Consider the following 144179-nt stretch of genomic DNA (forward strand, 5'->3'; position numbering starts at 1 on the left):
CAACGGGAGAGGGCTGATGACAGAGATGGGCTTTCCCAAGGCAGAAAGGGCGGGTAACAGGGCGGCATTGGGGAGAAACGAGGGACAGAGGTCAGGACCAGGTGGACGCCCAGGTCCTCTCGCGGCTCTAAGGGGACGAACACGCCCCCCACCGCCAGGCCCTTCTCCACCGCCTCCTGGGCGGCGGCCTCCGATGCTAGGAAGAAGACGACCCTGCCATACATTTTGGAGGCCGCCACAATGGCCGTGGGCCCCACCACCCTCGCCTAGGCCCACGTGGGGTGAGGCGGGCACCAGGAGGCAACGGACGCCGTGCTTCCTGGTCATGGTGGGAAAGGGGCCCCCGCCGCTATAGATGGTAGCGGAGGCGGTGGGCTGGAGAAATGATGTAGCGGCAGGCGGGGGGGCTGCCGCCACCTGGGCGTATGGTCTGGGGGCCGGGGGAGGGTCACCTGCAGAGCTGGTGGAGGGAACAGCGGGGAGGGGCGCCCAAGCTGGAGATGGGGCCGGGGCATCGGGGACACCCCCTGCAATGGAGGGCCTGGTCTTTTTAGCGGGGCCCTTCCCCTTCTTCTTCCCCTGGCCCTTCCCGCCGTCTGGGGGGACTCCCCCCAAATCTGAGGGGGGGAGAGATGTGGCAGCAGTGGAGGTCACCCCGGTGCCCGTCGCTGCTGATGCCCCAGCGGGGGGGATGGCAGATGGTTTGGCAGCGGAGGTAGAAGCTTGAGGGGGTGACGGAGGGGTAGGCGGGGGAGGGGGAGCTTGGGCTGCTGGAGGGGTCTCACCCGTCTCATCCCCCGCCATCATGAACAAGGAGGAAAGGGGGACACCAACAGGAGGAGGGGAGAGGGGAAGCAGGTCGACCACTCCTCCCCGCTAGGCTGCAGGCAGGGGAGGAGGGCGGCAAAAGGGGTGGGCTGGACGGGGGGCAATCAGGGGTTAGGGGTCAGTCACCGACACAAGGTGGAAATTCCGGCTCCTCTTGGTGCAATATGGGGGGGGGATTCAACAACATTGAAGGTTCAGTGAAGAGGGTTGCAACTGAAATGGGGAGTTCACAAGCGCATGGGAGGGGGCATGGGCACACGGAGCGAGGGGCTAAGCGGTCTCGGGGTAGAACAGGGAAACCAAGGGGCTAGCTTCAGAGGCTGGGGCGGGGCAAACAAACAAGGGCTGCAGAAGGAAATGGGCGGGGCAGGCAAACAAACTGAAGCTAGTAAGGGGGGCTGGAGCAAAAGAGGAGGCAAAGCAAGTGGCAAATGGGGCAGGTAGTAAAGGGCAAAGCTGGGGGGTAGGCAGTCTGGGGGGGGCACATGTGCCCATGTGCACTTGCACAAGTCTTTTTTAGCTGGCTGCTGCTTCTGGCCCAAAGGGTGGAAATAGGGCGTGGCAAGCCAAGCAAGCAGCTGAGTCCAGAGGCAGGAGCTGAGGCAGATGGTATACAGCCGGGGGGGGGTGGAGGGGGCAGTGGTGGTGGTAGTAGTGGTGGGGGTTGGGGGGGACACACAGATAGATGGGGGGCAGCTCCACGCCACACCCCGTATCCCTGTAAACACAGTCAAAACCCCCACCACAAGAGCACAGTTTGAAAATTACTCAGTCTTAGGGCCCCCTCCACGGTGGTCTGCAAAGTCTCTAGGTGCTGCCCCACTGGCAGATGATCCTCTTCTTCTCCTCCTCGGGCTTCAGCAGATCCAGGCAGCGGCCTCTGCAGCAGCAGCAGCTCCAGGAACTCCCGGTGGTATTCCAGGCAGGCAGAAAGGACCCCTCTCAGGTGGTGGTGGTGGTGGTATCCACAACAGCAGTGGCTGGGGTCCCTCACTCCTCCTCTCTGGGGAGTGGGCTAGCAGCCCCCTCCCCACCCCAGGGTTGCAGTTGCAGCAGTAGCAGCACCCAAGAGTGGGGGGTCCAACAGCCAAGTAGCAGAGAATGGGGGGTGTCTGGCCCAGCCAGGGGAGCAGCTGGAGCAGCAGGGAGAGCTTAGGGCCTAGCAGGAGTAGCAGCTTCCCACCTCCCTCCATGCTAGAAGTCTATGGGAGAGCAGTCTTATTGGGATCCGGGAAATGGGCGGGCGAAGCCCGTCCACTACTAAAGGATCCCCCCCAGCCTAAAAGGGGGATCCACAGGACCTAGATACCCAAAAAATTCCGGGGGACAACTAATAAAATAACAGGTACAGGAGTGCGGTCAAAGGGTCAAAAGAAGGGAACCGGACGGGGACACCGAGCAGATAACCCCGGACAGCGCCCACTGCTCCTTAAAGGCGTCAAGGGAGTCAGAGGACGCCGCCCAGAGGAACTCTGCCCGGATACTGAACTGACCGAGGATCGGAAATAGGCCCTACAGTCACAGGAGACTCCATCGGCCAAGCTCCTCATTCTGGTTTTGTAGATGGCCATTTTAGCTAGGGCCAGGAGGAGGTTGACCAGGAGATCCCGTGACTTTGTGGGGCCACGGATAGGGAGTGCATAAATGAGAAGGTGAGGGGAGAAGTGCAACCAAAAGGTAATAAGATATTGGTGAGGACCCGGAATAGGGGCTGCAGCCTGGCACACTCCAAGTAGACATGTGCCAGGGTATCCCTCGCCGCAAAAGGGGCAGGTGTCTGGGATTGTGGTGAACCGCGCCAAGTACACGCCCATGCTCACGGCTCCGTGAAGGAGCCGCCAACTGACATCCCCGGCGGGCTTTGGGACTAAGATGGAATATAGGCTGGCCCACCGGGGCTCTTCACCCTCCAAAGGTGGAAGGAGGTCCCGCCATTTTGTATCGGGGCGGGACACGAGGGTGCGGACGTGAAGGGTGTGAAGCACGAGCGTGTAGAGATGTTTTCTTGGCGCGGTTTGAAAACAGACCGGCTGCATCTCGTGCAGCCGGCTTCTAGTGAAGGGGTGAAGGGATCGGTTGGGTCCACGGGGCAGGGGTCCAATTAAAAGGTCCGGCGGGCCTGGGGTAGTGGGTGGGCGGGGCGTGCCCTCGTGCAGGACCCGGTCGAGATAAACCCGAGCAGCGGGCGGCAAAGCGGCCTTCGCCTCCTGAAGTATGCATCGGGGAGTACAAGGTCTGGAAAGCCCCATGCGCTGAGCGAAGGTTAGGGGATCCAGCCAGTCTCCCCGGTCATAGTCCAGGAGGTCTCCGACTCTTGTGACCTCTGCCAGGACCAACCTCTGGCTCACCGAGCGGGACTCCGCCACCTGCAAAGGGAGCTGGGGGTTGTGTAGCAGGGGCTCCGCGAGGAGATCTGCCCCCTCGGTGGCTGCCACGGACCTGCTCGTTGTAAAGAGTTTCCAGGTCCGGAGGAGGTCCTGGTAGAAGACCGGCAGCCCGGAGAGGTCTCGCGGAAGACCTCTCGGATGGAGATAAAGGAGCTGCCGGTCGTATCGGAGCCCTCGGAAGCGGCGCAGGAAGGCGTGCGCCAGTATGCTCCACGCCGGACTACCTGCACCATAAAGGAGCCTCTGCAGGGTCTGGAGGCGGAAGACATGGACCTGAGTAAGCAGACATTTGAGGCCCTGCCCTCCCTCCTCCACAGGTAGATGGAGAACCCCTGCAGGGACCCAGTGCAGTCCTGACCAAAAGAACTCCAGAATCGATGTCCGCAGGTTGGTCAGTAAAGCCGGGGCCTGGACCAGGGTGTTTAGCCGGTACCAAAGCATGGACAGGACTAGTTGATTAAGCACTAACGCTCTCCCTAGAAGGGAGAGGCACCGGAGTAGTCCTGTCCATTTCCGGAGCCGCTCTATCACCCCGCCCTCTAAATTCTGCCAGTTCTCCGGCGGAGAGGGATGCGTGGCAGAAAGGTAAACGCCCATTTAGAGCAGCGGACCCGTGCTCCACCGGATGGCTTGAAGCGCGGGTGGGCGGGGGCTCGCCTGCCGCCAGTCCCCTACCACCAAGCCAGAGCTCTTGACCCAGTTGACCCGCGCAGAGGAGGCTGCTGAATAGATGGCCTGGCAAGCCTCCACTCGCGCCGAGTCGCCCGGGTCCTGGACCATGAGGAGCACGTCATCAGCGTACGCCGACAGGACCAGCCGCAGCTCCGGCTCCCTCAGCACCAACCCTGTCAACCTTCTTCGGAGGAGACAGAGGAAGGGCTCGATCGCCAGAGCGTACAGCTGGCCTGAGAGGGGGCACCCCTGCCGTACTCCTCGCCCGAAGTTGACCGGTTCGGTCAGGGTCCAGTTGAGCCTTACCAGACACTCTGCGGAAGCGTACAGCACCCGGAAAAAGTTCACAAACCTGGGTCCGAAGCCAAACGCCTGCAGAGTGCTCAGGAGATATCCGTGATCCATCCTGTCGAACGCCTTCTCCTGATCTAAGGACAGGAGGGCGAACGACACACCATCCCTACACCCAAGTTCCAATAGGTCCCGGACCAGATATAGGTTGTCGAAGATGCTGCGGCCCGGGACAGTGTAGGTCTGGTATGGGTGGACCACGTCCGCCAGCACGGACCCTAGCCTCAGGGAGATGGCTTTTGCCACAATTTTGTAATCCGTGCTGAGGAGCGAGACGGGACGCCAATTTCGTAAATCGCGGAGGTCCCCCTTCTTCGGCAATAAGGCCAGCACGGCTCGCCTGCACGAAAGAGGGAGGACCCCGCTCTGCAAAGACTCGGCCCAGACGGTGACTAGGTCTGGTCCCAGGACGTCCCAGAACACGCGGTAGAACTCCACGGTCAGCCCGTCCATGCCCGGAGATTTATTGGTGGGCATGCGACGGAGGGCTTCCGAGAACTCGGCCAGAGTGAGAGGCAGCTCTAGCCGGTCTCGGTTGCCCACGCTGACCGTCGGGAGCTCCTCCCACAGCACTCTGAAAGCGTTAGGATCGGTCGGCTCCGGGGAGAATAGGCTTGCGTAGAAGGCTCTCGCCCTCTCGCACATCTCCACCGGATCCGTGAGGGGGGTGCCATCTTCTTCCAGTAGGCAGATGATGTGTTTCTTAGCCCCCCTCTTTTTTTCCAGGGCGTAGAAGAAGCGGGAGCCGCAATCCATCTCCCGAAGGAGACGGATGCGGGATCGAACAAAGGCACCCCGGGCCCGATGGTCCTCGAGGGTCCGGAGCTCCTCCCGCTTCTCCCGGCATGCTCCGCAGAGGGGTGGATCCTCGGGGCTGGCGGCCAGACGCCTCTCCAGCTCTAAGACCTCCCGTTCCAACTGCTCTATCGCTGAATCCCTCCGTTGGCTGGTGCCCCGGGTGTAGTCACGGCAGAAGAGCCGGGCGCGCACCTTCCCTACGTCCCACCACCGCCGTGTCGAGGGAAAGGCACGCCACTGCCCTCGCCAGGCCAGCCAGAACTCCCGGAAGGATGCCACGAAGAGCAGTGGGAGGGAGAGAGCGATTCGCTCCAGGCTAAACAAATCTCTGCTGCCAGGATAAGGGAAATGGCAGCTGCTCTAGGTCAATTAAGACACCTGGGGCCAATTAAGAACTTTCCAGAAGGCAGGGAGAAGGCTAGGTTGATTGGGACACCTGAAGCCACTTAGGGGCTGGCTGAAACTAGTTAAAAGCCACCCAGGTATTCAGGTGGGTGTGCATGTCAGGAGCTGTGGGGAGAAGTTGTGCTGTTGGAGAGGCTGAGTAGTACACACCATATCAGGCACAAGGAAGGAGGACCTGAGGTAAGGATTTAGTGGAGCTTGAGGAAGTGAGGGCTGCTGTGGGGGAAGTTGCCCAGGGAATTGTACATGTCATGTTTCTAAAAGGTCAGCTAACATAGCTGATACTATTAGGGTCCCTGGGCTGGAGCCTGGTGTAGCGGGTGGGTCTGGGCTCTCCCCCACCTTTGCCCCCTGATTAATCACTGAGACTGGGAGACAACAGAAACTGTGCAAGAAGGATAACTTCTCCTCACCTCCCTCACTGGCTTATGATGAAAATGGTTCAGTAGACTGTGACCCTTGTCTCTAGAGTAAGAAGGGTTACATGGAGAGCCACAGTGAGCCTCTGAGGCTAGTGAAATCTGCCAGGAAACGCAGGACCTACGGAGGCAAGGACAGAGCTTTGTCACAATATATATATATATGTACACGCACACACACACACACATATTTGTCTAAGCCTGGACAATGAAAATGGACTAATTAGCTTCATTTTTGTTTATAGAATTTTGAGTCAATTTCACTATAAGAGAAAACTACTTTGGTATTTATAAATTGATCATGAAAATACTACTTTAGAACTTATTTTTTGTAAAGCTTTTTGCAAAACTTAACATTTGGGATATATATCACCTGACAGTATCCCTTTAATGGTCTAATTATCCTAATCCAGTATACCACCAGATGATCATTGTTGGGATTGTGCCAGATTGATCTGGCCATACTGAATGAGTGGTCTGAGCATAAATTGACATAATTTAAACATGGCTAAATGGCTGCAGAGGATCCTGGGGGCAGGGTCCCTTTAAGCAGAAGCAAATTTGATAAAGGACTGGCAAAGTCTGCATGTGTGATTGATATTGAACCTATTGGTTGGCAAATATGGACCCATGCAAAAGTAAATATTGCATATAAAGTTTCAGCATGGAGCACAGGTTGACCTTGTTATAGTAACCTTACAACAAGGACACCACAGAAAGAGCCAGAGTGAATAATTGATGAGTGAATAAACATGGGGTGATGTTTGTTCGGTACCACCCATAATCAGGTACAATTTATAACCACGGATCCACTGGGCATGTTTTAAGACATGTGATTCCTTTGAGGAAAAAGAGTATAAGAATCAAGCAAAGTAAATTACTGTAGTTGGACTTCCTTAATTGATGCTTAAAGAAGCAATGCTGCAAGACAACATAGCCAAAACTCTGCTCTATGGGCTCGAGTAGGACTATGAACCAGAGGGGTCTCAAGGAAACCAAGGCCTTGCCTCGAGGGAATCCGAGACAAACCAGAAGGCTGAAAAGAACAGACCTGGAGGAAAAAAGATGTCTATAAAATTGGTAACCACCTTCTCTGTTTGCCAAGCAGGAACTGAGTGAGGCTAGCGCAGGGACTGTTTGTGTATGTTTGTGAAAGGGAGACTCGTTAAGAGGAATGTATAGCTCTTAATGTATAGCTCTTAATTTTAACATAGGAGTTATGTGTTTAATGTAATCCTTTACCATTTGTGTAATTCATTCTCAATAAACTGCTGTGTATTGAAAATAATTAATGTGGATCTTTTTCACTGGTATGACACCAGGAGCCAGTAAAGATCCATTTTAGGGGTAGTAATGCCCCCTGTTGTCAGCAATCATGACCATAGGGGAAACAAAAGGCAATAGAGGTGGAGAGTGTGGTTTTAAAAGGCATTGAAAATTTTATTACAATCTAAAGCAAATAAAATTTCACTCTCCCACTCCCCACAAACTTTCTTCAAAATACTCAAAACATATACAAATTAATTATATAGGCTTAATTGTTAGCATTCCTACATTTTTTATTCTTATCTTTTATAGGAAATGTAAATTTTTCACCATTGAATATGGGCTTGCCAACCTGAAAAGCTGAGAAACATTGATCTAACCTAATCCTATTGTTATTTATATAGCCCGCAGCAGGTATCTGTATATATCCCATCAGTTACCTTTATGTACCCATAACATTAAACAAAGTTTTACTATCAATATAGAAGAAGAAGATGAAGGAGGTAGGATAGCTATTGATACTCGCTGGTCAACGTTCCATGCCAGATCCTCAGCTGGTGTAAAATATGCCATTTTGCTACAGGTGAGGATGCAGCCCTTTATCTTCAGAAATAGGTATATGACACGTGGCCGAAAGCTCTTGATTTCCATGTATAAACCCAGGGATAATCTTATTTAGGACATAATTTGTCTCTGCTTCTTCACCAATCCTCAATATGGCCTCCATCCTTTACTCATGCCAGAGTCTTTCCCTTTCCCCATACAGCACATTATATGTTCCATCTTCTCAAGTGGGATCTTCTGTGTTCTCAAGTTGAAGGATCTGTTGCTTTTGGGCTAGCATATCTCAAACTCTTTGTGCCAGCTCCAATCATATCTTTTTTAAACACCTTGCTTATATTCAGGTATCCAACTTGCAATCCCATTACAAGAGGAATGGAAGCAGTTTTTTTTTCAGATAACTTATGAGAATTCCTGTAAAGTTCAACTGTGGCTGCAGGCAGAATATTTTTAAAGCTACTTTTCAAATTACATAGACTTAGGGCCCAACAGTCTTCCAAAGTCCATAGTGTTTTAAAATTGGATTGTTGAAAAAAACAGTAAGAAAAACAATTTTCTCCTTTCATACTCATAATGAGTTAAGAGAGAGTAAAGGATTGACAAGTGTTGATCCAAATGTTTATACAGGATTCCCTATGGTCATAACCTTTGCCATGAAAAATAAAATACCTTGTTTCATAATGTTCATTTTAAAGTGTAGTGTAGCAAAGGTTTGTCTATATAGACAGTAAAAGACAACTTATGTCCCTGAAAAAAGAAAAGGAGTACTTGTGGCACCTTAGAGACTAACAAATTTGTTAGTCTCTAAGGTGCCACAAGTACTCCTTTTCTTTTTGCGAATACAGACTAACACGGCTGCTACTCTGAAATATGTCCCTGAAGTTATTGTCCAGAAAGTAATTCAGCCAAAAACTAATATTATTGTACTGACAGGCCCAATTACAGCACAGAATAAAGAGAATGCTAAATCCTCTTGGATTTAGGTAACTGAAGTTTTGCTAAACTAAGTCCATATTTCTTATTGTGGTAATAAAAACTTTTCTAGCCTCATAATGTAGGAGCATTTAGAATGGACAATAGTAGCTTCTTAACAAATATTAGAGATTATTCTATTTCAGCAGAATATCTACAAATGCAGTATTCAGCACATATGACAGACACTGTAAGCTGGGGATTTTCTGTTTTTCTCATACTTCTAATTTGGAAGGAAGGCTCAGACTCCCAAATGCTACATATTTTGTTTCTGTGAGGTCAGTGTTATGGCTTTTATAGTCCTGATTTAGAGAACCTTCAAAGTGGCTCAAATTAGGTTCAGGTCAGAACCTTCAAAGTGGGCTGGCTGCATGAAACTGGCTGCAAAGCTGAGAAATATATTCTCAGGTGTGTGGTAAACGTTCTGTTTTGGGCACAGCTAAATTGGGGAAATCAATCAGATCTTGACGATATGTGGACTCTCTTCTGTAAAGAGGGTGTCCAAGCCCTAAGTGGGCACTATATTCATCTCATAATCAAAAAATGAGATGTGGGGACAATTCAAAATTACTAAACCCAATTTTGATAGGGAGCTGTTCTAGTAATTTAGATGGAATAAATGCCCCTCAGGTATTAACATAAACCACTCACTGCCCAACAATATACAAAGTTAAACAAGTATAGGGGGTTTGTAAACAGAGACCTCAGTCTGCTTATGGCAAACACACCATTAAAAATCCTTCTAATATTTTATTAAAGATACATAAAAGCAGGATGAACATTTAATGCATTAGAAATGTTAAGTACTAAATGAGACTTTCCTTTTAACAACATTTCTTGTTCTCTTTTTCTTTAGCTAGAGAGAGTTTTTAGAAAGAACACTCCCGGTCCCCTCCTTGTTTGACAGTCTCTCTGTCAGTATCAGAGATGGTAATAACTGTCATTTCGGGGTAAAAGAGAAGAAATTATTTGAGACGACTTGAAGTTGTTATAAATGCTGATGTTGTTAAAACCCAATACCATTTCATTTCAGGTGGCATTTGGGATTCAGCTGAAGATGATAGGGGTGGTGATTTCATCTGGATCCTTCACTATGACCCATTCTTGTCAGGACATTCCTCACAATTAGGATGAAGAAGGTCCAGGGTCCCAGGAAAAGGCAAGGGTGGCAGCCATGATCATAGAATCATAGGACTGGAAGGGACCTCAAGAAGTCTTCTAGTCCAGTCTCCTGCACTCAAGGCAGGGGTAAGTATTATCTAGACCATCACTCACAGGTGTTTGTTTAACCTGTTCTTAAAAATCCTATCTAGAAAATTAATGAGAACAATTTTCCTCCATCCTCCTTGTAACAAACTTTTATGAACTGAAAATTGTTGTCATCTCCCCTTTCAGCCTTCTCTTCTCCAGACTAAACAATTTTTTTTCAACCTTCCCTCATAGTTCATGTTTTCTAGACCTTCAATCATCTTTGTCATTCTTCTCTGGCTTTTCTCCAATTTGCCCACATTTTTACTGAAAAGTGGCACCCGGAACGGGACACAGTACTCCAGCTGAGGCCTTATCAGCGGAGAGTAGAGCAAAAGAATTACTTCTCGTGACTTGCTTACAACACTCCTGCTAGTGCAGCCCACAATGATGTTTGCTTTTTTTGCAACAGTGGTACACTGTTGACTCATATTTAGCTTGTGATTCACTAGGACCCCCAGATCCCTTTCCCCAGTATTGCTTCATAGGCAGTCATTGCCCATTTTGTATGCATGCAACTGATTGTTCCTTCCTAAGTGGAGGTACTTTGCATTTGTCCTCATTACATTTCATCTTACTTACTTCAGACCAGTTCTTCAGTTTGTTCAGATCATAGAATCATAGAATCATAGAATATCAGGGTTGGAAGGGACCCCAGAAGGTCATCTAGTCCAACCCCCTGCTCAAAGCAGGACCAAGTCCCAGTTAAATCATCCTAGCCAGGGCTTTGTCAAGCCTGACCTTAAAAACCTCTAAGGAAGGAGATTCTACCACCTCCCTAGGTAACGCATTCCAGTGTTTCACCACCCTCTTAGTGAAAAAGTTTTTCCTAATATCCAATCTAAACCTCCCCCATTGCAACTTGAGACCATTACTCCTCGTTCTGTCATCTGCTACCATTGAGAACAGTCTAGAGCCATCCTCTTTGAAACCCCCTTTCAGGTAGTTGAAAGCAGCTATCAAATCCCCCCTCATTCTTCTCTTCTACAGACTAAACAATCCCAGCTCCCTCAGCCTCTCCTCGTAAGTCATGTGCTCTAGACCCCTAATCATTTTTGTTGCCCTTCGCTGTACTCTTTCCAATTTATCCACATCCTTCTTGTAGTGTGGGGCCCAAAACTGGACACAGTACTCCAGATGAGGCCTCACCAGTGTCGAATAGAGGGGAACGATCACGTCCCTCGATCTGCTCGCTATGCCCCTACTTATAATCATTCTGAATTTTAATCCTATCCTCCAAAGCACTTGCAACCCCTCCCAGCTTGGTATCATTTGCAAAATTTATAAGTGTACTCTCTATGCCATTATCTAAATCATTGATAAAGATACCGGACCCAGAACTGATCCCTGCAGGACCCCACTTGATATGCCCTTCTAGCTTGACTATGAATCACTCTTTGGGAATGGTTTTCCAACCAGTTATGCACCCATTTTAGTAGCGCCATCTAGGCTGTATTTCCCTAGTAGCTTTATGAGAAGGTCATACTAGATAGTATCAAAAGCCTTACTAAAGTTAAGATATACCACAGCTATCACTTCCCCCCCCAATCCAAAAGACTTGCTACTAATGTTCCCTCTAATTTTTGACAGGCTGTGTGAGCAAAAAATTTCTTCTGTGCAAATTTTTGACAGGCCATGTGAGCAAAAAATTTCTTCTGTGCAAATTGTTGTGCTTCTGTAAAAATTTTTCTGCACATGGTGTTTCGCCATGTGCATGGGGTTTAGGATCTGTGTGCACGCACACACGCGCACAGCTTAGAGGGAACAATGCTTGCTACTTTGCTAAGAAAACTATTAGGTTGGTTTCACACAATTTCTTCTTGATAAATCCATGCTGACTGTTACTTATCACCTTATTATCTTCTAGGTGTTTGCAAATTGATTGCTTAATTATTTGCTTCATTATCTTTTCTGGTACTGAAGTTAAGGTGATTGGTCTGTAATTTCATGGATTGTCCTTATTCCACCTTTTACAGATTGGCACTATATATTCACTTTTTCAGTTCTCTGGAATCTCTCCCGTCTTCCATACCTTTTTGAAGATAATCACCAATGGGTACTTAGTTATTAAAGTATATAATGTTGACAAGATTACCTTACCACTCTGCCTTCTTCTTGAGTCTCTTTGTTTGCTTCTCTTTTTCTTCCCCAAATACTTAATCTCCTCTTCACCTAGAAAGCTTTCATACCTCCAGTGTCACCAGTATTGTTTGCTTCATTTTATGTTCCATCCCATTTACTCAGTCCACCCAAACTCTACTCCTGACTTCTCTCTTTATGTCTTTTACCCATTCATGCCTATACACCTTGTCTCCTGCCATCTCCTACTCATGGAACAGCCCCTTAATTAACACTTCCATCTAGTTCTTCAAAATATTCATGAAAACAGCTACAAAATATTCCAGAAATAATTATCATAACCCACTCTGTTTCCCTATATAACACATGCACTTTTGTTTATACTGTATTTTATGCCTATGCCTTTTGACTGTCTGCTTTTCAAGTCAGAGATACTATCATTTTAAAGCAAATTATATTTCTATGGTGCTGTGTAAACAATAACAAATGCACATCTGCTACTATTTAAGTATGCTCTTCTAAATTATTTAATTTGCATATGTTTTGTTATTCCTCTAGAAGACCAAATATTTTTTTAAATGTCCTTTGATATTTCCAGAAGTTTGCCTATTCATGCTCTTTCTCAAATATTTCCTTACTCTTCTCTGCTTTTACTTGTTTCTCAGTTTTCTTATGTCCCCACAACCCTATATATATATTCCACATGAAGCACAATTCTAGATAAATATTCAAAATTTGATATATAATTTTGAATATTTATCTAGAATTATACTTCATGTTGAATTACTACATTGACATTCTGAATTTTGAAAATGTAGGCCCTTGTGACTATCTATCTATCTATCTATCTATCTATCTATCTATCTATCTATCTATCTATCAAATCTTTAATATGGCAGAAATAAATAGTGCATTGGTAGATGGAAAAAAGTTACTATACTTCTGTTTTCAAACTTCAAAATACACTTTCATTAATAAAGTCACATTACCCTGTATGAGTACAACAGTGGTAGGAGTTCTGCTTTCACAGGCCAAGTTTGCGAGACATTCCTTGAAACATTTGGATGAATTAGAACATATCTGTCAGAGAGATGCCTAATCTTGATTTAAAGAGTCTAAAGTGACTGTGAATTTATCACATCCCTTGGTAAACTATTCCAATGTTTAATTACCCTTTCTGTTAAAAAAATAATCACTTATTTCCTATTTGACTGTTTCTGATTCCAGCATTCAGCCACAAGAACTTGTTATGTCTTAGTCTGTTAGATTAAAGAACCATCTAGTATGAGATACATTCTCTTTATTAGGGCCTTATATATTGTCATTAAATCTTCTTTTAATCTTCTCTTTGATATGTGTGATAGACTGAGCTCCTGCACTTTCTAATTGTAGTGTATGTTTGCCAGACCCCAAATCATTTTGTATAGCTCTTCTCTGAACACTGTCCAATTTTTCAACATCCTTTTTAAAGTGTGGATGCCTTGAATGGAACACAGATTCCAGTAGTGTTCTCATTAATGCCATGCACAAAGGTAAAACAAATTATATTATGTACAACCCTAAGGCCCCTCCTCATGTATTATGCATAACCTGCAGAGTCTGAACCCTGAACTTTCAATACTATGGCATAGACTTCTACCATTTGAGCTATATAACTAATTACAGTTAAATTCCATCTTAATCACAAGGCATTTATTAAAGAAAACAGCACAATATTAAAAAGCTTCCCACACAGCTTGAATTCCTTATTTGTCTTTCTCCTTTCTTACCAGGAACAATATTCTGTCTGGAGCACATGGAGACAACAAATAGAGACAGCTAGTGGATGAACAATATACTGCAAGATAACATTACACTCTAAAATAAATCGTAAAATAAATAAAAATGTTTTCATAAAGAACAATCCCCAGCAGAACATTGATGTTGATTTGAAATAAATCTTGGAGCTCTCGGGAAATTCTACAAAACTGGAAGAAAGCTAATGTGTCATTTTTTTTTAAAAAAGGGGCAACAGAATGACCCTGATAATTATAGCCCTGTCAGCCTGACATCAATGTCAAGCAAGATAATACAGCAGTTGATAAAGGATTTGATTAATAAAGGAGGCTAATGTAATTAATGCAAATTAATATGGGCAAATTGATCCTGTCAGACTAACTTGAAGGTTTTTAAAAAGGTTACAAATGTGGTTGATGAAGATAATAGTGTTGACATAATATACACTACTTAGACTTCTGTAAGGCATTTGACTTGATATTTCACAACATTTTGATTACAAAGCTAGAAAGATATAAAATTAACATGACACATATGAAGTGGATTAAAAACCTAATTGATAGGTCTCAAAATGTAATTGTAAATAGGGAATCATCATCAATTGGATGTGTTTCCAGTGGGGTCCTCAGGGACAAGTTCTTGGCCCTACGCTAAAATTAAATTTAAGATTAAGATTAAAATTTTTATCAATGACATAACAAGAAAACAAAATAATCTGATAAAGTTTACAGATGATGCAAAAATCATTGGAGTGGTAAATAATGATGAGGACATTTAACTGATTCAGAGCAATCTTGATTGCTCGGAAAACTGGGCCAAATCAAAACCCACCATTTTAATATGGCCAAATGTAAATGTATACACCTGGGAACAAAGAATGTAGGCCATCATTACAGAATGGCAGACTCCTTCCTGGGAAGCAGTGACTCCAAAAAAAATTGGAAAATTACATTGGATAATCATCTGAACATGAGCTCCCAGAATTATACTATAGCCAAAAGAGCTAATTTGGTCCTGGGATGCTGTAATAGGCCTTGGATTACTGATGGGCACCTCTTTCTGTCTGACTGTTACAAAGTCTATGGGGCACATCAGTCCACATAAAAAGGGGGCATCTTCCCAATATTAACTTAAACCAAACAGTCTGAATTTGAAGGGGATGTAGACTCTGGCTCCCATTCCCCAAGTCCTTTCAGTGGAGTCCCAGATTCACTACTTCCAGAATGGGGAGATGATTGTAGTATCAAATGCCTAACAGCTTGCTGTGGGGCCTGCCAGGCATAACATGTCCAGTCAGGATACCAAGGCCTGCTGCATCCTTGTAGGGGCATGGGATTGGTGAGTGTTCTTCCTGAGGACAATTTCTCTGAAGCTTTCTAGTGGTTTATTTCGGGAACTGTAGACCTACTGTCATCTACCAGAGCTGCTCACCAACTCGCTGGAGCTTCTTCCTTTTAAACCCCTTTAAACCTCTATTCCAATCCTGGCATGACTGATGGGGTAGAGTCAGCCTGGCCCATAGTAGCTCTTTAACCTGTTTATCATCTTGTTCAGTGTTTGTACACTCTGTCACAGATGCATAAACAGAGGAATCTCAAGTAGGAGCAGAGAGGTTGTTTTACCACTATATTCGGCAATGATGCAACCACTGCTGGAATACTGTGTCCAGTTCTGGTGTCCACAATTCAAGAAGGATGCTGATAAATTGAAGAGGGTTCAGAGAAGGGCCATGAGAATGATTGAAGAATTAGAAAACATGCATTATAGTGACAGACTCACAGGGCTCAATCTATTTATCTTAACAAAGAGAAGGATAAAGGGTGCATAAGGATGCATGGCTGTCCTTCCTTGTTAATCTCTGAGGGAGGCCACACCTCCTTACAGTCTCGCCCTTGTTGTGCTGCTCACTGTGCAGGGAATTAGCTGTCTGAGGCCACCGGAGCTGGGCCGAGTGGCACTGAGTCTAGGTGCCAGGCCCTCAGGCAAGGCGAGGCACCACCCAGTTAGGGGCTCTGGCCTGAAATTAGGCAGTGCAGTAAGGACTATGAGTCCAGGCCGTCAGTCAGAGGGGGACAGCAAACTGTTAGAAGCTCCTGGCCTGCATTCAGGGCAAAGCAACCAAAGGCCTATGAGCCCAGGGCCTCAGTCAGGGCAGGGCAGCAAACAGCTAGGAAGCTCTGGTCTACAGTTAGGGCAGAGCAGCAAAGGGTCTATGAGCCTCCTCGGGCAACAGAGGTCCTATTCAGCATCCCACTCTGGCAGATGAGAAGAAGCATGTGTTTCCCTCAGCAGCTCCAGCTCCACTGAGATACAGGCCCTGCCTTTTATACTTCTGCTTCCTTTCTCACCCCTCAGCTTTCATTGGGGTGTGCAGGGATTACCTGGATCTGCAACCCAAGGGGAGAGTTGTGGTCCCTCCTTGTTGATATCTGAGGGAGACTAGGCCTCTTTACTATAAATGACTTGACGTTAGTCTATAAATGTCTACAAGGGGAAAAAATATTTAAGAATTTGCTCTTCAATCTAGCAGAGAAAGGTATAACATGATCCAATGACTAGAAGTTGAAGCTAGACAAATTCAGACTGCAAATAAGGCATAAATGTTTAACAGTGAGAGTAATTAACCACTGAAATAATTTACCAAGGTTCATGGTACATTTTCTATAACTGACAATTTTTAAATCAAGATGGGAGTTTTTCTAAAAAGCATGCTCTAGGAATTATTCTGGGAAAGTTCTATGGCTTGTGTTATACAGGAGGTCAGAGTAGATGATCAAAATGATCCCTTCTGGCCTTGGAATCTTTAAATATAAAAAAAAATCAAGAAAATATTTTATTAAAACAGAGGAAGGCGATGAGATGGCATGCAACATGTGCCATGATAAATTCTGTAAAAGCAATTTTCAGTATGGTATTTAAGAATACTACATCAGACCCAAATCCTGCAGAGTCATACCCTTGCTTAACTTTATGGAGGGGATGTAATCCTATGGGATTCAAGGACTCCATTCATAGCACATGAATCTAATCATATGCATAAATCTTTGCAGGGTCAAGGCATTAATGCAATTCTTTATGCAAGGTATTTTCTCTTCTTCCCCTCCAAATCTCCCAAAATATTCTTCAGTGCGATTTTTTTCTTTAAAAAATAAAAGAAAGAAATCTGTGGCAGAAATGAGGCATTAATCAAAAATACTTCAATAAAAAAAACGAACTTAGGTACATAACTCAATTAAGTTATTCTAAATAGTGACAAAGCTATCTGTTTTTTGAACAAGACTGTGACAGCTCTTAATTAATGCTGCAATTAATTTCTGATTTCTTTCAGCTAATGAACCAGTATATTATAAAGAATTTGTATTCATTTGGTTTGTTTTGAGAAAGCACTCCATGAACAAGTTTCACACATGTCTTTAGGATCGGTGTACATTTGTATAGGTATTTATGAAAGACTTCAAAATGGCTGTCCCCAGAGGCAGTCATAAAGCTTGCCATAAACTTCAGTATATGTCTGTTACTAGACATTTTATGTGAGTCAGGTGCTGTGCTGGCCACAGGAGAGTCTTATGGTCCAGCAGCATAAAGTCAGAGTGTTCTTAATACTTCTCATTTAATTAAAAAAGCTTCACCATATGGGTCTTTGACTGTCATATCAAAGGATCACCAATTTGTTGGACAAATAGTACTTTTTTTATAAAAAGAAAAGGAGTACTTGTGGCACCTTAGAGACTAACAAATTTATTTGAGCATAAGCTTTCTTGAGCTACAGCTCACTTCATCGGATGCATTCAGTGGAAAATACAGTGGGGAGATTTATATACATAGAGAACATGAAAAATGGGTGTTACCACACACACTGTAATCAGAGTGATCACTTAAGGTGAGCTATTACCAGCAGGAGAGTGGGGGGGGGACCTTTTGTAGTGATAATCAAGATGGGCCATTTCCAGCAGTTGACAAGAACGTCTGAGGAAGAATGGGGGGTGGGGGGGAAATAAACATGGGGAAATAGTTTTACTTTATGTAATGACCCATCCACTCCTAGTCTCTATTCCAGACTAAGCTAATTGTATCCAGTTTGCAAATTAATTCCAATTCAGCAGTCTCTCGTTGGAGTCTGTTTTTGAAGTTTTTTTGTTCAAGTATTGCCACTTGTAGGTCTGTAATCGAGTGACCGGAGAGATGAAGTGTTCTCCAACGGGTTTTTGAATGTTATGATTCTTGACGTCTGATTTGTGTCCATTTATTCTTTTACGTAGAGACTGTCCAGTTTGGCCAATGTACATGGCAGAGGGGCATTGCTGGCACATGATGGCATATATCACATTGGTAGATGTGCAGGTGAATGAGCCTTTAATATTGTGGCTGATGTGATTAGGCCCTCTGATGGTATCCCTTGAATAGATATGTGGACAGAGTTGGCAACGAGCTTTGTTGCAAGGATAGGTTCCTGGGTTAGTAGTTCTGTTGTGTGGTGTGTGGTTGCTGGTGAGTATTTGCTTCACGTTGGGGGGCCGTTTGTAAGCAAGGACTGGCCTGTCTCCCAAGATCTTTGAGAGTGATGGGTCGTCCTTCAGGATAGGTTGTAGATCCTTGATGATGCGTTGGAGAGGTCACACCATCATAGGGCCTAATCACATCAGCCACAACAGCAGAGACTCGCTCACCTGCACATCTACCAGTGTGATATATGCCATCATGTGCCAGCAATACCCCTCTGTAAGCACAGAAAGTGGATGGAAAAGCTAGAGATTGCATATCCTTCACCGTACTTTAATTCTTCATGGCCTGTATACCTTCTTGCAAATAATCCAAAGGGCAATGATTTCATATTTTTCAAGGAGACTCTTACACTGACAATTACCTATCTTCTTCTCATTGCTCACAATCACCAGCAAAAGAGAAATATATTTTCACTCATTACACGCAACAGGACACTCAGCATAGGTTTATGTTTCTTTGACAGAGAATTCTATTTAAATAAGGCTGTAACATAAGGTAATAATATAGTTAAAGGACAGACTAATGAGTTTTACAGTAAGATCTGAAAATTGTCATACTAATGGTCATTTTGGTAGTGTGTTCCACACTCTATGGCCCAGCACTAAGAGGCCTTTCCTTCAGCTACCTAAATTTCTCTGAAGGCACTGGTAATTTCTATGATCCCAGCAAGAGCAGTTGCTTTGGTTTGCAAATGGAGATGTGATCTTTGAAGTAGTTGATCCAAAACCTTGAAGAGCAGGACCAGGACCCTGAATTGGACTTAGAAGCAGGCAAGGTCTCAGTGGAAGATTCAATACACTGATGTCCAGTGTTTTTACTAGTTAGTCTTATGTAAGTGCCATGCTGCTCAATTAGCTAGCATTATTTTCAAAGCTAATCAGGCCATCCTAAGTAGAGAGAATTATACTTGTTTAGACTTGAATAAAATACATTGACCATGATTGCTGGGTACTCATGTGAGAGATAAGAGCCTGATCCTGAAAAGTGCTGAACAGCTGCACTTCTGATCAACTGTTGGAAAGTGTGGTCTTACAACAGATTTACGTCAGTGTAAATGAAAGCAGGATTTGTCCTATACTAATTCATATTAATTACTTTCAACACTTATCTTTTATAAGAAATTAAGTCAGTTTGTTACATTACTGTTACTGAAATATGCAGATTATTTTTGCTAACAGAACAAACGGATAAAGCCTAAGAAATAAATATTACATCAACTAACTAAACTGGAAGTGATGATAACTATAAAGAGGAGAAAGAACAACGGGAAACCTCTGACTAATAAAATAGGACAAAGTATTATACTATAATCAGAGCTCCTGCCAGTGTATTAAAAAGACAACAGAAGTCAAGCAAGACAGTCTAATAAATATAAGATGTTTCCTCCTGCTTTTCTCCTTGGTTATTTCGCTTGCTATTGTTAATATTTAAAGAAATAACGTAGGAAAAGAATCCCAGCTGACTGTGTTCATAGTTGTGTATAATGAACTGTACTATTGAAAATGTAGGAATCTTCAAGAGAGGACTCAAAGCATGGCTGATTATGTGGTTGTAACATGGCAAACTGAACCAAAACCAATTAGCAACAAGAGTTCATTTAATTATTTATTATAGCAAATTATTGATACTTGCTTAATGCCAGTTTTTCAGAAATAATTAATACATTTGACTACAGTGACTAAATTATCTCATCTTGTTAACAATATCTAGCATTCTTGCCAAAATGTTTTGAAACTTCGAATATACATGATTGAAAAGTTGATAGTGTTTCCTTGCTGTCCATTGTGTTGTTTTTAATTTCAGTTTCCTTCCAGGAAGTGTGGGGTTTTGTTGTTGTTTGTTTTCATTTGTTTTTTTTCCTCTTACCTTTTTATCCATGCTGCTAATCTCAGATGCTTTCTTCCAGAAAAAAAGTATTTTGGCTGTGGATTTATAAATAATGAGCATTTTTCTATGTGATGTTCCAGTTTGGATCACTTGAGTTTTAAGGCTTAAATGACTGTAATACAATATCTTTTTAGATTATTTGGTACTATTCTTTAATTTTGAATCTTTGTTAAGATCACTTATTTTAATGAAATGAAAGTTCAAGAAGTGATCTGTCACTTGCAGCCCTATACTAAGAAGGGGCGGCTAGTTGGGGGTGCCCAGTTCATTTTGGGTGCCCACTTTCAAAGCACCCAAAATCAGTAGTCACTTTTCAAAAGTTTTGAACTCAGATTACAGTCCTGCAGGTTGCTAAGTAACTCATATGTACATAAATTATACATGGAAAACTATGCTAAAAGAACGTTATTAAGGTTGCAATATCAAGCACTCAGAAATTAGAAAATGCTCAAACTAAGGTCACCTGTGAAACCTTACTTCATCCCCCTTGTTTGTATTCATTTCAATAGTCTTTAATTATATGATCACAGACTCTTCCCCCCCATGGGACTGCTGCCTCATCCAGTGCAAAGCACATACCTGCTCTGGGGATGAAACAATCTAATAGTATGTGGTTAACTAATTAAAGAGTATATGATAACATAGCCACAAGAGGGTTCAATTAAGGTTTCACAGGCAGCCTTAATTCTGGCATTTCCTATCTGTCTGGGAGCTTGACTATACAACATTAATAATGTTCTTTAAATGAGATTTTTGCTGTTTATTTTCTTAGTTTTTTCTAAAGAAAACTGAAGAAACATATTTTATCATGTGACATCATAGACACTCGGAAGGATCATCAGAGGGGTGAAAACTTTTGAACCACTGCAAAGACTTGTGCCATCTGAGCTAAGACAATAATTGATAGTGATAGTAGCTTGTTATCAACCAGTACAAGAGGGAGATGAGGCACTCTGTGAGTGAGTTTGTCAGTTATTTGTTGACAGCAAGGGAATGGTGAGACTCAGGAATCTTGGGTTCCATTCCATGCTCTGCAGGGGAGAGCATTCTGGTGGGCATAAACACTTTTTCCCATTCCCTTCAAGCCTGCTCCCCTTCTGTCCTATCCCCTCCAGCCAGTTCCCTTACACTTACACTCTCCGTCTTCTTGCTCAGCCAGTCCCAGATCCCAATCTTTCTGCTTCTAGTCTGAGGTCTGGTCTACACTACGGCTCAACTTGATGTCGTTTACCTTGCTCATGGGTATGAAAAAGATACCCTCCTGTGTGACACAAATTACATCGATGTAAGCGCTGTCCACATCAGCAGTATGTCTGCAGGAGAGGCTGTCCTGCCAAAATAGCTTCCGTCTCTTGTGGAGGTGGAGCAGTTATGCTGATGGGAGATCACTTTCCTGTTGGCATAGAACATCTTCAACAGGTATGCTACGGTGTCACGACTGCATCGGTACAGCTGTGCCGATGTAGTGCCATAGTGTACACTTGCCCTGATTGTCCCTCTTAGCTACTCACCCCACTGCCAACATTCTCTGTCCCCACTGGCTCCAACTCACAGTTTACCTCCCTAGATTCCTTTCCAATCTCCTCCCCTGAACCCTGGCTTTTAGCCAGCCAGTCCTACTCTCCCTCATCTGATATTAGTCCTCATCTGATATTAGTCTTGCCCTGTGTGACGGTCATTGCTCAGGTGGAGTGTTGCCTAGTGGTCAGGAGGATATGACCTTCAAAATGCAGAGGGGGTGGATTGGCAGTAGAGCCCAGGCCCTCCCACTCCATCAGGCTCTGGCCTAGGGCTGGACAGTAGGACAGCCTTAAGGTGCTTCTGGTGTCAGACCTATGGTAGCTCTCCCTGGGCCAATTCCTACCTGCCCTCTATTGTCCAAAGTTCTCAGTCTGTAGAAAGAAAGTGGGAAAGGGGTCAGCTGCCATGTCACAGCTTCATGTCTGGCTGTGGCACAGCAGTTCTCTCCCTTTTGGCATGGTGGCTGCCTCCTCTTGTGACTTGGTCCTCCGGACAGGTTAGTTCTAAGTCTCTCCCCTTCTAGGGTAGCCCATAAACAAAACAAGGGGAATTAAAACAAACCAACTGAGTCAGTATGTGAGAGGGGAAAAACGCTGCCCTCTCATGGTAAAGTAGCAGGTCCTCCCTTCCCTTATGGAGGGACCTTTAAACTAGCTACTGATGGGAGAGCCTGCCTTCTCTCAGCCCTTTCCTCAGGAACTGCATATTAAAGGTCCTTTCTCTTCCCTGGCCTGCTCAGAAGTGTGCTTTCTGCTTTCTTTTCACTCCACATCCAGTATGTGCATCTCTTACAGGTGTGGTGGGGTGAATCTGTGTGGGCTTTGCATACCGTAATCACATACTCTCTGCCTCAGGTGGAACCTGGGAGGCCAGGATCGTTGAATTGCCACAGCAGCCCAGAGATGGAAATGTAGGGAAAATCTACTGAGCATGTGTTTCATTGTTGCGTGTGATGGCATAGTTTCAAAGACTTATATGTTGGCCAAATTGGTGTAATTTGTGTTTTGATTTTTCATGGGGATATTGTCCTTGACACAAAGGCCACTTTTAGGAAAATGTCAAGAACCTGTTCCAGAGCATGGTGATGCTAGATCTACTCAACAAAATGATTATAAGATTTTTTTTCAACCAGGGCAGAACAATGTATTTTTACCCGATCTATTTCTCAGAAATAGATGAACCATTTTTTTCCTGAAACTTCCCCAAAAATTTCAGTTTGAGGCAGACATTTGGCATGTAAAATTGTAGCTCCAACTGTTAGTTTGGCAAAGCTATAAGCAAATGAAAACAGGGACATGGGACATTTTGGGCAACCTTAATAATACATAGCACCTGCAATTAATCATTTCAGTGGAAGCTGACCAAGCTCAGGACCTCCCAGGAGCAACATATTACCATTCAGTAGCAGGGCCTAAAAGAGGTTAAGAATTTCATAGGACTGTTATGTTGTTCAATACATGTCAGACTGATTAGTACACTGGCTTCTGAGAGCCCAAATATCCTGCAGTTATAGGTCACTGATTTTCAAACCTCTTTGCGTGTGTTATCATTTCAGTTTTTTCTTCTTTTTCCAAAGTAAGCTTCTTGCCTTCCTATAGAAATAGTTTGCAAAAGCATAAATTTATTAAGAGGGTTGGAAGACTGATGGTGATTTTCCATAAGTCATTGATCTAAGAGAGGACAGTGGTTGTACTAAAAGATTAGACCCTCATGGCTGTGGACAGAGGTCAAGCATCAATGCTGATATTATGCGATCTATCAGCAGTCTTTCATATATCCAAATCTTCTATGACATTTTCTGCTTACATATCAATGCTCATCTTTCACAGCTGAATCATAAGAGATAGCTGCCAGTTTCTTGGCTACTTCTTGCATTGTAGACTCAAGTTCTGCCATAATAAGGTCTGTCTGGTATGTAGACATGGATAGAAGTATATCTGAGATCCATTTTTGAAACCATTTTGAAACATGGCAATTCCGTGGTCTTTATATGTGTCCAGGATGGACATTTATGGTGAAATCCTGGCTGTATTACAGTCAAAGGAAAAACTCCTATTGATCTCAATAGGGCCATGGTTTCACTCATCATGACAATGCTTACCTATACCACAATATAGGTTTTCCAATTGCAAGTTAGTGTGCTGGTCCAATACACATCCATACAGAATACATTATTTGGTATGGCACACCTCAGAAGTCACCACTCTGATCAGAATCTGATCATTTGATAACAGTTATGTGTACAAACAATCATATTGTCAAAAAAACCTAGTATCCCTGGATATTCTGGAATATTCACCAGGGAAAGTTAAGTGTTAAAATAAAGTTATAGAATGTTTGATAATGGAAAATGTTGGGCAATATAAATATAAATGTCACTGGAATATGTGACACAGTACATACACACATAGGAATAGATCTAAAACATCTAATTGTTGGTGGTGTGGTTTACAGTATTCATCACAAGTTTTTTTTTAAAAAACAGTCACGTTCAAAATCATATATTGCAACACTGAGCAAATAACTAGCAAGTATTTTATTAGATTAATTTTGTTGGTTTCAATTTGCAAATTGTCTAAACAGATCACAAAATTTCGAAATATATTAATTCACAATTATGTACTAATTTCTTCTGAAGATATTTTTTGATCCATAGATTGTTGGTGAAAAATGTATTGTGAATATTCATCATTCAAAATTAATGTAATGTGGGTTAATCATATAAGTAATACGTTATTGTTTATGTTCCCTGATTCATGACTTAGGTGACCGACCAATCGATGTGAATTAGCAACATTACAACAGAATATACTACTTTAAAGTTTTTTTTCAGAGAATATGTAAAAGAGAAGGTGGATGAGGTAATATCTTTGATGAATGTGCAAGCATTGAAAAAAAGAAGTTACTTTTCAGAAGTATTTGGGCTAATGGAACTTGAGCAAAGAAACGTTTACAGAAAGCAATTATTAAAGGGTCATGAACACAGTCAAATCTACATTTCCTTTTGAATTTTAATGCTTGTTGGTACATTTTTTTCCCCGTACAATCACTCAGCTCCAATATGTCAAAAACTCAACAGTTGGCAAATGAAAAATTTGAAGTTGTCTGTGAAAGAAAAAAAAAACACAATACACAGGAAAGAGCTTACATGTACAGGTATATGCTATGTTGAGAATTTTTAGTTAGGGATACTTTCTTCTGTTAAAAGAAAAGGAGTACTTGTGGCACCTTAGAGACTAACAAATTTATTAGAGCATAAGCTTTCGTGAGCTACAGCTCACTTCATCAGATGCATTTGGTGGAAAAAACAGAGGGGAGATTGATATACACACACAGAGAACATGAAAGAGTGGCTTTATCATACACACTGTAAGGAGAGTGATCACATAAGATAAGCCATCACCAGCAGTGGGGGGGGGAAGGAGGAAAACCTTTCATGGTGACAAGCAAGGTAGGCTATTTCCAGCAGTTAACAAGAATATCTGAGGAACAGTGGGGGGTGGGGTGGGGGGGAGAAATAACATGGGGAAATAGTTTTACTTTATGTAATGACTCATCCATTCCCAGTCTCTATTCAAGCCTAAGTTAATTGTATCCAGTTTGCAAATTAATTCCAATTCAGCAGTCTCTCGTTGGAGTCTGTTTTTGAAGCTTTTTTGCTGAAGGATAGCCACTCTTAGGTCTGTAATCGAGTGACCAGAGAGATTGAAGTGTTCTCCAACTGGTTTTTGAATGTTATAATTCTTGACGTCTGATTTGTGTCCATTCATTCTTTTACGTAGAGACTGTCCAGTTTGACCAACGTACATGGCAGAGGGGCATTGCTGGCACATGATGGCATATATCACATTGGTAGATGCGCAGGTGAACGAGCCTCTGATAGTGTGGCTGATGTGATTAGGCCCTATGATGGTGTCCCCTGAATAGATATGTGGACAGAGTTGGCAACGGGCTTTGTTGCAAGGATAGGTTCCTGTGTTGGTGGTTCTGTTGTATGGTGTATGGTTGCTGGTGAGTATTTGCTTCAGGTTGGGGGGCTGTCTGTAAGCAAGGACTGGCCTGTCTCCCAAGATCTGTGAGAGTGATGGGTCGTCTTTCAGGATAGGTTGTAGATCCTTGATGATGCACTGGAGAGGTTTTAGTTGGGGGCTGAAGGTGATGGCTAGTGGAGTTCTGTTCTTTTCTTTGTTGGGCCTGTCCTGTAGTAGGTGACTTCTGGGTACTCTTCTGGCTCTGTCAATCTGTTTCTTCACTTCAGCAGGTGGGTATTGTAGTTGTAGGAATGCATGATAGAGATCTTGTAGGTGTTTGTCTCTGTCTGAGGTGTTGGAGCAAATGCGGTTATATTGTAGAGCTTGGCTGTAGACAATGGATTGTGTGGTATGATCTGGATGAAAGCTAGAGGCATGTAGGTAGGAATAGCGGTCAGTAGGTTTCCGATATAGGGTGGTGTTTATGTGACCATCGCTTATTAGCACCATAGTGTCCAGGAAGTGGATCTCTTGTGTGGACTGGTCCAGGCTGAGGTTGATGGTGGGATGGAAATTGTTGAAATCCTGGTGGAATTCCTCAAGGGCTTCTTTTCCATGGGTCCAGATGATGAAGATGTCATCAATGTAGTGCAAGTAGAGTAGGGGCATTAGGAGACGAGAGCTGAGGAAGCGTTGTTCTAAGTCAGCCATAAAAATGTTGGCATATCATGGGGCCATGCAGGTACCCATCGCAGTGCCGCTGACTTGAAGGTATACATTGTCCCCAAATGTGAAATAGTTATGGGTGAGGACAAAGTCACAAAGTTCAACCACCAGGTTAGCTGTGACATTATCAGGGATACTGTTCCTAACGGCTTGTAGTCCATCTTTGTGTGGAATGTTGGTGTAGAGGGCTTCTACATCCATAGTGGCTAGGATGGTGTTTTTAGGAAGCTCACCGATGGACTGTAGTTTCCTCAGGAAGTCAGTGGTGTCTCGAAGATAGCTGGGAGTGCTGGTAACATAGGGCCTGAGGAGGGATTCTACATAGCCAGACAATCCTGCTGTCAGGGTGCCAATGCCTGAGATGATGGGGCATCCAGGATTTCCAGGTTTATGGATCTTGGGTAGCAGATAGAATACCCCAGGTCAGGGTTCTAGGGGTGTGTGTCTGTGCGGATTTGTTCTTGTGCTTTTTCAGGGAGTTTCTTGAGCAAATGCTGTAGTTTCTTTTGGTAACTCTCAGTGGGATCTGTGGGTAATGGCTTGTAGAAAGTGGTGTTGGAGAGCTGCCTAGTAGCCTCTTGTTCATACTCCGACCTATTCATGATGACAACAGCACCTCCTTTGTCAGCCTTTTTGATTATGATCTCAGAGTTGTTTCTGAGGCTGTGGATGGCATTGTGTTCTGCATGGCTGAGGTTATGGGGCAAGCGATGCTGCTTTTCCACAATTTCAGCTCGTGCACGTCGGCGGAAGCACTCTATGTAGAAGTCCAGGCTGCTGTTTCGACCTTCAGGAGGAGTCCACCCAGAATCCTTCTTTTAGTAGTGTTGGTAGGAAGGTCTCTGTGGGTTAATATGTTGGTCAGAGGTGTGTTGGAAATATTCCTTGAGTCTGAGACGTCGAAAATAGGATTCTAGGTCACCACAGAACTGTATCATGTTCGTGGGGGTGGAGGGGCAAAAGGAGAGGCCCTGAGATAGGACAGATTCTTCTGCTGGGCTAAGAGTATAGTTGGATAGATTAACAATATTGCTGGGTGGGTTATGGGAACCACTGTTGTGGCCCCTTGCGGCATGTAGTAATTTAGTCACACTGGTATAAATCCAGAGTAACTCCACTTACATCAATTATCCATCACAATAATATCACTTAGAGCATATTAACTAAGCTTCTTACCAACCAATATTCTGCTGTTTGTGAAGAAACACAATATACAATGAAATACAGACCTTCTAGTTACAATGAAGATGCAGTGTTGCTGTTGAAGCTAAAACTTGTTCTACATCAACCTAGCTACATTTCTCAAAGCTGTGAAAAACTTTATGCCGTGTGAAAGATAGTTAGGGTGACCTAAGCCTAAGCCACTGTAGATGCATCTAGGTCAATGGAAGAGTTCTTCCTTGATCTAGCTCCCAAGTCTCACAGAGATGAATTAACTATATCGATAGGAAAAGCACTTCCATTGATGTAGGAAGCATCTACACTGTCACAGTTCATGTCAACTGCACATATATTTCCTCCTCATGATCCAGCCACTCTCAAGCATCTGGCCCACTAGCCATTGCCTTTACTAGGTGGAGACCCATGTCTCTCACACTCCTTACCATGGTATTTCCAGACTGAACAATTCCCTGCCTTTACTGCAAAAGACAACCTGCCTAAGCAGACCTGTTTTGCTTCTCCCTTCAGAGATGGTACACAGTATAATTGCTACAGTTAAAGTTACCATGCAGTTCTTTCTAAGGGTATGTCTACACTACGAAATTAGGTCGAATTTATAGAAGTTGATTTTTTCGAAAGCGATTTTATACAGTCGATTGTGTGTGTCCCCACTAAGTGCATTAAGTCGGCGGAGTGCATCCTTGGTACCGAGGCTAGCGTCAACTTTTGGAGAGTTGCACTGTGGGTAGCTATCCCACAGTTCCCACAGTCTCCACCACCCACTGGAACTCTGGGTTGAGCTCCCAATGCCAGAAGGGGCAAAAGCATCGTTGCAGGTGGTTTTGAGTACATTGTCGTCAGTCGCCCCTCCCTCCATGAAAACAATAGCAGACAATAGTTTCATGCCTTTTTTCTGTGCAGGCACCATATTGCATTCCACAGACAGTGAAGTAGGACTGCAAACCATCGTCATCAAATGACCACGTCCACTGCCACTCTATATAACTGTAGTCATCCGCCGCTTCTGCTGCAACTCTGCTCGGCTGCACTTGTCTTGCCATACCACGGCAAGCATGCAGCCCGCTCAGCTGTTGTGTCCTGGCAGCAGATGATGCAGTAGGTCTGCAAAACTTGTCATCCAACCACCACTTCCCCTGCAACTCTGCTCCCCTGCTCTCCTGCAGATGCCATACCACGGCAAGCATGGACCCCGCTCAGATTACTGCGGTGGTTATGAGCATTGTAAACATTATCATGCAGTATATGCAGAACCAGAACCTGCAAAAGCAGGTGAGGCGACGGCAGCACAATGACGAGAGTGATGAGGACATGGACACAGACTTGTCAAAGCATGGGCCCCGGCAATTTGGCCATCATGGTGGCAATGGGGCAGGCTCATGCCATGGAACGCCGATTCTGGGCCCGGGATACAAGCATAGACTGGTGGGACCGCATAGTGTTGCAGGTCTGGGATGATTCTCAGTGGCTGCGAAACTTTCACATGCATAAGGGCACTTCCATGGAACTTTGTGACTTGCTTTCCCCTGCCCTGAAGTGCAAGAATACCAAGATGAGAGCAGCCCTCACAGTTCACAAGTGAGTGGCGATAGCCCTATGGAAACTTGCAATGCCAGACAGCTACTGGTCAGTCAGGAATCAAATTGGAGTGGGAAAATGGGAGCTGCTGTGATCCAAGTAGCCAATGCAACCCCTGAGCTGCTGCTATCAAGGCTGGTGACTCTGGGAAATGTGCAGGTCGTGGTGGATGGCTTTGCTGCAAAGGGATTCCCTATCTGTGGTGGGGCGATAGTTGGAATGCATATCCCTATCTTGGGACCAGAGCACCAAGGCAGCTAGTACATAACTGAAAGGGGTACTTTTCAATGGTGCTGCAGACACTGGTGGATCACAAGGGGCATTTCACTGACGACAGCACAGGATGGCCGGGAAAGGTACATGACGCTCTCATCTTCAGGAACTCTGCTCTGTTTGAACAGCTGCAGGAAAGGACTTACTTTCCAGAACAGAAAATAACCATTGGGGATGTTGAAAAGCCTATAGTTATCCTTGGGGACCCATCCTGCCCCTTAATGCCATGCCTTATGAAGCCGTACACAGGCACCCTGGACAGTAGTAAGGAGCTGTTCAACGATAGGCTGATCAAGTGCAGAATGGTGGTAGAATGTGCATTTGGACGTTTAAAAGCATGCTGGCACAGTTTACTGACTTGGTTAGACCTCAGAGAAAGCAATATTCCTATTGTTATTACTGCTTGCTGTGTGCTCCACAATATCTGTGAGAGTAACGGGGAGACATTTATGGCGGGGTGGGAAGTTGAGGCAAATTGTCTGGCCACTGATTACATGCAGCCAGACACCAGGGCGATTAGAAGAGCACAGCAGGGCGTGCTGCACCATCAGAGAAGCTTTGAAAACCAGTTTCATGGCTGACCAGGCTATGGTGTGACAGTTCTGTTTGTTCCTCCTTGATGAAAACCCACCCCCTTAGTTCACTCTACTTATCTGTAAGCCAAAAGCCCTCTCCTCCCCGCTTCAATCACCACTTGCAGAGGCAAAAAAGTCACTGTTATTTCAAATTAATGCATTCTTTATTAATTCGTCACACAAATAGGAGGATAACTGCCAAGGTAGCCCGAGAGGGGTCAGGGAAGAGGGAAGCACCGGGTGGGGTGGGGAGGAAAGGAAGGAAGGAAGGACAAGGCCACACTGCACTTCAAAACTTATTGAATGCCAGCCTTCTGTTTCTTGGGAATTCTTCTGGGGTGGAGTGGTTGGGTGCCTGGAGGCATCTTGGGCATCTGGGTGAGGAGGCTATGGAACTTAGGGAGGAGGGTGGTTGATTACACAGGGACTGCAGTGGCAGTCTGTACCTTTTCTGCACCTCAACATATGCTGGAGCATATCAGGTTGATCTCCAGTAGCCTCAGTATTGCATCCTGCCTCCTCTCATCATGCTGCCGCCACCTCTCCTGTTGCTCCAGCCATCTATTCTTCCATACGTCCCTCCTGACCTTGCGTTCATTTTGTGCTTTCCTGGACTCTGATATGTCTTCCTCCATGCATTCTGCTGGGCTCTTTCAGTGCGGGAGGACTGCATGAGCTCAGAGAACATTTCATCGTGAATGAGGTTTTTTTTTTCACGTTCTTATCTGCACTATCCTGTGGGATGGAGATGATAGTTGCAGCGTTGAAACATTTGCAGCTGCGGGAGGAAAAAAAGGGAGAGTAAAAGTGAAAAAGACACATTGGCCATTTAAAAGAAGGGACTGATGTTTTCAGGTTAAAATGCAGCACAAACCCAACTAACCCCCCTGCACACACTCAGTTCTCTGGGATAATCGCTTCACCCCTCCCCCATCAAATGGCTAACAGCAGGGATGATTTCTTTTTAGCCAACAGGGCAAACAGCCCAGCAGGAATGGCCACGTCTGAATGTCCCCTTAATAAAATTACCCTATTTCAACCAGGTGACCATGAATGATATCTCTCTCTTGAGGATAACACAGAGAGATAAATAAAGATCAGATGTTGATTAAATGCCAGCAAACACCGGGATCACATGATGCCGTGCTTTCTTATGCAATGATTCCAGACTACGTGCTACTGGCCTGGTAGTGATAAAGTGTCCTACCCTGGTTGTAAAGTGTTCTACCATGGAGGATGCAATAAGGCTGCCCTCCCCAGAAACATTTTGCAAAGGTTTTGGGAGTACCTCCAGGAGAGCTTCATTGAGATGTCCCTGGAGGATTTCCACTCCATCCCCAGACATTAACAGACTATTCCAGTAGCTGTACTGGCCACAAATGCATCCCAAGTCTTCAGGGCAAATTAATCATTAAATACACTTGCTTTTAAACTGTGTATTATATTTATAAAGGTACACTCACCAGAGGTGCCTTCTCCGCCTTCAAGGTCCGGGAGCCTGGGTTGGGAGGATTGGGATGGTATTGGATCCAGGTTGATAAACAGTTCCTGGCTGTCAGGGAGAATGGTTTCTCTGCTTGCCTGGTGTACGCTATCTTCAACCTTCCACTCCTTATCATGTTCCTCATCCCCCAAATCCTCATCCCTGTTGCATGAGAGTCCACATTCAGGTGTGGGGTAATTGTAGGGGCACTCCCTAGAATTGCATGCAGCTCATCATAGAAGCAGCATATCTGGGGCTCTGACCCCGAGTGGTCATTTGCCTCTTTGCTTTTTTGGTAGGCTTGCCTGAGCTCCTTAAGTTTCACATGGCACTGCTGAGGGTCCCTGTGATAGCCTCTGTCCTTCAAGGCATTGGAGATTTTTTTCAAATATTTTGGCATTTTGCCTTTTGGAATGGAGTTCTGATAGCATGGATTCATACAGCGATCAGATCCAGTAGCTCCCGTTCGGTCCATGCTGGAGCTCTTTTGCAATTCTGGGACTCCATGGTCACCTCTACTCATGAGATCTGAACGGTCACCTGTGCTGATCAGCTTGCCATGGTGGCCAAACAGAAAATGGAATTCAAAATTTTGCGAGACTTTTCCTGTCTACCTGGCCAGGGCATCCGAGTTGAGAGTGCTGTCCAGAGCAGTCACAATGGAGCACTCTGGGATAGCTCCCGGAGGCCAATACCGTCGAATTTTGTCCATACTACCCCAAATTTGACCTGTCGATGTCAATTTCAGCGCTAATCCCCTTGTCGGGGAGGAGTACAGAAATTGATTTTAAGGGCCCATTAAGTCAACAAAAATGGCTTCACTGTGTAGACGGGTGCAGAGTTAAATCGATCTAATGCTGCTAAATTTGACCTAAACTGGTAGTGTAGACTAGGGCTAAGTAAGCCTATTTATTCTTATGGTAAAAGCATTACAGAGAAAACATACCAAAAACAATAAAAGAACCTACAAACATGCTAATAAGCTTACCAGAGATCACCCCAACACCAACACTCCTCTTCTAGCAGGAGAAGTCCTTCGAAACCCCATCCACGGATTTTCTTGTGGTTTGAAGTTCATCAGAGCTTCAGCTCAGGAAAAGCATACAGTCTTTATGGGGCATCAGAAGGCCAAAGTCCTTCCAAGCCTTCACTAAGGATTGCGGCCTTCTGTGGCCTAGAGGCCCTGTCCACTTGTTGGATTAGAACAAAAGCAAGCCCTGAGTCAGTACACTAACAAGTTATATATCCCAACATCCTTTCTTTGACTGCTGGTGTCTAGATAATCTGATTTGAACTTTTGAAGAGATTGTGAATAGGTCAGCAGCCAGACAGTGGGTCCCTTTCCCATTAAATTTGCATCCCCCTCTTCCTTGAGAACTCGCACATAATCTCACAATAACACAGACAAACTTCATTTTTAATAGAATCAATTCCATAGATATAACACTTAATTCAATAAGGTTTGTCCAGGATATTACGGGATCTTGTCATATTTATCATATGCACTACAGCAGCATAACTTCAGCACCCTTGCAGTGGAGATGTATCCTAAGACTGCCACTCACTAAACCCCTCCGTGCAGGGCCAAGAGTGGCAGGGGCCTCTTCTGTAGCAGCTTCTCCCTTTGTCCCTGTAGCTATCAGCAGAGATATTTTGGAGCATCATCAACAGGAATTGTTCAGCATCTATGCTGATATCATGCCATAATGGTGAGCTCTTTGCCAGCTAATTGTTAGTCAGAGTAGACTTGAGAAGGAGTTTAAAGGGGTGCTGTGAAAGCCTGGTGGAAGTTATTAGCCTAATGAATGAAAGGAATGGGATAATTATTTCTAGCTAATTCATATAAAATGTAAGCATTTTGCTAAAATACAAGGAGCGGATTAAATCTTGTCAGATATCTTACTTAATGTGAAAGTATAATTACTTACCTAACTCCTCACTGCTTTAGGATATTCAGCATGGAATACACGACAGTGCTCTAGGAATGTACTGAATACATACTGCCAATACATTTTACCCATTCCTTACAAATTAGTAGTCTCCCTTTCAGCAGTGTGATCCTATGAACACATTAGCAGTTGGTATATAAAGGGTCAGATTATAAATATGAATTATAGTACTTTTAATAAAAAAACAATGGTAAACTAAGGTAAACTAAGGTTCTGAATGTGAATGTGTCACTACAGATGAGGTATTTTTTATCACTGGAGTTGGGTGAATCATTGCTTTGGCCAGCAAACAAACAAAAATCAGAAAAAAATATTTTGTTTGGTTCTGAAAATGTTTAGAATTTGTAATCACATTGGAAAAAATCCATTTCAGTTCACATGAACTGTTTCATTCCATTCAACTTCAGAAAACTGTGTGTGCATATGCACCTGTCCCCCTCCATTATAATCTTTAGCCTAGTGGGTAGGGCCCTTGCCTGGGATATAGGAAATCCAGGTCTGAATATTCTTTCAAGATCAGGGTTTTGAAGTCAATTCTCTCCCTTCCCCTGGTGAATAGCCTAGCCACTAGTCTACTGGCAATTCTGCTCTCATGCTGTTCTGTTGAAGTTGTTCCACTTTGAATAAATACTTACATATTCATTGATCCAGAGAGAGAAAGTGTGAGACCAACTCTATAGCCAGAAAATTAAGACACAGACATGGTACATAAAAAATATGGATTCAAAGGTTCTGTCTGCATAGGTCAGAGGAGGCATTTGAATCTACCACATCTCCCACCTCCTGGGTCAGTGCCTTAAAAACCAGGTGACACAGTCATTTTCGCTCTTGGTCTCTCTCTCGACCAATAAATCTTTAAGCAGTTATACAAAGTGGAAAAGTTTCAACAGGAGAACTCAAGAATAGAACAGCCTATAACTTTCTCAAACTTTAGTAATCCCCATTTTGATTTAAATTTTTGCCATGGACCTCCAAACCCCCCACTCAGCCCCAAGTCCTACCCCCAAGTTCCATCCCTTACCCCAAGGCCCCACCCCTCCTCTTCCCCACCTCTTTTCACCTCCCCCAAGCAAGCCCCATCCCCGCTCCTCCCCCTCCCTTCTGCATGCCGGGAAACACCTGTTTCCTGGTGTGCAGCAGGTGCTGGGAGGGAGGGAGAGGAGTTGAGGGACAGAGGGGGAGAAGTTGATCAGTGGGGCCTACGGACCCCCTAGAGTACCCTCACGGACCCCCCAGGGGTCCCGGGACACCAGTTTGAGAAACATTGGCCTAGAGGTTAGAGCACTCATAGGGGGAACACAGTCCCTACTGTGGGGATTCAAATCTGATTCTTTCACATGCCAAACAAGTACACCCATCACTGGGCTAAAGGTTGTAAAGGAAGGAAGATGAATTCACTTTTCTGAAGATGGCTTTTTCCCGCCAGATAGTCAAATTCTCAAATGGTTTTGAGTAAACCAACGAATGTAAGAGCTGCAGGCCTATCACCTTGCTGTCTATGCCAGGGAAGGTATTTGCGCATGTTCTGCTGATGTGTTTGGATCCCCTCCTACATTAGTAATGTCCCCCTCAACAGTCAGGCTTTATGAGGAACAGGTCCACGTTATATGCCGTTTTGACCCTCTGTTGTTGGAGATACACTGTGAGTTCACAAAACTCCTGTATGTAGAATATGTCAATCTTAAGGCTGCATTTGATTCAGCTGACCAAATCATGCTATGGAAGGCCTTAAAGGGCGGAGGTGTCCCAATCACTCTGCTAGACTTGATTAGTGAGCTGCATAATGGAACCACTTCCCATGAACGTGTGGGGAATTGGACGTTGACACCTTTTAAATCAGAATCTGGTTTCAGGCAGCGCTGTGGCTTGGCCCCTGAGCTCTTTTGTTGGGCAATGAATTTTATAAGCATTCTGTCTGGTCCATAGAACTATGGTGATTTCTCATACCTTGACTATACTGATTACATTGTTCTTCTAGTACAGAACCCTGACAGGTTACATGAGGTACTCCAGAAAATGGAGGAGGAGCCAGATAGGCTTGGTCTCCATGTTTTGTGGTCTAAGACAAAGCTACAAAACCTAGGGTTAGGTCCACCCATGGTTCCAATCTGTTTGAATAGTACATCTATTGAAGCAGTCTTCAGCTTTTGCTATTTGGGTTCTATACTCACCAGTTCCTCCAACTGTCATAGGAAGCTTCTTGACTGGATTGGCATCATAGTGGCCATATATTGTTTACAATAATATGGAATCAACATAATATTGACATGACAACCAAGTTCAGGATATATTCCAGCTGTACTGCTGTACGATTCCAAAATATGGACACCGCCACTCAGACTGGGCAAAAGCTGGAGGTTTTCCATACAAAATGCCACCATTGTATATTGTGCATAAAGTGGAATGATTTTATTTGTAACACAGATGTTTATGGTTGCGCTGGTCTACAGACCACTGAGGTAATTGTCCACAACCAGCATCTTATGCTTTTCAGACTTGTTACCAGAATGCCGCAAGACATTCTGGCTGATGCCATTCTCCTGGTGGCTTGTAACATCTGGGATAAAATTTCACCAACTGAAGGTGGTGCAGAGGCAGACCCCCTATTACATGGATGCATCAAGTCTGTTCCAACGTTGGACTTTCCACCAATCAAGACTTTGTGCTACACAGGAACGGACCAAATGATGAGTGATCATTATGGTCGACCATTTGGTCAAGCAGAGAAAAAGAAGGAGAAGAAGAAGAAGAAGTGGGTTGCTGCAGCTAGCTGCTTATGCCTTGCTATTGAACCAATAGACAAGGGTCATTAAACTTGTAAAAATAGTTGACAGAGGTGCTTAGTTTTACTCTGTACCTTTTTTATTTATTCTAGTTGCATAACAATAGAATAATTAAAAGACATATGCAAATTTAAACTCCATTTTAACATAATAATTTATGACTCAGGATGAAAACAAATGAAATATCAGAATTTCCTAGAGGATAGAAATTTAGATTTTCAACCAGTGGCACTCTTTCCCTTTAGATGGTTTTGGGAGGAACTTATCAAAGACATTCATCTTATGACAGAAAGCCAGCTTCCTAAAAAGCCCCTGACCTGCTTACTTAAAGCTCCAGTGAAGGATCTGCACTTTAAACAGAATTATAAATTAATTTATTTGCTATTGTTAGCAGCTAGACTTTGTATTGCATATGACTTCTCCTATGGAATTGTGTAACAAGAAAATATGGACTGTCCTTGTAATGGAAAAGCTTTCATACCAAGTATGTACAGAAGAGAAGCACCAGAAAGAGAACAGGCATTTAGAAATTTGGTCACCCTTTGTAGTATACTCAGAGAAGAATGGCTCTCCTGCCAGCAAGCCAGAGTTTTAGCCAGGTTATTTGACTATTAACCTGATCTTGAATAAATAAATAAGTAATGTATGATGTAAATATGATAACATTTTATTACAACTTTGCCTCAATACAAATTTAAAAAAAAAGTAATCCACAATTGAGAGGCGGTACATTTTTGGGCCAGACTCACTGATGCAATGTGGCTGCTCTGCTTTGCTGTACTGTATCTGTGTAATTTGACCTTAAAACCAGTTTAACCATCCCAAGAAAGATCATATAACACATAACCTCCTTTTTGTTGTGTGTTTGAAAAGCACCTGGCACAGTGGGGTCCTGGTCCTTAACTAGGGCTCCTAGACACTATGGGAATAATAATAATAAATTACTTAATTAATTACTTAATTAATTTTATGTTCAACAAAAGCTGCTGGCATATCAGAGAAAAGAGGGTGAGGCTCGAAGAGAAAGGGCATGGATAAGCACCTTTGTGATATACCAATCTTACTTTCAGCCTTTTGTTGTCATTGTAGTCATGTAAATTAGAGCAGCCCGTGGACATGGCAAAGGGTAAACAGCCTTGCCTAGAGCTCTGCAATGATGAGAAAAGTGCAAAAGGGTTCAGGTGCTCTGTCCAGTTGTACCACATTCCTGCTCTAGACCTATAATATTACTCTCTCTGTGTACTTTTTACTCATATTTCTGCGCATGCAGTAAATTGTTTCATATTATCCATCTAAACTCCCATGGCACTATAACAGGAATTGACTTTCTACAGCTTGCAAAATGGATTTCATACTTTGCATTTTTCTAGTCTGGCTTTTGACAGTCAGATATCCAGAGATACTTATAGTTTCACTGAATAACCAGTATATCAAAGAACTATGCCACCACTTGTGCTGTCCCTTAGCTGCAGGTGAACAAAGTACAATGGCAGCTAACACTAATACAAAATAAGCACCATAATATGCACTTGTCCTTACATCAGCTGTATAAATCCTGTTCAGAGCATCAAAAGGACAGATGGTAAGGGTCCCATCAAAGCCCTCCCTGCTCCCCAGATAATTTGTAATAACCTTCCTGTTCTGGATATTTTACTTTATTAACTTTTCTCTCAAAGCTATTTTCTGTTTCTCTTTAGGAAAATTAGCTGATACACAATCTTTATATCCAGAAACTACATTTTCATCACAAATATGAAATATAGTTCTCTATTTAGTCTTAAAACAATTAACTTCAGTCCAAGCATATGATTCTTTTTTAATCAGTATAACTTCTTCCCATGAATGAAATATCTCCAGAGCTACATGCTCTCAAATGTTTTGTCCTTTGCTGTCAATAAAGCATAAATAATTTCCTCCCATAAAGAGGATGGTGAGCAAGATATCAAATTAAAAGGAGTGGTATTGTGGCATGAGTGGAGGTGGGTGTGGCAGGAGCAGAGATGAAAGTGAAATTCAGAGGGAGGAAGAAAGCCAAGCAGCAACCTGAAAAATTGTGCGACTCTGGAGAATCCTAGAGCAGTGGTTCTCAAACTAGGGAAGGACAGCCAGCACATCCCTTGGCTCACGCTACTTCCTGTAGCCCCTATTGGCCTGGAGTGGTGAACTGTGGCCAGTGGGAGCCACGATTGGCCAAACCTGCGGACGCAGCAGGTAAACAAACTGGCCCGGCCCGCCAGGGGCTTTCCCTGAACAAGCGGCGGCCCTAGTTTGAGAACTACTGTCTGGTCAGGGTGACTATCCCCTTTATTGTGGTCCCTTCTGTGTTTTCAGAAGCACAGTTTTGTACATACCTTGTAAATAAACATGATTGCATCAAAGAAAATATCAGACTCCATCACTTTCTACTCCCAACTGGAACATCTCTGAGGCCCTGAACTTTGACAAGCTGCTCAGGTCAGAAAAGCTTAACATTCCTATCAACAGTGGGATCTAGTTTCCAAGGAGAGATATTGCAAGCTGGTATTTCTGTTGAACAAAGATGGTGGAAATGATTGCAGAATCCAAGATGGCAAAAGGATTTAAAACAAGACCTAAACAAGAGCTGGGGATTTTGCAAGGAATTACTAGAAAAAAATCTAAGTTTCCCAGAAAGGGCTGGACTTGAAGGCTGAGATGAGATCACTGTTGGACAGCAATTACAAGTGCCCAGACAGACTGGAAAACCCAGCTGCAGAATATCCAGGCTGAAATAGTAAAACAGATAGAAGATTTGGCCAGCAATCTGACTGAAATGGACTGGACATTTTTCACTGAAATGGCCAATTTGGAACTTATTAATTGAGATGAGCTGCAGCAAGGATTTACAGAGTAAAATTTAACTGTAGAAGGAAATCAGGGTCACAGACCACAGTGGAAAATCAGCATCTGGCTGGGGAATCAGGCCAATCAAAGAACTTGGGTAAGACTGGAAACTTACAACATTTTTCTACCCTACCCTTTGTAAACCATTGGTGCTCATCACCTCAAACTGTGTGCTCATCACCTCAAACATTTTGTACAGATGCACCAATATGGATCTTGGTGCACTCATATTTGAAAAACTGTGGTGACTTTGTCCATTATTCCAGCAAAAAAATACCACAGAAAAAACCACACACATCCCAAACTTAAATACCTTTCATGACTATCTGCTTATTTTTCCTTTGTGGTTAAGTCAATACTATTCAGAAAGTTATAGAATCATAGAATATCAGGGTTAGAAGGGACCTCAGGAGATCATCTAGTCCAACCCCCTGCTCAAAGCAGGACCAATCCCCAATTAAACATCCATATCCCTAAATGGCTCCCTCAGGGATTGAACTCACAACCCTGTGTTTAGCAGGCCAGTACTCAAACCACTGAGCTATAGGGTTCACCCCAGTACATATGAGGTAGATAAATATAAAAATTAGGACAAAAGTCAGAAGAAAAGGTCATTCCAAGATCCAAACAAATATTACCATGTTTGAAAACAAACAAACAAACAAACAACCCACAAACCACAAAAAATAAAGCTAAGTTCATTAATGAACATGTTAACAGAAGCTCCTATCCCAAACGCAATAGATCTCTTTAACCTGAGGTAAGGTCTCCCTCCAACAGTGTGGACACAATAATTCTAACCCCAGAAGACGATGAGCAAAGCAGTCAGCCTATGTGAACCTATCAGATCACCATATAGGGGTGACTTGTGCTGACAGTTCATTATTGAACTGGCCCAAACTGAGATGTGTGTATGCTTTACTGGTATTTTAGAAATGTTGGCTATGTCAAGTTTTTAAATTCAGGCTTCTAAGGTGTGAAAATTATGATAGCTAGATGGGACGTTAGCTTGGATTTCCATGCCTATTTTATTCATGGCATGCAATGCCCTGGAGGAGATCAATTCATGATCCAATATTTTGCATCTGCAAAAAATATTTTCTTATTTATACAGAAACACTTCACAAATGCTTTGAGTTTACTTGAATTATCGTGTCACATAAAGATTATGTTTAATCTTAATTAGTGTACAGCCTTCATAAATTGTTAGTGTTCAGCAAAAAGGGCAAGTGAAAATAGAGATCACCATCCCCTCTTCTTTCAGAGGAACCTAAATCCTCAGAGTGGTAATTTATAATTAATTAATATTAAAAATATTTTGATAATGTCACCTTTAAGTCAAGACTAATTTCAGGGAATTTTGCTTAAAAAAAGCAACAAACCTCCTCGTACAGGAAGAATAATAAAACTTACATTTTAAAATACTGGGATTCTTTGTCACATAAAGAGCAGACATTACACTGAATTAATTAGTGGTGAGAAAAAACCCACCTAATACAGCCCATCTCTTACTCAAAGTAGACTTCCTCCCACCTGCTCTGACAAGAGCCGGTAAGTGTAATTATGCAAGCTATAGGCAATTTGACTACTAATTATTTCATTTATATTACAGCACATAGTCTATCATATTAATCACTTTAACTGTATCTTGCTTCTCTACCTTTGATTCCATCCACAGCATTCCTTGGGAAAAAGGAGAATATTAGTGATTTAAGAGTCAAACTCTCTTAAGAGTTTGTCATAAGAAATACAGCTCAAATTTTGATTCAAACAGAATTATGACACAAAAGCTTTCAAACCTGGACCAAGTTTCAGGAACAAAGATCAAAGCCAAGTGACTTTCTCCTAATTTCAGGTTTTGTTACAAAAGACTGAATGGCTATACTGTTAAGAGCAAAAACCAGGTGTGCTGAAGACACAATGTTTTTTGTTGGTTTCAGAGCAGACACTGCAGTTTATTATAAATGTGATACAGTTTGTTGCTGTACAAACTAATAGTCATCAATAAAAGCAGCACATATTTATACTGTGGGATTCTACTTGTAAAACTAGTAAAGTGGCTACTAAAAAGGATGAGATTTCATTAAGCACTTATTCAGGGGATTTACTGGTGAGTTGCCCTCTTGAGGACATCAATGTTTATATGAATTCTTGTTGTAGAAAGGCATTCATAGAGAACAAGAGGTATACTCACACAGCTACCACACAAAAATAAAATATTCCATATAATATGCAGGAAACAAAATCACACTTTGAGTGTATTCCACTCAGCACCTCACCCCTTATTTAAAAAAACAACAACAACAACAACAACAAAACAAAAACAAAGAAACACAATAACGACAAACACCGAGTTTAAGATAAACTCAGAACAAGAAAATTATTCTGAGTTAGGATTGTGCCAGGCAAGACTGTAATTGGAATAGGAGGAGGGATTCCTAGGTCTCCCACCTCCCAAGTCAGTGTGCTAACCATCAATCAGCGGGAACCCCACAGCAGAATATCCCATAGCCCAATGGCTAGAGCACTCACCTGAGAGGTGGTAGATTTCTGTTCAGTTCTCTTCTTCCCCTTAGGTTGGGGAGGGGGACTTCAACTGGGGCCTCCCACATCTTGGGGTGAATACCCTAACCTGGGCTAAAAGTTATGAGCAAGATTCTTCCTTACCCCCCTTGCCATTTTGTGTAAGCTCGTAAACTATGGCCTCATTTGGGAGGAGAGCTCTCAATACTCTCACTGGGATCAGGGCTGGAAGCAAGTTATGTAGAGGAATGCCTAACTTCAGTGGTTCAATAGAGCACCTGTGTAACTTTACTCTTGTGAGTGGCCTCAGTAAAACCAATGGGGAAAGATGCTCACATGTTTAAATGTTTTCAGGTTTGTACTCTGAGGAAGTAGCATTTGGGATATATGAAGCAAATACAAAAATACATGTGGTATTCGAAAAGTCCTACTTATATTTATTGTTTTGTCTGACCTTCAAGATCTAGAGTCACTATATTTTGCTGACCCTCCCAGAAGAAAAACTACATTATAATTCACTATAGAAATGACTGTTTTAATGCAGATGTAACCATCTGGAACCAATGTTATTAATATGAAGTACATTATACATGATCAATTTTAGGCAAAAAAGGAATTTAAATAAACTTAAACCTAAGATACCTATACGTAATGTTGCAAGAAATAATTAGATGCACATTCTGGAGTAGCTCCATGTACTAATGCTAACTCTAATATATGAAATTGACAGATAAAGCATTCAGTGCCTTGAAAAGAAAAGCTATTTGTTTTTGTATGTATTCAACTAAAGAGCCTGTTCCCTGCCTGCATATAAAATGATTCTGAGTCTCATCAATTCAAACCATTTTTAATAGTATCAGCAGACAGGCTATTGTCTCAAGAAACAACCGTCGCAAAGATACTATTTTATATCATTCAGTTGAGGATCATTTATTTTCTATATGATTTTCACCCAGGTCATAAAAATAATAATAAAAAATAGGTTATAAGTTCCTTGAGGGGAAAAAATCCTTATCCTCTTATCTATTGGTAAACATCAACTACTGTTCTGGTGTTACAAATGTAAATATAATCTATGTCACTAAGCCTCCTGTGAATATGTATAAGCTGTACATTAACATTTACAGGAGCACAAGCATTGCAGATTTTTCATATATTCCTGTACAGGCTGGATGTTTCAGTGGGGAAATTAATGCATGCTCTTCAACAAGTGACAGTGTATTCATGTGTTTGAACAATTAAGCACTGAATTTGACTGGAGATTCTGGGCACTTCTGTAATGTAAATATTAAGTGCTACACTGTCACTAATGAGGCCATGCAGGAGATTAAGTAAGGATTCCCACCTCCTGTGGCCAAGTTAGGGCTATCTCCATTACAGTTCCCAGTACTCAGGAGAGCAAAGGGGCTATGGCAGATATGCCCCTCTATGAGAAAATGGGAGAGATAAAGTAGTCATAACCATGTATTTATATTCATATGTGCCAGTCCACAGAGCTGACAGGATGCATAGTCAGGGAGTATGCTGTAACCCTTAAATGTATGTCATGAACTACTCCCTTTTGGCACAAGAGGAGAACCCTGAGAGGAAATGTGCCTCAAAGGGTTGTCTCTGAAGCACAATGCCTCCAAATGTTCATCCAGAGGTCATGTGCTTACATTCCACCCCTTATTCAAGGCTGTGACTAAGAACATGATCAAACCCTATATAATAAGAATAATGCTGCATTTTCAAACACATCCATGATTTCTACGAGTCTATATAAAGCAGAGCCCTATCACCAAAATGTTATCATCAGTCTCTTATTGTTTTTCCTTGACTCTCTCCTTTTACATCATATTTCATTTTTGTTACAGATGACACATTCACTTCACCTGAATAGTAAAAGTTGCTGAGAATGCATTGAGAGATCAAAGCATTCTAAATATTGTTTTCACATTCCAATGCCAACTCATTTCATTTTCACTCTGTTCTCCTGCAAAAAGCAACTGAAATAAAATAAAAAAAATCTCTTTCACACTGCCACAATATTATATGTAAAATAATCCAGGAAATGGTCATCTATCCCAGGTGTTTGCAGGTTTCTAGTTCATATTTGATATTCATGAGAAAAAATAAGTAATTTCTATATCTACAGGCATTTTGTTATTGTGGATATTTCACTCTGCATAATCTGTGCTCATTAGCACTGCAGTCCAAAAAGATAAAAATGTCTCATTGTGGTTGCCTGTAGTCTTGCTACCATTGGAATAAATGCAACCTCAGTTTTCAGAGCTGTTCTCATATAAAAAGAAAATCTAATAAGCACCACATAAATATTATGTTTTACAAACCATATTTGAAATATATTTATCTAAACATAATATCCCTATATTAAATTTAAGGTGAATAACAAAGAAAATACTATTGCTTTGAATGTTTCTATGTTTGTTACAATGAAAGTCTTTAATGTTAATTTTTAAAACTTTAGGTTGGAAAATTGTTCCTAGAGAGCAGTTATCAGTGGTTTACAGTCATGCTGGAAGGGCATAGTGAGTGGCATCTCGCAGGGATTGGTTCTGGGTCCGCTTCTGTTCAATATCTTCATCAATGATTTAGATAATGGCATAGAGAGTACACTTATAAAGTTTGTGAATGATACCAAGCTGGGATGGATTGCAAGTGCTTTGGAAGATAGTATTAAAATTCAAAATGATCTGGACAAACTGGAGAAATGGTCTGAAGTAAATAGGATAAAATTAAATAAGGACAAATGCAAAGTTCTCTACTTAGGAAGGAACAATCAGTTGCACATACAACAAGGGAAATGACTGTCTAGGAAGGAGTATTGTGGAAAGATACCTAGGGGTCATAGTGGATCACAAGCTAAATATTAGTCAACACTGTAATAGTGTTGCAAAAAAAGGAAACATCATTCTGGGATGTATTAGCAGGAGTACTGTAAATAAGACACGAGAAGTAATTCTTCTACTCTACTCCATGATGATTAGGCCTCAACTGGAGTATTGTGTCTAGTTCTGGGCACCATATTTCAGGAAAGATGTGGACAAATTGGAGAAAGTCCAGAGAAGAGCAACAAAAATGATTAAAGTTCTAGAAAAGATGACCTATGAGGGAAGTTTGAAAAAATTGGGTTTGATTAGTCTGGAGAAGAGAAGACTGAGAGGGGACATAATAACAGTTTTCAAGTACAGAAAAGGTTGTTACAAGGAAAAGGGAGAAAAAATGTTCTTCTTAACCTCTGAGGATAGGACAAGAAGCAAGGGGCTTAAATTGCAGCAAGGGTGGTTTATGTTGGATGTTAGGAAAAACTTCCTAACTGTCAGAATGGTTAAGAACGGGAATACATTGCCTAGGGAGGATGTGGAATCTCCATCACTGGGGATTTTTAAAAGCAGGTTGGACAAAACCTGTCAGGGATGGTATAGATAATACTTAGTTCTGCCTTGAGTGCAGGGGACAGGACTAGATGACCTCTCGAGGTCCCTTCCAGTTCTATGATGTCCCTATTTACCTCTCCTGGCCATGGGACCCTCTCAAGATATTGGATACCTTAATAGTGATGTTGGATAAGAATGTAACTTAAGTAGCAGATATTTTTCATCATAGCCAATTTGTCTCCTCATATCTTAGTGAGCAGGAGGGAAAGATGAGGATTAGGGGCTAAAGACCTCATTCACCACTTCACACTTGCCTATAACTCATAGAATTATTTGTGTATAATTCTAGTTCCTTTTTCTGTAGTGAGGTGCAATGTTCCCTTCCAAATAACTGTAGAATAGATGCTGTAACTTATGATTTCTATAAGAGTGCATACTCTGTTATATGCTTGGGACATTACTGAAGGGATATTGCACACTAAGGCCCATACATTGCACTGCACATTTAGAGATGCATTTAGGAGTTTGGGAAGAGGGAATATAGAGCTTCTATTCCAAACCACTCAGTGCAAGTGCACCTGCACAAAAGCAGAGCAAGATTCTCATCTAAAACTCAAGGCAGCAGTAGGCAGAGGCCAGGCTACCATGTCTGTCAGGTAGAGTTGGTTACAAGTGTTCATTCAAAACATTCTTTCAACAACAAAAAACCCTCACCACTTTCCATAGGAAATGTTAATTTGTGATGATGATGATGATTTATTTTAATAAAAAAAATTGAGAACCAAAACATTCAGTAAAACTGCCCGACTGGCTTTTTAGTGAGGTTTTGTGTGTTTTTCATTGCTGAAAAGTGAAGTATTCACATTTGGGGCTTTTGTTTTCTCAGCTAAACTCACACCAAAATTATTGTAGATTTTTTTATTAAAACAATTTTATCCAAATATTGTGTGTTGAAATAAAACAATATGCCCACCAATTTACTGTCAAGACATTCTGAGGCCCTGTTTGAACACAGTTTTCTGCCCACATGGCAACTTGCAGGAGTGGGGCCTATTTTGCCACTTGTCACTGCTCAGTAATCCCCTATCATATTATAGGAGCTTTACCCTCAATCCAATTTGATCAATGTAGTAATTGGCTTATACGATATGTGCATCTATGAATTGCCTCAATGTAGGTTTTGGCTTACACTTTGTCTTCTTCCAAAATATACCCGCTTTTAAAGATGTTCCTTGGAGTTACTAAATCCTTGATAGTCAGTGATGGCAGCTGGGTTTGCTGGCATCTGAAGTAAGACAGGATATTGATTAGTAGAATGAGTGAGTCTGCCTGTGTCTCTCCTCCCCTGTCAAAAAATCCTGATACTGTACATAGATAACCTCAACTGAAGTCCATATTTACAGCATTTTTCAAATTCCTCTCAATAATAAATAGCTGAGTTTCTTCATCGCTCTGGTAAGCCACTTGCCAGCTCATCCAATATATTCAGTGAAAAAATAAAACACAGAAGAAGTAAGTAGAACTTAACAATCCCGTTAACATACTTTTTTTTCTTTGATTTTTGATCATGCAAGTTCTAGTACACAGTATCATTTAAAGAGTTTGAATTCTGCCTATCTGTTCTCTTGATCCCTGCTGCTTGTATGCCTATCTTCACAGCAGATGTTGGTGCCCTGTTTCAAAATGAACAAGAGGTGTTATGTTGGTCCAGTACTGAATAAAATTCCTTTCTTAAAACTGCTTCAAATGTATATGTACAAATAACACTCTGTTGATTAGGAGCTGAAGTTAGAAGGGAAAAAAAAACATTAAAAAATCAGACGAATCTTGATCCCAGTTTCTACCAAATGCAATTAGCTTCTCTGACACTCACCATCCAGTCAGTTTTGGAGTACTGAAAAATATAAACACACATGCACACACACACACGCACACACACACGCATACACACACAAACCCCTCTTTAAACTGCTCTGTCAATATAAGGGAACCTTAAAGTGATGGCAAATGTAGTTTATGTCCATCTTAAGGCTGTGTAGAAGGGACTTAAAGAAGGCATACATTACATTTTACAAAAAGAAAAGGAGTACTTGTGGCACCTTAGAGACTAACAAATTTATTAGAGCATAAGCTTTCGTGAGCTACAGCTCACTTAGCTCACGAAAGCTTATGTTCTAATAAATTTGTTAGTCTCTAAGGTGCCACAAGTACTCCTTTTCTTTTTGCGAATACAGACTAACACGGCTGCTACTCTGAAACCTGTCATTACATTTTACATTCACTTTAAGCCTCTTTTATATTGACAGAGCAATATAAAAAGGACTTAGTGTAAATGAGAATCAGACATATATTATACATTTCTGTTACTCAGATTTATGTCCTACAACCAGGTGAAATTATCAAACGTCTTTAATCCTATGATTGTATTTACTGAGTCTAAAACAGTGTGAGTAATTTTCATGAGAGGAAGCAAATCAGTGAGAATTGAGGATCCTCTGCACTTCACAGGATTAAACCAAATATTTATAAAGTGTTTTGAAATCCTTGCACAGAAGTCACTAAAGCAGAGGTGCATTTGACAATCTTGAGATGTTTGAGAGCCAGGATGCACCTGCCGGAGTTCAGGGCTTCAGACTCACGGCATGAACCTGCAGGGGCTTCAGCCCCATCGGATGGGGAGTTTTGGAGCTTCACCCCCACAGGAAGCTCCTGCTGTGACTCCAGCCCTACTCCTGCTGATGCCCAAGCCCCAGCAGATACGCCCAGCGGGGCTGAAGCCCTGAACTCCCCTCCCCCAAGTCTGGTAGGTAGAGAATTGGGGAAGTGTGGGGTGCTTCACAAGCCACACTTTAATTGTAAAGAGTGGCATGTGGCTCACGAGCCATGGTTTGGCCACCCTTGTACTATAGCGACACAAAGCATTTACGGGCTATTCCATATTGTGGGTTTTTTAGCACAAATCTACAAATATGTCACTGACCCACTATTATTTATATTGACAAGATCTGATGCATTATTATTTAAATTATTAAGGTACCATTGAATATACAGCATTGTATTACCAAATGATGATGCAAACCATACAGAGAACAATGCACGAAGCTGTGCTAAATGAGTAGGCTATTTATTAATTTTTTTATTTCACAGAATATTGAATGTAATACAAATATTTTCAGACTCCAAATTCTTAATGAAGTGAACTTAATGAACTTAATGAAGTTAAGTTTAACTGGCTTTGTTGCAAAGATAGGTTCCTGGGTTAGTGGTTCTGTTGTGTGGTGTGTGGTTGCTGGTGAATATTTGCTTCAGATTGGGGGGCTGTCTGTAAGCAAGAACTGTGGATGTAGAAGCCCTCTACACCAACATTCCTCACAAAGATGGACTACAAGCCGTCAGGAACAGTATCCCCGATACTGTCACGGCTAACCTGGTGGCTGAACTTTGTGACTTTGTCCTCATCCATAACTATTTCACATTTGGGGACAATGTATACCTTCAAATCAGCAGCACTGCGATGGGTACCGCCATGGCCCCACAGTATGCCAACATTTTTATGGCTGACTTAGAACAACGCTTCCTCTGCTCTCGTCCCCTAATGCCCCTACTCTACTTGCGCTACATTGATGACATCTTCATCATCTGGACCCATGGAAAAGAAGCCCTTGAGGAATTCCACCAGGATTTCAACAATTTCCATCCCACCATCAACCTTAGCCTGGACCAGTCCACACAAGAGATCTTCTTCCTGGACACTACGGTGCTAATAAGCGATGGTCACATAAACACCACCCTATATCGGAAACCTACTGACCGCTATTCCTACCTACATGCCTCTAGCTTTCATCCAGATCATACCATACGATCCATTGTCTACAGCCAAGCTCTACGATATAACCGCATTTGCTCCAACCCCTCAGACAGAGACAAACACCCACAAGATCTCTATCATGCATTCCTACAACTACAGTACCCACCTGCTGAAGTGAAGAAACAGATTGACAGAGCCAGAAGAGTACCCAGAAGTCACCTACTACAGGACAGGCCCAACAAAGAAAAGAACAGAACTCCACTAGCCATCACCTTCAGCCCCCAACTAAAACCTCTCCAACGCATCATCAAGGATCTACAACCTATCCTGAAGGACGACCCATCACTCTCACAGATCTTGGGAGACAGGCCAGTCCTTGCTTACAGACAGCCCCCCAATCTGAAGCAAATACTCACCAGCAACCACACACCACACAACAGAACCAATAATCCAGGAACCTATCCTTGCAACAAAGCCCGTTGCCAACTCTGTCCACATATCCAGGGGATACCATCATAGGGCCTAATCACATCAGTCACACTATCAGAGGCTCCTTCACCTGCGCATCTACCAATGTGATATATGTCATCATGTGCCAGCAATGCCCCTCTGCCATGTACATTGGCCAAACTGGACAGTCTCTACGTAAAAGAATGAATGGACACAAATCAGACGTCAACAAGAATTATAACATTCAAAACCAGTTGGAGAACACTTCAATCTCTCTGGTCACTCGATTACAGACCTAAGAGTGGCTATCCTTCAACAAAAAAGCTTCAAAAACAGACTCCAACGAGAGACTGCTGAATTGGAATTAATTTGTAAACTGGATACAATTAACTTAGGCTTGAATAGAGACTGGGAATGGATGAGTCATTACACAAAGTAAAACTATTTCCCCATGTTATTTCTTCCCCCCCCCCCCCCCGTTCCTCTGATATTCTTGTTAACTGCTGGAATTAGCCTACCTTGCTTGTCACCATGAAAGGTTTTCCTCCTTTCCCCCCTGTGCTGCTGGTGATGGCTTATCTTAAGTGATCACTCTCCTTACAGTTTCAGAGTAGCAGCCGTGTTAGTCTGTATTCGCAAAAAGAAAAGCAGTACTTGTGGCACCTTAGAGACTAACAAATTTATTAGAGCATAAGCTTTCGTGATCTACAGCTCACTTCATCGGATGCATTTTCCGAAAATGCATCCGATGAAGTGAGCTGTAGCTCACGAAAGCTTATGCTCTAATAAATTTGTTAGTGTCTAAGGTGCCACAAGTACTCCTTTTCTTTCTCCTTTCAGTGTGTATGATAAACCCATTCTTTCATGTTCTCTGTGTGTGTATATAAATCCCTCCTCTGTTTTTTCCACCAAATGCATCCGATGAAGTGAGCTGTAGCTCACGAAAGCTTATGCTCTAATAAATTTGTTAGTCTCTAAGGTGCCACAAGTACTGCTTTTCTTCAAGTGGTTAATGTAATCAACTTTAGCTCAAAATTTTCTGGAAAGATAATGCTAGGGATAGACGAATTTGTTTTACCCAGTTCAAAACATGATCAAAAACTCTTGAGGAGAAAGCTCAAATGTACTTGCATTACTTTAGGCTCTAACAAAATGTGATTTCTATATAAACCCATGGTGGTTTTTTTTTTCTGTTTGTTTGTTTGTTTTTTAAATATTCAGCTGGTAGTCACTTAAAGGAGGCAATACATATTTTCAGATAGGATTTCTTATTGTTTGCATTGTACAGACTTCCATTTAACAAGAAATATTTATATATATATTTCAGATTTACATTTTACCCTAATTTGGCCTTAAGCTGTGAGAGATAACTTCAGTGTTTTCATAAGCATTGCAAAGTAGGAAGCAAGCTGTAGAAATTATGCATTTAAAATACAACTTCCCATAAAACAATAAACAAACCAAAAAATGATCCTCTGTGGTGTCCCAGGTGATGTCTGGCACTGTCACTATGATAAATTGTGAAGAACTGACTGAAGAAAGGTTCAAGACAAATGGGTAACTCCTCTGAATCTAGAAGGAATAAAAAGCTTTATCCAGTTCAAGGACAATGATTCTTTTACCTCAACTCTAATGAACTGAACTACCAATGCATTTTGAACTTGGTTGGCTGTCAAGGGCCAAAAATCACTATCATCAGACTGGCTAAACTCAGTAATCCTGGAGATTGGTTGGGAGACTTGCAGAGGTGTCTGGCTGGCATTAAAGAGATACCATAGTAAAGAAGAACTATCTCGGGGAGTTAAGTATTCTTAAAAAAAAATTCTTCCATCTTCTCCAAAAAAAGGACAGACATAGGAACCCCCAATCTCATCAGCTGGCAGCTTCGCAGGGTGGCTAAAGAATAGGTATCAAACATGAACAGGGTTACAAAACTCTGTAGCAAGAACATGCTTATACATAGCCACTTCAATACTATACTGTAGAAAATAACATACTGTAGCAGCCATAAGTTCCACCCACCTCCCCTCTACATGTTAGAAGGGCTATGCATGAAAAACATGTGATTGCTCTTTGAATAATCCCCTTTGCATCTTGGCAGCTACTCAACATGTCACTTTCTCCATCTATGTCACTGAGTCCCACTGTGAGGAAAGTAGGACACTTGCACATGGTGCTGGGGAAAAACTGTAGAGAAAAATCAGTCAGAGACTCTAGCCCTTCGGAGCAGCTACAGAAACAACCAAAGCAGGGACCTTTGGCTGTTCAGGCAACTTTGTATAGGTTTGTTCGGACTTTCTTTGCCTGTTCTGATTAGGTGTTTACTCCAATTCTCTCCCTTCCCCTCCCTCATGTTAGAAAACGTGTTGTATTGATATTGTTTAAATGTGTTTTATTAGTTGTTTTAATAATGTATATAAGATAAAGGTTATGGCTCTAATGAAATCCAATATGGAGTATATCATATGTGACCCTTGGACTTCATCTTTGTAAGCAAATTTGTTTACAACTTAGACACTGGAGTACCCTGGCTGAAACCGGACAGAACCATTTTTTCCCACCAAAACCATCCCCCAGCACTCTATTCCATCACAACTTTTCCCACCTTAAAGATTTTCTCAGCCCCTGCACAGTCCTGTCCATTCCAGCAGTAGAGCATGCACGGTCGGGTTTTCCCAGCGTTCCAGAGCTAGCGAGAATAACATCATCTATCCCGAAGCGAGACACAGAAAAGAGAGGCCTGTCATCATCATCATCATTCCTGCCACAGCGAAACCATCTTACCTGTGAAGGAATCCTGCAGCTTTCCTAGTGTCCATCATCCCAGAGAGTCTCCCTGCCTGCGACAAAGTCCACCAGTTGCCAGGAATCCCCAGTGGCCATCCTCAAAGGCTACCAATCAGCCAGAGAGTTGAAGGCCCTGGGCCTCACATCTGTGCATAGCATCCACTGTGCCTGAATACAGTAGGAAAGGTTTCTGTAGTGGGGTTTCATTTATTATTTTTCTGAACACCAAGGGCGGTTTTGTGGGTCTCAGCTTCAAGCTCCTAAAGCCAGTCACTGTTTCATTGTATTGGTTAGGTTCGTGATTCTTCTCCCCACCATTTCTCCCAGTTTTCTGTATCTTTACCCTGAATACACTTACCTTTGTTTGTACCATATCACCTTGTCTTCTCTTTTTTATTATTTATGTTACACAAGGAGGGATGGACACCCTTACTGCAAGCCATCTACTGGTGACAGATACAGGAGGGAGTCGAATCTGCACCTTTTGAGAAAAGGAGCTTTCTTTTTATCTCCCCTTTTACCATTTCTAAAGTTTTTCTTTCTGAAGCGTTGCCTTATTCCCCTTGAGGTAACACTCACAATCTCTTCACCTCAACATTTTTCCTTCTTAGAATCATATATATCAGGCTTGGAAGGGACCTCAGGAGGTCATCTAGTCCAATCCCCTGCAAAGCAGGACCAATCCCCAGTTTTTGCTCCAGATCCCTAAATGCCCCCTCCAGGATTGAACTTACAACCCTGGGTTTAGGAGGCTAATGATCAAACCACTGAGCTATCCCTCCCCTCTTCTTGATAGCCTGTTGCTGCAGCCTCCTTCCCAACTTCATTTCCTCTTAACTAAATCCCCAAATCCCAACCCAGAACTCCCACTTCAAAAAAACTTTGGAACTAACATATTGGCTACCATCACATTGTTCCCTCTGCTTGTATATTCTACCCCTTTCCCCACGCCGCCTGTTTTGTCTACTTAAAGTGTAAGCTCTATGGACCAGGGGACTGCCTGCTACTCTTTGTTTGTATAGTGCCTAAAACAATGGGGCTCCACTCTTGCCTGTTCCCTAGACACTTCCATAATAAATTTTAAGAATAAGAATCAGATTCAGAGATTGTTTTTATTTCTCTGAGAAGCAATAACTTCCTCTCTGTACTATCTGTTTCATATTAGAATAGTCACAAGAGTGCTTCTGCAGCCTGAAGCATAATAGCAACATGGAAGATAACTTGGTCATGCTGACAGGTTCAGGAAGGATGAGTGCTAAAAGGAATACAGAGGGATGCAGGGCTGCTTGTCTATTCCCATAAATTACAAATGCATAATTTGGAGATAATATCCTTACCCTGTTTTCAGTGATGCCAATCCCATCCTGCCCAGGATATGAGGCTGTGAATATGAAGGGGTTTTCAGAGTAATATTTTACCTCTTATTTTTATGCAGGACTAAACAAGAGGGTCAGAGGGACTATCTGAATTGATTTATCACAAACTTATTTGGTCTCTAAGGTGTACTATTTAGTCTCCACATTACATATTTTTATTTGTTTAAATACTTCCAAGCATTCAGGTGTCATGGTGATGGTACATGATAAAGAAGAGATTAATTTCTATAACAAGTCAAAATAATCATTTTATCAAAGACATAGCTGGTAAAAATTGACATAGCACCATTGACCTCCACTGTCCTAAACTATTTATTTTTGATATAATTAGAGTAATGATGCATTCTTTATTTTAGTTCCTGCGTTACATTTATATACATATATAAATCAGTCTAATAAATAATGTTTCTATTAAGTTTGCTAGTATTATTACAATACAATCATTGTGTCAAGCTGAAAATCTCTTCCCTTGCTCTGCTGAAGCTGTTACTTCTTGATGCTCGCATTTTTTCCCCTTGAGTAACTTCCTGCTTTCTCCTACACTGTCCCCACATGCATGGGAGCCTCTCTCCATAGAAAGCTGAAAGATCACTACATTATCCTATTTCAAATTCCTCCTTAAAACTCACATTGGCTGTGATGCATGCACAACACAGGAATGTAGGGACAAAATTACAAAGACCAAGGCACAAAAATGAGATTAAACTGACTAAGGACATAAAGGGTAACAAGAAAACATTCTACAAATATATTAGAAGCAAGAGGAAGACAAAGGACAGGGTAGGCTCATTACTCAATGAGGGAGAAAAGACAATAACAGAAAAAGTGGACATGGCTGAAGTGTTTCAGTTTTCACTGGAAAGATTAACAGTGATTGCACATCTGACATAGTGAACACCAGTGAAAATGAGGTAGGATTTGAGGCTAAAATAGGGAAAGAACAAATTAAAAATTATGTAGACAAGTTATATGTTCTCAGGTCAGCAGGGACTGATGAAAAACATTCGAGAATACTCCAGGAGCTGACTGAGGAGATATCTGAGCTAGTAACAATTATCTTCTGAATCTCATGGAAGACAGGAAATATTTCAGATGACCGGAATAGGGCAAAGATAGTGCCAACCTATAAAAAGGGGAATAAGAACCTGGGGAAATACAGACCAGTCAGCTAAACTTCCTGGAAAGATAATGGATTAAATAATGAGGCAATAAATTTGCAAACATCTAGAAGATAATAAGGCGATAAGTAACATTGAACATGAATGTGTCAAGAACATATTGTGTTAAACCAATTTAATAGCTTTCTTTGACAGGGTAACAAGCCTTGAGGAGAGGGTGGAAACAGTAGTTCTTGTATATCTTGACTTCAGTACAGCTTTTGATACTGTCCTGCATGATCTCATCAAAAACACACTAGGGAAATATAGTCTAGATGGAGCTTCTATAAGGTGGGAGCACAACAGTTTGGAAAACCATTCCCAGAGAGTAGTTCCAAATAGTTCACAGACAAACTGGATAGGTGTATTGAGTGGGGTCCCACTGGGGTTGGTCCTGAGTTGGTTTCTGTTCAGTATCTTCATCAATGATTTAGATAATGTGTAGAGAGTACACTTATAAAGTTTGCAGAGATATCAAGTTGGAAGGGATTGCTAGTGCTTTGGAGGACAGAATTAAAATTCAAAATGATCTGGACAAACTGAAGAAACAGTCTGAAGTAAACAGAATGAAATAAAACAAGGACACATGCAAAGTACTCCACTAACGAAGGAATAATCAATTACACACATACAAAATAGGAAGTGTCTGAAATGTGCTGAAAGTTCAGAGTTCAGGCTTTGCAGGTGATGCATAATAGGTGAGGAGGGACCCGAGGGTTGTACATAATATAATTTGTATTACCTTTGTGTATGGTGTTGATGAGAACACTGCTGGAATACTGTGTCCCATTCAAGGTGTTCTGACTTAAAAAAGGATGTTGAAAAATTGGACAGTGTTCAGAGAAGAGCTACACGAATGATTTGAGGTCTGGCAATCAGACATTACAATAAGAGAGTGCAGGGGCTCAATCTGTCACACATATCAAAGAGAAGGTTAAGAGACAATTTCATGACAACATAGAAGGCCCTAATAAGGATAATTTATCTGATACTAGATGGCTTTTTAATCTAGCAGACTAAGGCATAAGAAGTTCCTCTGGCTGAAATCTGGAGTCAGAAATATACAAATAGGAAATAAGCTTTGAATTTTTAACAGACGGAGTAATTAAACATTGGAATGGTTTACCAATGGATGTGGTAATTTCACAATCACTTTAGACTCTTTACATCAAGATTAGGTAGCTTTCTGAAAGGTATGTTCTAGTTCAGCCAAAAGTTTCAAGGAATGTCTCACAAAATGGCCTGTGAAAACAGAACTCCTACCATTGTTATACTCAAAAAGGGTAATGCGGCTTTATTAATGAATGTATATTTTGAAGTTTGAATACAGAAGTATAGTAACTTTTTCCATCTGCAGATACACTCCATTTATTTCTGCTTTCTTAAGGATTACATATATATATATATATATATAGTCACATTTTCAAAATGCAGAATGTTAAGGTATTAGTAATGCAACATGAAGTACAATTCTAGATAAAAATTCATAATTATATATAAAAAGTTGTGTGGGGCATAAGAAAACTGAGAAACAAATAAAAGCAGAGAAGAGTAAGAAAATTTCAGAAGAGCATGAATAGGCAAACTTATGGACATTTCAAAGGAGACTTAAATAATATTTGGTCTTATAGAGGGAATAATAAAAGACATGGAAATTAAATATTTTAGAAAAGCATGCTAAAATGGTAGCAGATATGGGTATTTGTTATTGTTTATGCAGTATCATAGAAGTATAATATTATTTAAAGTACATAGTATCTCTGACTTGAAGAGAAGATAGTCGAAAGGCATAGGCATAACATACATGTTCTGGTGCTATATAAGAAAACAGAGTGGGCTTCTGTCATTATTGCTGGAATGTTTTGTAGCTGTTATGAATATTTTGAAAAAGTAGATGTTGGAAGTGTTAATTAAGGGACTGTTTCATGTGTAGAAGATGGCAGGAGACAATATGTACAGGCATGAATGGGTAAAAGAGATACAGAGAGAAGTCAAGAGGAGAGTTAGCATGGACTGAGGAAATGGGAGAGAACATAAAACGAGGACAAAAATATTGGTGACACTGGAGGTATGAATGCTTTTTAGGTGAAGAGGAGATTAAATATATGGGGAAGAAGAGAAGCAAATGCAAACACTCAAGGAGGAGGCAAAGTGGTTCTGTGGAATGGTGATCTTTTCAGCATTAAATAATTAAATAACCAGTCAGCTTAACTTCAGTACCTGGAAAGATAATGGAGCAAATAACTAAGCAATCAATTTCCAAACACCTAGAAGATAATAAGGTGATAAATAACAGTCATCATGGATTTGTCAAGAACAAATTGTGTCAAACCAACCTAATAACTTTCTTTGACAGGGTAACAAGTCTTGTGGCTGGGCTGGGGGAGTGATAGATGCAGTATATCTTGATTTTAGTAAGACTTTTGATACTGTTTTGCATGACCTTCTCATAAATAAACTAGGGAAATACAACCTAGATGGCACTACTATAAGGTGGTTGGAAAACTAGAGAGTAGTTATCAGTGGTTCACAGTCAAGCAGGAAGGGCATATTGAGTGGGGTCCCTCAGAGATCAGGCTTCTTGGTCCAGTTGTGTTCAATATCTTCATCAGTGATTTAGATGTCATAGAGACTACACTTATAAATTTTGCATATCTACTCTTCTAAATATATATGTATATTTAATTTACTAAAGTGACACATAAAACTAGTTTATCTATATAATTAAACCTTAAGGTAAGGGAGAAGCAACATACTACAGTCCAAAGACTTCAGACTTTGCTATTCATGGAACAGATGTACACCAAGTCCTTGACTGAAATATGTGAAAAGCTTTATTTACACCCACAATTGAGTACACTAAGTATCACAATGTCAACACTATGAATCAATATCTTAAGAAGTTAATAGCTCTTTTGTTTAGGCTCAGACCATCTGGAATATTTAACAGAGTAAGACAATCAAAATGGAAAGCAATATGTTCAGGTGCTACTGTCTCTTTAAGCTGGAAAGCTGTTATCACAGAGCTATTAGCTTGAATCTTCCCCATCTGTGGTGGCACAGTCCATCAAGAACATGTAAATTATTTGGCAAGTTCATCCCTTCTTATTAGTTGTAGGTGAAAAAAATAGTCCTTTCAAACAATTAAGCTGAACACAATATTTAAGTTATGAATTACAGTTGAGACAACTTCATTGAATTTATCAACCTATTTTTACCTGTCAGGCCAAAACGTAACACTAATGACATGCTTCATTCTGTAGCCATTATAAAAAATATGAGATTAGAAATAAGGCAGTAAAAACAAACATTCAGGAACATAGGAGCAATGTTCATGCAAGTATTTTGAAATTTCCTGCAGGTACAACATTATTTTGTTTTCCTTTGTGAAAACACAGGGCATCTATTTTGCATCTGTTAGTATTAGAAAATAAAAAGAAGGCTCACTCTTTTACTTGAGGACCATATCCTTAAAAACTCACTAGAAATATTTTTTATGGCCCTTATAGATCTCACTCTGGAAAGTTATATTTAAAGTGAAAACAAAACAAATAGACAACAGACAATCCCAGAGTAAAAAAACCCACAACGTATTTGACCAACTGTGAATTATAGCTGGCATCAGGTAATTTGATCTGTGTTCATTTAAATTGGGTGAAAAATGTTATGGAAACTCAGTTAATTATCAGTTTGCTGGCAATGTTCAACTGAGTAAAATAATTGTTGGAAGACTACAAGCCAATTTTATAAATGTAAAAGTTCTAGGATTCTAACCCTCAGATCAGTTAATATTAATGAACAGAAGAAATGAACAGAATAATTTATGTGACTTAGACAATAGAGGGAAGAATATGTCAAAGAACAAACAAGACTGGTTGTTTGAGTGTTAGTCATCATAAACATATTAAAAAAACCTTCCTCATGCCTCAGAACTTAAATGTGCATAAATGTGTGAATATGATTAAAAGGGATATATTATTTAAGGTGTATTAGGGTTAAAGCGCTGTCATTGTCCTATGTAGAGGATGTAGCACCTCCCTCTGGATAGTGAGAGGAGATGGCCCTTCCCCTCAGGGGGAGGGGAAGTGATAATTTAGGGACAGATATAGTCTGGGGGGAGACTCAGAGAGAAACAAAGTCTGGGAATAACTTGAGAGAGGGATATGGGGACAGGGCAGGTGGCAGCCAGAGGGACTGAGGGAAACTGGGAATAAGAGAAACCAAGAGTGAGTGGAGAGGCTGAGGTTGGGCAGGACAGACAGATGTGCAGGAAAGGGCCTCATCAGTTTAAATCAGGCTGGTCAAGTCAGTCTTTGTTTGATGGCATGTTTCTGAGTATCCATACCTATATGCTTCTGAGTACTGGTTTCAGTTGTCTCCTTTCATGGATGCATATGATTGCAGCAGTCCAGAACAGGAGAACCAAAGGTTCATCAGAGTTCATGAGTCTGGTCTAATGGGTACCCCGCAAGCAAGCATCACTGAAATCAAGTCCATCTTTTCAGGAAGTCACGAGAGCCACTTCAGACTCAAAGACTGACCTTGGATTTGATAGAACCTAGCAGAGATTTGGGGAAAGGGGAACCTTGAACTCTAATATAATAATAATAGTACTACTACTACTAATAATAATAATAATAATTACTAAAATTTAGAGGGTTATATTTAGTGTACTTAGTAGTAAGGTATTGTGTGTGTGTTTATTCAATTTGGGGTTTTTACTATATATATTCTTCATATGTTTAATATTTTTGCAGATAGGTGGAAACCAGTTCTTTTTGTTCCAGTTTAAATAAAATCCTTGGGATTTTTTTTTGACAACCAGCTGTATTATCTTGTCTACCACTAAATAACTTTTTATCATGATATAGCACATCCCCTCATCCCTCCCTCGAGCTCTCACCTGCTGAGTAATTTATGCCATGTATAATTTACTAAATCTTGGTTAGTGGTTTAGGGATGGGGTGATACATTTCATATTATAAACACAATAACTCTATTCTGAGAGGTTAACTTTCATCTGCCCTACCAAGTAACCATCTTACTATTGTCTCCTTCCTGCCTTCTTTCCTCTCCCAATTCCTCTTATCTGTTTATGTTTCCCACTTGTGTCTTTTTGAATGTAGATGGTAATCTCTTCAGGGATGAGACAGCGCTATGTTTGGTTTGTGAGGAACATAGCACATTTTGGACACCTGAAATATAATTTAAAGATAGTAGGACAGGGATTCAGATCTGGATCAGGTTTAGCCTAGAGTTCAAGTCTGAGGCTATATCATGGCTAGGTTAGAATTTTGGTTTCGATTCAATAGCTCTGATTTCTTCTAAGCTATTACCTCATGAGGAGTCAACTTCAAATAGAGGAAAATTTATGAGATCAAGTGAACAACTGAAAAGTTGGTATCAGAGATCAGTGAATCTGATGATATTTCTTTTGTTCTAAATAGCAGAAATCTCAAGAAAACAGTTGACTTTCCATGATTCTGATTACATCTGAACCAAGAAATTGTTGTTTTGAACATATTTGAACAAAAAAAATCTCTTCTGAATCCAACCCTGAATGAAATCAGCAGGGGCAGTACTGGATCTATTGATTAGACTTCGATCTCTCCCCCCCCCCACCACCACACAGTGTTAGTACACAGTGAAAGTGATTTTTGTGGTCTTCTCTTGGTCCTCTTTTGTCAGCCTTGCTATGCTGTTTGACATGACTGACTGCTCAACAGACAACTAAGACAAGAATAGGAGGGGTGTTGTGGGTCAATAGGTGTGCAAAGACAGAGCGATTTGGAGAAACACACAGTGCTTCCCTGCAATCTGCAAGGAGCATTCAGTCTAATACTTAGTCATCAGTTTGTGATCTGCTTTGCATAAGTGACAGTGTGTTGTCATGAGGGAGACTGTGTCTCAAAGTACCCATGCTGCTGGTGGGAAGGAGTAAACCTCACTGGGTTTGCACTCTTCACAGTGTATATTCCTTGACATGCTAGTGTCACTGTGTTGTTGAATATGTTGGGGGAATGGAGCCGAAGCTCTGTCCACTTCCAAATTCCTGCCACAAGTTCCCACTTCCTTTTGTGAGGATGGAAGGCAGTGGCTCATTGAAACCAAGTATACCCCATTTTCTGGAAAAAGTACTATGGCACACTGGTGCAAGGAATGAAGGAGGTGTCTTTCTACCCCTTGCTTCATTGTGATGGCATGCAAGTTGGCATGCAATCTGACTCTGACTACTACATTCAGCACATATTTTAAAAATAGAAAAAGATATACAAAATAGGAATATTCTGTTTCAATCTAGATTGTAGTCACATTAGTCAAAACTACAGAATATAGTAAATGGAGAGCTTAATATGCTGATGCTGCTGTCAGTGAAGATTGTATTATGGATGGAAAAGGACTGTGAACTGCAATTTTATTATTCATGTAGACTTAGGAAATAATCAACATGAAAGGCCAACTAGTATTTTCTTTATTACCTAACAGTAGAGCCCCATATCCTATGTCACCAGTGTTTACATTTTTCAGGAGCCTCTGACTGCTGGTGCTGCTACTTTCAGGTATCCAAAGTTAAGCAGGTGCCCACAACCCTGGTTTCTCCTGTTGCGCTGCTCCTCAGGCAGCCAGTGGCTGCCTCCCTCAGCCACCACCATTTCTTTTCTTTGGACTGCCAGAGAGGAAGGAGGCTGCTGCTGCCATTTTCACCCCTTCAACAGTCAGGTTGGCATGACCTTTGTCTCTAACCCACCAGAGCTGCTAATGCTACCTCGTATGATATTCCTAGTAAACAAGGATGGAGGGGCACCTGTTATCTGCCCCTTCCACTTTTATGCCACTTTGCCCTTTGAGCAGAAGGTTACCATCCCCTTGTCCTTAGTTACATGAAGTAGGGGATTATAACCCAGCACATTCCAGAATATGGCCCTGTATGGGGACTCCCATCCACATTCTCTGGAGCATAGATCTATTTGTAAAGCCCCCCTGTTACTCCTGGAAAGGACTGTACATGGTTGAGGCTCACAGTGACATAACTTTTGTATGGTTTCAGAGTAGCAGCCATGTTAGTCTGTATTCACAAAAAGAAAAGGAGTACTTGTGGCACCTTAGAGACTAACAAATTTATTAGAGCATAAGCTTTCGTGAGCTACAGCTCACTTCATCGGAAATGCATCCGATGAAGTGAGCTGTAGCTCAAGAAAGCTTATGCTCTAATAAATTTGTTAGTCTCTAAGGTGCCACAAGTACTCCTTTTCTTTTTGATAACTTTTGTATGTGACAGCAGAACAGATGGGCATTGTTAGGATGAGCCAGGGGACACATACTGAACTATGACTGGGGAAACAATGAAACTATGTAAATTCAACAGACAAACCTAGGACACATATTGGGACGGGTTGTGTTCTCCTGTGCGGTTCAGCTTTAACCTTATAACGCCAGCTCTTCCTTTTTATATTTTTTCCTTTGCTTTATTACTATTCTTTATCATTTGTTTTGCAATACCCAGTTTTTTTACAGTTGGGTTTCTCCAGAATATAAAGAAGGACCAGTCCCTTTGTGTCCAGATTGATTTTAGTTATTTTAAACATTTTGTTCATTGCCCAGGTACGTACTGATGGGAGCTATATCAAATAATATACATAATGTGAAATGTATAACATGGTGAACATTTGACTATTATGCTTCCTCCATCTCTACCTGGTATGTTGTATTATCTTCTAAAACTGTCAGAGTTTGAAGATAAAAGTATATGGAATTTATGCTGCTATGTAAAGGTATTACACACGTAATGTTGGCCAAAGGTGGATATCTAAAAGTAGACTCTTGGTGTAGAATGTGCAAAAGTGCTCATCATTGGTAAGACTTCCATTGATTTAAACAGGACCAGAATTAGGCCTTTTACTTCAATCGGAGAAGAGTTAGGCCAAAACTAGACCCTTTTGAAAATCCTACCCTTCTGTACTTAAGCAACTCTGAAAATCTTGTCTCTGATTTATCACCTGCAGCTTCCATGAAAGTGAACCATAACTGCAGTTGCTCAACACTCTGGAAATAAGCTTTCGTGAGCTACAGCTCACTTCATCGGATGCATTCGATGAAGTGAGCTGTAGCTCACGAAAGCTTATGCTCAAATAAATTTGTTAGTCTCTAAGGTGCCACAAGTACTCCTTTTCTTTTTGCGAATACAGACTAACACAGCTGCTACTCTGAAACTCTGGAAATGAGGTCACTTATTTAGATGCCTACATATGAATGTAAGTGCCTGGCTTTGTGGGCCCAATGTTTGAAAATTTTGGCCTATGATTTTAATTTAAACTACCAAGTATGACTAGATTGCCCAAAGTTGGTATATTATATAGGTTGACAATACACCTTTGTTTGATAACAGCAATGAAAACTGAATGTATTGCTAGTCCCATGAGTAACCAACAGACTATTGCAATTGTACAATAAAACTAAATAACAAAACAAAACCATCCAGCCAAATATATTTACAATCAAGCATGTTTTTCATATATTGGGAAATATAAGTAGATGTTCAACAAAACTCTTGTACAGAATCACATCTGCCACTCTACATGTTTTGTTTGATGTCGTCCTCTGAGATTGTCTTGAATTTCAGGCTTTGAGAGCCTGTTACAGCTATGCCATGACCCATCTCATAGAATGCAGTGAAACAGCTGCCATGAGAAGTCAGTGCACAAAAAATGAATGTCTTATGCCTGAAATTATCCACTTTTGCAATGCATTTGTTATTTATCTTGCTCTCTCCCTCCCCCCCCCCCAAAAAAAATGCACCTGTTTGTTTCAGGAGAATAGCCTGACCTGTGTGACTGTCATTTCTATTTTAGATTTGGAGGACATTCGGTTCAAACAACCAGTTATTGAACAAATCTTTCATTTCTGGCAGAATCATTCACACAATCTGCAGTACATGACTTTGGCTCAAATGTTCAGATGTCCAATGCAGTTACATCACAATACACTAGAGGGAAGCAGTCTCTTTTCTGTTCACGAAACCCAAGCTATTGCACAATTTGCTATTGCATGTGTTCTTTCTATTTATACCTCAAATGTAAATTCAACAAACTATACCAAATACATTTAATGTAAAAAATTGTAGTGAAATTGTAAATTGTAGCGAATATAATGATATATTTGCATCTTCAACAGTCTCAAAAGACCAGGAATGCAAGCATAAAGGTTCTAACAATAAAGTGCCAGTCTACCAAGCCAGAGATCTTTGTTCCTTCAGATCTTTGCCAAACACCAACTTCTGTGTTGCTTGCAAGAAGTGAGTCAACATTATAACAATGACATAACAAAAATAATAGAAACCAACTTAGTTATTCCCTCCTCTGGGTTTCCAAATACATGACATCTGCTGTATTTCTATTTTGTTTAGACTAAGCTCTTTGAGTGTGTGTATTTTATGCCTAGTACAGCACCACGCACTTCATTTGCTTTTAATAAGAACTGGCACTTCATTCCGTGAAAATAAAGCACCCTGCAATCTTTTCTGGGATATCTAAAGTGAATCTCGACTCTGTTCCTCATCTGCTACATTACTGAAACCAATTGTTTAAATGTCAAAATTTTAATCTCATTTGCACAGCCGCTTTTCAACCCGTACACCCAGGCAACAATTTAGCAATCAATGCTAGAGAACAGAAGCATCATAATCCCTAACGATAGTACTAGGGATGGGAATATGCTTGCCCATAAACCTGACAAGATGCAGGCATTGTTTAGGAGAGGAGTTTCATTATAAAGGAGAAGGAGTGTTTCCTTCATTCCCAGTAAGCTAATGGGAAAGGGAAAATATTTCTTTCCCACCAGATGTATCATTATGGACTAGGAAAGTCAATTAAATATCCCTTTGAAGATTGTCACTGACTTTATCACAATCAGATGGCACTCTCAAATCGCAGGTTGATGGAGGTAAGGGGTGCAAATCACTGGGCATTTTCTGAAGACATCAAAAGAAAGGAGATATTGGGATCTTAGGACCTAGGAGAGATCAGTGGACATAAATAGGGATAATGAGCACCCAGAGTTGTAACAGTTAACACTAAAAAATAATATATAGAAAAATATGTACTGAAAGGGATAGAAAACCTCATGCTTCATGGCCTAAGCCAAATTCCAGCTAGTAAGGATTAAAATATGATTTATATGGGAGGCAGATTATCTGACATATGCCTAAGGCAGGATTTCTTGAACTGTCCTCTGAAATAGCTGGTGCTGGCCATTGTTGGCGACATGATACTGAACTAGTTGGATTATGGTTTAGATCCAGTACGGCGAGTCCTGTGTAAACATTTTCTGCAAAAAAAATATCTGGGATACAGGTTAAGGGGGAGATTTTTTATTTCATTTTATTTTGTGGTTCAGATTCAGATAGAATCCAGTCTTCCAAAAGAAAGTTCAGAGGCTTGCTTGCTACAAAGCTCAGCAAACCAAATTGCATTGCTCAGTTTGTGAACTGCATGTGAATTTAATTTTGCAGGGTTTGAACAACACTAGCTAAAATGAGAAGGAATGACCTGAATTGGATAAATAATTTTGGCTGGGAATCAGGCAAAACTTTTCAAACAATGATATCTGAAATATTATTCCCAGGGAAACCATACTAGAATAATTTAAAATTGCTCTGAACAAACTACTCATAGTAGTAGTATAGGAAAAAATCCTACATGTGCAGAGGGATGATCCAATGTCCCAATAATTATTCCACAGTCAGTACTGTGTAACTCACTCCCAAGTTTATATTTAATAATGGGCTCTTCAGTCTAGCAGAGAAAGGTATAGCATGATCTAATGGCTGGAAACTGAAGCTAGACAAATTCAGACTGGAAATAAGGTGTACATTTTTGACAGTGAGGATAATTAACCTTTGGAACAATTTAACGAGGGACATAGTCGATTCTCTATCATTGAAAATTTTAAATTCAAGATTGCATGCTTTTTTCTAAAATACATGCTCTAGGAATTATTTTGGGGAAGTTCTATGGCCTGTGTTATATAGGAGGTCAGTCTATATCAGGGGTGAGCAAACTTTTTGGCCTAAGGGCCACACTGGGGTGTGAAACTATATGGAGGGCTGGGTAGGGAAAGCTGTGCCCCCCCAAACAGCCTAGCCCCCATCCCCTATTCACCCCCTCCCACTTTCCACCCCCTGACTTCCCCCCTCAGAACCTCCCACCCATCCAACCCTCCCTTGCTCCTTGTCCCCTGAATGCCCCGTCCTAGGACCCCATCCACTATCCAACCCCCCTGGCCTCCTTACCATGCAGCTCAGAGCAGCATATCTGGCAGCTGCACTGCATGGCTGGAGCCAGACATGCTGTCGCGCTGCCCGGCATGAGCACACAGCCCTGCCACACAGAGCACTGCCCATGTGGTGACATGGCTGCGGGGGAGGGGGAACAGCAGAGGAGGGGCCAGGGCTAGCTTTCCAGGCCAGGAGCTCAGGGGCTGGGCAGGACAGTCCCATGGGCCGGATGTGGCTCATGGGCCGTAGTTTGCCCACCTCTGGTCTAGATCATCACATTGTTCCTTCTGGCCATCTAATCTATAAATTGCATCTCATTGGTTGAGAAGCTCTGACAATGAATCAAGGAAAACGGGGATCAAAAATAATTAAAGCAATGATCTTCAGCTGGTGTAAACTGGTACAGCCCCTCTGACTTCAGTGGAGCTAATTATTTACACCAGCTGCAATTTCGCCCTGTTTTTATTTTTATGAAGCCTTAGAACACAGACACCTATCCTCTGATGAACCAAAGCAGCATTTCCCTCAACATGATTCCTGGGATCAATAAGGGCCTTCCCTAGTCATCCATGTGAAACACTAGAAGATGCTACTGCAGTGGAATGATAACCTTCTGCTCCCAGCATTCAAATTGTCCCAGCCTTCTTTCCATGACCCATTATTAACTCTATATTAATTCCACCTTTCCTCCTTTTTCTCTCCCAAAAGACCCATCTTCCCTGCTGCTGGTTTGAGGGATAGGTGTTTGCTAGTGGCAGTAGAAAGAGGCAGATTATTGCAGGAAGATATGCTGATGGAAAATAAGGGGTTTTCAGCAAGGGAGGGAGGAAAAGCAGGTCAAAGCTTGTATCCTACTCAATATTACCCAACCAGGAGCTATAAACTCTCCCTCTCTTTTTTTCTTATCAAAAGCCCCTTATTTACCACTTGAAAACTGGGAAATGAGTCAACAGAAACCTGGATATTAGCTGCATCTTTTGTCGCAACTAAGAACTAGATTTAAAGTAGGAATTTAATATTAGTCACAGGTAAATTTCAGAAAGTTTGAATGTTCTGCAAAGTTTATCTGAAGCTTTTCCAAGCTTGTCTGTACCTTTCTGGTGCATGACTTGGGCTGGAAGTCTCACAAAAACAGATCTCTCCTAAGATTCCTGATGTGTTCTCATTTAGAATCACAGTATCATAGAAGCATAGGGTTAGAAGGAACCGCAAAGGTCATCTAGTCTAAACCCCTGCCCAAGATGCAGGAATCCAATTATGCTGGAAAAAACCTAATAAAAGTCTCTCTTGAGGTGTTTTGGTACTTCTCCTGGATGCGTCCAAGGACTGAATCTAATTCCTTACAATTTTTGGAACACAATATAATAAGTCTTGTAATTCCTACCCAGGGCTGCATTTTGCCCTCTAGCGTGTCCTCCAGGAAGGCAGAGTAGGTTTTGCCAATTTTGCCATGAACACTGCTATGTTTGAACAAGAGATGAGTTGCACAAGAAAGAAGGAAATGTATTCTGGCACATTATGGGCCAAATCATGATGTTGCTGATCACCTACAACCACAATTGACTTTATGTGAAGCCACTGTCATTATCATTAGTATTAAATACCTTAATCCAGCAGTGTTTATTCCCACACGTGTCCCATTACTACTAACAGGTGAAATTCATCTGCTGTAGAGATGAACAATATTAGTGAGGTATACCCCTTAAACAACATTTGAACCCTCAAAATAAGCTTTATTAGAGTTAAGCAGTGTAATGGCATAGTGTTGGCCCTCTGAACAAGGATGAATTTCCCCTGGCATAAGGACTAATGTCTCATATCAGTAAAGTTTACAGGAGTTTCTATGCACATTATATAATAAAGGTCCAAAGCACTAAAGTCAATGGGAGTTTCACCACTGAAGTCAAGCTAATGTGACAATTTGTATAAGCAAGTATTAGGATGATTGTAGCCTGTGCAATCAAAATAAATCTGAAATATTGTAACAATATTCTATACTTTATATATTTCAAGATGCATCTACACACAAATAATCTACTTAGTATGAATAGCAATATCAAATATTGCAGTGATTTGACATCAGGATTGTTGCATTGCAAATATCCATTTTTAAATGGGTTCCAGGTTCAATGAACTATGAGATGTAGAAGTTGTTGATGTAGATGGAAAGCCATTTGGGGATGAAACTTGGAATATTATTTTATTGAAGGCATTGTTGCTGGTGCTCCATCCAGCTCATGTACTGCAAATTAATGGAAATGTCATTTTTCATTCATTTTCTCTGCATTAAAATCCTCCCATACACTGCAACAAGGTGGGGTTTTTTTCTTTATATCAATATGTGGTATCTCCTTTTTATCTATATCTATAGATATCTATATAGATATAGACATATAGCTATATTTGGTTATCATAGTTGGGAATTTATATAATATTTACTGAGTCAGTATACTGCTGGAGTAACAGTAAAAAACAGTGGTAACTGTGCTCAGACATAAGGATTTAGTTTAATTTATTACTTGTAATTTCTGGCAACTAACAGGATTTTGTATGAAATTTAGATTTATGTTTTCTATTTTCTTTGTGACTATATCCACTTTTCAGTCTGTTCTCTTTTATGATGCAATCGTTGTTACTGGCATGACAGCATTTCTTAATTTACAGTTATTGAAATAAGTGAATTTATTTCCCCCCAGCCACTACAAAAATCAAACTCTGTTGGTTAGAGCCAAGCAAGCCACCAACTTTTAGGTGGTAACTATCAGACATTGTTATAAGAACAGGAGTACTTGTGGCACTTTAGAGACTAACATATTTATTTGAGCATAAGCTTTCGTGAGCTACATTCATGCATCCGATGAAGTGAGCTGTAGCTCATGAAAGCTTATGCTCAAATAAATTTGTTAGTCTCTAAGATGCCAAAAGTACTCCTGTTCTTTTCGTGGATACAGACTAACACAGCTGCTACTCTGAAACCAGACATTGTTTGAATTTGTTAGGTGTACCCAAGGAAAAAATTGACCATTCATCCAGCTAACAGCTTCTCCCTGAAAATAGAAGTGACATTTTGCCTTGCCATAAAAATCACATTCTTGAAAATTATCCCAGGTTGAAATTTCACATATAATTTTGGCCTTTCACCCATAAACATATTTTCTTGTACTCCCAAATGACAATTTGACCTACAGAAACCATCCTTTGTGATTGTTTTTTTTTAAAGAAACTATTGATCAGGACATTCAGGTGAGTGGAAAATGAACACAAAGATGGATTTAAGCATCAGGTCCCAACTTTATGAACTTAATAAAAAATATTTTTTTCCTTTATGCTAATGAACCAAGAGTTTTAAAAGTTTTAATTGTCCTTTTCATTGATCTCATATGCTAAATACTGTAATATTATAATGTATGAACCTACACCACCCCCTCCTCTTCCCCACCTCCCCGATTTAATCATTATTTCCCACAGTGTTCTTTGCATTCTTTCCTCACACATTACTGTCTTGCCCCAGGTTATTGCCTATTAATTTTTTTTCTAGGAATTATTTTACCTCACTTTAAAAAACAAATTCTTACAAATGTATTTGATGTATAGAAGATCGAGGAAATACTAATACTGATTTATAAAATATATGAATTTAAGTTTACACTGTAATCTAGAAAAATTGTTTTAGGGTAATTGAAAGTTCATCTATTTTGGGAACAATACTACCATTACTTGCCTTTTCCCAGAAAAATTAGACCTCACAATATTTGTATTTGTGAATGTCAATATAAGCCATAAAACAGTCATTACTTTTTTCCCCATCTGGAAAGAAAGCAGCATAATTATGTAAAGAAAATATATATATGGGAGATGTCTCTTAAAGGCATAATTATTTTGAAAAGAGGAACAAGTTTTTGTAATTTGAGTAAAAATTGACTAAATTCTGATGCCAGCTATACACTTGAAACCTCAGTGCCTCCAATAAAGTTGTATGAATGTAACTAATGGCTAAATTTGGCCCATTTATTGATGAAAAAAGGACTAGGTTTTTGTTTGATCAGAATCTATTCAATAGCACTTCCTATTATGGAAATCTCTGTCTTCTGGGCCAGATCCTAAGTTGATGTAAATTGGCATAGGTCCATTAGCCTCAATGGAGCTACACCAGTTTGCACCAGCTGCAGGTCTGGCTCTCTGACTTGAAGTGATGCCAACTGAGACAGAGCATGAATGTACCAGACATTAATAGCAATGCAAAGAGACATTTTTGTTATAGATATCACTCAGAAGTACAGCTACCTGATGGGTTACAGTGTGCATCTTTTAGGAGCTGTGGATTTATTACTAGTGAATGAAAATGATTCACCAGTATAAAAAAGGTATCTGTGAAAACCTAGAATGGTTTTCTGTAAATACATTTTTGAAAAAGGAAGGACTGAGTAAACAATTTCCTCCTTCTCACCATCCCCACAAAAAATCCTCAATAAATACATCCAAAGCTTTTCGTTCAAGCTTTTATCTTCATTATTTTTTTTTTAGTAGGGGAAGTAAATGTCAAGAATCCCATTGACTTCAATACTATAGATAGGACCTGAAACAGGAGCTTGCCTGCCCACACTAGGCCTCAGGGATTTTTTACATAAAGTTCCCTTTCTCCAAAAAGAGAAGAGAAAGCCAAGATTCAAATAGGGCCACTCAGCTCTAGAGGTGAGAGAAGTCCATCCTCAACAATCATGAGAAAGTTATGGTTTTTGAAGAAGGATGTTCTCTGGTGGCAGAAAAGTTGGAGGGAGGGGCCATTTCTATAGAATTCAAATTTCTTAGTGAATCTGCCAAGGCTGGCCTGGTACGAACCTCATATACACTTTCCCCAGCAATGTTTATTCAGCTCTACTCAACTGCCTGTCCAACAATGCTATGAACTACATGTGGACCCTGATTATTCTGTATATTCATGCATGTCACAGGTGGGGAAAGACACCAGAACAGGAATATGGAAGCTGTGGGAGGATACAATCTTTGAAGAGTGTAGTTCTCTGTATTGCCTTTATTGACAAAAGCATTCCCTAGAAATATATTTATGCTGTCAGGTGGGGATTCCCAGGATTGGGGAAAGGGTCCCAGTTCCCAGCCACTCACCTCTGCACAAATACCAACCTTCCTTCCTTTTGTGGTCAGAGTTTAGCCCTGCAACAAGCATCACAACTAGCAACAGAACAACATTTTCATCTAGCCCAAGCAAAGCCAGGATAGACCCAGGTCAGGATCTCTAGCAAGAGTTGTTACACAGACTTCCTTGTCCCAATACAGCATACAGCACACGGCACATAACACGCACTCCCATACATGGCTAGATACACACATATTCTCTGCCCCATGCCAGTGTAGTCCTCTCCCCTTCAGTCAGTGCAATCTGTCTGGGAAGTCTGATGTTGGCAATCATTGTGAGCTCAGAATGCTGGGTCTTTCTATGTGGTCTTAGGTATCCTATCAGCTCCACGTTGTGTATCTGTAAGAGCCTCTTTTGAAAGCACCAGTGCAGTAGCTGGCTCTTCTGCAAGCAGCACCTAGTTCAGAATTTACTCCTGCATCCTGGTGTCGCTCTATGTCCCAGCTAGGGTGGCCACTCACAGATTCCTGGAATACTGGAATTTCTGGTACTTCCAGGAATGGTGTTGGCACACCCCTGCTGGTGTGACTCCCCCGCACACAACAGCATGGCCTTGAATTTACTATATATGTGAGGTCACACCTGTGGGGGGCAGAGCACAACCCTCTTAAAGATGGCATCCCCATCCAATACCAGAGAAAAGCACATCCAGTTTTGTCCTAGTACTGGATGGGGGACAAACAATCCCAAAAGAGGACTGTCCAGTTCAAAGCCAGACAAGTGGCCGCCCTAGCCCCAGCTCAGCACTGCTGATTCTCAGCTTTCTCTTTGTTCTCTCTTTAAATCTTCCTGGGCTTATTTTCTTTCCCTTCCCCCATTTGTTCATTGTCTCAAACCCTTCCAGTTGGTTCATAGTTTATTCTATGTCCTTGTTCTGGACAGACACTACCCAATCCACCCAACCAGTCAAGTTTACAAAGAGTAACAGGAAGTGGGAAAATGGGGAAAGGAAAGAGCTTTGTACCCAGCCCCACAATGCTATCTTTCCATCCCTACATTCCTATTAAAACCATTGCAAGGCACAGCTGTTGCTGTCTGACTCAGGAATGGTTCATTCATTCAGTCTGGCAAAAGCCCAACTGGGAAATTTCGGACTATTGCCCCTTTAATGTTCTCCCACATCTGAACACAGGCAGACAGCCAGAGAACAGCTTTTCTTCTCCCTAACACAGACAGATATCTATGGTAGTCCCCACATGCTCAGTGGAATTCCCTGGTATCATTCTGATCATTATCATATTGCAGATATGTCAAATAGGATCAGAGGCTCAGATCTTGGGAAAGATGAAGCATAGAATGACTAATATGGCACGTGATATGCCAAACATCACGATTAGCCTCTGTGGCTGTGAAGTGCAAGAGCCTTGTGGAGGTTCTTCCAGAAATTGTGGCTATGCGTTTTGACTATAATAAGACCTAAATACTTTTGTTTTAAGATGAAACAATCAAGTAAATGGAGGTCTCCTGAAGAATGAACATTTCTGTAAAACTAGCTGAGAGTAATGGATTGTTAAAATTGAAAACCATGTGGGAATTTTGTTTGCTCTTTTGTTTTGCTGTTTTGCTCTGTCCTCTTCAAGGACCTTAAGCAAAGAAAGGCTTAAGACAGGGGTGGGAAAACTTTTTGGCCCGAGGACCATATCTGGGTATGGAACTCATATGGCAGGCCATGAATGTGCACAAAATTGGGGGTTGGGGTGCAAGAGGAGGTGAGGACTCCAGCTGGGGGTGCAGGCTCTGGGGTGGGGCCACAAATGAAGAGTTCAGGGTGCGGGAGGGAGCTCTGGGCTGGGACAGAATTTTGGGGTGCGGGGGAGGACGTGAGGGCTCCAGCTGGGAGTGGGGCTCTTGGGTGGGCTGGGGATGAGGGGTTGGGGGTGGAAGAGGGTGCTCCAGGCTGGGTACAAGAGGTTAGGGGGCAGGAGGGGGATCAGGGCTGGGGCAGGGATTTGGGGCGCAGAACAGGGTCAGGGGTGCAGTCGCTGGGTGGTGCTTAAATCAAGCAGCTCCCGGAAGCAGTGGCATGCCCCACCTCTGGCTCCTATGCAGGTGCCACACCCATGGTTCCCGGCCAATGGGAGCTGCGAGGATGGCACTTGGGGTGGGAGCAGCACGCAGAGCCCCCTGGCTACCCCTACACATAGGAGCTGAACGAGGGACATGCCTCTGCTTCTGGGATCTGTGCAAAGCCATGGCACACATGGAGCAGGAAAAGCCCCCAACCCCACTTGCTGGTAGGAGCTCGAGGTCTGGATTAAAACATCTGAAGAGCTGGATACAGCCCCCGGGCTCTAGTTTGCCCACCCCTGGTTTAAGAGGTGGTTTTATATTATGTACAGTACAACAAGCATGGAATGATTCTAATGAAAATGTTTTCATGGAAAAAGTTGGGATGAAAAGTACTGGAAATGAATCACATTGTAAAGGGTAAGATGACTAAAGTATTTGGACAAATACCTTTGCATGAGTTTCAGACAGACACATCCTGCAATTCTCACTATTAATAAACCCTATTCCTCAAAGCAGCCCAAATAGCTTTACTGGGACTATTTGTGTTAGTGAGGGGTGCAGAATCAAGTCCAAAGTACCTACACTACATCTGGGATTTGAAATACTCACAACATATATTAGAAGATATTTGCATAATCACATTTTAGATTAACCTGTTTGGCTACAATACCATTAATGTGTAAAACGTTTTTGTAAGCTTACCACCATCAAGATAAAGTAACCTCCCAACCTCTAAAATCTTTTCATCTGGTTTTGCTAAGTAATATCACAATTTGTGCTTTTTTCAGATAAAACAACAACAAAACTGGAATTGGTATGTTAGGCCAAAGTAATGTAAATAGGGATTGTCTTGTCTCAATTTCTCTCTGACTGGCAGAAAAGCTACATCTTATTTAAGATCAATACCTTAATGTTTCCCCTAAATACTGAACCATTATGAAGCAGACCCAAAGTCCAATTTCAGATATGTTACTTAAACACATATTCTCTTTGCCTGGGTCTACATGATGTATATTAGAGCTGATAAAAAATAAATATCCATTCTACAGGAAGTTCTGATATTTACATATTTATTTTTATCCCAAATTGAAGTGAAAAGTCAAATGATCATGCCTATTTTTCTGGAATGAAAAGTTTCAAATCAAATTTGATTTGGAAATGTGGAAACACTTCACTTCAACTTTTTTGACCAAAACAAAACATTCCCAATTAACATAATTCAGTTTGTAGATTTGGAACAAAATGTTGCATCATGACACATCAACCACAAGGAGAGATCACTGTTCATTGTGGCAGATGTAGTCCAAACAGGGGACAAGCCCATAAGGGAGAATGAGCACATAACTCATTCCCATAACTACAGCTTCTATGAAATCCCTTTGTAGTTGAGGCAGAGACAGATATTGGCATGGACGTAACATAAAACAGATAACTTTGAGTCAATAAACCCAGACTAAACATTTAATATATGGTCAACCTGAAACATTTCAATTTCCCCCAACAGAAAATTCCACTAAGTTGTTCTTTTCCCAGGGAAAATGTCAATTTCAAGAAACTCCCTTTTTCCAATAGTAAAATGTTGTGTTCAAAATGTTTTTGACCAGCTCTAATTTATTTCTTCTTGCGAGAAAAGACTTGAGCATTGAAATAAATTAGGATATTTGGACTTGTGATGATGATTCCACCAAATTAATATAATACCTATAGTGCAGGGTTCATGAAAACAAACAAACAAATGCACACAAAAACAAACAAACAAAATAAACAACCCACATTCACAAATGTAAAACTGGAGTTTGATCCAATCAAGTGCAGAACATTCTGGTCCTAATCTAGCAAAGCATGTAAGCACATGCTTAACTTTAAGCACAATAAGACCTATTGAAGAACTTATAAATGCAATGAATTTTTGCTTGCAAATGTGCAAAATAGGATTCTGCATATATAAATACTAAGGTCCTGATTCTCCAAAAACTTACAAATGTAATATTACATGTATGCACAGTCCCATGGGACACTGGAATGTATGAAGGATTGAAGCATTATTTGTACACATAAGCGGGTGTGCTACAAATTCTTTGAACACATTTCTGTAAACCCTTTGAAAATTGGCCCCAGACTTCTATCAAATATTGGTGGGAGATTAACATAAGAATAAATCAAGGAGAATATTTAGAAAAAATAAAGGCATCTAAAGATTAAAAGTTCTAGAAAGAGTAATAGGAGCTGCAATTTTTGATCTACGTTTTCTTATGATATTGTAATATCCCAATACCTAAATATTAAAAACAATTACCATAAACAACAGAAACAGCAACCCACATGATAATTTTCAAAAATAGCAATACATTGCTACTTGAATAAAATGAATCATCCTTCCATAAAATCAATTTTTCTCTTTTATCTATAAGATGATAAACTCCTACGAATTTATCAGAAGTGGTTTTACTGGAACTGAGAAGATTTCAATAGATAATTCACCAAGTAAAATTACTGCATTCCACTTCAAGTACATTGAAATGCCCAGCATTTTTTCAGAGAACCTTGGAGCAGGATTTTTATATAGGGAAAATAACATTGGCGCAGATCCAATTGCAATTTAATTATCTAATCTTTTATTGTTCATGTGGAAAAAGAACAGTTCATCCATGTCAAGATGAAAGTTTAACATGACAAGTGAGTTTGAGTACCTAGCTTGAGACACTGGGAAGGGTCAGATTTTTAGAAAATGCTGAATACCAGCCCTCTGAAAAACAGGCAGTTAAGGTGTGTCAGCTTGAGGATTTAAAAATCATTAATTGTTTTTGAAACTGTAGGCGATAATGCCCAGAAAAACAGATTAGTCATGAAAGGAATAAGTGATTTAACAGACAAGTTAAATAAGGCACAATTAAGACTACTTGTTACCTCTCCTGTTTCCATCAGAGTTCATAAACTTGCATATGATAACTCTGAATGGGTTTTATTTATTTAGACTATTTAAGCCCTAATTCAGGAAAAGCACATATTTAATTTCCTAATTTAAGAGTATGCTTAAAGTTAAGCATGTGCTTTAGTACTTTGCTGAATCAGAATCTTAAACAGCAGAAGGCTGCACTTTTGGTACTATCTAACAACAGCAGTGACTTAGATAGATAATATAGATAATAATAAGATAATAAGACAGAAAATATCATATTGCCTCTTTATAAATCCATGGTATGCCCACACCTTGAATACTGTGTGCAGATGTGGTCACCTCATCTCAAAAAAGATATATTGGAATTGGAAAAGGTTCAGAAAAGGGCAACAAAAATTATTAGGGGTATAGAATGGCTTCCATATGCGGAGAAATTAATAAGACAGGGGCTTTGTCTTTTTATAGACATCAGGTAGATGTCTATAAAATCATGAGTGGTATAGAGAAAGTAAATAAGGAAGTGTTATTTACTCCTTCTCATAATACAAGAACAAGAGGCCACTAAATAAAATTAATAGGTACCAAGTTTAAAACAAACACAATAAAGTATTTTTTTATGCAACACACTGTCAGTCTTTGGAATGTCTTGCCAGAGTGTGTTGTGAAGGCCAATATTATAACATGGTTCAAAAGGGAGCTAGATAGATTCATGGAAGATAGGTCCATCAATGGCTATTAGCCAGAATGGGCAGGAAAGGTATCCGTAGCCTCTGTTTGCCAGAAGCTGGGATTGGGTGACAGGGCATGGATCACTTGATGATAACCTGTCTGTTCATTCCCTTTGGGGCACCTGCCATTGGCCACTGTCAGGATAGGATATTGGGCTTGGTGGACCTTTGGTCTGACCCAGTATGGCCGTTCTTGTGTTCTTATGTTCTTATAACTTGTGGAGTGAGGTTTATATTCCATTTTATGCATACCTTTTCCTGTGCAAGGAACAAAGGTAAGATTAACAAAAATATACTAATAGTTTACGTTTAATGTTTTACTTGACAGATTAGTTTAAAATTGTGGATGTTCTCAGAAACTACAGCTATGCAGAGGCCTATTAATAAATTTAAAGACACATTTAAAAATGGAACAATCTGAGACATGTGATCAGAAAATCCTACTTTCTTTTGCATTCAGTTTGCTAGTTACTGAGCAGCAGCACAATCAGAGACCATGTAAGTAGTGGAAGAAACAGCTGAAGCTATGTCAAAAAAATAAAACAGAATAAATGATATGTCAATAAGAGTTCACAAAGCTGTAATTTAAAAGAGTATGGTACATAAAATGGAAGGTAAGAAAAGAATAGAGAATTATCCAGTACAATTAAATCAAATAAATGGCATGAATGAAATGGAAATGTATGAGAACAACCATCAGCTGAAAAGGAACAAAGAAACTGTACAGAGACAAAAATAAAACATGGACTTGAGGAGAAATAAAAAGAAAAATGATCATCAAAAACTATGCAAGTCAATGTTCCCAGAATTACTGAAAATCAGGAAAATGTAAACACCTCCCTCTTCTCCCAGCACATCCACATAAATCTGTAATGTGAGCAAGAATTAGTGTGTATGGTTTCCTTGAATGTGGATATTCTGTAAGAGGAGAGGAGAGCTAATGTTTTTCTCAATGCTGTAAAAATCCAGCCCGATATGATACTCACTGAAAATGGGAAAAGAGTCAGATCATACCTTAAGAGTCAGGAAAACCAGGATGCAATTCATTGTCTAAATCATAGCCAACATCTCTGATGTGAAACATCTTTGCCATGCATAGTGCTGGGTTGTGACTGATAATGGTGTCAGCAGAAGCAAGCATTCCTTTAATTGCAGTGAAGCAACCTGACATATTAACTAATATATTGAGAAAGTAATAGCAGTTAGTGCTTAGGATTCCAAGCTATACAATTATTTGGCCATGATCCAAATAGTGGCTGTCCTGTATTTATCCATACAACTACTTGTGTGACCTCGTCCTAATTGATAGACAAGTCAAATTTTAAAATCTTTGTTAATACAACTTCTTCTCCCAATAGAGGGACTGTGAAATGGCTAGTCCTCTGTACCAATAGTCATATTGGGTATTCTTCTGCAGTTCCTCTTCTCCTTCCCCTTCTGAGAATCAAGTCACACTTGTTCTTCCCTCCTCCCATTTTGCCATAAAAGTGTTATCATTTTCTATTCAGTTATATAAGAATTTTTCCCCATAAGGGACAACATCACAATTTATCACATGGATCTCCAATATCCAATAGTAAATATATAAATAATATTTAGGGTATCTTTTGTTAAAGTTTGTTTTTAATTTTACCATTCCCTCTCAGTGGCGTACTATGATTAATATAAGCCATGGTTAATTCAGCCTTCTTAGATCTGGCCATGTACATTTGGATGTCAGAGGATTTCCACATTTTCCCAACAAATGAAAAAAAATCTGTTAGGAGAAATTACTAATTCTTTGAGTAGGGATACCCTAATTCTAAATGTAGTGTCATTGCTATGTGCTGGCTAGTGCATGTTGACTGAAAGATTGGCAATTGGGATTTGCTATTGGTCCCAACAGTTAAAAGGCAGATCAAGGAGTGTCACTTAAAATACAAGTCAAACAATTCACTTTCTTTGTGCTTAGCTGCTCCCAAACCCTGTAATGCCTAAGCTGACTAGGCACCTAAATTTTTGCTATGAAGTTCCCCAGACACCGATGTTTCTGCCTTTGATCATACACACTGCAGCTCCATGCCAGATGTTCTGACAATAATCCCTAGAATGAAACACAAACTGGGAGAAGATAGTTATTTCTCCCCCTAACTTGCCTTCACGATCTGGTAATTGTGCTCAAACATCATCTGCAGGCTCGGGCCCCTATAAACAAGCTTACACAAAACAGATGGGGATGGACGCAGGGAAGGATAACCTCCCTCATAACTTTTAGTCAACTGATTAGGGCAGTCACCTGGAATGTGGAAGTCCCCTAATTCCACTCCACCTAAGAGGAAGAAGGGATCTGATGAAGGATCTGCCACCCCTAAGATAAGCATCCTGGTCACTGGTCCATGGGATAATATAATGTGGGCCTTCCTCAGTCTTTCCTGAGAAAGCTGTTGCACTGTGGATAAATAATTAAAATAATAAATTTGAAATAAATATGAAAGTTAACTTTCTCATTGTACAGCCCATCCTGAATCATTCCCCTAATGCATAGCATATGTTGACTGATTAATATAGATCACCAATTCCTCTGTATGATCAGGAATGTACAGTAAGAATTTCAAATGGCATAATTTTCTGACTATTCTGATACCAATCTATCTCTCTAGATGCATCTCAGAAAACATTTTTTATTTGGTAGGTTTTTTTAGGAAAACAAAGAAAGACACTGCACTAATAAGATCCATGGAGAAGCAAAATAGCAATAGAAGTACATATCTGTGTTGGACAGTGACAACATACCAAAAAGCATTTTTCTTCTCACAACTAGCAAAATACTTGTGTATAGAGCACTATTCTGTGCTATTATGAATTTCAATTGACTTTTTAAAATTATCTTTACATGTTACTCATTCTACCAACTCCTCTTCCCCTACCAAATAATGTAGAAGAATATGATTTTTAATATAATTTTGACTGATAATATTAATGTTTATTAAATAACTGTCTTTTCCCTCTTTTAGTTATTTAAATTTTCACAGTTGTGGAAAATTATGTGGGTGTCAGACAGTGGGGCACCTGTTAATTACTTAATAGCAGTAGATGTTGAGATTCAAAAAGTCAGAGCTTTGTAACTGTTAAAAGAAACTGTCAACATCACATGTCAAAATACACAAAGTAAATAATCTTAAATCAAATTCTACATTTTCAAGCACAATTTTTCTTACTTTCAGTATTTTCAAATATTATTGATGGAAAAACTGTGTGTCAGCTTGTGTGTATATGTTGAAATCAACATTTACCAACACTTATAAATGAAAATTGAATCCTTTTCAATCTACAAATAACAAATAACCATTTGTTATTATATCCTTTGTGTAGCTGAGTACAAAAACAGAGGAAGGCACTTCATCCTTGAACATAGGTGGTCTAAGTGAGATATCTAATCTGCAAAAAGTGCCATGGATTATTTAACAGGTAACCTCATAGCACTAATTTTGCTGCTAAGTGTATATAACATCACAGGATAATTTATATGTTCCTATTTAAAAGAAAAAGTTTGATTTTAAGAAGATTGTCTATTTTAGGATTTGCCATTTTTGTGAGTTTCATACTTATTAAAAATTACGTATATATTGTACATTAAAAAGGCTTTCAAAACTACACTAACAGTGTTGTAGGAAAGGTTACATACCCTAATTGTAGGTTTCCCTAATATTTGTATTAGGTAAAGGTGACCAGTGGGGCATTGCAGACATTAATATTGAGTACTGCATCATTTACAACAGAAGTATTTTAAGTATTAGGGCAAGCATACAAAGGGTATGTCAATTAAGTTTGTTGGTAATATTAAATTGTGTGGTTTAAATTCTTGACAGAAAAGTAAAATACAAGGCAACAGATTAAAAAAATGAGCAGGAAATAGCAAAGTGAGAATATATAACATGACATAGAAGAATATGCTGTGATGAATCATACTGCATTAGCAAGAGGATAGAATAGATGACTTAACAGGAAGTCATATCCCTCTCTAAATTGTATAATTTGTGTCCACTGTATAGAAAAGAGAGAAAAAAGCTATTTGTGAGAATATTGGGGGAAAAGTGTGAGCAATGGTTAGTTCTAATACTTTATCTACCATTGGAAAATGTGTCTTTAATGACAAAAAAAGTTTGGAGACCATCCAAATTATGGTGGTAATATTTTCAAAATGGGTCATAGGTCTTTTGAACTAGTAATTAACTCATTATAGGAAAGACTGATACTTTGAAATCAATCCCAAGGAGAAGGAGAAGTACATACTTGCACTGACCGAGGAACAAAATAAAGACCAAATTGACTCTGGAAGTCATAACTTGATCCCCACTTCTCCCTCAGGCCATACAGGAAGCAAGCTATAGAGTTTGCTTCTCCCTCCAGGCAGATTTAGCTGCACTATCTGGCGTGCTGAGGAGGAGCAGAGCTAAGACTTTGTCCACTTCTTGCACCTGTCTGTGCATTTGTGGGCATCCGCCACCACAGGAACCGACAGCCAACTGTGACTGGACATCACCAACAATGCTCAGCTAATGGGGCAAATCATGGTGCCGGACACTATCAGGTGGTCGAAGGCCATCTACATAGAACACATTATGGGACATCGGCAATACCAGGAGGGATGAGCTAGAGTGCTGATGAGAAGCGCAGTCAGGAAAGTAGCTGAAATATTTTTCTCATGGATTGTATTTTCTAAATGGACAGCCAACCTAATTCTCAATTACTGAGGGACAATCTCTACTCTTTGATATGTTTTGTTTTCCATGACCAAATCTCTGTGCAACTTTTCATGAGTGATGTACCTGAGTATTCAGATTCTAATATCTAAACTGTATAGTTAAACCTATTTACTTAAATTTGGGTTATTGCTGATTGTGTACTCTATGTATCATATGACTTTGAAAAACAAACTTTGTATTTGTGGATAATCTAAGTACTATACCCAGACGTACAGACACTCTTTTCAATCCAATATATTTTATATTTTTAACATTAGCTTTAATAATTTTTTTAAATTTCTTCTTGCCCCTATTTTCAGCGCTGAAACATGAATATGTGAGAGGGAATGAAAGTGACAAATCTAGAAACAGACAGTTTTCTATTTTTGTATAGAGTCACATTATTTTTTGATTGGCCAGTATTATTGCATCCTCCTCTAAACTTAGAGTGGATTCTTTAATGTTGGAACAAATCATATATTTTATCCAACTGAAGTTATGTGATATATAGCAAATAGGAAACAAGCATGTAATGTTTTTAAAAAATAAAGGAAGAAACATTGCTTCCCTTTTAATATTTTGCATTTTGGGATTACTTAGAAACCTATATCAGTAATAATATGTTCGGCACCTGGCTATGGTCTAAATCCCTCAAGTATCTACATGAGTAACTTTATACATTTCAATTGTCCTACTGAGTTAAAAAAAAGTTATGCAAATATCTGGAGAGTCAGGGTTAAGTGTATAAATTTACCATTATATTTTGACAATTAGTTACTTTTAAAAATACTGTTTTATATTTGTATTTAATCTATACTTATAATCTTCCCAGTTATTGAAGGGGATTAAAATGTTTTATTTTTTCATACTTCATAGAGTGGTATTTCAAGAGGAAGGGGGAAGGAATCATTTTTGGAAGGTGGTGCAAATTTACAATAAATTTAATCTTTTTCAATTACTGGAGAATTTATAATCTGTTTTATACATTTGTTTGAAACCTTGTGGAACTTGGCACTACACAGCAAGACTGTGAATAGAATAACTGGCTATGTTTATATCATGCTTTGTCTGGAATATATGTCAGAAATTCAAAGGCAGAAAGGACAAATGATATGAGAACTCACTAAATGTATTAGTAGGTTAGTTTTGAACAGAAAAAAAAACCAGCATTTAAGTAGAAAAATGAAGTAGACCTGTATATTAATAGAACTCAGGGAAGATGTCAGAGTAATATAGAGTATATAGATTTTTCACTGGAACATTTGCTGTACTTGGGTGATTTTCAAACTTGAGTGCTTATTGTTAGCTAAATCTATATTCAGTGACTTTGATTTAAGGTCATGCAAGCAATTGTCATACAAAAGCTTTTTTCTGTTCACATAGGTTAGAGGTGCAGCCAGAGAAAGCACTTAGGGATATCAGTAAGGTAGCAAGAATGGCTCATGTCCCCACTTTTTTTTTTTATCCCTGCTAACATGAAAAGAGGCTGAGGGCGTCTGTGTACATGTGTCCACTGCTATTAGCTTGGTGTCAAGTGCAGCTGGTCAACATTATTTCAGTTGAGTCATTTTCTCATGGAAAATGCACTTTTGTGAAAATCAAAATATTTTGCAGTAATATGTCAAAAATTGATAGGGAAAAATCAAGCCAGTTGTTTCATTTTTTTCATTGTATGTCAATAAAGTAAAACATTTGTTTAATTTAATTTAATTTTGACATGTACAATAAAATACCAAAATATTTTAAAAACATACATTATATGCAATAGTATAATATTTTGACATAACAAATGTTTACCTTATCAAAATAAAATGATTTCATTTTCTCAAAGCAAAATTTTTCTTACATGAGAAATTTTGACTTTTTGGCTCATTTTGAAACAGTTTATATTTAAATGGAATGGAAATTCTGTTTCCAACTAACTTGAGTGCTAAATTTCTGTGGAGGTCACTTGAAGTCCAGTCATCCAGATCAACCTCTGAGAATCACTGAGAAACAATTAGGAAAACAAAAGAAGGGAGGAAAACCCTTAATCATACCCTTAAGACTTCCCAGTACCACACAGCAATGGCAGTCCCCTTGAATGCAGGAATCTGTTTTTGGAGGGATAGAAAGCATAAACTGTCCTATGATGAAAAACAATACTGGCAAGACAGCCTCTTCAGAATATTAAAATGAAACCAAAATGTTTACAGATTGTTTACAAACATTGAAAAGTGTTCAGTTTTAACATGTAATATTAGAATAGTCAAACTATGATATCCAGAACCTTTTGATGGCTTTCCACAGTGAACTAATTCACAAAGTCAAAGTTTTAAAGGTAATGATAAAGTTCCCTGTGGATAACAAGCCACTATTATAATGCCTCATTAAGAAATGTTTTGCAGGCCATAAGGTCAGAGTACAAATGTTCTGAGTATATACTGTGCTATTAACAGATTCAAATTAGCTCAGAAATTACTGTCTGGAGTTAGAGGGGATTTAATAGATAAGACTGAACAAATTTTGAAGATCTGTAAGCATACAGAAAATCTCAATTTTATGTGAAAATTTAAATATGAAATTCTTCTGAGCATCTGAGAATACAAGTTTGGTTTCAAAGTTCAGAATGCTTATTAAATAAAGGTTAGTGTAGTAATAGCAAACAGCTTTTCTATTTTTTCCTCAGTTTAATTTGGCTAAAGACCAAAGAACATATGTTGTGGGATACAAAATTCTTAAAGACAGTGGATATAAAAGACAACAACTATTTTAAAGGGTTTTTTCCTTCTGCCTTTAGATAAGTAGAAAAAGGTTTGCAGCACTGCAACTGAACAATCAGTTTGTTGAGAATAAAGCAGGTGACCAAGTTTCATTTAGCAGAACTCAGTTCCTCTATGTTCTTATGACAAGACTTTTGATACACCCAGCTGGAAGACATCTGGAGATTTTAAAATGTGATGACAATGCTGAGTTATTTGAAAAATTGTGTGGCCTAGTGTTTGAATGACATTGGCAGTTTCAATAAGGGGAAAAAAAAAGCTTTCCTCTGTATGTGTCCAATCTAATTATGCTAATTGCTAACAGTTTACTGGCAAACCATCAGGTTTTACCTTTTACTTGCTTTCCCATTTGTATTAATGAGAAGTGGTTTGAACATTATAAACAACCAATTGCATTGTGTATACATTCTGTGTTTGATTGGAAGCAGCTGCTTGTAGAAACTATTGCCAGTCTCCGCACTTACCCCTTGACTTTATTATTTTCGGTAAATAAATAGTTTCACAATTTATTGAATACTAAAATTAATTTGAGACAAGAAAACTGGTTGTGTTGGAATGACTCAAAATATTTGTTTCATTCTTGAGACTTGCTCTCTTCATGTTGCCCTGATCTGCATTCCTTATATTGTTTGTTTATAATGCTCATTGTTCACTGGGTTACACATCCCTTCTCAATGGCTGATCCACAAGAATAGCTGTCTATTACTCAAACTTATAGAATTGGAGCCAGAAGGGACTATTATGATTATCTAATCTGACCTCCTGTGTAAACCACAAACAATGAACTTTCATCCGGTAAGTCCCATATTGAACCAAGATCACATTGCTAATGGACATTAGGCACACACTTAATTATCTTGCTGACAGACTTAGTTATCATGTAGTAGAAGTATGATTGCAGTGCTTAAAGTCCTGGGTTAAAATCCTGCTGTTGTACTATGGTGTAAGTTGCTATACATGCTCAAGCAAAGCTTGCATTGACTGAAAAGGGAGTAGTGCCCAAAGAGAAGTAAAGTGTGCAGTATTTTTTTAATGTATCCTTGTCAAGGTTCCTTCCCCACTCTGAACTCTAGGGTACAGATGTGGGAACCTGCATGAAAGACCCCTTAAGCTTATTCTTAGTTAACCAGCTTAGTTAAATTTTCCCCCAGGTAAAAACTTTGAGCGGTATGCTGCTACCACCAAGTGATTTAAACAAGGAACAGGGAAAGAGACCACTTGGAGACGTCATCTCCCAAAATATCCCGCCAAGCCCTACATCCCTTTCCTGGGGAAGGGCTTGATAATAATATCCTCATCAATTGGTACAGGTGAACACAGACCCGAACCCTTGTATCTTAAGAACATGAAAAATCAATCAGGTTCTTAAAAGAAGAATTTTATTTAAAGAAAAGGTAAAAAGAATCACCTCTGTAAAATCAGGATGGTAAATACTTTACAGGGTAATCAGATTCAAAACATAAAGAATCCCTCTAGGCAAAACTGTAAGTTACAAAAAGACACAAAAACAAGAATATACATTCCCTCCAGCACAACTTATTTTACAAACCATTAAACAAAAGAAAATCTAACGCATTTCCTAGCTAGATTACTTACTAATTTTACAGGAGTTTTAAGGCTTGCATTCCTGATCTGTTCCCAGCAAAAGCATCACACAGACAGTGCAAACCTTTTGTTCCCACCCCCTCCAGATTTGAAAGAATTTTGTCCCCTCATTGGCTATTTTGGGTCAGGTGACAGCGGGATTACCTTATCTTCTTAACCCTTTATAGGTGAAAGGATTTTGCCTCTGGCCAAGAGGGATTTTATAGCACAGAAAAGGGGTTACCCTTCCCTTTATATTTATGATAATCCTGTTTCTTAATCAACACCTGTAACATTACAACTATAGTTTATTATTTACTCTTAATGTTACAAATAAGGTTCTGTGCTGATTTCTTTTCTCGTATGATAGTCACTCTAATCCTTTCTTTAGAAAAATACAACTGGACACAAGGTCAGGAACAGGAAATTGTTGACCAGTAGCTTAGCTGTAAGGACAGTGCTCAGAAGGCAAAGTGATATCTACAGAGATGATTCTGACAAGCTACAGAAGTTATCAAGTTCAGATTCCATGGCTTTAAAAATAATGTATGTTGTATTAAATGGATCAGCAAAATGTAGTGAAATAGTTATAGGTGGGTAAGGACTGCAAGATCTAGCCCCAAGATGGCCACATTCTGTTCAATCACAATGGTACTTGAATCTAGTGGGAAGTGCCAGTGTAACATATACCATACACTGGGCTCAGTAACTTAAGGCACAATCTGCAGCTATTGTGCTGCTGTTCACAGATAATCATAGAATCATAGAATCATAGAATATCAGGGTTGGAAGGGACCCCAGAAGGTCATCTAGTCCAACCCCCTGCTCAAAGCAGGACCAAGTCCCAGTTAAATCATCCTAGCCAGGGCTTTGTCAAGCCTGACCTTAAAAACCTCTAAGGAAGGAGATTCTACCACCTCCCTAGGTAACGCATTCCAGTGTTTCACCACCCTCTTAGTGAAAAAGTTTTTCCTAATATCCAATCTAAACCTCCCCCATTGCAACTTGAGACCATTACTCCTCGTTCTGTCATCTGCTACCATTGAGAACAGTCTAGAGCCATCCTCTTTGAAACCCCCTTTCAGGTAGTTGAAAGCAGCTATCAAATCCCCCCTCATTCTTCTCTTCTGCAGACTAAACAATCCCAGCTCCCTCAGCCTCTCCTCATAAGTCATGTGCTCTAGACCCCTAATCATTTTTGTTGCCCTTCGCTGTACTCTTTCCAATTTATCCACATCCTTCTTGTAGTGTGGGGCCCAAACTGGACACAGTACTCCAGATGAGGCCTCACCAGTGTCGAATAGAGGGGAACGATCACGTCCCTTGATCTGCTCGCTATGCCCCTACTTATACATCCCAAAATGCCATTGGCCTTCTTGGCAACAAGGGCACACTGCTGACTCATATCCAGCTTCTCGTCCACTGTCACCCCTAGGTCCTTTTCCGCAGAACTGCTGCCGAGCCATTCGGTCCCTAGTCTGTAGCGGTGCATTGGATTCTTCCATCCTAAGTGCAGGACCCTGCACTTATCCTTATTGAACCTCATTAGATTTCTTTTGGCCCAATCTTCCAATTTGTCTAGGTCCTTCTGTATCCTATCCCTCCCCTCCAGCGTATCTACCACTCCTCCCAGTTTAGTATCATCCGCAAATTTGCTGAGAGTGCAATCCACACCATCCTCCAGATCATTTATGAAGATATTGAACAAAACGGGCCCCAGGACCGACCCCTGGGGCACTCCACTTGACACCGGCTGCCAACTAGACATGGAGCCATTGATCACTACCCGTTGAGCCCGACAATCTAGCCAGCTTTCTACCCACCTTATAGTGCATTCATCCAGCCCATACTTTCCTTAACTTGCTGACAAGAATGCGTTGGGAGACCGTGTCAAAAGCTTTGCTAAAGTCAAGAAACAATACATCCACTGCTTTCCCTTCATCCACAGAACCAGTAATCTCATCATAAAAGGCGATTAGATTAGTCAGGCATGACCTTCCCTTGGTGAATCCATGCTGACTGTTCCTGATCACTTTCCTCTCCTCTAAGTGCTTCAGGATTGATTCTTTGAGGACCTGCTCCATGATTTTTCCAGGGACTGAGGTGAGGCTGACCGGCCTGTAGTTCCCAGGATCCTCCTTCTTCCCTTTTTTAAGATGGGCACTACATTAGCCTTTTTCCAGTCATCCGGGACTTCCCCCGTTCGCCACGAGTTTTCAAAGATAATGGCCAAGGGCTCTGCAATCACAGCCGCCAATTCCCTCAGCACTCTCGGATGCAATTCGTCAGGCCCCATGGACTTGTGCACGTCCAGCTTTTCTAAATATTCCCTAACCACCTCTATCTCTACAGAGGGCTGGCCATCTCTTCCCCATTTTGTGATGCCCAGCACAGCAGTCTGGGAGCTGACCTTGTTAGTGAAAACAGAGGCAAAAAAAGCATTGAGTACATTAGCTTTTTCCACATCCTCTGTCACTAGCTTGCCTCCCTCATTCAGTAAGGGGCCCACACTTTCCTTGGCTTTCTTCTTGTTGCCAACATACCTGAAGAAACCCTTCTTGTTACTCTTGACATCTCTTGCTAGCTGCAGCTCCAGGTGCGATTTGGCCCTCCTGATATCTTTCCTACATGCCCGAGCAATATTTTTATACTCTTCCCTGGTCATATGTCCAACCTTCCACTTCTTGTAAGCTTCTTTTTTATGTTTAAGATCCGCTAGGATTTCACCATTAAGCCAAGCTGGTCGCCTGCCATATTTACTATTCTTTCGACTCATCGGGATGGTTTGTCCCTGTAACCTCAACAGGGATTCCTTGAAATACAGCCAGCTCTCCTGGACTCCCTTCCCTTTCATGTTAGTCCCCCAGGGGATCCTGGCCATCTGTTCCCTGAGGGAGTCAAAGTCTGCTTTCCTGAAGTCCAGGGTCCGTATCCTGCTGCTTACCTTTCTTCCCTGCGTCAGGATCCTGAACTCAACCAACTCATGGTCACTGCCTCCCAGATTCCCATCCACTTTTGCTTCCCCCACTAATTCTACCCGGTTTGTGAGCAGCAGGTCAAGAAAAGCGCTCCCCCTAGTTGGCTCCCCTAGCACTGCACCAGGAAATTGTCCCCTACGCTTTCCAAAAACTTCCTGGATTGTCTATGCACCGCTGTATTGCTCTCCCAGCAGATATCAGGAAAATTAAAGTCACCCATGAGAATCAGGGCATGCGATCTAGTAGCTTCCGTGAGTTGCCGGAAGAAAGCCTCATCCACCTCATCCCCTGGTCCGGTGGTCTATAGCAGACTCCCACCATGACATCACTCTTGTTGCACACACTTCTAAACTTAATCCAGAGACACTCAGGTTTTTCCACAGTTTCGTACCGGAGCTCTGAGCAGTCATACTGCTCCCTTACATATAGTGCTACTCCCCCACCTTTTCTGCCCTGCCTGTCCTTCCTGAACAGTTTATAACCATCCATGACTGTACTCCAGTCATGTGAGTTATCCCACCAAGTCTCTGTTATTCCAATCACGTCATAATTCCTTGACATCACCAGGACCTCCAGTTCTCCCTGCTTGTTTCCAAGGCTTTGTGCATTTGTATATAAGCACTTGAGATAACCTGTTGATCGCCCCTCATTCCCAGTATGAGGCAGGAGCCCTCCCCTCACAGACCTTCCTGCCTGTGCTTCCTCCCGGTATCCCGCTTTCCCACTTACCTCAGGGCTTTGGTCTCCTTCCCCCGGTGAACCTAGTTTAAAGCCCTCCTCACTAGGTTAGCCAGCCTGCTGGCAAAGATGTTCTTCCCTCTCTTCGTAAGATGGAGCCCGTCTCTGCCCAGCACTCCTCCTTCATGGAACACCATCCCATGGTCAAAGAATCCAAAGCCTTCTCTCCGACACCACCTGCGTAGCCATTCGTTGACCTCCACGATTCGACGGTCCCTACCCAGGCCTTTTCCTTCCACGGGGAGGATGGACGAGAACACCACTTGCGCCTCCAACTCCTTTATCCTTCTTCCCAGAGCCACGTAGTCCGCAGTGATCCGCTCAAGGTCATTCTTGGCAGTATCATTGGTGCCCACGTGGAGAAGCAGGAAGGGGTAGCGATCCGAGGGCTTGATGAGTCTCGGCAGTCTCTCCGTCACATCACGAATCTTAGCCCCTGGCAAGCAGCAGACTTCTCGGTTTTCCCGGTCAGGGCGGCAGATAGATGACTCAGTCCCCCGGAGGAGAGAGTCCCCGACCACCACCACCCGCCTTCTCCTCTTGGGAGTGGTGGTCGTGGAACCCCCAACCTCAGGACATCGCATCTCATGCCTCCCAACCAGCGGAGTCTCCTTCTGCTTTCTCCCCCCAGACATATCATCTGGTCCACTCTCCGCATTGGTACCTGTGGAGAGAACATGAAAGCGGTTAGTTACCTGTGTCTGTGTTACTGGAACCCGGACATTCCGCTTACCTCTTCTGGAGGTCACATGTTGCCAAGCTTCTTCACTGGCCTCTTGGCTCCTCTGTGCAACCTGCTCTACATCTTTAGAGCTTTGTGCCCCTAGAAGGCTATCCTGAGTTTGGTCCAGAAAATCCTCAGTCTCTCGTATACAACGCAGGGTCGTTAACTGTTGCTCCAGACCTTCAATCTTCTCTTCCAATATGGAGACCAGCTTGCAATTTGTACAGACAAAGTCGCTTCTGTCCTGTGGAAGAAAGACAAACATGGCACATCCAGTGCAGGTCACAGCAGCTGAACCCCCCCTTCCATATCACCTACCTACTATGAGCTTCCTCAGAGACGTTGGCAAGATGTAAGCCTCACTGGGCTCACTCCAGGCGAACTCCCAGGCAAACTCCTGCTGTGAGCTGCTCTGCTGTCCCCGCTGCTCAGCTGGTTCGCGAGGCTCTGGCTATTTTTAAACAGCCAGGCTTCCCTGACGCAAACACACAGACACCCTAATGCCCGCCCCCTGCAGGCTAGCAGCCAATCAGACACTCACTCAGGCTCTCTCCCTGCCCTCCCAGCAAACACACGCTCGGATACTTCCTCAGCAAGCAAACACACACACTCGGATACTTACCAGTCCCAGGCAAACTCCTGCTGTGAGCTGCTCTGCTGTCCCCGCTGCTCCGCTGGTTCGCTGCCGCTCAGCTGGTTCGCGAGGCTTGAATATTTGATATTCAAGAATTGTGTTTGATGCTTACTTTGCATCTCAATGAAAAAAAATAACAAAAACATACTGCTGCAAACTTATTTAAAAATCCATAATTATAGCAACAGCAGATAATTTCAGTGTTGCTCTTCATATATTGCACATTTTAAAAAATAGTTTACACAACACATACAAAATAAAATCTCATCATATGGCAATAACAAACTTCAGACTACTAAAAATAAACATTTTAAAATCAGCAAGTCCAGATAATTTGCATCCAAGAGTTTTAAAAGAGCTGACTGAGGAGCTTGCTGTATTATTACTGTAGCTTTTCAATAAGTCTTGGAGAACTGAATAAGTTTCAGAGGACTTGTAGAATGCTAACGTTGTGTCAATTTTAAAAAGGATAAAATGGATGATCTGGGTTATTACAGGTCTGTCAGCCTGACATCGATCCTGGGCAAGATAATGGAACATCTGAGGCAGGATTCAATTAATTAAGAATTAAAGGAGGGTAATTTAATTAATGCAAATCATCATAGGTTTATGGAAAATAGATCCTTGATATCTTTTTGATGATATTGTAAGTTTGATTAATGAAGGTAATAGAGTTGACATAATGCTCTTAGACATCTGTAACACATATGACTTGGTACTCCATGACATTTTGATTACAAAACTGCAATATAAAATTAATGTGGCACTCATAAAATTGATTAAATGCTGGCTAACTAATAGGTGTCAAAATGAAATTGCAAATGGGAAATGGTTATCAAGAGGGTGTGTTTCCCGTGCAATCCTATGGAGATCGTTTTGTGGACCTATGCTATTTAACATATTTATCAATACCTGGAAGAAAACATAAAATCATCTCTGATAAAGTTTACAGATGATACAAAAATTGGGGAGTGGTAAATGATGAAGAGGACAGGTCACTGATACACAGCAACCTGGATTGCTTGATAAACTGGGTGAAAGCAAATAATTTACATTTTACTATGGCTATATTTATACATCTAGGAACAAAGAATGTGGGCCATACTTAGCCTATCAGGGTCTCTATTCTGGGAAGCAATGACTCAGAAAAAGATTTGGGCGTCATGGTGAATAACGAGCTGAACATGAGCTCCCAATGTGATGATGTGGCCAAAAGAGTTAATGTGAGCCTGGGATGCATAAACAGGGGAATCCTGAATAGGAGGAGAGGGATTATTGCAGAGATCAAAATAAACTGGTTCGGTACAGTGTACCAGTAAAAAAGTGGCCACCTGTCAGCCGACCATACTGACAGGGAAGCTGATGGGGACGGGGGGCAAAAGGAGTAGCTGCCCCGGGACCTGGGAATTTAAAAGGGCCTGGGGCCCCTTGCCTTTTAAATTGCTGCCGGAGTCCCGGGGCTCCCAGCTGCTGCTACTCCGGGGCTCTGGCGGTGATTTAAAGTGCTAGGGGCTCTTTAAAACACCACCGGAGTCCTGGGCGGCATGGACCGGGAGTGCTGAAGGGCTGGCTGGGGGATTTTGGCTCCAACCCTTCTAGGGGCCAGGAGTTGCCCCCACCACCTGACTCAGGACCCCAGCCACCCTGCATACTGGTAAATCAGTTAAATTACTTTCGCCCCTGGATTATTGTATCTTTGAATTTGGCACTGGTGCTACCACTGCTGGAATATTGTGTCCAGTTGTGATGCCCATAGTTCAAGAAGGATGTTGATAAATTGAAGAGAGTTTACAGAAGAGCCATGGAAATAATTAAAAGATTAGAAAACATGCCTTATAGTGGTAGACTCAAGGAGCTCAAAGTCTTCAGCTTAAAAAAGAGAAGGTGTGATTTGATTTCAGTCTATAAGTATCAATACAGAGAACTAATGGGCTCTTCAGTCTAGCAAAAAAAGGTATATTACAATCCAATGGCTGGAAGTTGATGCTAGACAAATTCGGACTGGTAGTAAAATGTACATTTTTAACAATGAGAGTAATTAACCAGTGGAACAATTTACCAGGGGTTGTGGTAGATTCTCCCTCAGTGACAATTTTTAAGTCAAGATGGGATGCTTTTTTTTCTTTCAAAGATATATTCTAGGAATTATTTAGGAGACATTCTATAGCCTGTATTATATAGCAGGTCAGACTAGATGTCTTCGGGCCTTGGAATCTATAACTCTCTGGTACAGAATGGAACACATAATATACTATTTCTCTCTTATCTAATGGGATACCAATTTATTTGTCTTCTTATACGGCACTTGTCACTAACTGCCTTACAAACATTAATGAATTTATTCGTAGAATGTGCCTGTATTGTAAGGAAGTGGTATTCTCACTTTATAGGGGGATAACAGCGGCATAGGGAGGTAAAGTCCAAGGTCACAGGTGGGCTGTGGCAATGCTAGGAATTGAACCCAGATTTTCTGAATCCCCACCCAGTGTATTTATCACAAGTCTATCCAGTTGTCCTAATATGCCCTATACACCCTAATATGTGGTGTGTAGGTCCCATGACATATAAAAAAATAAAAATTAAAATGATTCTTGTGTATCAAAAAATAGTCTTCTTATTTCAGGATTTTTTGTTACTACGATGATTTAGTTTCAGAGGCTATAAATACCTACAAAACGTAAGTTTGTTATTCTATTTAAAGAGGTGAGACAGTTATTCCTATATTGCTCAATGAGATATATTGGCTATGAGAATAATATGGTGTGAAGTAACAGTACTCAAACCATAAAAAGATTTGTGTTAAATAATTCTATGAACAAATATGGAAGAGAAATGGTATAGAATGTCTCATTTACTGTGAAATACCCCTTTGAACAGCAAATGGTGCTTCTAGAATAAAGTACATTTCTTCAGCTCTGATCTCTGCAAATGTGAGACAAATTGAACTCCTTATCTTTCCTCTTAATTTAAATCAATTTAATTATACATGGAGTGATAAGCAGCTAGCAGGGTCTTTAATTCTAAAATTGCTAAATACTTGGGACATTCACTTGTCTCCTGGTGTGCATGACATTTTCATTAATCTCTCAGAGAACCTTTTATGCTATTATTTGGCCATTAGCCAGATTAGAACTGACAAAGTCTATTCGTAAGGATAGAACTGGGTAACATTGTGCTGTGTTTCATTTATGAGTGTTCAGGAAGTCTACATACAAGGGAGTTAAGGTAGACTTCTTGAACAAAAATCACAATTTGCCATTGTTTTTTTAAGCTAATGCTAACATCAGTCCGGGAAGTTAGTAGAATTATTAAAAGACCAAGATATGCACAAGTTACCATCCAAATAGTTACTACCTGCTGCTGACTTTTTACTCAGTTTGAGGAAGAGCATACCACCACTTTCCATGCTGTATCTGTTCCAATCTTCAGGGTGGTCAGTAGAGTGTTTTTCATGAGCCCTAGACTTTTTTCCTCAATTTTTTAAGTTATGCACATTTGTTTTTGAAGAGTTTATTTTCCTCTTCTTGTGGGAACACAATACCCATAGACATTAATGGAAGCATTATAGAAACCAGATGGAGAGACTAAATTCCTTAGCATTTGGCAAGTCCAGGCTGAACGGTATGTAACATAGACCATTTTTACTGTGCAAAATACAGTTTGTCCCATCTCTTCAGCTGTTCCAAACTTTGACCTTAATAAAAGACACAACTGAGTATCTGTAAATGCGTATTTTTAAAAGTCTGCTAGAGATTACACATATGCTAACATTATGTAAAGACTGATTACTATTTAGAGTTTGAAATGTCAAAAACAGTAATTTTCCCTTACAGCCAGAAATTAATTGGAAGTCATTACTAATTACAGGGTCTCTTCTGCCTTTGAGTTTATGACTGTTTTTAAAGAAAACCAATGCAGTTTTCACACTTCTGAATGAGATGTTCTGTTAGCATTTTCAGGGGGAGAACTAAACATCGCTGTACACTGTTGCCATTCATAATCAGCATTTCCATTTCAAGGTTGGTCCAGTCATCATTGTGATGCTGGCAGACCAGGTGCCAACTTATGCCTAGGCCTTTAGCTATCAATTGAACACTGGCAAATACATAATCAGAATCAGATCTGCTCACTGGTGTGTTGGTATTAATATTATAAGAATGTGTTTAGTGTTTAGACTCTATGAAATGCTTGTAAATTGCTGTATGCATTAATCATATTTATCTGTATCCCACTGTGACACTGCACTCCATATGATTTTATGAAAATATGCTAATGAGTGCAAATATGATGTAACTGGAATATGCTTCATGCAAAAGGTCTCTTGTAAGGTATCATTACAAATCTTATAATTTACTGAGTGTGGTCATTCTATTTGTATAAATGTATCATTCCTGTATCTGAAACTATAAATAAAAATATAACTGAGGTCCTATTGTAATTATGGGAAGTGTGGGCCATTAATGGTGGTTTGAATCTTGATAAAAAGAATAGGAGTACTTGTGGCATCTTAGAGATTAAGAAATGTATTAGACCATAAGCTTTCATGGGCTACAGCCCACTTCATCGGATGCATAGAATGGAACATATAGTGAGAAGATGTGTATATACACATACATATATACTTCTTAATATATGTTCCATTCTATCTATCTATCTATCTATCTATCTATCTATCTATCTATCTATCTATCTATCTACCTTCTTACTTTATGTTCCATTCTATGCATCTGATGAAGAGCAGGGACAGGGTGAGGCACGTGGTGAAAAGTGAAATACCTGTTTCCACCGGGAGATGTTTTCTCCTGTCCAAAAAAGGAGGCCCATCAACATAAATTTAAAAATGGTCATACTGGGTCAGACCAACCCTGTATCCTGTCTTCCTGCAGTGGCCAATGTCAGATGCTTCAAAGAGAATTAACAGAACAAAGCAATTATTAAGTGATCCATCTCCTCAGCATCTGGCAGTCATGGTCGACACTCAGAGCATAGGGTTTCATCTTTGACCATTTTAGCTGATAAACATTGATGCACCTTTCCTCCATGAATGTATGTAATTCTTTTGTTTATCCAGTTACACCTTCACAACATTGGCCTTCACAACATTCCCTGGCAATGAATTCCACAGGTTGATTGTGTTTTGTGTGAAAAAGGAGTAAAATAACACTTCCTTATTCACTTTCTCCACACCATTCCTTATTTTATAGACTCGTAACTTATCCTCCCTTAGTAGTCTCTTTTCCAAGCTGAACAGTCACAGACTTTTAAATATCACCTTATATGGAATCGTTTTGTTACCCTTCTCTGTACCTTTAATTTAGACCCCATCATTTTGCATGTTAGAAAACATAATTCCAATTCTTTGTAGTTATCAACATTGAATTTCATCTGCTATTTTATTACCAAATCATCTGGCTTTATGAGATTCCTTTGTAGCTCCTTGCAGTCTTCTTTGGTTATAACTAATCTGAGTAATTTTGTATTGTCTACAAACTTTGCTACCTTGCTTGTTTTCCCTTTTTCCAGATCATTTATGAATATGTTGGACATCACAGGTTGCAGTACAGATCCTTTGGAGACAATGCTATTTACCTCTCTCCACTGTGAAAATGGATCATTTATTCCTACTCTTCGTTTCCTATCTTTTAACCTGTTACTGATGCATGAGAGGACCTTCCCTCTTATCACATAACTGCTTACTTTACTTAAGAGGGTAAGTTCCCTTTGGTGAGGGACTTAGTCAAAGACTTTGTGGAAGTCCAGGTATACTATCTACATTGGATTGCCCTTGTCCCATATATGTTGACCCCCACAAAGAATTCTGAGGTTGATGAGATGTGATTTTCCTTTACAAAAGCTATGTTAATTCTTTCCCAACAAACTGTGTCAATCTATGAGTCTGAAATAATTCTGTTCCTTACTATAGTTTCAAGCAATTTGAAGGATACCAAGGTGAGGCTTGCTGACCTATAAGTACCAGGATCACCTCTGGATTTTTTTTTAAAAAATTGGCACTATATTAGCTATCCTCTAGTCATTTGGTACAGAGGCTAATTTAAGTGGCAGGTTACATGCACAATTAGTAATTCTGAAATTTTATATTGAGTTCCTTCAGAACTCTTGGGTGAATACTATTTTGTCTTGGTGACCTATTTGCTATTTAGCAAATTTACCAATTTTTTTCCAATACCCCTTCTATTGACCCTTAATCTGGGACAGTTCCTCAGATTTAGCATGTAAAAAGAATTGCTCAGGTGTGGGAAACTTTCTCACAATGAAGACTGATGCAAAGAATTCATTTAGCTTCTCCACAGTGGCTTTGTCTTCCTTGAGTACTCCTTTAGTACCTCAATTGTCCAGTAGCCCCACTGACTGTTTGGCAGGCTTCCTGCTCCTGATGTATTAAAAATGTTTTTTATGTTAATGTTTGAGTCTTGTTAGTTGCTCTTCAAATTCTTTACTGGACTGTCTAATTATGTCTTTATACTTGACTTGCCAGAGTTTATGCGCCTTTCTATTTTCCTCAGCAAGATTTGACTTCCAATTTTTAAAGGATGCTTTTTTGCCTCTGACCACCTCTTTTACTGTGTTGTTTATCCATGGTGGCTTTTTTTGTTTGTTTTGTTTTCTTATTATTATTTAAGTGGAGTATACATTTAATTTGAACCTCTATTAAGTTAATTTAAAATAGTTTCCATGCAGCTTTTAGACATTTTACTCTTGTGACTGTTCCTTTTAATTTCTGTTTAACTAGCTTCCTCATTTTTGTGTAGTTCCCTTTCCTGAAGTTAAATGCTATTGTGGTGGTCTTCTCTGGTATTTTCCCCCAAAAAACAGTTACATTTAATGATACCATGGTCGCCATTACCAAGCGACTCAGCTATATTCGCCTCTTGGACCAGATCCTGTGCTCCATTTAGAACTAAATCAAGAATTGCCTCTCCCATTGTGGGTTCCAGGACTAGCTGCTCCAAGAAACAGTTATTAATAGTAGCTAGAAACTTTATACCTGCATTCCGTCTTGAGGTGATATGTACCCAGTCCATTTGGGGAGAGTTGAAATCGCCCATTACTATGAGTTTTCTATTTGTACAGCCTCTCTGATCTCCCTGATTATTTCATAATCACCATTACCATTCTGGTCAGATGCTTGGTAGTAAATTACAACCTTTATATTCTGTCAGAGTTCCTTCCCCACTCTGAACTCTAGGGTACAGATGTGGGGACTCACATGAAAGACACCCTAAGCTTATTCTTACCAACTTAGGTTAAAAATTCCCCAAGGTACAAACTTTGCCTTGTCTTGAACAGTATGCTGCCACCACCAAGTGATTTACAACAAAGAACAGGGAAAGAGACCACTTGGAGACATCTTCCCTCAAAATATCCCCCAAGCCCTATACACCCCTTTCCTGGGGAGGCTTGAGAATAATATCCTAACCAATTGGTTACAAAATCATCAAAGACCAAAACCCCTGGATCCTGGAACAAGGAAGAATCAGTCAGGCTCTTAAAGGAAGGATTTTATTTTAAGAAAGTAAAGAAAGAGAGAAGGAAGAAAGAAAGAGAAAGAAAAGAAAAGAGAAAAGAAAGAAGAAAGAAAAGAAAAAGAAAAGAGAAGAACAAAAGAAGAAAGAAAAGAAAGAGAAAGAAAGAAGAAGAAAAAAGAAAAAGAAAGGAAAGAAAGAAAGAAAGAAAGAAAGAATGTAAAAATCATCTGTGTAAAATCAGGATGGAACATACTTACAGGGTATTCAGATTCAAAACACAGAGGATCCCCCTCTGGGCAAACCTTAAAGTTACAGAAAACAGGAATAAAACCTCCCTCTTAACACAGGGAAAATTCACATAAAACAAAAGATAAATTAATCCGCCTTGCCTGGCTTACCTATACTGGTTGCTATATTGGAGACTTGGATTTGGATGGGTTGGAGAAGATGGATTTCTGTCTGGACTCTCTCAGTCCCAAGAGAGTACAACCACATAAACAAAGAGCACAAACAGAAGCCTTCCCACCCCCTAGATTTGAAGATATCTTGTCCCCTTATTGGTCCTTTGGGTCAGGTGCCAACCAGGTTAGCTGAGATTCTTAACCCTTTACAGGTAATAGGATGTTGCCTCTGGCCAGGAGGGATTTTATAGCACTGTATACAGAAAGGTGGTTACCCTTCCTTTTATATTATGACATATTTTATTCAATCATAGAATTTGTATTTATGGAGATTCTATGATACAGTTTGATTCTTTAAGTTTTTTAAGATATTTGACTATATGCTTACTTTAACATATAATGCCACTTCCCCACCAGCACAATCTGCTCTGTTATTCTTTATATTGTGTACACTAGTATTACTAGGTCCTATTGATTGTCATTCCACCAAGTTTCTGTGATGCCTATTATATCAATATCCTCATTTAATACATTCAAGTATATAGATTTCTGGCATTTGTATACTAACAATTATAAAATTTGTCAGTATTTAGTTGTTTGCCTGCAGATGATGTAACCTAATAGGACTGTTTTTCATTTGATTGTTTCTTTTCAGTTCTTACCTGTGCTTTATCAACTTCTAACCTCTCCTCTATACTAAGATATAAGGATTCCCCATTATAGAACCTCTACTAATGCTGTCTTTTTCTGAACCATTTGTTCCTCTGCCTCTGTCAGCTTTCCCCCAGGCCTTAATTTAAAAACTCCTCTATGACCTTTTTAAATTTGACATGGTAGCAGTCTGGTTCTGTTTTGGCTTAGGTGGAGCCTATATTTCCTTTATAGGCTCCTTCTTCCCCAAAAGGTCCCCAAGCGCCTCATAAACCTAAACCCCTCCTCCCATCGTCTCGGCCATGCATTGAGACCCTACAGTTCTGTATGTCTAACTGGCCCTGTCATGGAACTGGAAGCACTTTAGACAATGCTATCATGGAGGTTGTGGACTTTAATCTCTTATCCTAGCATCTTAAATTTCGCCCCCAGGACCTCTATTCTACCTTTCTGTATGTCACTGGTACCTACATATACCATTGACCACTGACAGAGGAACTATTGTAGAACACCAGGGAACAAAATATTTTCAGTCCTACCCATGAAGAGGAGATGTGCAAATGGATTCCTTTCCAACAGCTGAATTTGCAGTTTAAAGCAAAAGTGGGAGGGAAGGAACAAAAAGGAACTGTATCTTTTATGCTGCTTGCACTCTGATTAGTCTAAGATTATTAAGCATAAGCAAGAAATCTCCAGTGGTTAACCCTCAAGTACATATAGAGCTTGATTATTATAAAAGTGTCTATTGAGTTTAGTAATTTAAGATTGGAACTTGTGTATTATATATATATATATATATATATATATATATTATATATAACCTTCTTTAACATTGAAATAACTCTTATTTATTTTTCCTAGTTAATATGTTTGTATGCAGTTTATTATAGGATAGGCTACTAGTATTGTCTTTGGTGTGAGATCTTAGGTGCAATTGATCTGGTGTAAGTGACTGGTCCTTTGGGACTGGGAGTGACCTGAATATCATTGTGATTTTTAGTGTAAGGGACCATCTATCACAGAGGTTTCAGGGCAGATCAGAGTACCCAAGGCAACTGTCTGTGATTCCACATTAAGGGGGTTACAATGCTTGAGGAGTTTACACTTGATAATTGGATAGCAAACCTAAATATAGAACTCACAACAAATACGGGGTTTGTACCCTGCCTCTTTACAGTTTTCCCTGAGGTTGGTATTCCAGCTCTGGAGCCACTGTAGTAGAGCTTGATGACTATCATAATAGCAGTGTCCCAGGAGCACTAAGCAGCCCCAGTTATGAACCAGGCACTATACAGACATGTAACAAAAAGACTGGCCCTGCCCCAATGATCTTACACTCTTCACTCCAGCTACTAGTTAAGCTGAAAAACCCAGCTGAATACTACTAACATGTGAACCGTTTCCTGATAATTTGCTGCTCTGAGCTGCTATTGAACTGCTACTGTCTGCTTCTGCAGTGCCTTTCTGTGATATTAGTGAACTCTTCTGCCCTTCCATCTGAGATTCTGTCTGAGGGACTCCTCAGCTTAGATACTGATTTGCTCTGCATAGTCCAATAATAGCATGAATTTGACATTCATAAAATATTTCTAGAATACTCTACTTACCCAGTCTTGGAGGGGAAGAAGGGGGGCGGAGGAAGGAAGGAATGCAGGTTAAGAGTTTACATTTATGGGATTCTATTTCAGATTTCTTTTGGTGACATTTGGGTGATAACAAGCTGGGGTTTGTATGAGTCTTGCTAACATTTCAGTGGTAGATGCTGAGTACTTTGAAAAAAAGTGAGGCCACTCTTTAGGTGCCTGAATATGGACTAAGGAGTCTCATATGGAATTTAGGAACCCATTTTTGAACATCATTGACTATACTTAGATCTGGTTGAAGGAAAAGTTTGTGAGAATTTCAGAACTTTTTCTCCTGACTCTCTTCCTATAATGTGAAATTTCATTGAAATTTCCAAATTCATTTCTTTTTTGAAAACCAATATTTAGACCTTAGAGCATGTAAGAAAATTCAGTGTAAGACAGGAACTTAGAAATCAGATTCAGCAGATGGCATTTTTTTTAATAGCCTCAACTTGAAAATTCAAAATATTTATTATTCCAAGATATTCGGAAGAAGAGGATGTTTCTTGTTCAGGTTATCTCATGCTTCCCAATGTCTCCTTTCATGACTGCTTAAGATACATGATTACCATGTGTTGAATAAGAGATTTAGGTGTCTTTGTTATATACTGACAAATCTGACTAGCTCTAGTATCAAAATGTTGACAGTTGAGACATGAATAATATAAAGAACACCCACCAATAAATTATATAATCACACACAATATCCAGGTATTCAGAATAATCACATCAGAACAGGGAGGTGTTAGTTACCCTCTATGGCTTCAGTAGAATGAACCTGGAATGCATTGTTTACTTTTGGACTGGACACTAATCAGAATGATACTGACACATTGGAGAGAATTCAGGAAATCAAGAGCAAGAGGGGTTCATTTGTGAGGTAAGCTACATACTTATAGCTTGGATAACTGAAAGGGTATAAAAGGTCTATAAACATATGAAAGATTTAAACACCAGTAAAAGAAACGAAATATTTAGGATGGTGGTAGTGAAAATTAAAAATAAGTGGAATGAAATTAAGAGAAGGAAAATTTCACTAGGCTAGCAGGAAAAGCTTCCTATCACTGAGAAGTGTTGACATGTGGAATAGTCTACCAAGGGTAGAAGCCACAGTATTTGAATAATTTAAAGTGCAACTAGACAAAATATTAGACATGGATAAAGCTCCCCAACATGGGGAGAGGGAATGTATTTTCTTTCTAATTTACAAGCTGAATCCTGAGAGTTTTAATTTATTCACATTCTGATTCAGGACAGTACCTCAGCATGTGCTTGAGTGGGCCTGAATGAGGACCTCAGTATTTGGTCTCGTATTTCCAACTGTTTGACTATGATACTATGCTTCATATCAAAGAGAAGTAATAGGTTAATATGGTCATCCATGCATGAATAACTTCTACAATTTCCAATCAGTACATGCCTGAGGATTTGGCTATTCATTTCCAAATAAAAACCTTGGAAATAAAGCAACTAAATTCCCACTGTCTGTTTTGACTATTTCTGTCAGAGGTACTCAGTCTTTTAGAGTTGGGGGTACACTTGTCACTTGAATGGAAGATGTAGAGATGCACAAAAGAAGAGTGGTGATCTCTACTGTGAGGTGAGGTCTCTCCCTCTCTTTTCTCCATTGCAAACTTTTTGTAGTTATTCAGAACATTTGTGACTTCAAGCTCTGATTGAGATCATATAAAATCATGTAGCTAAGCAGAATTAATATGCTAGAGACAACATTGAGATTTTGAGGTTCAGACTGGGAAATGGAGATGCCCTTGCAATGACAATATCTGCAAAAGAACTATTATTCTGTTGGCTCTTGTATGTATCATACAAAAGTTGGGAGGAAATGCTTTGTGGCTTCACCTGCATAGCACACACATATGCAGGCCAGACAAAATCCAACTGTATGCTATTAAATTCATATTAAGTATATTTAGTTTTGCAAATGAAAAAATTGAGCATAGGGAATTTCAAAAAAGGGAGGAAAGAAAATAAAGTTTTGTAGAACAAAGTTGTTAAAATGTATATTCTTTGATTTTATGTGCTTTTCTATGCTTCCAATTTAAGTACATTGTAGTAAATGTCAGGTTTTAAAGGGCTCTAAAGCCTGTAACAACCTTAACTGCAGATCTCCAAGCCTGGATAAAGGAAGAACAAGGAGTCCGACGTCTGTGGGACTTGGGAAAGTGTGCCCCATCTGCTAAAGAAGTGTCCAACATTAGTCTATAGTAGATGGTCCAAGCTCTAAGGTTTGTGGAAATCTGAATCCTGATCAAAACTTTAGTGAAGGGTGGTGCTCTAATTTGGAGTTCTGGTGGAAGGCATTTTATATTTATACATTAATGACACCACATATAAAATGTGTGTATTGATATCAGTTTAGAGAGCATTTGTTCAATAGTTCTAGCAGCTAGTTAAAATAAAATTATAAATAAAATTAAAAGAAAGATACAGACACAAATGAGCCATCAAACCAAAAGCAATACAGCTGAAAGTGATCACCTCAAAAGAAGAAGAGCAATCCCATTCAGTTGCACCCAAGCAATTACCAACTCATAATCAAGGGATGACTCTTCTGTTTCGGGAGCCTAACAAGAATCATCAAAAGCAATATAGTGAATGTAGTGCTTGCCAAAGATTTCACACTGATTATCTCCCAGACTACCATCCTGTCTGCAGAACATCCATAGCATTGTCTCACTACAATGTTTCACCAGGATACCTCTATCTGTTCTAGCAATTGCTTTGGGAATATTCCATCAGAATGATATTTCTTCTGGAATATCTTGTTTCCACACAATAAAATATTTTTGATTTGTCAAGGGTCAAAATAAAATGTTTCAGATTGGTTTGGAATGTTTTTGTTTTATATAAATGACCCAAAATATTCTATTTCAAATCAGTTCTAAAAACAAACAAACATTAAACTGAATTTCATGAGTGCATTGGCTTTTTGGTATTATAGTTCACGTCACAATTCTGTCTTCTGGGCTGGCTTCCCTGAAGGGGCACATATCCCACAGTTCAATGCATCATGCAACTTGGTCAACAGGTTTTGCATCAGATGAGTCCAAAATTACACTGTGCCGATATCCTGTAACCTTAACTTTCTCTCACTTAAAATCTGTTATGTAGGCCCTTAAGATGGTGCACCAACTTTCTGTTTTCTTTCTGCACATGGATAAATTTCACATTAAGTGAAGTGGAACTTTAGTATTGAAAGGCTCAGTAGTCTATTACTAGGGAAAGTCTATACTACAGCCCTGGTCTAAAGTAGGCGTTGAGGTCGAATTTAGCAGCGTTAAATCGATGTAACCCTGCACCCATCCACATGACGAAGCCCTTTTTTTCGATTTAAAGGGCTCTTAAAATTGATTTCCTTACTCCACCCCTAACAAGGGGATTAGTGCTGAAATCGGTTTTGCTTGGTTGAATTTTGGGTACTGTGGAAGTAATTAGATAGTATTGGCCTCCGGGAGCTATCCCAGAGTGCTCCATTGTGACCGCTCTGGACAGCACTCTCAACTCAGATGCACTGACCAGATAGACAGGAAAAGGCCCGCAAACTTCTGAATTTCAATTTCCTGTTTAGCCAGTGTGGCAAGCTGCAGATGACCATGCAGAGCTCATCAGCAGAGGTGACCATGCAGAGTTCATCAGCAGAGGTGACCATGCTGGAGTCCCAGTATTGCAAAAGAGCTCCAGCATGGACCGAACAGGAGGTACGGGATCTGATCGCTGTATGGGGAGAGGAATCTTTGCTATCAGAACTACGTTCCAGTTTTCGAAATGCCAAAACATTTGTGAAAATCTCCCAGGGCATGAAGGACAGAGGCCATAACAGCGACCTGAAGCAGTGCCGCATGATACTTAAGTAGCTGAGGCAAGCCTACCAGAAAACCAGAGAGGCGAACGGCCGCTCTGGGTCAGAGCCCCAAACATGCCACTTCTATGATGAGCTACTTGCCATTTTAGGGGGTTCAGCCACCACTACTCCAACCATGTTGTTTGACTCCTTCAATGGAGATGGAAGCAACATGGAAGCAGGTTTTGGGGATGAGGAAGACGATGATGAGGAGGCTGTAGATAGCTCACAGCAATCAAGTGGAGAAACCAGTTTTCCCGACAGCCAGGAACTGTTTCTCACCCTGGACCTGGAGCCAGTACCCCCCAAATCCACCCAAGGCTGCCTCCCAGACTCACCAGGCAGAGAAGGGACTTCTGGTGAATGTACCTTTTAAAATACTGTACAAGGTTTAAAAGCCAGCATGTTTAATGATTAATTTGCCCTGGCATTCGTGGCTGTCCTGGATATACTCCCAAAGCCTTTGCAAAAGGTTTCTGGGGAGGACAGCCTTATTCCATCCACCATGGTAGGACACTTTACCACTCCAGGCCAGTAGTACGTACTCGAGAATCATTGTAGAACAAAGCATTGCAGTGTATGTTTGCTGGCGTTCAAACAACATCCATTCTTTATCTCTCTGTATTATCCTCAGGAGAGTGATATCATTCATGGTCACCTGGTTGAAATAGGGTGCTTTTCTTAAGGGGACATTCAGAGGTGCCTGTCCCTGCTGGGTTGTTTGCCTATGGCTGAACGGAAATGTTCCCCGCTGTTAGCCACGTGGTGGGGGGAGGCAAAATGCAACCTTGTAACGAAAGCACATGCGCTATGTATGTAATGTTAACAGCAAGGTTTACCATGAAAGAGTGTACCCATTGTTCTATAAAATGTGTCTTTTCAAATACCACTGTCCCTTAGTTTTCTCCACCAGCTGCATCTGTTTCAAGGATCACAGGATCTTCTCCTTCCCAGAGGCTAGCAAAGATTAGAAGGCGAAAAAATGCACTCGCAATGAAATGTTATCTGAGCTCATGCTGTCCTCCCACACTGACAGAGCACAGACAAATGCACGGAGGCAGACAATGTCAGAGTGCAGGAAAGCACAAAATGACCGGGAGGAGAGGTGGCGAGCTGAAGAGAGTAAGTGGCGGGCTGAAGAGAGGGCTGAAGCTGAAAGGTGGCGGCAGCGTGATGAGAGGAGGCAGGATTCAATGCTGAGGCTGCTGGAGGATCAAACTAATATACTCCAGCTTATGGTTGAGCTGCAGGAAAGGCAGCAGGAGCACAGACCGCTGCTACAGCCCCTGTGTAACCAACTGCCCTACTTCCCAAGTTCCATAGCCTCCTCACCCAGATGCCCAAGAATGCGGTGGGGGGGGGCTCCAGCCACCCAGCCACTCCATACCAGAGGATTGCCCAAGTAACAGAAGGCTGGCATTCAATAAGTTTTAAACTTTTAAAGTGCTGTGTGGCTTTGTCCTTTCCTCCTCCACCACCCCTCCTGGGCTACCTTGGTAATTATCCCCGTATTTGTGTGATGAATTAATAAAGAATGCATGAATGTGAAGCAACAATGATTTTATTGCCTCTGCAAGCGGTGATCGAAGGGAGGTGGGGAGGATGGTTAGCTTACAGGGAAGTAGAGTGAACCAAGGGACGGGGGATTTCATCAAGGAGAAACAAACAGAACTTTCACACCGTAGCCTGGCGAGTCATGAAACTGGTTTTCAAAGCTTCTCTGCTGCGCACCGCACCCTCCTGTGCTCTTTTAACCGCCCTGGTGTCTGGCTGTGCCTAACCAGCAGCCAGGCGATTTGCCTCAACCTCCCACCCCACCATAAACATTTCCCCCTTACTCTCACAGATATTGTGGAGCGCACAGCAAGCAGTAATAACAGTGGGAATATTGGTTTCGCTGAGGTCTAACCGAGTCAGTGAACTGCACCAGCGCGCTTTTAAACATCCAAATGCACATTCTACCATCATTCTGCACTTACTCAGCCTGTAGTTGAACAGCTCCTGACTAATCTCCAGGCTGCCTATATATGGCTTCATGAGCCATGGTATTAAGGGGTAGGCTGGGTCCCCAAGGATAACTATAGGCATTTCAACATCCCCAATGGTTATTTTCTGGTCTGGGAAGAAAGTCCCTTCCTGCAGCTTTTGAAACAGACCAGAGTTCCTGAAGATGCGAGCGTCATGTACCTTTCCCGGCCATCCCACGTTGATGTTGGTGAAACGTCTCTTGTGATCCACCAGTGCTTGCAGCACTATTGAAAAGTACCCCTTGCGGTTTATGTACTTGCTGGCTTGGTGCTCCGGTGCCAAGATAGGGATATGGGTTCCGTCTATGGCCCCACCACAGTTCAGGAATCCAATTGCAGCAAAGCCATCCACTATGACCTGCACATTTCCCAGGGTCACTACCCTTGATATCAGTGATCTTTAATTGCGTTGGCTACTTGGATCACAGCAGTCCCCACAGTAGATTTGCCCACTCCAAATTGATTCCCGACTGACCGGTAGCTGTCTGGCGTTGCAAGCTTCCACAGGGCTATTGCCACTCGCTTCTCAACTGTGAGGGCTGCTCTCATCTTGGTATTCTTGCGCCTCAGGGCAGGGGAAAGCAAGTCACAAAGTTCCATGAAAGTGCCCTTATGCATGCAAAAATTTTGCAGCCACTGGGAATCGTCCCAAACCTGCAACACTATGCGGTCCCACCAGTCTGTTCTTGTTTCCTTGGCCCAGAATCGGCGTTCCACCGCATGAGCCTGCCCCATTAGCACCATGATGCCCACATTGGCAGGGTTCTGGTGCTGCATATACTGCTGGATAATGCGTGTGGTGTTTAATGTGCTCCTAATTGCCAAAGTGATCTGAGCAGGCTCCATGCTTGACGTGGTATGGCGTCTGCACAGAAATAAGGCGCGGAACGATTGTCTGCTGTTGCCCTGATGGAGGGACAGGCAACTGACGACATGGCTTACAGGATTGGCTTACAGGGAATTAAAATCAACAAAGGGGGTGGCTTTGTGAGAAACTGAATGGCTGCCTCAAGGATAGAACTCAAAACCTCAAGGATAGAATTCAAAACTGGGTTTAGCAGGCTCTTGATTTCACAGAGGGAGGGAGGGAGGAGAAAATGAATACAAAACAAATCTGGTCTATTTCTTGTTTTGAGCCACTTCATCTATCTTTATACATCTGCTGGCAGCAGACTGTGCAGTACGACCGCTAGCCATTGTCACCTCCTGGGTGCTCGGCAGAAGACGGTGCAGTATGACTGCTGTCCATCATCTTCTGCTGGCTGCAGATTAAAAGACTGCCAGTAGGACTCAATCTCCATGAGATGAAACAAGGGAAATGACCTGGCTGAGTCACTCCCATGTTTGCCCAGGCGCCCAGTTAAAAGAGCACCCAGGACTACGTTGACGACTCTACCAGTCATACTGCACAGTCTGCTCCCAAAAGGCAATAAACTGCTGCTGTGTAGCAATGCAGTACCACGTCCGCCAGCACCCAGGAGACGTATGGTGACGGCTAGCTGAGCTTGCCATGGTATGGGATCTGCACAGGTAACTCAAGAAAAAAGGCGCAAAACGATTGTCTGCCCTTGCTTTTACGGAGGAAGGGAGGGAATGGGGGCCTGACGATATGTACCCAGAACCACCTGCAACAATGTTTTAGCCCCATCAGGCACTGGGATTTCTACCCAGAATTCAAATGGGTGGTGGAGACTGCGGGAAATGTGGGATAGCTACCCACAGTGCAAAGCTCCGGAAGTCGACGGTACTGTGGACACAGTACACCGACTACATGCACTTAGAGCATTTGTGTGGGGACACACACACTCGACTGTATAAAAACGCTTTCTACAAAACCGACTTCTATAAATTTAACCTAATTTCGTAGTGTAGACATACCCACAACGCTATATAGCTTCCATCTCTTGTGGAGGAGGAGTAATTATGCAGGAGAGTGTTCTCCCATTGACATAGTGTATCTTAAAGCAGATGCACTACAGCTGCGCTGGTGTGGATAGCACTTAGATCACTGTAACATGCGTAGCTTTGGGGTGGTGAAGGTGTCTTCTTCACTCCCCTGAGTGACATAAGTTATATAGACTTAAGCAGTAGTGTAGACTAGACCCTAATCTCCTGAGACACTAAGCCCCTTCAGAAATGTTTTTAAAAAGACATTTGTGTATGTTTAAGACATACATGGACATATTTTCCATGGAAAATTTTGAAAGGGTAGAAGATACTATAGCCCTTAAGAATGCTTTGTACTTTTTATTTTCTGTTTGAGACTATTTTCTTCTACAATTTATAATGAACTCAGTACTCATAAAATGAAGAGACAAATGGGGAGAAAAGTGTTATGTGGGTGGCTACAGTGCAGGCATCCAGATATACAATAGATCTATCAATACATCTGTAATCCTGTTGTACAACCTGCTGCTTTCCCTTCCTCCACATTCCAGCCCTAGGTCTTTCCTGAATAGAACTGCCACCCTGCTGAGCAATATGTACAATTACCTAGGAGGTTTGTGACGTAAAAAAAGTTTGGTTTCTAATTCTGGGCTACATTTTCCCATGTGATCTAAATGGAAATTGACCCCCAGACTGACACCTTTGAATTTAATGAACTATTAAGACAAACAACATAATATATCATTTCACAGAATCATGATTTTAGCATCATCCTCACTCCCCACCCGCAGCAAGAACCCCCCCACCTGCCGCTCTTCTCTTCACTCCCCCTCCTGCTCGCAGCTCACCTCTTCACCCCCCACCCACTGCATCCCTCCACATCTCTCCCAGCCAGGTGCAACACCCCACCACCACCACTCACCTCATCAACCCCTGGCCTGGTGCATCTTTCCTCATTCCCTTGTCTGCTGCGAGATCCCCCACCTGTCCACCCATCTGCCACTTACTCTTCATCCCCCACCTGTCTCTTGCCTCCTCACCTCCTCTCCCTTTGCTCACCTTTTCACCCGCACACTGTTGTTCACCTCCTCACTCCCCTGCCTGCTTGCTGTTTAACTCCTCACCCCCCTATCTGGTACTCGCCTACTCACTTCACTGCCTGCCTGCTGCTCGCCTCCTCACCAACAGTGGTGGGGACCTCTGGGTGGGGGAGTGGAGTGGAGGAGAGAGGAAGACTCAGCAGGTAGCAGCAGCAGGGAGTGGGAACCTCAAGGAAGGAGTGGAGCACAGAGGGGAAGAGTGGGGGATACCACTGCCCCGATGTCCAGGAGCTGGTCTGTGTTAGCTGTGCCTCCCTCCCCTGGCCTAGTATACCCGCCGCCCATGAAACAACTGCAGTGTCCGTGAAGCATCAATCAGGTGTGCCATGACTTCAAGATTGTTCAAAGATGTCTAGTGATCAGCAGTTAAAGCAACAGCTAGTGCATTTTTCAGAAGCTCCAACTTTGTAGCTTTCTCATTGTGATATAGGTCATGCATTCGTGATTCAATGGTTCCTCAAGAGTGCAAGGAGTATTACTGATTGGATGATGCAATTTGAATAACATCTCTTAGCCCTCTGTCATTCAAAATGTTGAGTGGTCTGATGTTCATAGCTATTCACTTTGCAATAGCATTGGTTAAGTTGTTGTACTTTGTTTGACCCATGGGCTTCTAGCAATCCTGAAACTCTGTAAGCGTACTCTGTCACAGCTGATGGGATTCGTTTGTGTCAGTGGGTTATCAGTAGCACAAGAACTGGAGGTGAAAGCATGTTTAGTGTGTAGGTGATACCACAGACTTGAAGTACTCTGATGATATTGGAATTTAGCCTTGCAATAGCTACCTATACTCTCTTTTTATTCAGTGCAATCAAAACTGTGATTAATCCTGATTAATTTTTTAATCATTTGACAGCCTTATTTATCAAGTTCCATCTATAAACATATTAGGATTTTTGCCCACACTATTCCCCTTTGAAGGCTGTTCCAGAACTTCACTCCTCTGATGGTTAGAAACTTTCATCTAACTTCAAGCCTAAATTTGTTGATGGCCAGTTTATATTCATTTGTCCTTGTACTACCACTGGCCCTTAACTTAAAGCGCACCTCTTTCTCCTTGATGTTTATACCTTTGATGTATTTATAAAGAGCAATCATACTTTCCCTCAGCCTTTCATTTTGTTAGGCTAAACAAAAGAGATTCTTGTCTCCTTTTGTAAGACAGTTTCTCCATTCCTCTGATCATCCTAGCAGCCCTTCTCTGAACCTGTTCCAATTCGAAATCATCTTTGTTAAACAGAATTACACCCAGTATCCCAGATGAGATGTCACCAGTGCTTGGTACAATGGTAATAACACTTTCCTATTTCTAGTGGAAAAACCTCACCTGATGCCTCCTAGGACTGAATTAGCCTTTTTTTTAAAGCGACACCACATTGGCAGCTCATAGTCATCAACCAATACCCAGGCTTTACTCTCCTCTGGTACTTCCAACTGTTAAATCCCCATGACCTTTCACTTTGCACTGCAGCTGTCAATTAAGGATTAATTAACAGCACAACTAATGTGTTAATTTTTTTAATGAGTTAATCACACTCCAGAGGAAGTGGGGGCTGGAGCTCCAGCCTCAAATCTTGGGTGGAGGGAGGGGGGCTGGAGCCCTAGCCTTGGAGCTCTGTGGCAGGAGGGAGGCTGGAGCCCTGAGCCTCACATCCCCAGGGGGGTTGAAGGCTGGAACACTGTGCCCCGAGCAGAGCTGAAGTCTGGTGAACTGTGCCCTGAGCGGGGCTGAGGTTTGGAGACCCAAGGGGGGCTGAAGCCCCAAACCCTGGATGTGCGGGGGGATGGGACTGAAGACCAGATTCCCCACCCTCAGAGGTGCTGAAGCCTGGAGACCTGATGAGGGCTGAAGCCCTGAGCCACAGAGCTCCGGAGGCAGCAGGGAGTTGGAGTCCTGTCTCTGAAGGGGGGCTGAAGACAGATGCTCCAAGCCCTGCAAGCTAAAGATATGGGATCCCATTTTTTTCTTGCGCAGAGGGGAGAGTCATGATTGTATTTTTAAGCCCAAATAGGGTCACCAGCACAAAAACTTTGAGAAACACTGCTCTACAATTTTACATTGTTTTATTTCTGAGTGCAGTTTCATTAAAAAAAAATCTACATTTGTAAATTGCACTTTCACTATAAAGGAATTGCACTACAGTACTTGTATGATGTGAATTGAAATACTTTCTTTTACTTTTTTTATCGTGCAAATATTTGTAATAAAAATAATATAAAGTGAGTACTGAACACTTGGTATTCTGTATTGTAATTGTAACCAGTATATTAGAAAATGTAGAAAACATCCAAAACATTTTAAAATATGGTATTCTATTATTGCTTAACAGTGCAAGTAAACTGTGATTAATCACATTTTTTAATCTCGCTATTAATTATGATCAATGTTTTTAATTTCTTGACAGGCATACTAGAAAATGTAAGGTAAGTTGTTATGTATTTTTATGGAGGGGGATGTAGGTGGTCAGGTCTAATGGGCAGAGCAGAAATACAGGTTGAGGAACAAAGCCAAGGGTAGGCACCAGAGTCATATTACAGTTACCAGAGCCAAGGGGCAAGCCAGAGTCAGGGTCAGAAGTCAGAGGCCGGTTCATAGCCAAGACTGGTCCCTGAGGTTTAGAGATGAGATAGAAGGCAGGAAGAAAGGCAAGGATCAAGCACAGTGGAAACAGGAGTGAAGGCAAGAGCTAGGAGTGGAGCAAGAACAGGGTTCTATGCAGGAAGCATGCACAACAGAAAACCACTTGTTGCTCAGAGAAATTTCTTGTTCCTCCTCCTGGCTTAAATAGTATAGTTGGACCAATCGGTGAGCTGGGCAATCCTCCAATCACAGTTCCTGTGGGTTGTTCCTTAGCGGGAGCTATAGCACTAGTAATTTCTCAGCCCACCTGGTATCAGTAGCCACTGGGTGAAGGCCAGTATGTGGTAGCTTTCTGGGCACTCCAGGGCCTGGTTTCATGACCCAGAACATCACAGTATCTGTGTACAGCTAAATTAACTTCTCAGTGAAATGGCTAGTCAGGCTGATGAGAAAGACTCAAGTGGACTTTGTAAGGTGTTACGGTAAGGACTCAGGCTAACTTTGTAGGAGTCCAAGAAAGGGCCTTTTTACTACATATTGTTGTAGCATTATTAGAGTTATTCCCAGGATGGGTGAGGATGCAAATACAGGTAAACAAAGTGTGTGCTAAACACCTTCAATTGGATGAGAGTTTTATAGCCCAGTGGGCTAGCTTGCCTTTATTATATTCATTGTTTTGCATTATATTTTGCTTTGCATTATATTTAGCAGTAATGCAAGGAACCTACAGGCCTGTATCCTGTAAGACGTTAGCTTCAGCAAGTTAGCATAAGGCTTGAGGCCTACGAACTTTGCACAGATAAATGGCCCAATGGAAAACCCCAAGTATTGGGGAACTGAAAATAGAGTGTTTAAGGGAATTTCTGATCACAGGAGCATGGTCCAACCACCAGAGTGTCCTGGCAAAGAACTAACGTATATAACAGTTACATGAGCAAAAAGAAAAGGAGTACTTGTGGCACCTTAGAGACTAAGAAATTTATTAGAGCATAAGCTTTCGTGAGCTACAGCTCACTTCATCGGATGCATTTGGTGGAAAAAACAGAGGAGAGATTTATATACACACACAGAGAACATGAAACAATGGGTTTATCATACACACTGTAAGGAGAGTGATCACTTAAGATAAGCCATCACCAGCAGCAGGGGGGGGGGAAGAGGAAAACCTTTCATGGTGACAAGCAAGGTAGGCTAATTCCAGCAGTTAACAAGAATATCAGAGGAACAGTGGGGGGGTGGGTGGGGGGGGAGAAATAACGGGGAAATAGTTTTACTTTGTGTAATGACTCATCCATTCCCAGTCTCTATTCAAGCCTAAGTTAATTGTATCCAGTTTGCAAATTAATTCCAATTCAGCAGTCTCTCGTTGGAGTCTGTTTTTGAAGCTTTTTTGTTGAAGGATAGCCACTCTTAGGTCAGTAATCGAGTGACCAGAGAGATTGAAGTGTTCTCCAACTGGTTTTTGAATGTTATAATTCTTGATGTCTGATTTGTGTCCATTCATTCTTTTACGTAGAGACTGTCCAGTTTGGCCAATGTACATGGCAGAGGGGCATTGCTGGCACATGATGGCATATATCACATTGGTAGATGCGCAGGAGCCATGAAGGAGCCTCTGATAATGTGGCTGATGTGATTAGGCCCTATGATGGTATCCCCTGAATAGAAATGTGGACAGAGTTGGCAACAGGCTTTGTTGCAAGGAGAGGTTCCTGGGTTAGTGGTTCTGTTGTGTGGTGTGTGGTTGCTGGTGAATATTTGCTTCAGATTGGGGGGCTGTCTGTAAGCAAGGACTGGCCTGTTTCCCAAGATCTGTGAGAGTGATGGTTCGTCCTTCAGGATAGGTTGTAGATCCTTGATGATACGTTGGAGAGGTTTTAGTTGGGGGCTGAAGGTGATGGCTAGTGGCGTTCTGTTATTTTCTTTGTTGGGCCTGTCCTGTAGTAGGTGACTTCTGGGTACTCTTCTGGCTCTGTCAATCTGTTACATGAGCAGATATCTAACCACAAAACGGTCATTGTAATGAATTGACATATATGGTAAGTTGAGATCATTGATATACTAACTTAGAGAAGAAAGACACTCCAAAATTAGGAAGGTGAGGATATACAAATAAGGAAAAAGGAAATACCTCTACTGAAGATACATTAAACATAGTGTTGTCAGTGTATCATATTATAAAAGATGCATCCCAGTTTAGTGGCAGTAGGAGAAGGAGATGTAGTCCTTAGGAGGTGGCAGGATGATGGCCACTGGTGATGATGAGGTAGGTGATGGCCACTGGTGATGACGAAGAAGATGAGGGCTAACATTTCAGGTTGTTCTACCGGGGATGGTGTGAGTATATGGATTTGCAGAGGTATATTCTGTCATATCTCTATCTACCTTACTGAGTTGGGGTGTTTGTGTCCGTGCTAAATGTATTCATCATCATGATCATCATGATCATCACTCCCATAACCACATTGGTCGTTGGGACACCATCATTGATGAGCAATCAACCAACTGTCTCCATCCCTGATGAATGTGTGTCAGTGCTTGAGTCTCTGCAAAATCCATTCCTGTCCACTCTTTTATGTTGTCAATCCATCTCTTCTTCTGTCTACCTTTTCTTCTCTTCCCCTGTACTGTCCCGTGTGCCAGCAATGCCCCTCTGCCATGTACATTGGCCAAATTGGATAGTCTCTACATAAAAGAATAAATGGACACAAATCAGACATCAAGAATTATAACATTCAAAAACCAGTTGGAGAACACTTCAATCTCTCTGGTCACTCGATTACTGACCTAAGAGTGGCTATCCTTCAACAAAAAAGCTTCAAAAACAGACTCCAACGAGAGACTGCTGAATTGGAATTAATTTGCAAACTGGATACAATTAACTTAGGCTTGAATAAAGACTGGGAGTGATGGGTCATTACACAAAGTAAAACTATTTTCCCATGTATATTCCCCTCCCCCCCAGCTGTTCCGCAGATGTTCTTGTCAACTGCTGGAAATGGCCTACCTTGATTATCATTAAAAATGTTCTCCCCCCAACCCCCGCTCTCCTGCTTGTAATAGCTCACCTTACCTTGCATAGAATAGAAAAAAAAATTCCAGAGCAATACACTCACAAGGTTACAATGAGATACTTGCATAGAATATCAGGGTTGGAAGGTACCTCATCTAGTCCAACCCCATGCTCAAAGCAGGACCAGTCCCCAGTTTTTGCCACAGATCCCTAAATGGCCTCCTCAAGGATTGAACTCACAACCCTGGGTTTAGCAGACCAATGTTCAAACCACTGAGCTATCCCTCCCCCCACCTGATCACTCTCATTACAGTGTGTATGGTAACACCCATTGTTTCATGTTCTCTGTGTTTATACATCTCCCCACTGTATTTTCCACTGAATGCATCCCATGAAGTGAGCTGTAGCTCACGAAAGCTTATGCTCAAATAAATTTGTTAGTCTCTAAGGTGCCACAATTACTCCTTTTCTTCTTACTGCTGGCCTTGGCATACAGTTGTTTAATGGTAAGAATAAGCTTACGACCAACATTGTACTTCTCCATGGCTGTCCAGAGAGCTTCATGCCATATTCTGTCAAACGCGTCCTTGAAGTCAACAAAGATGTGTTAAATGTCCTGTTGGTGTTTTAAGTACTTCCCAGAACACAAAGGTTGAAAATCTGTTTTGTGGTACTTCTTCCAGCATGAAAGCCAGCCTATTCTTCAGTGATGATATTCTCTGCTTGTGGCTTCAATCAGTTCAATATGACTTTCAACATCACTTTGCTGTGATGCCTAATTAAGCTTATGGTCTGGTAATTTTGATACAATTGCAGGTTGCCTTTCTTTGGTAGAGTGATGATTAGTGACTGTGTCCATGTGGAGGTCTACTCACCAGCCTGCCAGATCTTGTTGCAGATCTTGGTGAGTACATCTATTACTATTTCACCTCTGAATTTCATCAATTTGGCTGTTGGTTGTCAATACCTGTAACCTTTCTGTTCTTGTGTGATTTCACAGCTGTCTCCATTTCTTCACGTAGTATTGGAAAGTCATCCTCCTCTATTGAGTCTGGGCTGTCTAAGACACTAGGGTCTCCATTTGTCTGGTGGTTGTATAGATCAGAGCAGTAGTTTGTCCACCTATTGATGATTTCCCTTTCTTCTGTTCCCTTCTTTGTTTAGAATTGCTTTAGCTTTGGTCCATCTTTCTTTCATCATATCTTTTACAACCTGGAAGACTCATTTGCTATTTTTATTATTGATACACTCTTCAATTTTAGAGCATTGTTTTTCAATCCATATCTCCTTGGCCACCTTCATTCCTTTCTTCATCTTTCTGCTAGTCGCTTTGTACTTATCATCTCCCTCAGTGCTGTTCTTGTCTCTCTTAAATTCTCTTCTAATGTCACACATTTGTAGTATTTCATTTGTGACCCATGGTTTTGTCTTCTTATGATGTTTCCCAAGGATGTCCATTGCTGCCTCATTCATTACAGTGTTGAAATTGATGGTCATTGCTTCTACGTCTTACTCTAGAGCAAGCAGCGGAGCAAATTTTCCACCGATCATTGCTTGGAATGACTCCGCAATGTTTTTTTCTCTGACTCTTTCTAAGTCAAACTTAGTTCTGATGAACTTTGGCCTGATGATTTTCCTTAGCCACAGCCAAAAATTTAGCATCTCAAGGTCATGATCACTTCCAATAGTAGTACCAGGGAAGCTCCTTGTTTTAGCTCTGTTAATTCCAGAATGAAATCGGTTTTGCAACATGATGTAGATCTGGCTGTGATGTAGACTATTAGGTGCGTGCCATGTTGATCATCTGCATGCTTTATGTGCTCCTAATTTGTTTGCAAGAACCAGATTGTTATAGCTGGCTAACTCCAAAAGTCTCAATCCTCTCTCATTGGTTACTGAATTACAGAAAGGGCCACAATAATCTCGCCAATCTGTCTGTGCGACAGTACCCACTTTAGCATTCCTATCTCCTTGTACAATCAGGATATATTTCTTGTTTACCTTATCAATGATGTCTTGGAGCTGATTGTAAAAATCTTCAATTTGTTCGTCATCATAGTTTGTTGTAGGGGCAAGACTTGTACCACTGTGATATTTAATGGTACTGCCTTTAGATGGATGGAAGTAAGCCTGCTGGACATGGGGTGGCATCCTATTACTGAATTCTTGATATATTTATGCACAAGAAATTCTACTCCATTGACATGTTTGTCCTCTCCACTGTAATAGACTACCTGACCTTCTTCCGTTAATACCTCCCCAAAGTTCTTCCATCTGACCTCAGAGATTCCTAGGAGGTGCCAGGTGTATTGTTCCATTTTGTACGTGAGTTTTTTCAACCTCTCTATTTGTCTCAATGTCCTTATGTTCCACGTGGCTATGGAATCCTTCCATGGATCCTCTTTGTTGGTGTTACACCAGTAGTATAATTGTTCTGTCTGCCCCGGTGGGAGACGGATGGCGTGGTTATTATTAGCCTGGGTTACAATCAATCCAGTATGGACACGGTTGACTTGCTCATCATATGGTGTGTCTTGGGCAAATTTCTAACCTGACAGAGCCCACCCCTCTCCAGGCAGCCCCCTTTTAGTCGCCTCTTACAACACGTAGGAAAAGCAGTGGACCTATTCTGTCCCCAGACCCACAGGAGATGGTAAATGTATTATTAAATGATATTTGTAAATATAAAAGTGTGAGTGTTGCAACTGTGCACATCAGGTTTCCAACTACATAATAATTTAAATAATAGTGGGCCTGATCTTGAGACAAGAACCTGTCAACCCTCAAAGTAATAACTGGGGATTCTTAAGTAATCAATATAATTAGTCCATAATCTAAAGATCGGGCTACAGTTTAAAATCAATTTAAAAGTGCTGAGGGCAAAGTAATTGAATGTTGCAATTTTCAATGGTTTTGGCAATATTTTGGAATATATTAGTAAAAATACCTGGGAAACAACCATACCAAAAACCCTACTTTAAAAGATGTTAATGTTGTTTAGTTAAATTCTAGAAGGTCCAGAATGGTATGAGCTAAAGCTGCATGTTTAGCTTTAATTCTGCTCCCTTGTGTATGGATTCTGACACTCTGTAGATATGTCAGTGAATAATATTTCCCAAATAGACGTTATCATATCAGACGTTTTATGTCTACAAAGTTAGATATAGACATATAGCACTGTAGTGTATAAGAACTGGGTAGCTTTCTTTTAAAATTCAAGCTATTTAAAGGATTATTACTCAATTCCTATAGGCTACCAGAATATTTTATTTTTTCCTTTGCTATATACTCTAAAGAGAACACTGAGGGGACCAAGCATCTGAGCCATACTAGTAAGTCTAGAGATACTTCAGCAGAGATTGACTCTTCAGCAAGCTAAATAATTGTCATTAGTAGAAGTCATGATGACATATGGTAGACTAGTGTATTACACAATCAAGTTCATTTAAAAGTTTGAGCAAATACTCCTCAGAAGTGGATTGCAGGTTTTTTCCCACTTCTTAATATATTACTATATATGTAATAAAGAGTACACCATAAAACATAAAGGATACACAATGCACTGTCACCAAGTTACAATTGGCATCAAACTTATTTCTGTACCAACATGATGTAACTTTAGCTATGCAGACTTAATATTGCATTAACACAGTTGAATTTGAATTAGTGTCATTTTGTAAATATAAGCTTTGCCCCCGAATTATTGTGCAGAACAGTAAACTGCCTTAATTGTGACTTCCCGTTATCACCATGAGTCCATTACAATGTATTTGCTAAGCTTATTTGATCTGAAATACATATAATTTTATCCCTTTATTATGCAGTCTTTGATCCTTAAAGCGTTCTGTATTGTCTGCAAAAAGGAAAAGAAGAATGAGCAATAAATTCCAATTTAATGTTAGTCAGTGACAGAGATAAGGAAATTGTTTTGACATGTGGAAGAAGGTAAATGAGTATTGGAAGATAAACACATGTTGGAATTTACAGGGTATAAGCTTCATTTAGCATCACGACAGTAAATCACCAGACAAGAAATTGTAACTTGTTTAAGATGACATTTTGTTCTACTCTACCACTGAGCATTTATTTCCATCAGAGAAATTGCAGTTCAGATAGGATTTAGGAGGTCGTTTATTTATAGATGATGATAACAACAAACAAATCTTTACTCACTGCACTGTGCAAGCTCAGCAGCAAATCCTAAAGACATAGTAAAACTCATGCTATCTGCTCAATAAATATAGCTATTGTGTGGTGCATTTTCATTAAATGATTCTAATAAGATTGAAAAAGTTCCTTGGTCCATGTTATCAGTAGTTCTTTGCTTCTGATCATACATATGACATGTGTTATATCATATGCTTAATTCTGTACTGAAATATCAAAATATGATTGATGCATACTGTAGCTGATTATAGTAACTTGTTAGTACTTGTTAGTAAATATTAACCTTTTTAGTCCTTTACTTTCTGTACATTTGATTTATATTTTAACTATTCTTTAATATCTTTAGGATACTAACAAAGAGTATGTTGAATTCTACTGCCCAGAACATTGGTCTTTGACCAATAAGTAACCCTATTCAGTAATTCAGGAAGACTAATTGGAATATATTATCATGTTAGTCCTTTCAGTTGTAAATAATGATGCTTTCACATATAAATCAGATAAACTGAGAATGTATAGAAATGACATCAAAACACGTTTCTTTTGGCAAAAGAGGTTTTCTTTGTTTGTTTATAATGATACTGGTATGGGAACTTAGTTGTAGAATGAATTCCGCCACATTCCTACAGATACAGTGAAGTAGAGACACAAAGCCAGCTTTTGGTCAGACACAAAGGGTGACAATGTATCTATACTTTCTGGATTATGTATAGTCCTGTACTAATCTCTGATTGATAATCTTTGATTAGATAATTCCAAATGAACCTGTTATTTGTCAATCTTGAGTTGTAATTAACTTCGACATACCACACCCTGTAATCTGGTATGTTTTAGTGGACTATTTTTTCGAAAATCACAGGCACTTGTACATATTTTCACAAAAAGACCCAAGCCCTGTGTAATGAGAAACTACTCTAACTTTCTAAATTATAATATTCTTTGGTTAATTTCCCAGATTTCTGTTTGGAATTGATGTTGCATTTTGGGAATTGCCTCTGAAACAATGTTATGCTAAGTACTCATTGAGAGCTGAAATCACTTGTGGTGGGACTGTGTTTCTGCACAGCCTGTTGAGAGCTAAAAATCACTAAAAGACTGATGTACAGAGGTCACAGCAGAGAGGCAGGTGGCAGCAGGAGGTGACTGATAGGTGCCAGTGGGAGTAGCGAGCAGTTGGATGGTGAAAGTGGTGAGCAGTCGGCAGGCAGCATGGCCAGGTGGTGAGAGGCAGCGCCTGGTGAGGCGACCAGCCAGAGCAAGTGCTTAGAGGGCAGAGCAAGCCAGGTGTCTTCTTCCCCAGGTGGAAGGTGAACTCACACAGATGCACTTCTGAACCATGACCAAGGACTACTGTGAGTGGGGTATGGTGAAGGTGCAGAGAGGGGTACAGAAAAGGAACTTTTTGTTTTAGAACTCAAGAACATGAGGTAGAAGGCACTGCCCCACGCACTCTGGGGTGGGTGTTCAGCTCACAGTTTTTTGTTTATGAATCCTGCTTATGTCATTTTCCATAATTAATGTCAGGTGACTTCTCTCCTTTGATTAAAAGTTTATTTTTTTTACACTCAGACTCTGTGCTTGTGAGAGGGGGAAGGATTGCCTCTCAGAGGTGCCCAGGGGTGGTGTGTAATTTTCTCAGGTTACTGGGTGGGGGATCGAGCCAGTTCTGTGTTGTATTGTTGAAAAGAAACCCCTAGATATTGAACCTGGCCATGGTTGTTGCTGGCAGAAGGGTTACATAAACAAGGTTTTAAGTTTTAACCATTTTCCAGCTTTCACATCATTTTCCCCCATTCCTAATCTGTCTGTTAGAGCCTGTTTATTCTTACATTTAAGTACAAAGCAGAATTTCTCTTGACTTCAGTGTGAGAAATGGGACGTTAGGCCTCAAACCTACATTTCTTTAAGGTTCTGATTGTCTCCTGTTAAGGGAAGCAATACAATCCCCATCAAAATTACTGGGAGTTGTGAGCACTTAAACTCCACCAGGAGATGCTCAGTACCTCACAGAAGCAGGTCCTTAAATTGCAAGTTCTTTGGGAAGAAAGTTGTAACCAAAAGTTTGAACTTGGTGCTCAAAGGTAGATGCTTATTTATGGATATAGCAACCTCTGTCAGTCACTGGATTTCTAGCAGCAATTAACACTCACAGCTCTTATTGAAGTCAGCAGGTGATGAAGCACTCTGATAATCAGAGACCTTCTTTAGGGTTTAGGTGCCTTACCTTAGGTGCCCAACTTTAAAAATTGTAGTCTCATTGTGTATCATATACAGCTGCAAGTGCACTTGGCAATAAATATTTTTATAATAATAAATGGGCATTAGGCAGAATTAATGCAGGATCTATAGGTGCACACAAAGAGACTAACAAACTAGGCTATTGCAAGAGAGTTGTTTATTCAAAAGTAAAAGTTAAGAATATGTGCCAATGTTATGCAAGATGCAGAAGATACATGGGGCCTGATCTGCTTCATTGTGTTAATTTAATTCAAAAGGGGGGAATATCTCAGCCAAAGAAGCTGATGAGATCTTCTTGGGACTTCACTTGCAGCTAAGGTTACTGGATAATCTCTATATACTATAGTCCTAATTATAAAAAAGGCTAATCAACTGAACTAGTTGCCAAAAAGAATAGTGGAAAAGGTACATTTCTGAGGAAAGGTTGAATGATTTTTGGCATTAGTGTACATCAACTGATGCAATACATTATTTTACTATATGTATAGTACAGTTTACCTCTATAGGTGCTGGATGCAGTGTTTTCAACCTTAGCAAGAAAACAAAACTTGTCAGTGTCAAACAAAAAGAAATAAAATATCCTCTTAAATTATGTTGCACAGACAAATGGAATAGATTGCCAAAAAATCTCCAGGAGGAAATTTTATTATTTACATACATATATGTAACAAGATAATGATGCCTTATTCTTCTATAATTTTAATGAAGAAGCTTTTCTATAGCATCAGGACTTGCACTATAAGTGTGTTGTTTATTGATTTACAACATGAGCATAGGATATTGTTCTGGTAAAAATAAGGATGTCAATTTTAAGCCACAGATGTTACGGTTATTTTACTACAAATTAAAAATAAACCTTTGTTTTGTTTTGTATATAGTCACAATACTAGACTAGCTATCAAGTTCTTATCTATATGTGACTAATCAAAATTAACCAAAAAGAGTGACTTGAGGTCTTTGTATCTCTTCTGACTCCTAGTTGGGGAATCTGAGTGTTTCATCATTTGCAAAACTAACTGTAATATGTAACCTATTGGTTAAATCAACATCCATACCAGATGACTGGAGGATAGCTAATGTGACACCAATTTTTCAAAAAAGGCTCCAGATCTTGGCAATTTCAAATCAGTAAGCGTAACAGCAGTGTGAGGCAAATTATTTGAAACTATGCTAAAGGGCAGAATTATCAGACACATAGATGAATATGATATTCGGGAAACATCAACACTACTTTTGTAAAGGGAAATCATACCTAACCAATGTATTAGAATTATTTGAGAGTGTCCAGAAGCATGTGACAATGGTAATTCAGTGGATATAGTGTACCTGGACTTTTAGAAAGCCTTTGACAAGGTCCCTCACCAAAGGCTCTTAAGCAAAGTAAGTTGTAATGGGATAAGAGGGAAGGTCCTCTCATGGATCAGTAACAGGTTAAAATATGGGGGGGGGGAATGAGTAGGAATAAATGGTGAGTTTTCACAGTGGAGAAAGTTAAGTAGTAGAGTCCCCCAAGGACCTGTACCAGGACCTGTGCTATTCAACATATTCATATATGGTCTGGAAAAAAAGGAGAAAATGTTGAGGTGGCAAAGTCTGCAGACAATAAAAAAAATACGCAATATAATTAAATAATTAAAGAGTTAATTAATTAAGAGTTAATTAAGAGTTATTTAATTAAATAATTAAAGAGTTACAAAGGGGTCTCACAAAACTGGGTGACAAGGCAACAAAATGGCAGATGAAACTCAATGTTAATAAATACAAAAAATAGGGATTATGTTTTCCAACGTGCAGCTATATATTGCTAAATTAACTATTACCGCTCAAGAAAGAGATCTTGGAGTTATTGTGGATCTCTTAAATACCTGTTAAATGTGCAGGGGCCGATTAAAAATAAGCTAACAGATTGTTAGGAAACAATAGGCAAGGGATAGTAATAAGATAGAAAATCTCATAATGTCACTGTATAAATCCATGATACACCCACATCCTGAAAACTGTATGCAGTTCTGGGTGCCCCCTCTCAACACAGATACATTAGAATTGGAAAAAGTACAGAGGAGGGCAGAAAAAACTATTAGGGTTATGGAAAAGTTTCCATATGAAGAGAGATTTAAAAGACTGTAATGTTCAGCCTGGAAAGGAGAAGACTAAGGGGAGATATGATAGAGGTCTATAAAATCATGAATGTGTAGAGAAAGTGAATAATGAAGTATTAGTTACCCCTTCACATAACACATGAATAAAGGGGTCATATAATGAAGTTAACAGGCAGCAGTTTAAAACAATCATAAGGAAATACTTCTTCACACAACCGACAATCAATCTGTGGAACTCATTGCCAAGGGGCATTGTGAAGGCCAGAAGTATAAGTTGGTTCAAGAGATAATTAGGTAAGTTCATGGAGGATATTAGATAAGATGGTTAGAGACACAACCCCATGCTTTGGATGTCCCTAAACTTCTGACTGACAGAAGCTGGGACTGGACAACTGTGGGTGGATAACTCAATAATTGCCCTGTTCTGTTCACTATCTCTGAAGCATCTGACATAGGCCATTATCGTAATACAGGATACTAAGCTAGACGGATCATTGGTCTGACTGAATATTGCCTTTCTTATGTTATCATCATGGAACCTTGCATATATTAGAATCACATTCTGACAATTATTAAGATTCTGTGCTCCTTGGGGCAGATAGAATCTTTCTGTAGGTTTGGTTAAAGGCTACTGATGTCTAAAAAAGGCCTAATTCTTCCCATCTTACACACATTGACTGGTGCCTTCCCATGCAAGTAATACCTTTGAAATGAATGGGACTATTGGTCAACATTTGTTGAGGGGGTCAGGGGATGGAAGAAACTAGCCTCAATAGTTAACCACTGTGTAACAATGTTTATTTTCTTGCCTTTTTTTGTACAACAAGGATATTCAATATATTTTCCCCTTTCACATTTCAGTGACCTTTTTATTACACTAGTACAAGTTAACATTTGAACTTTAAAGTTTATTGTCAGGATTTTGTCAGTTTGTTTCTATATTACATATATTTTGTCTATTAGTGAGTCATTCCTAGCATATTATCTAAACTCCTGTTGACTTCATTGGGAGTCTGATGTGTGCAATGAATGTTAGATCAAGATCAGATTTTGATTTATAATTAGGGAAGACTGAAGTGAGTGGGATGAAGTTTTTAATCCTGTACAAACAAGTGTCCACAACTTCAGCTGCACCTTTTGAACTTTAAAGTTTTTCCCCTCTCCCAAGTCGCTTAGGAACACAGAACTGGAATGGACCTTCTGGCATTAACTCCAGTCCTCTGATGACCCAAGTAATGCCATCATATAATCATGTTTAAAAACATATGAAGAGCGTTCTTAAAATTAGATAGATTGTTTTCCCCACTACTTCTTTTGGAGGACTTTTCCAGATCCTCACTCCTCCTTTTAATTTCCAGCATAAGTTTATTCATGACCAGTTCACATAAATTTGTTCTTGTGCAAACATTGTCCATTAGCTTAAATAGCGCTCTCTCTCTCTCTCTCTCTCTCTCTCATTTTTTATAGAGAACAATCATATCCCACCTTAGCCTTTGTTCTTCTAGGCTAAACAAGCCAAAATCTTTTATTTTGGTCATCCTAGTAGCCCTTCGCTACATATCCAAGTTTGAATTTACCTGTCTTGAACCTGGGTGACCAGATTTGTACACAATATTATAGATGAGATATTACCAGTACTGTGTACAATGGCATTCATACTTTTCTATCTCTAGTGGAAATACCTCACCGGATATATTTTAGGATCACCTTTGCCTTTTCATGGCTGAATCACATTGTGATCAATAAATAAACTCAGGTCTTTCTCCTCCTCTGTTGTTTCCAACTCATCACTCTCAGCTCCATAGCAGACTTTCTTATTAGTCCTTGAGTGCATCGTCTTGAAATTTACATTACTGAAATTTAGATTACTTCAGGTTACTTTCAGGGTAACTCTGGTCTAGTAGGAAAGACAAATGAAAGGATAAAGGACAGTGACAGGCAAAAAAGACAGATTAAGAAAAGGATAAAGAAGGGAAGATGGATGGAAAGTAGTTTTTGAGGGGAGGATTAAAGAGCTTTGAGTACACATATATTTACTATTGTGAAATCATTTATCCCTGTGCAAAGTGGATGAGTAACTACAAAAGAGGCAAAGCAGTGAAGAATCTGGCTATTTTTGACTGGTCAGAATTTCTCCTGCTTCTCTCCATCCCCAAGTTAGAGAGCCAATAATCTTACTCAATGTGACAAGGAAACTTAAAGGATGTCATGTACCAATAGAACTGACCAGCAGCCCTGTAAAGCATACACTAAAAATGTTACTAGAGCAAATTAGCACCACTAGAGATAAAGTTATGTATATTATCCCCAAAGTTAATGTTCTTATTCAATCCATAATTTTCTCTTATACACTTTGAGTTATGTTAACAAAACTGCATTGTTTTATTTATTTATTTATTTACTTATTTATTTAACAAGATCTTTATAAAAAGAATGATTATATTGGAAGTTAGTATATATTACCCAGGGTTTCTTTCTCAACCCAAAGCTCTTGATAACTATGTCATAACTTTGTCATGAAATACATCAATGGGGACACAGCATATCCATCTGATAGATGGTTGGTGCAAGCAGTACTTTCACATACAACATCCACTTTATTTAGTCTCAAGGACACACACACACATAAGCACATGTTAGAGCCACTCAAACTCATAGTTACCCCAAAGTCTGAAGAGGTTTCCAAGTGATTTAGCACCTGCTACTGGGGATCTTGAGATGTGTCTGTGAAGAGTCCACCCAGCACAGACCTTTTTCCCTTTTTATGCTGGTGACACATAGCCTGTGGATCACCAAAAACCACTGAGCAAGCAGTTTGTTAAGCAAGAAGTTTCAGGCCATTAATTATACAGATGTGGTTTTGCAAAGTCTGCATTAAGTTCAGAAGTCCAAACATTTCGGAGATGATTTGTTTTGGGGTTTTTTTTGGGGAGGGGGGGAGAAGAGCAGTGTTTTTTGGTGGAGGGAACAGAAAGAGAGAGAGGTTAGGGTGCTAACATAGAATGTGGGAAAACCAGGTTCAATTCCCAGCTCTGCCTAAACCAGAGTGATCTGAGATTTAAAACTGCACTCTGAATGCATGGCCACCTTCTTCAAAAGGTGAGTTTTCTCAAGGCACCCAAATCTGTGGAATTGGAGTGAGTGGTGCTGGAACCTGGTGTACAAAGTCTCAGCAAAAAGAAAAGGAGTACTTGTGGCACCTTAGAGACTAACAAATTTATTAGAGCATAAGCTTTCGTGAGCTACAGCTCACTTCATCGGATGCATTTGGTGGAAAATACAGTGGGGAGATTTATATACACACACAGAGAACATGAAACAATGGGTTTTATCATACACTGTGTATGATAGTCTCTAAGGTGCCACAAGTACTCCTTTTCTTTTTGCTAATACAGACTAACGCGGCTGCTACTCTGAAAGTCTCAGCACTACTTGTGTTCGGACTAGTTGCTGTAGGAGCTAAGCAGCATTGCAACCCCAAGCACCAGGTGACTCTAGTTTTGCCCAGTCACCTCCCATTCTTCCTTGTCATGAAAGAGGGACAGCTGAGACAAACCCAAATGGTTCTGAGACCCTGTACGCTAGGCCATAACACACAGAATGAGGAGCCCTGCCCAGCTCTGTGCAATAGGAACTGTCCTGCTATGAAGAGAGTGCAGAGTGGGCTTACTCTCCAACACTGCTCCCTTCCCAGGCACCAGTTTCAGGGTGGCGAGTCTCAGTTTCAGATTTTGCCCCAGGCCTCATAAAAAACTCAGGGGTCCTATCTGAATGCAAGCAAATTAAAAAAAAAAACAAAAAAAACAAACAAAACAGATTGCCTTTTTAACGAATATATTTTGACTCCATGTCTTTTATATTCACTTTGTGATTATTCTAGTGGATGAAATTACTGGCAGGACTATTCATGGAACTTGAATGATAACAGAATATTGGTATAATGGTCACACAATGCAAATCTTGAACTCAAATGCGAACATTCTCAACAGAAACTAGACTTCAAGAGTTCTGCTTATCAACTGAAGGAACATAGATAGCCAACAGACACATTTTTGATAGTGTACTCACAAACAATCTGCAAATTGTTTTAGACTGGCAAAGATGTATTATAAGAAACATACAATCAACATAAAGTAGGAAGAACAGAATACAATAGCATCCTGTAATTTGTTGAATCCACAGAAAGACCATTCGGTGAACCTCTGCTTCTCAGTCCAATACCTTACATATACCAAGAATTATTCACTGAAATTCTCCAGAAATATTTGAATCACAAATACAGGGGGGGAAATGCAGGTTGCTTCTCAGTGATTCACAAACAAGAACAGAGTTGTGAAATCATAGAATAAAATACTAATTATAAATTAGTTTCCCAGTTCTACTTCAAAGTGGACTTCAGCTTGTAACTAGTAGAATAAGGAATCACTAACTCTTAATAGTAACTTGGTAGGTGTGAATTAAAGATTCTATATACCTTGTACTCCAATTAATCCAAATCACCACAAGTGGTAATAGTTATATGTGAAATGAATCAACAGTGTAATAAAACTGAATTGCATGTTTACTTAGAGTACTATTTGTTATATTTTGTACAAATATCATTCTAAACAATAATTCTAAGATGCTGATAAGAAAATAAGTAAGAAAATAACCATGTGCACAGGGGCCTGGGTCTGAATCTGTGAATAAAAAAGACAAATTCATGTCCACTCTCTCTTTTATTGACTTTGGCACTCAGTGGTGGCATTACTACTCTAACAATTGTTTTTTTAATATGTAGTGATATAGCAATTTTTTTCCTACTCCCTGATGCTCTTCGGATCATGCATCCTTTGTGAATCATAGAAAGATATGGAAGAGATCATTTAGGTTATCATATCCCTTTCCTTAACACAGAATTGTTCCCTTTAGCATATATTCTAGTATAATTATCCAGCCTTGTTGTAAGTACATTCAAGAAAAAAATGAAGCAGAGAGAGCAGAAGGTGAAGATGAAGGATGACACACCTCCTGCCCATTGCATATATATATTATAAAATCCATCCTAAAATGTATGTCTCCATGGTTATGTTCTTTTAGGTATGGGACAGGATGAGTGTAGATATTGATTAGATGAGAGAAACTGAGAAATCCCATTTATATCTAAATATCTAACATATTTCACCATCTTTCGGGATTGTTTGCAGATGAAACTGAAGAAAGGAAAAGCAAAGCTTTTACTTTTACTTTACTCTTTACTTCCCCAAACCTAGCTATGATCTCAGTCATGTTATAGGTCATTTGAGGGATGATCTTTCACACCTCCTTACCGTTTTCCCTCCACACAAGGCTATTACCAAGTCCTGTCACCACTTCTTCCACATTTTAAAACCCATCTCTTTCTTTACGATGGCCAAGGCACTTGATAGTACCTTAATCATCTTCTCTTAGATTATTCTCTTCGTCTTCTCTTAGATCATTGATACCAGTATCACACCTCCAGTTTTTCCCATGCATGTCTCTAATTATTCCTTCAATTTTTCCTTTGGACAATCCTCCTCATGCCCCTTCTAACTTTGTAGGATATCACAAGTTTCACTCTGTGGCCTCCTGTGATGATAACTGACGTTTACCTCCCCACTCCAGACCTGTTTTTTTTTTTCTGTCCAAACTGCTCAGTCTTTCTATTTGTCATCTTAAACTCAACAGGGCCAAAACATAGCTCGTGATCAACAACCTGCTCAGTCTCAGTAGCTGTGGACATCACTACCATCCTCCCTATCACTCAGATCCATAACTGAAATGTAGTCTGACTGCCTTCTCAAATCTACACATGAAAGCTATCTCTAAATTTTGCTTATTCTTCTTGCCCAACATTTTTAAGATATGGCTTTTTCCTCTCTATCCACACAGGTAGAACTTCCAAACCTTGATCTTGTGTCTCTGAACTACTGCTACTCATCCTTCTTTCTGACCTCATTAAATCCCATTTTACCTTACATATATCCATTCAAAATACTGCTGGAAAAATGTTTCCTTGTCCAGTCTCTTTGAACATGTCACTGTATCCCTCCATCTGCTCCCCCTTTACTAAAAAGACAAGCCACTTCTCTTCTCTCTTAAAACGCTGTGGCCTATTCCTTCCCTATCTCTTATCATAAGAGAATGTAGACCATTGATACCATGCCACCTGTGATGCTAGTTTTCCAACAAGCACTTTTGTGCTTTCTCTCATGCAATCACTCATTCTCAATTTAAAAATCTACAGTACTACCCATTGTCTTATTTCAAATAAGGGTCTCCTCTGAAATGATGCTTACAGAAAAGAGTCATCATTATTACACAGCTGAATGCTGTGACTGCTGCTTATTACGCTGATCTGTATTATCACATTGTCCCCTTGTGTTCCCTTCATTTTTGTGTCTCATCTTATGCTTGGATAGTGAGCTGTTCAAGGCAAGGACTGTCTGTTATGTGTTTGTAAAGTACCTATCATGATGGGGCTTGGGCCTCTAGGTGCTACTATGATACAGACACAAAATAAATGAAAATACTTAGGACTTTATCTAAAAGATATGCTGTAGTTCAAACAGGAATTAATTCAGGGAAGCCCTATGATTTGTTATGAAGGAGGTCAGACAAGGTGACCACAATGGTCCCTTCTGGTCTTAGAGTCTATGAAAATCTGTTAATAAAACTTCTACACTAACCACATCACTCCCAAAACTTCATTTGTACAGCATTCCTTACAAAATAATATTGCATTTACACTGCAGGAAAACAAAATGTTTGAACCATCAAGATATATGCAAGCCTAAATGAGTACCAAATAATCATTTAAACCCAGATCCTGCAAACACTTTTGAATGTGCTTAACTTTAGTATTATGAATCGTCCCATTGAAATAAATGAGACTATTTACTTTAGTAAGGATAAACTTATGTATAAGTGTTTGCAGCATCAGTGCCTTATATTTCTTGTCCTTATCCTTGCTAGTTTATGTTACATTCTCCCTTTTCAGTAAGTTGCATACTTTAAACAATAGTTTCTTCAGTACGTCTTAGCACACTTGTGGGCCCTGAAATAATAATTCTGAAGATTGGTTGTTAGTTCTAATTATGGTAACCACTGCAAAAACCTTCCTTATGTTTCAGGTGACAACTAAACAGGTGCAAATTAGAAAAAGGATGTATTTGAAGATAATTTTGACCAAGATTTTCAAAAGTGATTAGTAATGTTGGACGCCCAACTTGAGACACCTTGAATGGTCCTGATTTTTCAGAGCACACTGCCTGGAAACTTGGCTAGTTTAAGGCATCTGGAATTGGGCACACAAAAATGAGTTACCATAATAAAAATGCATGTCCGGATCTTCCAGTCAGATCTGTGTGGGCAATACCTTGTGCCCAGGCAAAGATCTGCTGAAGTTAATGGGGCCCCATGCAAGTACAAAAGGGGGATTTAAGATTACACATTCACCTGCAATTTCAGGGACACAATTTGTAATGAACCTTAGTTATCGTTAAACCAAACAAATTACAACCTATATTCAGTTTCCCTGAGAGTTTTATGGAAGTAACAACACCCTGTAAATAATAAGTACTGTTAGAGATGATTTTGCATCCATTGCTGGCAATCATTAGGTTTTATCTGATTACATTATTCTAGGTTGGACAAACATGGGAATATTGCTATGGATCCCATTTAATTAGAAGCTTCCTTGACAAGAAGTGACTTATGTAGCATCTTTGTTGAGGTATGGGAGAGAGTTGAATTCAACTCAGCACTGTTGTGGGGCACTCTAATGCAAACACTTAATATACTTATTCATTTAAAGCCTGATCCCATGAGGTCCTGAACACTCAATTCTCACTAAAGTCTATGCTCCTAGTAAAGTCAGTGAGAGTTTTGCTACACACTTTAATGAAAGTTAAAGTGTGTAGCACTATTGTTTGTCAGGAGAACACTTGTAGCCTACTTTGCGTGTTGTCCAGAATGTTCCCAGTTGTTAGATATTCTTGTAAAATCAGTGACTGTCAGTTGTTTACTATTCCCTTATCTATTGTTATAAATATGATTATTGCATTTCTTTGACAAATTTAATAATTAAAAAAACGTGCCTGCTGAGGTTTTGTTTTAATTATTCCCCTTGTGACAGTATGAAGTTAAAACAATCTTGCCCTAATTCTAGAACTACAAAGGAATAAGAAAATAGAAATGTAAATCCCTTGTAGGAACATAAGATCAATTACACATATTATATCCCATGTAAAAAATCTTAAAACTTTTTTATGTTATAAATGATAAGTGAAGCATTAGAGGGAAAAAAAAAGAATGTTCATATTGAAAACTCAACCCTGTCCTATTGTGTTTATGCCTTAATATGGTTCTCTTTAGAATAAGTGATTTGATGAAGCCAGACTGACAAAATCAATTCCTCTACTGAAACCTAGCATGTGAATCGGTGAGTAACCAATAATAAAGGGGAAAAGATAATCTTTGATTTTCTATGGTTATTGATCTTTCACTATGCATAGAGTAAGTTTGATTCTCATCTCATCTACAGTAGTGTAACTCCTTTAACACTTATGTGGAGTTATGAGATGAGAACTGGGGCCACTTTATCTTTTACCATGGTTTGGATAATGGCATAAGTTCGCAATCTTTATAAGTTTGCAAACGATACCAAGCTGGAAAGAGTTGCAAGTGCTTTGGAGGATAGGATTAAAATGATCTGGACAAACTGGAGAAATGTTCTAAAATAAATACAATGAAATTCAATAAGGTCAAATGCAAAGTTCCACTTAGGAACTTAAGCTCAGGAACTATTGGGTGCGGGGTGCTGCAGCACCCCAGGTATTATGTGGGGTCCCGGGTCCTGGCCCCATGCCCAGAACTCCACTCTTGGCCCAATACCCACCCCCATCTATAGCCCCAGCCTCACCCCCTTTACCCTGTATGGGTCCTCACCTCCCAGAGATACGGCCCTGGTCCTGGTCCTAGCTCGGGGGAGGGGTGGACGGGGCATGTGGTCTGGCTTTCAGCATCCTCACTATTAAAAGTGTTCCAGTGCTACTGTTTTGGAAGGAATAATCAGACAAAATGGGAAATGACTGCCCAGGAAGGAATACTGTGGAGAGGGATCTGGGGGTCATAGCTGATCAAAAGCTAAATATGAGTCATAGTGTAACACAATTGCAAAAAAGCAAACATCATTTTGGGATGTATAAGCAGTACAGTGACCTGATGTCCCAATTTTATAGGGACAGTCCTGATTTTTGGGTCTTTTTCTTATATAGGAACATTTACTACCCCTTCATTCCCTGTCCCGATATTTCACATTTGCTGTCTGCTCACCCTAATTAGCAGGTGTGTTGTAATCAAGACACAAACAGTAATTCTTGTGCTCTACTTCATGCTGATAAGGCCTCAAATGGAGCATTGTGTCTAGTTCTGGGTGTCACATTTCAGGAAAGATATGAACACATAGGAGAAAGTCCAGAGGAGAGTAAAAAAAAAATGATAAAAGTTCTAGAAAATATGAGGAATGATTAGGGAAAAAAGGGTTTGTTTTGTCTGGAGAAGACAAGATTGAGGGAGAAATATGATAATATTTTTCAAGTACATAAAATTTGTTACAAGGAGGAGGACAAAAAATTGTTCTCGTTAACCTCTGAAGATGGGACAAGAAACAATGGAATTAAATTGCAGCAAGGGAAGTTTAGGTTGAACATTCGGAAAAACTTCCTAAATGTCAGGGTAGTTAAGCACTGGAACAAACAGTCTGGGGAGATTGTGGTAATCTCCGTCATTAGAGATTTTAAAGAACTTGTTAGACAAACACCTGTCAGGAGTGTTTTAGTTATTATGTTATCCTGCCTGGTGTGAAGGGTACTGATCTAGATGACCTCTCAAAGTCCCTTCCAGTCCTACACTTCTATGATTCTATGCATAATACTTGTCTTTAATTGTATCTTGTATTCTCTGCATACAAGCTGATTTTACAATATGGCCTTTCCATAAAAACCTGACACAATGTGGCCATGAGTAGGTTGCTTGTTTTGGCCCATAGACCTAATTAAACCATTTCACTGTCCTGAATTTATAGTTTAAAGTATAGATACAACCTTTATGGAGGGAAATATGTCTTATCCATTATAGATCTTAACTGAGGCTTCTTCCCAAGAGTAATAGGGATAAACCACTAGCTGAAGAACATAATACTTTTAGTCCTCGCTAAAAACCATGGTTTTGTTTTATTTTTATTTTTTTGCCTTCCTATCTTGAATGAGCTATTTTAAAAGCTTCAAATATATGTAATATGAGCTTCACCCATCAACAATATTAAGTACTAGGGTGAAAAAGTAAATTTTCATTGAAAAATTTGTCACTGTCATGGTTATAGAGAAAAGCTTGAAAATGTGATTAATACACATTCAAAAACAGAAGGCAAATAAAAGTTCTATAATGTATTTTTTTAAAGTCTAATTGGGCAAGATCTTCTGGATCTCTTACACTAGGCAGCAAGGCTGAGATGACATAAAGGATGACATCCTACTATACCCTGTTCTTGTGGGAGGATTCTTCCTCATAGAAATTAAGACAGCCATAAAGCAGCCTTCTGAGGACCCCTTTGCAAGCCCTGACATAAGGCGAATGTCAAGCATGGGTAAATAGCACATAGTGCTGCCAAGATCCTGGCAACAATTCAGTACATAGACAGCCAGGGACAGGCCCACTTTGCTGTATACATTAGGGGCCATTGAGCAGACCAAGATTGGGACAACTTAAAGTGACCTTAGTCCCAGCCTCCCCTGTGCTGTGAGTTGTGTCTTTCAGAGGGACAGCACAGAATCTCACCCATGATCATTGAATCATTATTGCTAGGGCAGGAGGGGAAGGAACACATGATTTTTGAGCTGGCAATGTCAGTTGCATCACATGAATGTAGCAATTAGAAATAAGGCACAGGAGAAAAAAATGTATGGTATATTGTCCTTGCTAATTGACTGCACTGTGGGGCATGTTGCCAATCCAATATCTTTCAAACAAGAACTGTAGCTATTCTTATACAGTTACTATTCCCACTTAATTTTTTTGCTTAAGTAAAGTCATACATTTAAATACAATGTGATTATATGTAAGTTGTTTAGTAGCAGGATCTGTCACAAGGCAGGCTCCAGCTTTCAAAGAGACCTGTATCACTCATTTATTTCCTGTTTGCTGACTATCGTAGTACTGTCACCAAAACAAAGTGATGATCAGTCTATTCTTGGGACATATACATCTAGACTTCGCCAAACACTAAAAATTAGATAACTAGTCCTTCATTGTTTTGGGAGTGGAAATGGATAAGATGACCCAGTAGGTCTTTCCCATTTAACTTATGGCTAAAACTCTACCCTTTCATACATGCATGCAAGTGCAGTCTCTTGCTTCATAAGAGCACTTCTATGCTTTAAACTTTTCAAGAATTTTCCCCCTTAGAGGTTAGATTTCTGATTCTCCAACACGTAGAAAATGAATAGATATGGAAAGCTCAGGAAAAAGGAAAACCTGCTTCTTTTCAAGTAGAATGATGATCCAACAGTCTCCTAAAATCTATGGGGTAAATCTTACAGACCATTTCAGATAACCTATCCCCACAGGGAGGGCCCTCCTCAATGGTTTTACTCATCCAGTGGAGGTCAGGCTGGTACAGTATGTAGTACAGTCTGACTATTCGGTTTCCCAGTATTTGGGGACTGGACTTCAGTTCTTTGTGAAAGAAAGAAAGAAAGAAAGAAAGAAAGAAAGAAAGAAAGAAAGAAAGAAAGAAAGAAAGAAAGAAAGAAAGAAAGAAAGAAAGAAAGAAATCTAATTAAGCGCCAAGTTCTGTTCTGAATAATCATGTAAAATTCCCATTGGACTTCCAGGGGAGATTATAAATCCATGGGTAGTTAAATAGAAAATGTGCTAATATGGCCAGAGGAATGTTGGGAATGAAATGTGATACAAATTTGAATCAATATTTTCCATTCAGGAACTTTACAGAACTGCATAAATACAAGTAAAATGTTACTTTTCTAATGATTCAGTGGAAGAATTAAATTAAAGAAACCATCCTGCATAATAAAATACTAGGGGGAAATCAAAGGCTACTTTATGGATATCAAGATTCGAATGGATATTGGAAATCAGTATGCCCATCACTTTAGTATCATTCTTCACTCTTCACAGTACATATTAATCAAAAGTGATCTCAATATGCTCATATTAAAAAACATTTACATCTCAAATGAGTTACTATTTAGGAAGAAGCATGTAATAATCTCTATGTATTATGAATCAAAGCACTTCTTTTAAAAAATGCCTCCTTCTGTTTTTGTTATCACTGTACAAAGTTAGTTTTGTTACTATGAAATAGTAACCAGTACATATTTCATTATATTAGGGCTGTCAAGCAATTAAAAATATTCGCGATTAATTGAGCCATTAAAAAAATTAACCATGATTAATCACGTGATTAATCGCACGGCTAAACAATAATAAAATGTCATTTATTTAAATATTTTGGATGTTTTCTACATTTTCAAATATATCGATGGTAATTACAACACAGAATACAAAGTGTGCAGTGCTCACTTTATATTTATTTTTTATTATAAGTATTTGCACTGTAAAAAAACAAAAGAGAGTATTTTTCAGTTTACCTATTACAAGTACTGTTGTGCAATCTCTGTCATAAAAGTTGATCTTACAAATGTAGAATGATGTACAAAAAGTATTAAAAAATAAAACAATGTAAATCTGTAGATCCTGCAAGTCCACTCAGTCTTGCATCTTGTTCAGCCAATCACTCAGGCAAACAAGTTTCTTTACATTTGCAGGAGATAATGCTGCTCACTTTTTGTTTACAATGTCACCTGAAAGTGAGAACAGACATTCTCATGGCACTGTTGTAGCTGGCATTGCAAGATATTTATGTGCCAGATGTGCTAAAGATTCATATGGCCCTTCATGCTTTAGCCACCGTGCCAGGGGACATGCATCCATACTGATGATGAGTTCTGCTCGACAACAATCCAAAGCAGTGGGGATTGATACATGCTCATTTTCATTATCTGAGCCAGATGCCACCAGAAGAAGGTTGATTTTTTTTTTGGTGGTTCAGGTTCAAGGAAACTGAAGTTCTCAGTTGTCATGCAAGTGTCAATGGATACAGTTTTGACAATTGTCTCACATTTACAGAAAAAATGTCCATATTTACCCACCTACCCACCTGGCAGAAAAGAAATTCAAAGAGCTGAATTTTGAGAACAAGTCATTTTGAATATTTCACAAAGCTCTGAGAGTTTGACATTTTAAAAATGGACATGTTAATCCAATATTCCCTACACCATGATAGAGATAGTCCTAACACAAGGTTGATTTACATGTTAATGCATTTCTACTCCGCTTCCCAAAATAGCTTCTTCTCTACCTAAATATTATTGTGGAAGTCAATGGGAATTTTGCCTGCCTCAGAATTGCAGGATCAATCCTGTGTTTATAATCTGTGTGGCTTATCTCCCCTTTCTGAAATCTCTTTACTCTGTCAGTGAAAGTATTGTTGACCACTAGATCAAGATTCATACTGAGAGCAAGTGGTAAAGCTAAATGAATCAGAATTTGAATGTTAACTTTTTGCTCCACTACTGTGATTGCTGCTGTATATTAATAGGTTTCAGAGTAGCAGGCGTGTTAGTCTGTATACGCAAAAAGAAAATGAGTACTTCTGGCACCTTAGAGACTAACAAATTTATTAGAGCATAAGCTTTCGTGATGCATCTGATGAAGTGAGCTATAGCAAGTACTCCTTTTCTTTTTGCTTTTGTATATTAAGTTTTATTAAGCTTTCCACTTTAAGCCATCCTGGAGGTCAAGCACGTTACACCAGTATGTTTTATTCTGGAAACTTCACTTCTTGATTGCAGTGTTGGAAGAGCTGCAGTGATGTTTCCTTGGAAGGTTGATTTTCCTTGGAAATAGGAGACCTTGCCTCACTCTGCAGTGACTGCTATCAGCTATTGAAGATACTGTGGTATAGCTGTACAGCTACGGGGAGATTTTTCTTAAATGACTACAAGCTATTCTTCCTGATTAACACTCTGGCAATCATGTTAGGACCTTGTGAAGCAAAGGAATTAACAGGAGATCGGGAAAGTCCAGTTTGCCTAAGCTAAAATGGTTATAGATAGAGAGATCTCACTGATTTGTCACTTTAAAGAGTAGTGACTTTGGTGGGGATGTGTAAATTATATGTTAGTAAATAGAGGTGAATATAAAGTATTCAAAATAAAAATGTCTAAAATGGTGCAATGTTTATGCTGAAATGGGGAGGGGCTTGTGTAATTATACCAACTTGTCTCCCTCTATATTCAATTAGACTGAGGACTTGTCTACACGCTGATTTAGTCCATGCAAGAGGGATATCAATTTTAGAAGTAACAGAAGAGGAGAAGGACCTTGGAGTATTGGTTGATCATAGGATGACTATGAGCTACCAATGTGATATGGCTGTGAAAAAAGCTAATGCAGTTTTGGGATGCATCAGGAGAGGTATTTCCAGTAGGGATAAGGAGGTTTTAGTACCGTTATACAAGGCACTGGTGAGACCTCACCTACAATACTGTGTGCAGTTCTGGTCTCCCATGTTTAAAAAGGATGAATTCAAACTGGAGCAGGTACAGAGAAGGGCTACTAGGATGATCCGAGGAATGGAAAACTTGTCTTATGAAAGGAGACTTAAGGACCTTGGCTTGTTTAGCCTAACTAAAAGAAGGTTGAGGAGAGATATGATTGCTCTCTATAAACTCCTTTTCTTTTTGCGAATACAGACTAACACGGCTGCTACTCTGAAACCTCTCTATAAATATATCAGAGGGATAAATACAGGAGAGGGAGAGGAATTATTTCAGCTCAGCACCAATGTGCACACAAGAATAAATGGTATAAACTGGCCACCAGGAAGTTTAGACTTGAAATTAGACGAAGGTTTCTAACCATCAGAGGAGTGAAGTTTTGGAATAGCCTTCCAAGGGAAGCAGTGGGGGCAAAAGATCTATCTGGTTTTAAGATTCTACTCGAGAAGTTTATGGAGGAGATGGTATGATGGAATAATGTGATTTTGGTAAGTAATTGGTCTTTAAATATTCAGGGTAAATAGGCATCATCCCCTGAGATGTGATATTAGATGGAGGGGATCTGAGTTACCCAGGAAAGAATTTTCTGTAGTATGTGGCTGGTGAATCTTGCCCATATGCTCAGGGTTTAGCTGATCGCCATATTTGGGGTCAGGAAGGAATTTTCCTCCAGGGCAGATTGGAGAGGCGCTGGAGGTTTTTCGCTTTCCTCTGTAGCATGGGGCACGGGTCACTTGAGGGAGGCTTCTCTGCTCCTTGAAGTCTTTAAACCATGATTTAAGGACTTCAATAGCTCAGACATAGGTGAGGTTTTTCGTAGGAGAGGGTGGGTGAGATTCTGTGGCCTACGTTGTGCAGGAGGTCAGACTAGATGATTAGAATGGTCCCTTCTGACCTTAGTATCTATGAATCTATGAATTTTAGTCCACACTAGTGTGGCATGTATTAACTAACCCATGTGGCCCCAATGTGCACTAGGAACTTTTAGTGAGTGCCAGCAAGGGCCACATGGGACAGTTAGTGCACAACATGAGTGTGGACTAAAATTTACATTCCTCTAGTACTGAGTAAAGCACTTTACCTTGTTTCAGAATCTGGCCCATAATCTATTATTCTATAATCATAATGATTTTAAGAATAGACACCCTTCCATGTATGTTCTCAATATCAACAATATCATCTTATTGCACTAAGGTACTCTTCTCATTCGTTCAATACCATTCATTCTTTTTAATCTCTTCCATGTGAACTGTTCACAAGACACATTTATCTTGTGTTCTTCCTCATTACCCTCTACCAACCACAGAGAACCACTGACTTCACATTATATCCATGTCTCTTTTGTATCCCATCATACTCCGCTAAAGAACTATAGAAATAAGTTCAAGTCTAACTGTAGTAGCGTAAGTCTTTAGTTTCACCTTCTGCTAAAAAGATCATGAATTGAATGTAAAGTAGTGGACTTGTATATAATCATTCCAACTAGAATCTCTTTTCTCAAACAATTGTTGCAATATTGAACAAGCTACAGAGGCAGTCAATTGAAACCAGTATAAAACAGCTCAAGAGTGAGAATCATTTTGAGGGACAGAAACTCTCCAGCATCAGCAATATTTTCAGGTTTAGTAATATTCAGTTAATATAATTTACATAAAAGTGTCCCACGGTTAATTGAACAAGACTCAACAGATCATGTATGTATTAGTCTTTTTCTGTCACTATGCTCCTGTTTTTATACTTCTTGTCTCTGAAAAAAACAAACCCTTCATTCATACTTTCTACTTCTTCATTGTAAATTATAGTTTCTACTAGTGGTCTCTTCAAGATTCTGTTTCCTTCCTACCTCATATCTCCTTTCTCTTGCTCCATCCAAAATTTCATTTCTTCTTTGTTGTCCCATAATATTACTCCCCAAATAGGAAAAACTTGTGAGGTCCAGGGAATATCAAGGTGAGTTTTCAATAACAATACTTAATCCTGGAATAATGTGAACAGTCCGATCAATACGTTTCTCATGTCTCCAGCTCCTTTTTGTGAATAAAGGACCTTGGTGATGAACCCTGTTCCTTATTCATTTACATGTGTTTTTCCCCTTGCCTACCTCAACACACACAAAAAATTGCCAATGATAGTTTGATCCTGACCACAGAAGGTTGAGCTCTGCTGTCAGTTACAGCAGTGCAATCCTAATGAATTCACTAAAGCTCATACCCTACATCTTACAATATAGAATCAGGCCAGGACATGGATGATTGCCAGCTCTCAGTGAATGGTGGGCAGCATCCATTCTCATCCTGATGAACTTCTGCAATATTTGACACTGCTGACTATGAGATACTGCTGTCCCACCTGAGAGAAGGGGCATTCCCCTGGAATGTACTAAATGGTTTGAGACCTTCCCGGAGGGACACACTCAAAGAAGACTGATGGAAAACTACACCTCCACCACAAAACTCCTCACTTGGAATCTAAGTTCAGTCTCTGGTCCTATCAAATGAACTGGTCAGTCAACATGGACTAAGATGCCAGCAATATGATAATGACTCACAGCTCTACTTATACTTCACCACATAAGGCCATACCACTACCACCCAGATAACACAGTGCTTTGAAAAAAATCAGTTCATGGATGAGCAGCTGGTTGAAGCCAGACCTGAGGAAGAAGAAAGTTGTGATGGACAAGAATTTTGAGAAGCTTTCAGCCATGGTGTAGTTTCCTTTGGAGGAAAGGACACAACCACAAATTGGCCTTTTCAATTTGTATTTTAAGAGTTCTTTTGTGTTCTTCACTAAATTCTCACATGGCAGTAGCAAGAAGTAATGCTTTATATCATCGGTGATTTCCTTGGAGATTGCCCCACTTTGGCAGACAATGACTTGTCCTTGGCTGCATATTGCTGTCTGAACTACTGCAATGCAGCGTACCTGGAATTGAAACCATCAGCCCTTAAGAAACTCCAGGTCCAGTGGAGAGTGCTATTGCACATATCCCCAGCAATATAGGCTACCACGAGCATATCAAACTACCCTCTGCTCTCTTCACTGACTTGCCATAAAATAGCAAGTCAAGTTCCAGGTATTGTTCCTTATCTTCAAGATGCTCAGCGACCTAGGCTCAGGATATGCGATTGCCTAAAGCTCCAGGTTGCAGTCTCTGGTTGACAACTCTACTCAGGCACATTGGAACTATTTATGACAAGAGAAAGGCTTGTGTGTGTAGGAGACAGAGACAGTTTGTGTAGCATTAAGTGCTTTGGTTGATATGGTAAGAAAAGTGTGAAGGGAAGAGTTAGGTGGGGACAAGGCAGTAAAGCAAAGCAAGCAGTGCAACGCAAAGAGCAAAATATTTTCCATAGTTTAAAGAGGTAAATGATTTATAGGTTTATAGCTGTATCAGGAAGTTTAGATGACAGCATAAATCATGAACAGTCATACGTTTGAAGCAGCATTGTGTATCTGGGAATCAGCTCATGATAAACATGAAAGTTCTGGGCTATGGGATAAGAATTCCATGAAGCATATGATTATTTTAAAATCATACTGTCAAAATTTTACACTTATGAAAACACAACTTGGGGCGGGGGGAAAGGAGAAAGATTGTAGTACTCACAAACTGCAAAGTAGAGCTGATTGAAATATTTTCATGAAAACTTTGTAGAAAGTTAAAGCAAAATAAAAAATTAAATACATTTTCACTTCAACAAACAAATTCAGTTTTGATGAAAAACTGGAAATAAAAAAAATAAGTTCCAAGTATTTAATTTAAAATCCATACAAAAGATCTCCCAGCTAGCTCTACTGACATGTTCTTTTATTGTAGTTAGACATTTACTAAGCATATGGTAAATGAAATTCTGTGACTGTGGCTGCAGTGAATCATGCAGGATCCCTGGTAGCCTGTCCCTGAGAAAAGAGCTAAGAGGTTTTGGGTAAAGTGCTGGCTGAAAGAGGCTTGGGACTGTGGGGAAAGAAGCTGCCTCCTGCTCTTTGATTCCTACTGGGAGTGAAATAGCACTTTCTGTGTTCTTTATAAACAGACAGGACTGCAGCAAAAAAACCTGACTCCAACAATTTCTGCTAATAGAAATAACCCACTACACCCTGAAAGTTGACTAGCGGCTTAGGTCGGGGGTAGGAGGGAAGGAGAGAGAATGATACTGATAAAATAATCATTAAAATAAACCACATTGGATAATTTGTGCAGTGGTGCATTTTTCAGAAACATTGTTAAAGTGGCTAATACTATATGTAACTTCATTAGATTGCAACACTGATCCGTCAAAAAATGATGAAAAGGTACAACCTGCAATAATTTTGAGAGCAAGTGACCAACTAGTTATGTTAAACAGATGTACTGTAGATTGACTACTTAAGAGAGAGAGAATTATGGCAGTTGCTATAATATTTTAATGATGCAAAAAATTGTGGTCAGAGATTGACCTACCTACCACTAAGATAGCTTTCGCTTCTCTTTAAGTCAGATGTAACAAGGAAATTCCATTAACAGACTGTAAAAGGATGCAAGATTTACTGCTTGGAAGAAGCAATTCTTTGTTAGATTAAAGGTTTGCCTACTTCATGAAATTTCATGTTGGTCAATTCTCATTTTGGTTAAATAGAACCAACATTTGTATGTGGTCATATTGTTACTGGCAGAAGAAACATAACATAAAGTTCCTGGTTTTAGGCTGAAACTGATAACTTGCAGCAAATATGAAGCCACTATGGTCTAATGATTAGTAAAAGGACTGTAAATCTGGATACTGCACTTAAGTTAGAAGAGACACATAGGACCCAATTCTTTATGGTGCTGAGTATCCTCTCCTCCAGTGGAAATGGAGTGCATTTAACATGCAGGATTTTATACCACTGTACCATATTTTTCCTGTTTTGAAAACTGGAAATATTGCTTGCACATTCTGCAAACTCTTGATTTTTTCATGTGTTCTATAACTTAAATGCAAGACAGTGTTTACATTTAATTTTTCTCTGTATATTTTTCAATTGTCACTTAAAAATACCATACTTCAAAATGTTAATTGAGAACTTTTTTGCTTACATCATTTTAAAGCAAATTAAATGAAATACATTGAAATTAAATTAAAATCCCCCCCATTAAACTGGCCATAGTTCTGTAGTTTTATGTCAGACACAAATTCTTTCATTGTGTTAATCTACTCAGTGTCATGCAAGAAGCTAGATCACACATTTGTTCACCACTGAAGTCTAGAGATATTTTGCTATTCACTTCAATGGGAGCAGAATTTGAATGGATATTGCAAATGAAGGCTTTTGTATACAAACAGAAATATTCATCACTATATTCATTATTAGGTATTTAGTATTCTTGATTTATTAGTCTACTCTTAAGAAAGTTCTGCTGAGGGAGGAGAAAGAATGTCAGACAAAGTTAAATGATTAAGTACACAGCATAAATAAATAAGGATAAGTTAAAGGAACAGCTTGTTAACAACTCAGGATAAAGAATGTTCACTCAAATTTTAAAAGTTAGTGATTGTCAGAAATTAGAATTTTTCACAGAATGGAAATTCCAATGTTTCAAAGTCTGTTTTAATTCTGAATAGCAATGGAAAGCCAAAGTTTCAGTATTTCCCCAGGGAATGAAAATTCCAAGAAGTATCAACATTTGTCATTTTA

The sequence above is a fragment of the Dermochelys coriacea genome, chromosome 1 (assembly GCF_009764565.3).
Source record: "Dermochelys coriacea isolate rDerCor1 chromosome 1, rDerCor1.pri.v4, whole genome shotgun sequence".
NCBI lineage: Eukaryota > Metazoa > Chordata > Testudines > Dermochelyidae > Dermochelys > Dermochelys coriacea.